This window comes from Pseudorasbora parva, chromosome 13, assembly GCF_024679245.1.
Source record: "Pseudorasbora parva isolate DD20220531a chromosome 13, ASM2467924v1, whole genome shotgun sequence".
NCBI classification, from domain to species: Eukaryota; Metazoa; Chordata; class Actinopteri; order Cypriniformes; family Gobionidae; genus Pseudorasbora; species Pseudorasbora parva.
The window spans coordinates 38015984-38160162 of record NC_090184.1 but is presented as its reverse complement, the minus strand read 5'-3'; the positions used below and the strand labels follow the sequence as shown (position 1 = coordinate 38160162).

At 38.1% G+C, this 144179-nt stretch overlaps 1 protein-coding gene and 1 long non-coding RNA gene across 5 annotated transcripts; one reads left to right on the top strand and one right to left on the bottom strand.

Moving 5' to 3' along the window:
* Window positions 1-59215: 59215 nt before the first annotated feature.
* tafa5l (TAFA chemokine like family member 5, like) lies at window positions 59216-120457 on the top strand. Of its 2 annotated transcripts, XM_067414315.1 has the most exons (6): window positions 59216-59308; window positions 60732-61380; window positions 80970-81119; window positions 90846-90973; window positions 115052-115099; window positions 118874-120457. In XM_067414315.1, exons 2-5 carry the CDS (start codon window positions 61284-61286, stop codon window positions 115073-115075), a joined length of 399 nt encoding a protein of 132 aa, XP_067270416.1. In that variant the 5' UTR covers window positions 59216-59308; window positions 60732-61283; the 3' UTR covers window positions 115076-115099; window positions 118874-120457. The 2 variants fall into 2 exon arrangements, with proteins under 2 accessions (XP_067270416.1, XP_067270415.1); XM_067414314.1 differs by lacking the exon at window positions 59216-59308 and having other exon boundaries at window positions 60599-61380.
* An 8582-nt stretch (window positions 120458-129039) lies between these two features.
* LOC137038286 (uncharacterized) lies at window positions 129040-136008 on the bottom strand. Of its 3 annotated transcripts, none has more exons than XR_010897445.1 (4): window positions 135951-136008; window positions 134835-134899; window positions 134243-134324; window positions 129040-130177 (listed from the first exon to the last, which is right to left on the bottom strand). It is a non-coding gene; the product is annotated as an uncharacterized lncRNA (long non-coding RNA). The 3 variants fall into 3 exon arrangements; XR_010897446.1 differs by lacking the exon at window positions 135951-136008 and adding an exon at window positions 135435-135481; XR_010897444.1 differs by lacking the exon at window positions 135951-136008 and having other exon boundaries at window positions 134835-135012.
* Window positions 136009-144179: the final 8171 nt, after the last annotated feature.

Sequence of the window (144179 nt, the reverse complement as noted above, 5' to 3'; positions counted from 1 at the left end):
ATTAAAATGGCAAGAGCTGGCTAAAATCGGCAGTTGCAATCTGATCGGTTGACACCAGTTGCTTTCTGGAATCGATATAGCTTTTTGCAGATGCTTTGATAAGCAAATTCCAAATGAGTCAAAGTCAACTTTAGAGGCATTTTAGCACATTGCATGGCAATAGATTAAAAAAAACAGTCTCTTCTGGAAACAAAGCCTCGTTTCCATTACGTTTTGCAATATTTTCTGGCATATCTATGGCAACATTTCCATTAGGTAAGGTAGGGTAGGTAAGAATGATCTAAACACTTTAAACTTTCTTTATATGGCAATACATAATTAAAATGTAAGTACTCTGAAAAAGAGATTATAAAAATCAAGTGACTAGACTTTTTAATCTGCAATAAACACCGCTCATTTTTTTCGTTTGGGACGAAACAAATGATTGGCTTGGGCGACTGTCACTCTCTCGCTACCATGGCAACCACCGCTTTCGTTACAAGTTCTGCCCACACATGCACGCACCCCTAGGAAGAGCAAAAGCATTCAAAAGCTTAAGTTTCCATCCAAAGGTGTGAATTTAACCTGTGCGCAGAATTAGAATATTGCATAAAGCAGTGGATCCCAAACCTGTCCTGGAGAACCACCAGCCCTGCACATTTTGTATGTCTCCCTCATCAGACCACTTCAGGTCTTGTAGTCTCTACTAATGAGCTGATGAGTTGGATCAGATGAGGGAAACATGCAAAATGTGCAGGGCTGGTGGTCCTCCAGGACAGGTTTGGGAACCACTGGCATAAAGCATTTGCAAATCCGTTTTCATTCCATGGCTGCGTCCGAAAACCTAGGCTGCTGACTCGTTGCCTCGCTACCTCATCAGACAATGACTTGTAAGGCAGCGTTTTGTGCATGAAGACATATTAAATTACTACAGTACTGATTTTTTGCTAGAAATGATATCAGAAGTGTAATATGTTGGTAAAAACCGTACATTTAAACACAAACTGACCCGCAAACACAACTTCTGGAAGCCATCTTTTTTCCTCAGCTCAACTGTCACTAAATTGAAAGCAATGGATTGTGGGATATCAAAGGCAGCGAAGGACACGTATGCTGCCTTCAAAAATCGATCAGATGAAGGTATCTCAGGAGATATGAAGTAAAGCAAACATTAGATTTGGACGCAGCTTGATGCCTTCCTGCCTTCAAATGTGTCCTCCGAAGGCAGCATTTTCCAGGTTTCAGACGCAGCCCATGTGTTCAAGAGAACAAAATTCTTCCTCACTTCTTGGGAAACTGCCACAGTTTCTGCTATATCGTAGGCTCTTTTTTTTTTGAACATCATGAATGGCTTGCGTTTTAGACCGAGTAGATGAAACTCAACAAATGCTGTTATCTTGCATTCGGAGGCGGATTCCTGGTTTTTAGGATTGCAAACGTGTATCCAACTCAATTGAGCGCATATATGCATTTGTTTAAATGTATGTGCATTTTGGTATTACCATCCACCGATTTTTATGCACATTTTGGGATATCGCATAAAAATGCTAGATAGAAGCGCCCAAATGCTTATAAATTCTAAAACTGCACTTATGCGCTCAATTGAGGCAGATACATTTTTTTTTAATCTGATAAGAAAACATGCACATATACTATGATGGAACTGAAATTTACTGAATACATTTTTCTATGTGCATTAAAAAGTAATGTGATTTTGCAATGGGACGGCATAACTGGGCTAACCAGCCGACCAATCTCATTACACAGCATCTGAACTGCTGTTTTGGTCATTCTGAAATGCCTGAGCAAAGTTTGTCGTCAAAGTGGTTCAGAGTAGCCTATAATTACCTTCCAGAACTGTCTTGCACTAGCCTGACATGGTCATACTCAATTCTAGTCAGAATATGAATCTGAAACTGAGGCGTGTTTCAACCGAACCAGGAAAGACATCAATTGGATAGACGACAACCAATCAGAGCAAAGAAGCGACGCATTGTCAAATAATAATAATAATAATAGATTTTATTTATAATGCACTTTTCATTCCGAAGAATCTCAAAGTGCAACAGGGGGGGGGGGGGGGGGGAATAACAACAAAAAATGAATAACAAGTAAAAATATAGAATACTACTACAAACAATCAACCAACACAGAAAACAGAACAGAAAACAGAGCTGATGGTGAACAGAAACAGAGCTGATGGTGAACAGAAACAGAGCTGATGGTGAACAGAAAACAGCTGATGGTGGAAGTCTCTGTTAGCTCCGCAGCACACTGTGGTCCACTCCATGTTTCAGATTTCTCCCAGCGGCAGTGTACCGATGACATCGCCGAGGCAGGACAGCTGAAGACCAGATGATGGGTCTTCATGACGATTCAAACGATGGGGATCGCCGCAGCACCATGCAGGAGGCAGAACATTTTTTCGGGCACTTCTGTGGACACACCGGGGTCGGCGCAGAAGTCCAAGCCGCTCCACGACCGCAATGCAGGACGGAACAGCGGCGCAGCCGAGAAGCGGAACATCCCAACATCATGCCGGACGCCGATTACGATGGCCCAGATGACGCTAGCCCGGTGCAAACTTCAGCCACCATGCAGCTTAAGCCCAAGGGAGTCCACCAGTGAGCAGTCGCGGCGAGAAACATCAAATGTCCTCCAAACCAGAACCAACCAACCGCAGCAATTCAAACGTAAACATTAGAAGCGGTGGAAAACGGCGAAACGAGGAACAACGTCCTCTCAGTGGCTGCCAGCAATCAGCAACAGCCCCAATTGTAGCTCTGACTGTTAGACTAGTCACAAACATAAGGAAACAAAATAAAATCTAAATCTAATAGTACATTAACATGATTTGCTGTGGGTGGAGAAGCGGCGAACAGACGACGCCAGCGTCCTCTCCCCCACGTTCAAATGTCAACAGAGTTCAACTGCATTGTGTTGCCAAGTCCGCAGGTAAAATTTTTGTGGGCGGGGCTAAGTTTGGCTGGCATCCAGGCTAGTCTTGCACAACTGCGTTCCCAAACAGCAGGCGTCCATCTTCAAAGCAATTTAACATGATCGTCTGCGTGCTCTGTGCAGTGGCTTCAACTGCATCAACTTCCATTTTTTATTGATATTTATCGGCAGTTTATCGGGAAATTACTATTTTGTTCTCTTTGGCTCACTGGATGGAAACAGTGCTTTATTTGCAAATGTTTTATGTGATATTCTCATCGTGTTAAACCCGCCAATAGCGCACCAAGTGGGTAAGCCAGTCTGTGATTGGTTCCCGCAAAAGCATAACAGCATCAGGAGAAATGAAAGTACAGGTTTCCAGACTGAGCTGCAGAGCCAAATCAAATCATCGGCAGATCAGGCTGGGTTCAAGTCTAAAAATTCACATACAATGGATGGAAACAGTTAGTGACACAATAGATAGTCATGAGGACTAAAAGAAAAAAGCACAGACTATAGTAGGCCTACTATGATGTACACAGAGTATAATAATAAACTAAAATAAATTATAAGGGAATATATGCCTATATAACACATCATTAATTTGTAAGTACTAAGTGAATAAATATATATTATACTGTAAATATTACTATTAATTAAATCAAATGAATACAGTAATTGCTCGCAAGTGATTTAATAGAAAATTATGCTTTTAAATGAGGTGGAGTGATATTGAACAATATTTGCACAACGGCAAATTAATGATATTCCGATATAATAAAATCACAGTTCTACAATTGCAGAGTTTTTGCAGTGGCGGTTGATTTAGAAGTCAAATTAGATCTTTGATTTATAGATTGTATACTGTAAAAGTGTACAGTTGTTTTAGAAATGAGTATGTACTTTTCTTAATATAGATATAGAGCTTACATAATACGTGCCGATAATGTCTCAGAAATAACTCAAAAGGCAGGATTTGCTAAATCTGGTTCTAAATATTGAGTTTACTTTGTGTGTTTGGTGTATCAACCTGATCAATTGTTAATGCAACTCATTGTGTCTCTTAAACCTGTCTGACAGCCAGTCTTATAAAGCCTTAGTCTTATTGAAATGGACTATTTCAACCAGCTCTAGCCGTTGTTGCGCTCATTTTGCATCAGACAGTCAGCACACACTTCCATGGACGTTTTTTGTAACAAATTATACTTTTCAAATAAATGCTTTTCTTTTGAACTTTCTATTCATCAAAGAATCCTGAAATAAGACGAATCTCATCTAATATTCCCAATGCCATTAGTGCTTGTGCAGATCGGTCGAATGAGGCATCTATGTACACATATCTATGATCGTGTCATTTGTTTGACCTTCTCCGGCAGAAGTAATGGCATTGGGAATACTGGATGAGATTCGTTTGATATGAGGTAAAAAAAAAAAAAATACCGTAAATACTGTTCGGTGTCTCGCAGAAACCGATCATTTCGTGTTTTAAGACGTCAATGTGTCGCCACAAACTGCAGTGTTTAATGTGGATTCATATGTTTGTGTATTTTACTCTCATAGTGACTCTCATAGAAATAAACCCCATTGACATGCATTATACCAGCAACGGTTGAAGTTAAAAATCTTCATTTGTGTTCTACTGAAGAAACAAACACACCTACATCTTGGATGCCCTGGGGGTAAGCAGATAAACATCATATTTTATAACATCATAACACAACAAACGCCTTGCGAGCAGCTTTTATTATGCTAGTCGCCGGCACCATGTCTGCCTTTCCGGTCAACACAGCTCTATCTATCATATTAGATACATTTGAGTGTGTTGAAAACTTTACCCAGTGTTGGGTAAAGTACTCTAAAAAAGTAATTAATTACTAGTTACTAATTACATCTTCAATAATGTAATTAGATTACTGTACAAGTGACTCTACAAAGTATTTAATTACGTATTACTAATGACTTTTAATGACTTTTTAAATCCTATATCAACCTCAAGTTAAGCAATTCAAGGTTAGACATGAAATGGCTTTTAATTAATTCAAATAAATAATATAAAACTACATTAATAACTCTTATTAACTGACCAAAGTATTACAAATGTGAGAAGGATACATAAAAAACATGCATTGTAAAGTTAGAACTTTAAATGTTGACGTTAATTCCACTATTGTATTATATACAATTATATTTAGTATTTAGTTCAATTACACCAGAAGCAACTGTAATTAAATTACAGAAAAAATAAGAGTAATCCCTTACTTTACTTTTTCAAGGGAAACGTTAAATTACAGTAACTAAATTACAGTAACTAGTTACTTAGTAACTAATATATATATATTAGTTATTAAGTAACTAGTTACTGTAATTTAATTACGTTTCCCTTGAAAAAGTAAAGTAAGGGATTACTCTTATTTTTTCTGTAATTTAATTACAGTTGCTTCTGATGTAATATATATATATATATATATATATATATATATATATATATATATATATATATATATATAGTGTTTAAAAATATATTTATCTCTTACATACTCCAAACATTTGTAGAGTACTGTGTGTATGCTCACACATATCATGTAGGTGGATGTGACCTTCCATATTGACCTGAATACCTCCACCCACACCCGTTTAATGACTTTGAGTCACCTTTGAGACTCGTGCAAGTCCTGTGTTGATTAGAAATGTTAGGAATCAAAATATAAAATAGTTTTCCCCTTTAATTCTGCACATCTCGCATCTCTAGAAGTCTCTGAGGCTGTGCCATTTGAAGGTTGTTATGCGATGCACAACTCAACCAACAAACATCAGACACACATTAGGCTTGAATAAATATCACGAACACAACATATTCCATATGCTCTGTGACGGGTCAGGACACGTGAAAGGTTAGTTGGGTGTTCGTGTATTATATAAATATACACTGAAACTGACAACTTTCTACCAGGTTCTTCTGGATCCTGGATCATTCTGGAAGTATTATATTGTTGTGTTTTTGCAAGTTTTTCTTTACTTTGTTCCCACAGATGGATTGAGATATTTCACACTTATACCTCCTACACCATTCTCAGTTTGTAATCAGCATATGTTGTGCACACCTTCAAAGATGTGCTAGCTTGCACATAATAGTTAAACAACTTTTGAGCGACAAAATTGGTGAATGTGTGCCAAACATTGTAGCAGACACAAATATGGAACGCAAATGGTCACATTAGCATATACATGGGGACTCGAGACATGTTGCACCAGGTTTAACGCAGTCGTGTGACATGCGTTTTGGGTCCTGTAGTGTGGATGGAGAATGAGATCGTTTCTGAAATGCTGTTTTCAAACATGTTCTAAAACATCCTTCTCCTTATAAGCTGCTTTGAGTAAATGTAAAGGCTTTTTTTTCTATTCTTTTGTTTGTTTAGTTTGTCTTGGTAAAACTATGTGAGCATAGTTTTTTTTTTATTAACCCGTAATTCCTCAAAAAAAAGCCTGTAGTCAATTAAACGCCGGGCCTCTGATAGGGGCCGGGGGCGTGGGCAGCACGAACAAATAAAGGCCGGGGGGAAATGTGTGGATAATTTCCTAAGTGCCTTTCATTTAAAGTGCATTCAAATTCATGGTAATGTACAGTAGGGTTGTGCCGTGACGGCTGACCGACATCGTGCAACCATCCTGATGCCACGCGCCCGTTCTTGTGAATGCGACACCCACTAGTAGTCTCTTCTATAGTTAACCTAAAAGCTTAGCAGGGATTGCTCTGTAAATTAAATTGAGAATATAACTGATGCATTTATGCCATTTTAAATAGGCTACTGTAGTCTATGAGAGATGCGATGTCTGTGAAAATACCGCATCAGGCAGGCTACACAAATATTGATCTTCACCTCTCGTCTTTTTTAATACGTCTTACTCTGCATTTAACTTAAAATATTTTATTTTGTACAAGAAAACAGAATAGGCTTCAAAATAAACTATGTTGATGAAATATTGTAAAGTGGTCATATGAACTAGGCTACACAAAAGACCGTTTAAAAAACAACATGCAAAATCAAAATTGAATATCTCAGAGAAAGGTGCATGCAACCTGGAAGTGCAGATGAGTAATTATTTGGGTCAGAAAAATAACGAAATTATAGTTTTTAAGCATAAAAAAAAATGATGTAAAGCGACAGGCTATTAAAATAAAAATAAAAAAGTGCTTAAAAGTACACAACTCAAGTGGAAGGAAGCTTTTTTCTCACGCGTGCAATCATAGCCTATAGAAAGCGTGGAGTCATTATATTTGGGTTAGAAAAATAACTAAATTATAGTTTTTTAAATTAGAAAATAATATTTATGTAAAGAAATATATAAAATTAAAAGGTGCTTAAAAGTACACAATTCTTCTTAATGGAAGGAAGCTTTTTCCCTCACATGCAAGCCTATTTAGAAAGCAATAAAAGTAATTAGTTGGGTTAGTAAAATAATGGAATTATAGTTTAAGTATAAAAAAATGCCTATGTAAAGAGATGTAGTAAAATAAATTGTTTAAAAGTGCACGACTATTCTGAAGTGGAAGTTAGCTTTTTTCGCTCATGTGCAATAGTCTATAGAAAGCACCAACGCGTCATTAGTTGGGTTAGAAAAATAATGAAATCATAGTGTTTTAAAGTAGAAAATAATATTTATGTAAAGATATATTCAAATAAAAAGTAGTTAAAAGTAGGCTGCACAACTCTTAAGTGGAAGGAAGCTTTTTTTCTCACGTGCAACCAATATAGAAAGCGCAGAGTCGGGTTAGTAGGGTAAAATAACCTTAGTGCAACCTATATAAAAATTAAGCGCGGAATAATTTTACCATTTTCAAACAATCTCAGTGGTGGTTACTGATTAGGCTACAGTAATTCAGACCGAGATTACTTTGTCGCCTTTCTGGCTGTTGTTGTAAATGGTGATATGTTTGCATGTTTCTTAAAAAAATCGATGATATCTATCCACTGGAATGCTATCGCTTTTATTTGCTATTAATTTAAAACGGTTTATTTAAAGCAATTATTTTTCAAACAGATGGAATTAGAAATATAGGCCAGCCCCTAATAAAAGCCTGCTTCAAATAAAAGCTGGTTCCCTTCAGCAGTTCAGGTAAATAAAGGCCCTGGTCTTTATTTGAGGAAATACGGTATTTCTATTTAATGCTTTAATGCTGTAATAGTTCCGTCCACTAGAGGGCGCCTATTCAAAATAAAGGCGTAGTTTGATATCGCCAATTTTGTGCGCAGAATCTTGGGACTCACAACCAGTGGAAAAGAATTGGGATAGGACTTGGGCAGAAATCCATTAAGTTCATGGATGCAATTATTAATTTTACTGTAGTATGAAGCAGAGCAGGACAGAGTGTTGAAGAAGCTGAGCAAGGCCACTGGAGCGATGGTTGAGCAACACACGGCTCTCGAGCAGTGGGACTTTTATTATGACGGGACATAGTCGCCGGTGCAATTTTCCGCTTTTCCGGTCATGAGTATGAGGTAACGCAGCTCTGTTTATCATATTAGATACATTTAAGTGCGTTTGAAATTATGTTATGACGTTACGCTGTGCGTTCGCTCAGCAGCTGCTGTGACACTTGTTCACACTGTTAAGAGTAAAGCGCTTCTGCAGAATAAAACCAGAAACCGAGGGTAACGCAGATATGATGCAATTGACAGGCGACTCCCTCCGATGTCACGGCTCCTTAGTTAAAATAGCAATTTTCTCACAATTTACAAATAGTTGAAAATATTTGGGATATTGTAAGAACTGAACAAAATATCTAACACTGGCCTGGTGGTTTTTGGATATTTTACTGCAAAAATCCTACATAATGCACCTTTAACTTAAAGGGGTACTTCACAGCTGGGAAGATGAATCTGTATTTAAACTGGGTCATTAATGTAGAAGAAATGTGAAAAAAAAACTTTTTTGGTGCTTTCTAGACTGAGAAAAGACAGAAAATGTATTTTTGTCTCATGGGGATGAAAGACAACCCTACGAGGCCACTTCCAAAGCCACCGCTACTGAATCACTGATCACTTTCCCACCGAGTTCATCTTCATAAAATCAGTTAAAGCTCCCGTTCTTCGCGTGTTTTCGAAGCTTTGATTATGTTTACAGTGTGCAATATAACATGAGTTCATGTTTCGCGTGTAAAAAACAGTATTTTTCACACAATTTACTTATCTGTACAGCGCTGTTTCCTCTGTCCTAAAAACAGCCTGATGATTTCCTTGTTCTATGAAGTCCCTCCTTCAGAAACACGTAACGAGTTCTTATTGGGCCAGCGCTTCCCGTGTTGTGATTGGACAGCAGCTTAGCACACTTTGCCCGGAAAGGTCCCGCCTCTTACCATAACGGGGAGATGCGAGCGCTGAATGCGCGCTCTTCTCCACGTGGGAGAGCAACAAGACCACGCCCCCTATTTTGCGTGTTCTTGTGGGCGGAGGGTTAGTCAACAAACGGTTCTAGTGATGTCATTCCTGAAGGAAGTGCAGGGCTGTAGTCCAAACCGGCCGTTCGCTGTAGGCTTTGAAAGGGAACTTCTGTTAAATAAAATATCTCGCTTGGCATTGAACTTTGAGCTTTATAATTTTACAGGTATTATTTATGCTCTAACAGCAACATTACACACTGACTAAAGTTAGAAAGATGGAAATGCGAAGAATGGGACCTTTAAGTTAGAGAACAGATACTACAATTAAAAACTGAACATGTCTCTTCAATATAATGTGATTTAGCCACTGAGTGAGTGTCACAACAGCACAAACGCTGCAGGAGTCAGATTAGATTCACCTTAATGAATGAGCTGAAGGAGGTCTCGTGATGAGAGCTGAGGTAAACGCGTCCATGCTCGAGGCAGTCATTCACAGCGCGTGTTCAGTCTGGTGCATTTTTAGTTCATGCCTTTAGAAGCTTAACTTTCATAGGAATTAACATTGTTTAAATATTATTTATATATATCAAAAAATTAGCATATTGTGATAAAGTTCATTCTTTTCCAGAATGTAATGATAAACTTTCATACATTTTAGATTCATTGCACACCAACTGAAATATTTCAGGTCTTTTATTGTTTTAATACTGATGATTTTGGCATACAGCTCATGAAAACCCAAAATTAGCATATCATGAAAAGTTTGTTTTCTCTAACAAGCTATTAACCTAATCATCTGAATCAACTAATTAACTCTAAACACCTGCAAAAGATTCCTGAGGCTTTTAAAAACTCCCAGCCTGGTTCATTACTCAAAACCGCAATCATGGGTAAGACTGCCGACCTGACTGCTGTCCAGAAGGCCATCATTGACACCCTCAAGCGAGAGGGTAAGACACAGAAAGAAATTTTTGAACTAATAGGCTGTTCCCAGAGTGCTGTATCAAGGCACCTCAGTGGGAAGTCTGTGGGAAGGAAAAAGTGTGGCAAAAAAAGCTGCACAACGAGAAGAGGTGACCGGACCCAGAGGAAGATTGTGGAGAAGGACCGATTTCAGACCTTGGGGGACCTGCGGAAGCAGTGGACTGAGTCTGGAGTAGAAACATCCAGAGCCACCGTGCACAGGCGTGTGCAGGAAATGGGCTACAGGTGCTGCATTCCCCAGATCAAGACACTTTTGGGCTACAGAGAAGCAGCACTGGACTGTTGCTCAGTGGTCCAAAGTACTTTTTTCGAATGAAAGCAATGAAAGCATTTTGCATGTCATTCGGAAATCAAGGTGCCAGAGTCTGGAGGAAGACTGGGGAGAAGGAAATGCCAAAATGCCTGAAGTCCAGTGTCAAGTACCCACAGTCGGTGATGGTCAGCTGCTGGTGTTGGTCCACTGTGTTTTATCAAGGGCAGGGTCAATACAGCTAGCTATCAGGAGATTTTGGAGCACTTCATGCTTCCTTCTGCTGAAAAGCTTTATGGAGATGAAGATTTCGTTTTTCAGCACGACCTGGCACCTGCTCACAGTGCCAAAACCACTGGTAAATGGTTTACTGATCATGGTATTACTGTGCTCAATTGGCCTGCCAACTCTCCTGACCTGAACCCCATAGAGAATCTGTGGGATATTGTGAAGAGAAAGTTGAGAGACGCAAGACCCAACACTCTGGATGAGCTTAAGGCCGCTATCGAAGCATCCTGGGCCTCCATAACACCTCAGCAGTGCCACAGGCTGATCGCCTCCATGCCACGCCGCATTGAAGCAGTCATTTCTGCAAAAGGATTCCCCACCAAGTATTGAGTGCATAACTGAACATAATTATTTGAAGATTTTGTGTTAAAAACACTTTTCTTTTATTGGTCGGATAAAATATGCTAATTTTGGGTTTTCATGAGCTGTATGCCAAAATCATCAGTATTAAAACAATAAAAGACCTGAAATATTTCAGTTGGTGTGCAATGAATCTAAAATATACGAAAGTTTAATTTTTATTATTACATAATGGAAAATAATGAACTTTATCACAATATGCTAATTTTTTGAGAAGGACCTGTATATGTGTGTGTGTGTGTGTGTGTGTATAATTTAGTTAACAATAACAGCACTGGACTATATGTAAATCATGTATAGTTGAATGTTTTCAATTATAAGTAGCTTGTAGTTTGACAGGCTAAAATTTTAAAGTTGTTTCCCCCAGGACTGGATTGCAGGAAATTTTGAGTGAGTAAATTATATAGTTTTTATTTTTATTTTAACATTTATTTGCATTCATGCACTGAATAGTGAATATTACTGCAGATCTGTTATCTGATTCTCCCATGCTAATGCGTATCTTTCTGCTGGTCTATGACAGGTGCCAAACAGGCTTTATGAATGTGTAGTGAGGTTATGAATGCAGCCTGAAGTTATGATGAAGGGATTTAGATGGGTTTACAGCTTTAAATTTAATCCTAAATTGGAGGGTTTCCTTCCAAACCCCCACATGGCCCAAATCTCTCAATAAAACATGAGAGAGGCAGCAGAGGAGCCTGAATACATATTTAAACAGGCTATTGAATATAGAGAGAATGTGTCTTTGTGGTTGAATTTGTGTTTTAACAACTGTGCTTGTGTGCGTGCGTGTTCGTTTAGCAGCCTCATTGTCGAGGCACTTCCTGTGATTTCTGTTTCCTGTGTTCTTCCCAGGCTTGCTCGAGTTTCAAACGCAGCCTGATTCTAATATTCCCTTTTTCTTCTTCAAAAAGCCATAAAGTGCTGATAAATGGTTTGAAGAGAGAGGCACTAAAAGGATGAAACTTCAGAGAAGAGACAGAACAGATTGAGTGTAGTATCAGGTGTGTAAATAAATGTGTGTGTGGGGCCAGCCCTGTCAGTTGTGTTGGATAAATGATGTGACGGGTGAGAGTGTGCTGGAGAGTTTGAGAGGTGGATGAGTCTGTCACACTGATTGATTTTCTTTCTTCGAGCGGCGCAGGCGTCGATGGGGAATGCAAACAAGTGGCCATCTCACTCTCCACCATCTGCGCTCTGAAGACAGCTTTTCAGCGGCCACAAGTATTCTTCAAACGCTCTTTGGAGACCAGTTTGGAAAGTTTGTGCTGCTGGAGTCTCTCTGTTTTAAACTCTAAAGACAAAACTTTAAAGTCAAATCTTTTTCCAAAGGTTTTTATAAGTTTGATCTTTTGCGCTTTAGTGAACTAAGGCCCTATTCTACGCAAATGTAGATGCCAGTTCATGGGCCGTGCATTGCAAGTGCTCATACTTCTAGCTGTGATGCGACTCCAGTACTCAAGGGGGCGGTACAGGTAGTTTCAGAAGTCTGTGTTGTTTACCTAAATTAGTTATTTATGTCAGAGACTTTATTTATACAAAGACAGTGCATTCATTTTTCTATGAATGGGAGAAAGTGCAATGCGGAAATATGGCAGAATAAGTCCCGTCTTCTAAATAAAAGAGACGTCGTGTCACTGCCTTTAGAAGCTCGGGTTGGGATTCATCACAGTGTGTCTGAAATCGCCTGACTGTACATGAATCATTACATTTCAGATCAGATCAGGCATTAGAATGAACACAGTTATATCATGTTGCATCGAGCTCAGGCCGTTTATTGCTTGGTAGCTCGATCTGGTTTAACACTATGTAGGCCTGTGTTACTTAGGCTATCTATTCTATTGCGTGTAGTGTGTGAATTTGTGAGCGGGGCTAAAATGTCTGTGATGAAGTAGGTGTTGATATCCTTTGATATCATAAATCCCCACTTTGAAAAACCTGTTGTTTTCTGGGCCTGGTATCAATAACGCTTTTATTGGCCTACCAAGGAAGTTTTCTTTTCTGAAACTTATAGGATATTCTTATAGTAAGATGATCTTTTATATGTCAAAAGCTTAAAGGGGGGGGGGGGGCGTACGGGCTCTTCTCCTGGAAGGGTGCGCGCGCGACTGAGGTGAAAGAGCAAATACACGTCCATAAACACAGCTCTCAAGATGCAGATCCACTCGTCCGTGCAACACTTATGTCGCGCCGCGCTCCACTTTATTCCTATGGTTGACGTCGAGCGACTTCAACGCTTCAGCACAGCATTCCGGGAAGGCAGCGCTGCATTTGAACCGATTTGACCGCAGAAATGACGAGAAGCGTCACATCATGCTTCGGTCGTGTCGCAATAGTGGATCTCCGCAGTCTCTGCTGTCACAGGACTTCACCAAATCAACAAGAAGTGTGTTTTTGACGGAGCGGTCCCAGCGATAAAGGTTCACGGTCCTGCTTTGGAAGCAGGCGGTGAGTAAAACTGCTTCGAATGTCTCTGCTGTTGGCTATCGTTGCGTGAGTAAACATCAGTAAACGACACGATCGTGTATAACGTTAGTAAATTTATCAATGGAGCATGAGATGTATGGTGTATGTTTAAATACATTTGTTTAGCTGACTAATTTGTCAGTTGGTTTATTGTAAAACCACCCAAACATAAAGCTAGACTAGGGGACGTTCTCACAAAGCGTGCTTCTTCATTCAAATGGGCTAACGTTACCCCATTGTTTTTTTTATACACTAGTCTGACGTGCAAAACCGCTTTGCTTGCTACTGCTAAGGTTTAGTCGCATACAATAGTCCGAGTAAACACACACAAATGTTGACAGGCCACTAAATACAGTACATACCACAGAGACGGACGTCCTGCTGTTGCTGTTTCGCCTGTTCAATTATCCTCCGGATCTGATTCTGGATCATATCTGTATTAGTTGAATCTGATGGATAGCCATGGTTTATTAGAGTAACGTTTTCTTTTCCACGCTTAAGGATGTCAGCTTTCAGCAATCTCTCGTGCAGTAGCTGCGCTCGTCATTCTTTAGCTCCGCCCACACGATACGCCTCCAGGCGCTAGTTTTTTTCCGGAAAGACTCGGTACAGCCTATATTTCTTTTATAAATATAATAAAACTAGATACTTTTCAGAGATATGAAGGATGCAATACTACTCTATAGGTACTCAAGATTGACGCGAGATTGACTGAAACTGAGTGTTCCCTTTAAGGAAATTTTGATTCATGACCCCTTTAACAGTGGTAGGTTTAAGTGGCATCTGCAAAAAGGATGCTACAGTTTTTCTCAGAACTAATACTGCATTCTTTTTTAATGTCATATTGTGGAATATTCCTATTTAATATTTCCAACTTACAACCGTACAGGTGTTCCACAAGTGGTGGTGATTTGCAGGGTTCGGCTGTTGGTGAAGTCTCTTAGCAGCTAAAATTATGCAATGCTCGCAGTTTTGCAGGTGTAAAATAACCAAGAAATCATTATAATAATTATCAGAAATGCATTCTCTAGGTTTTGAACACCTGCCTCTGCAAAAAGTTTTTATCATCACAACATGTTATTATGTGATGTTTTAAGTTTTGGCTTATTGTTGAATTTCAATTACTTTAAAGGTAGTGTAGGCAATTTTTTATAAATACTTATTTTTATACTGATTGAAGCTCTCTTCATTTCCTTATAGCAATCAAAAATATAAGTGGTCTAAATATTAAAACATGTACATATATCTTCAGTGGAAATCTCAGGACCAAAACATTTTCATCTGAATGCAATGATACAATGTCCTATCTGCCTGTCAGCATATGTATTTCTGCACCTGCTCTCCACAAGACTATGCAGAACAGTAGACAGACAGCCATCAAGTGCCGCAAACAAACTGCAACTGTTCCTCCTGAACAAAAACAATGAGCTTATACTGCGTTCACGACGTGTCGTAACTGTAATTATGAGATGGCAACCTGTGACGTTCTACCCAGAGCTGTTCACATCCTCAGACTCAGATTTATGTTTCCATGTCAAACTAACAATGGCGAAATGAACATGCAGCAGTCAGGTGATACAAGCTCTGTAAGTTGTTTATGTTCATTATTATTGTAATGTTATGTGCTTTATGTCATTTATGTCATTTAATGCCTTCTCTTGTCTCTTCTGTTCATGTGTTTTGAAGGAGGCATGGCTTTTGAGACACTCTGATGTGAGGTAGGATCTTATGCTTTCAAAGATAGCTTACCATTGCTAGCCTCTCTGGAACTGCCTACCCTGCCTTTATACTGGGTGTTGAACATTATTACTGCACATATCCCTAGGTCCAGCCGTGTTCATGTGTCTTTTTACACCTGAAACTTGATGAAACTTAGGAGGTCTGGAAGTACTAGAAATCTGACTTCAAATACTGTTCTATATTAGCTTGACAAGCCTGACCCACATCAAGATGTTTGGTATGGAAACTCACCATTGACAGGGCTCAATCTGAGGGGCGGGATAAACGGTTGTCTTTCAAACTCCCTCTGCACGCGATAGGATATCACTACAACAACCAGAGTAACGTGAAGCAGAGCTCGTTGACAGATTAAACTTTCGCTATATCCGGTCGGCAAAACTCCAACCACATCTTCCCTTCCTAAAGGACAACTCCGGTGAGAACAGTTTTCCAAGATGGCGTCTGACCGTAATTGCGGAATGCACTGTCTTTATAAAGTATCTTCTTATTAAACTGTTTGTACACTTACAAAGTTCTCAATGCTTCAGTTTGCATGTAGGTAGCCTCATTAGGCTACCGTGTTAGTGTGAGGCTATTTTGAGCCTTGTTAGTGGTATTAACTAGTGATTTAATTTCACTTACCCTTTGCCCTGTAGACAAGCGTTATAAGCGAATCTGTTTTTAGAGATAAAACTCTTTATATTCGATTTTCATGAAAACGCATCCCAGAGAACGATCTACTCGGTAACCATCTGTTAATTACCCCTAGGGTCATTTCTCACTGGAGTTGTCCTTCAAGAATGTTCTTTTCTTTTAGAGAAAAGCTTAACTCAAAGTCTTCCAGAGTCGCGGCCAAAGCTGATTAGAAAGACCGCCGTTCACCAGCTTCTGTGTTTACTAGAAGCAAGCAAGCGCAACTCGGCCATCATTATGTCAAGCCCCGCCCACCCACTCTATACATGATGTGATTGGCCTGACCAGAGTTTAGCTTTTACAGCTCAGAAGTGTATTGAGAGTTGCAAGACGACACTCACGGCAGATTAGATTTGCTGCCACTAGGGTGCGTCTAGATTTCTAGGCTATTTCTACATCACTTTACAATTAGGAAGTTCTGAATAGCAATCAACCAGGTTTGGTAAAAAAAAAAAAAAAGTTTTTTTATTATTATTATTTTTACCAAAACTGGTTGATTACTAGTCAAAATTTCCAACTTCCTAATTGTAAAGTGCAATAGAAGTCTATATATATATATATATATATATATATATATATATATATATATATATATATATATATATATATATATATATATATATATATATATATATATATATATATAATAATTTTTTTCTTTTTTTTTAATTATTATTATTTGTGGATTTTATTATAGCAGTGACAAATTTTGAGGGGCACTGAAAAATTACATTGCAAATTGAAGTGCAGTATCTATAACAGTGCTTTTTTCTGTATTGTTCCTATAGGAGGTCTTAGACGGCATGCTTCAGGATGTTCCTCGCTGGATGTTTGCCAGAAAATAACCTCGGTACGGTGGCCGCCAGCATCCTCCTGCCCTCCGGACCACACAGCTCTCCCTACAGCTGGAGGTGGTACCCGCAAACATGCCTCTCTCTGACAGGCCTCTCACCAAGATGAATTCATCGCCAGCACGGGTTGAAATACTCTGGCCAAAACAAGTAATTTGATTGCCCCGACCGCAAATTAAGTTAGTGTGATTCAATTTTCGATTTGGAGCTATCCAGCAGCCATACATCACTGCAGACATATTTCATTACCCAGCTAACGCAGGTGGGGGGGCGGGGCCAGGGGTGCAGGCCTCCACAGGAAGACATCATAGCATTGTTATGGCTCACGTTCATGTCGCTTACACTCCTTTCCTCCCAGCTACAACGTGGCTATTTATAACACGCAAACACACAGCGCTGTCACCGCACACGCTCACTCGCGTGCGGATCAGATATATCCAGATAATTGTGATCGTCTCTGTCCATTCGGTGAAAGATGATGTAAACAGCATTATCGCCACTGTTTCGGAAAGGAAATGTGTGTGTGTATCTGTAAGAAAAATGACACTACCACGGGGTGATGCAAAAAACGACACCTAGGAGTTTATGCCTCTGAGAATTGTTGTCCGTTTCCTTGGTGACCGGCCATCATACTGATTGCACTGACATGAATAATATTCTGAGTGCTATTCGTAATCTTGTGACTGTTCTGTGAAAAATGAAATTTTTCTGTGCCTCCATTCTGTCCTGTCTGCTTAATACTTTATAATTACCAGTGTTATTTTAATATTGTGTTTATATGTGTGTGTGTTTATATATATATATATATACATACATACATACATACATACAGTACAGGCCAAATGTTTGGGCACATTACTATTTGTAATGTTTTTGAAAGAAATTTCTTCTGCTCATCAAGCCTGCATTTATTTGATCAAAAATACAGAAAAAAATGTAATATTGTGATATATTACAATTTAAAATAATTGGTTTTCAATTTATTATACTTTAAATTATCATTTATTTCTGTGATGCAAATCATTCCTCCAGTCTTCAGTGTCACAAGATCCTTCAGAAATCCTTCTAATATGATGATTCATTTTCAAGTTGGAAATTGTTCTGCTGCTTAATATTTTTTCATAACCTGTGATACTTTTTTATAAAACTTTGATGAATAAAAAGAAAAGAAAAATAATTAATTAAAAAAAGCAGATGTTTTAAAAATATAAATCTTTTGTAACAACAATATACATTATTGGTCAGTAATTTAGGGTCAGTCATTTTTTTCTTTCTTTTTTGAAATGAATCAATAATTCAGCAAGGATGTGATAAATTGATAAAAATTGATAGTAAAGGAGATTTATATTATTTGAAAATATGTTTTTATTTTGTAGTTCTTTTGAACATTTTATTCATCAAATAAATTAGGCAGCAGAAGTGTTTCCAACACTCATAATAAATCAGAATATTAGAATGATTTCTGAAGGATCATGTGGCACTGAAGACTGGAGTAACTGTCCTGAAAATTCAGCTTTGCATTACAGAAATAAATGATCAATTAAAGTATAATAAATTGAAAACCAAATATTTTAAATTGTAATATATCACAACATAAAAAAGTGTATTTTTGATCAAATAAATGCAGGTGTGATGAGCAGAAGAAACTTCTTTCAAAAACATTACAAATAGTAATGTGTCCAAACCTTTGGCCTGTACTATATATATAGAGAGAGAGACATAATCTAAAAAAATAATAATCCAGAAATCACAATATATGATTTTTTGACTATTTATTTGTATGATACAGCGGCAAATAAGTATTTGAACACCTGTCTATCAGCTAGAATTCTGTCCCTTAAAGACCTGTTAGTCTGCCTTTAAAATGTCCACCTCCACTCCATTTATTATCCTAAATTAGATGCACCTGTTTGAGGTGTTAGCTGCATAAAGACACCTGTCCACCCCATACAGTCAGTAAGAATCCAACTACTAACATGGCCAAGACCAAAGAGCTGTCAAATACATTAGACACAATTGTACACCTCCACAAGGCTGGAAAGGGCTACAGGAAAATTGCCAAGCGGCTTCGTAAAAAAAGGTCCACTGTTGGAGCAATCATTAGAAAATGGAACAAGCTAAACATGACTGTCAATCTCACTCGAATTTGGGCTCCATTCAAGATCTCACCTCGTGGGGTCTCAATGATCCTAATAAAGGTAAGAAATCAGCCCAGAACTACAAGGGAGGAGCAACTACACCTGAAAAGAGCTGGGATCACCGTTTCCAAGGTTACTGTCGGTAATACACTAAGACGTCATGGTTTGAAATCATGCATGGCACAGAAGTTTCCCCTGCTTAAACCAGCACGTATCCAGACCCATCTTAAGTTTGCCAATGACCATTTGGATGATCCAGACGAGTCATGGGAGAAAGTCATGTGGTCAGATGAGACCAAAATATAACTTTTTGGTCATAATTCCACTAAACGTGTTTGGAGGAAGAAGAATGATGAGTACCATCCCAAGAACACCATCCCTACTGTGAAGCATGAGGGTGGTAGCATCATGTTTTGGGGGTGTTTTTCTGCACATGGGACAGGGCGACTACACTGTATTAAGGAGAAGATGACACCAGATGACACAATGGAATCTGCCACTTTAAGAGTCAAAACATTTTACAAAATAAACAACAAAATAAAATTAATATCAGCAGCTGGTCCTGATCCATTGAGGTCATAAAGGGATAGTTCACCCAAAGATGAAAATTATCCCATGTTTTACTCACCCTCAAGCGCCATTCTTCTTTTAGACAAACACAATCAGTGTTATATTACAAATATCATTACTCTTTCAAGGTTTATAATGGCAACGAACAAAAACTAGTAATCCATAGAAAAAATACAGCTCCAGGGGTTAATAAAGGCTTTCTGAAGCGAATCGATGGGCTTTTGTAAGAAAATCATCCATATTTATGACTATATAAACTATAATCGCTAGACTCCGCTAACGGCCGTATGCGAGTTGTGTTGAGCTTAAGTGAGAGTAGATGCCTCTCGCGCTTTAAACAAATAGGGCTTGGCAACAAACTCAAGCTCCAACATTTCTCTTTATAAAATCACCATGTGTTTGGTGTTTTGTTTTGCTTTATCCTCTGCGCTTCCACATTTATCAGAGGTCAGAGGTCCCTCTTCTGCTGAGACTAGACTCATGGACAGTAGCTAGAGCTTATAGTTTATGTAGTTATCAATATGGATATTTTTCTTACACAAACGCATCAGTTCGCTTCAGAAGGCCTTTATTAATCCCCTGGAGCCGAATGGATTACTTTTATGATGGATGGATGTGCTTTTTTTGGGGGGGCTTCAAAACCCAAGTTATTATTCAAGTTTGGAAGAGCCAGGATATTCTTTAATATAACTCCGATTGTGTTTGACTGAAAGAAGAACTGGGTGAACTAACCCTTAAAGTAATGAAGTCCACAACCTCAGCAAGCGGTCCGGAGTGTGTTCATGGCAGTCCGGAGCCTGAGCTTCCTATCGTATAATGACGTATACGTGGGGACTCAACTGTTGTGAATCTGTGAAAGGTCAATCTTCCGATTTAGAATGCGCAAGCAAATGTAATCCGAATTTTTTATATAGGTTGCGGCCTCCTGCATAATCACAAGTACCATTTTGATGAACAATACAACACACGTCTTCCCTCTCTGTAGTACACAAACAGCATCTTGTAAAATTCATACACTGCATAGTTGAGTACATATAGTGTATAAGTACATAGTGTATAGTGTGTCATTTGGGGCACAACTGTAGTTGCCAAGGCAACATTTTGATTTAATGTTTTAATTAAGTAAAAAAAAAAAAAAATTAATCTAATGTTTATATTACCACCACCAATGTGCAGCATCCAGCTGGATGATGTGACGGCAGCCATATTGCGCTAGAATGCTTACCACACACCAGCTGATTGGGGGAGAGGAGACGGGGTGATTAAGCCAATCATTATATGGGGATTATTCTATTGAAAGAACAAATTATTACTTTGTGTGCGCAATATACTTAAAATGAGGGGGAAAATCTTTTACTGGCCACGATATATACACTGATCAGGCATAACATTATGACCACCTACAGATGAAGTGAATAACACTGATTATCTCTTCATCACGGCACCTGTTAGTGGGTGGGATATATTCGGCAGCAAGTGAACATTATTTCCTTAAAGTTGATGTGTTATAAGCAGGGAAAATGGGCAAGCTTAAGGATTTGAGCGAGTTTGACAAGGGCCAAATTGTGATGGCTGGGCTACTGAGTCAGGGCATCTCCAAAACTGCAGCTCTTGTGGGGTGTTCCCGGTCTGCAGTGGCCAGTATCTATCAAAAGTGGTCCAAGGAAGGAACAGTGGAGAACCGGCGACAGGGTCATGAGTGGCCAAGGCTCATTGAGGCACTGATGAGCGAAGGCTGGCCTGTGTGGTCCAATCGAACAGATGAGCTGCTGTAGCTCAAATTGCTTAAGAAGGTAATGTTGGTTCTAACCAGTCAGGGCGCCCATGCTGACCCATCTCCACTGCCGAAAGCACCAAAAGTGGGCACGTGAGCTTCAGTCGCTTCGCTTTCCTGGGGAACACGTGGCACCAGGATGCACTATGGGAAGAAGGCGAGCTGGCGGAGGCAGTGTGATGCTTTAGGCAATTTTTTGCTGGGAAACCTTGGGTCTCGCCATCCATGTGGATGTGACTTTGACACGAGCCACCTACCTAAGCATTGTTGCAGACCATGTACACCCTTTAATGCGCCCTGCCAAAACCAAACAAAAAATGGTTCAGGAATGGTTTGAGGAGCACAACAACGAGTTTGAGGTGTTGACTTTGCCTCCAAATTTCTCATCTCAATCGAACATCTGTGGGATGTTCTGAACAAACATGTCCGATTCAAGGACACCCCACCTCGCAACTTACAGGACTTAAAGGATCTGCTTCTAACATCTTGGTGCCAGATACCACAGCATACCTTCAGAGATCTGGAGTCCATGCCTCGACGGGTCAGGGCTGTTTTAGCAGCGAAATCGGACGAACACAATATTAGGTCATAATATTATACCTGATCGGTGTAAATATACACATTTGTTGTCCATTATGTGCAGTGCACTAAACATTTTTTTTTTTAAATAGTTTTAGTTAATAAAAACACTGATCCAAATGGCATCTGCAAACAAAGCTTCAGTTAAACAGTTAATCTTATTTTATTTTTTTAGTTAGTTGCCCAGGCAACATTTCTAATTTGCATCTAGTTTTTTAAAGTTTGTATTTTATGTCTGTTTATTTCAATTACCAAAACAATTTGTAACACTGATCATTAATCAATCCAAGTGGAATCTGAAAAACAATATTCTGTTTGCTCGTGTTCTCGCAAAATGATTGTGGAGTCATGCAATGTGACAAATGCACCCTGAAGTGTGCACTTTAGTGTTCTTATTCAGCATGCTAGCTGACTTCTGAATAGTCGCTTATTGAGGGATTTGTAAACAGAATATGGTGTTTATGTCTGTTGCCCCTTAAGCCGAATGTGGCAATCTATGTGGCGAGATTGGGCCATTGAAGTGGAAGTAAACAGACTGCGTTATATTTCATTATCCTGATCATTTCCCACAGATGTATCTATGAAAACATTGATTAAAATGCGTATACGGCATTTTTATAGCTCCGGGGAGGGGGGAAAAAAAGTGGTGTTTGAATCACAGCTGAGGCCGTATTGAATCTGCGTTCAATTAGGAAGATGAAAACACATTTTCTGAGCACATTAAAATAAGAGGAACCCAGTAAGGAGTGAGAGCTGTTTCCATGTTTCTAGTTTGTTAGGCTCAGGGGTAGTCGAGTGGAGAACTCTCGCAGCAGTCCGTGCTGCAAACCGGTTTAAATACAGCACAAATTTCCTGCGGATCTCAGGCGGTGTAATTGGAAAGGCGTGTTATTGATTGCATTGGAGACTATGGCTAATGAATAGATTTAGCTCAAGTTCCCGCTCCTGTTTTTTCCCGCTCTCAGTCAATGACAGCGGCGCCGCAGAGCAACAGGACGAGATTACTGTAACAATCCTGTTATTCTGTCCTCTAATTAGGACAGGTCACTCTATTTACCGGTATGATGCAATTCATGTTGCGAATGGAACTCGGTCCATTTGCACTCAGTCATTATTTTCCGGTTTAATGGGGGATGTCGAGACAGGGTGTTTTTGTGAGTCCGTGAGGCGGTGAGCTCTTTAAAGACAATTGGACTTGTAATAGACAGAGAAATGCTTGGCTGCTTCATTGCAGCTGTTGTTGTCAATTATATCGAACACCTGAACATCTTAAACATCAATACTTCCTTCTCTCTGCCACACATTATTGCTATTATTGCTATTTAAACGTCTCTGTTGGCATAATATTGTGTATTAAAGTTGCTTTTAGAGTTGTTAGTACACCTTGCATCTCTGCCTGTCAATAATTTGTACCCACTTTATATTAGGTGGCCTTAAATACTATGTACTAACATTTAAATTAATCATTTGATACAATGCACTTATTGTGTACATACATGTTTTTACATTGTACTTACATTTTAAAAATACCTGCATGTAATTACGTCTGTAATTAATTTCTGTAGTTACATTTGTAATTACACAGTTGGCACTTCCCTTACACCTAACCCTACCGTTAAACTGACCCATATCACCACACCTGTCCCTAACTCTACCCTTAAACTGACCCATATCACCACACCTGTCCCTAACCCTACCCTTAAACTGACCCATATCACCGCACCTGTCCCTAACCCTACCCTTAAACTGACCCATATCACCACACCTGTCCCTAACCCTACCCTTAAACTGACCCATATCACCACACCTGTCCCTAACTTTACCCTTAAACTGACCCATATCACCACACCTGTCCCTAACCCTACCCTTAAACTGACCCATATCACCACACCTGTCCCTAACCCTACCCTTAAACTGACCCATATCACCACACCTGTCCCTAACCCTACCCTTAAACTGACCCATATCACCACACCTGTCCCTAACCCTACCCTTAAACTGACCCATATCACCACACCTGTCCCTAACCCTACCCTTAAACTGACCCATATCACCACACCTGTCCCTAACTCTACCCTTAAACTGACCCATATCACCACACCTGTCCCTAACCCTACCCTTAAACTGACCCATATCACCACACCTGTCCCTGACCCTACCCTTAAGCTGACCCATATCACCACACCTGTCCCTAACCCTACCCTTAAACTGACCCATATCACCACACCTGTCCCTAACCCTACCCTTAAACTGACCCATATCACCACACCTGTCCCTAACCCTACCCTTAAACTGACCCATATCACCACACCTGTCCCTAACTCTACCCTTAAACTGACCCATATCACCACACCTGTCCCTAACTCTACCCTTAAACTGACCCATATCACCACACCTGTCCCTAACCCTACCCTTAAACTGACCCATATCACCACACCTGTCCCTAACCCTACCCTTAAACTGACCCATATCACCACACCTGTCCCTAACCCTACCCGTATCCCACCTCAATATCAGCAAAGGTGTTTGGCAAAACAATTTGAACACAGTAAGTACATTGTACTTATTTTTTGATGTAAGTACATAGTACTTAAGGCCACCTAATATAAAGTGGGGCCAATCATTTTTCTTTTTGGTTTGCTGGCGTCAGATTGGCTGACATGTCTTTAGAGGATGGGTTTTGGAGAGAGAGAGTGTATGGTTGAAGTTAAACCAAAATGGAATTTATATAGTTTCTAGAGTAGAAAAATGTTTTACATTTTTTTTTTAATATGTAAATTATACAATTATTGTACTTTTAATGGCCTCAGCCTGGTTGTTCAGAACTTTGATTTGGTGTGGTGTATTGGTTAAAGGGTTAGTTCACCCATGAATGAAAACTGTTAATGAAAACTCCATTGGGAGCAACGTAATTCATACATTCAAGGTCTAGAATGATAGGAAAGACATTGTAACAAAGTTCGTAGAAATGGGAGCCGGCGAACATTCAACAACTTTAATTCAGTAAATAAACAAAACAAAAGTAAACTGCGGGCAACCCCTCACGGACGACTTCCTGCACACACATAACAAAACATAACCAAATCTCAATGTAAAGTCCAGGCCTGGTCCTCTCTCGTCTTCGCTCCTCAATTTAATACTCCCGTCACTCCGCCGAGAGACGAGACCGGTGTGGCGTAGACATTATTTAAAGTAATCCATGTGACTCCAGTGGTTTAACCTCAATTTTATGAAGAGACGCAATTTTGCGCAAAAAAACATAATTTAATAATATATACGTAATAATATTATCCAACGCTCGTTCACGGAACAACTTCCGTCTCGAGTCAACACAACACGCATGCGTTCTGGTGCTCCCCCTACTGAATTGAAGGTCGATATTTTCATAAATTAAGTGGTAAATTATATTTTGTGCAAACAAAGGCCTTTTCAACGCTTCATAAAATTAAGGTTAAACCACTGGAGTCACATGGATTACTTTAAGGATGTCTTACCTGTCGTTCAGGACCTTGAATGTGTAAATTGCTCGTTGCTTCCGATGGAGGGACTGAAAGTTCTCAGATTTCAACCAAAATATCTTCATTTGTGTTCTAAAGTTTGAATGAAAGTCTGACGGGTTTGGAACGACACGAGGGTGGGTAATTAATGACAGAATTCTCATTTTCTTCGGGTGAGCTATCGCTTTAAAGGGTTAGTTCACCCAAAAATGAAATTGATGTCATTAATGACTCACCCTAATGTAGTTCCACACCCTTAAGACCTCCATTCATCATCGGAACACAGTTTAAGATATTTTATATTTTAGTCCCAGAGCATATGCAGCCTATGCCCACTTTACTGTCCATGTCCAGAAAGCTAATAAAAACATCATCAAAGTAGTCCATCTGTGACATCAGTTGGCGTCAAATCTCAAACGGTTAATGAATCAGTGAATCGATCAATGATTCGGGTCGCCAATGTCACTTGATTTCAGCTATTTCAGCAGTTCTGAAGTGCCAAACTGCTAAAATCACGTGACATTGGCAACCCGAATCATTGATCGATTCACTGATTCATTAACCGTTTGATTCTTTTTGGAGGCACACGGAGGAGAAGACAATGCTGAATAAAGTCGTAGTTTTTGATATTTTTGGACCAAAATGTATTTTCGATGCTTCAAGAGATTCTAATCAACCAACTGATGTCACATATGGACTACTTTGATGATGTTTTTATTAGCTTTCTGGACATGGACAGTATAGTGTGCATAGACTGCATTATGCTCTGGGACTAAAATATAAAATATCTTAAACTGTGTTCCGATGATGAACGAAGGTCTTACGGGTGAGGAACGACATTAGGGTGAGTCATTAATGACATCAATTTCATTTTTAGGTGAACTAACCCTTTAAGGCTAAACTATGCAAGTATTGGAACACAAGCACTGCTAGATAAGAACTTGTAGATTTTAATCACATAGATGAATTAATATGTATCAGATTAAAATCCATTGAGTTGTTTGTCATCTGAACGCATGAAATCTGACTTCTACAAACCTGATCCAAACCACAAATGTGACTTGGATTTGTTAGATGTATCCAACATTTACGCATTCGTGTTTTTTTTTTTTTTTTTTTTTTTACTTATTTGTTTAATTGTTTATTTATCCACCTCTTTTTATTTATTTAATTCATTGATTTGTGATTAATTATTTATTTGTGTTTATTTGTTGATTTATTCATGTTTATTTAGTTGTTCGTGTTTTGTTTATTTGCTTGTTTGTTTATTTATTTATCTAGGTTATTGATTTATTTAGGATTAGGATTCATTCATGTGTTTATTTGTATTTATTTATTCGGTCATTGGTGTTTATGCATATTTATTTGTATTTACTTATTTATGTTTAATTTTTCTGTTGTATTTATTTATTTATTGGTTACACTTTATTTTGATAGTCCACTTTAGACATTCTTCTAACTATAAGTAACTTTGCAACTACATGTCAGCTAACTCTCATTAGAGTATTAGTACTGTCGGTAGACTGCTAGATTACGATTAGGTGTTAGGGTTCGGGTTAGTAGAATAAGTTGAATTGTAGTTGCCAATTTACTTATAGTCAGTAGAATGTCTGTTGTAATCCAGTACCTGTCCTGTAGACCCGTTCGCAATTTGGTGTTGGGGGAATTTCTCATTTGAACTGAGTTAGTGGGTCCCTAGACATGAAAAATCACAGAGGTGCTCGTCCGCCATAGTGCCACGAATGACGTAGTGGTCAAATCAAATATGGCCGCCGATGGATGATGATGATGAAAATCCAACTTCTATGTTTCTGAATGTATATACACATGTAATACCTCCATTTAGACTTCCTATTGTATGTGGAATTCATTTCTGATATTGTTATGACCATAATGGTTGAATTTTGACCTTTAACAGGCATGGTCAAGGTAATTTTCCTATTCAGAAGACCTTGGCCATAACTTGGCCATTATTAGGAATAAAAGCCAGATGCAATAAGTTTAATTCTACTAAATCTGACATTTAACATTCATTGCTAATATTTTTTTAACATTAAGGATCATCTTGTCATTGAAATATCAAGGTCAACATATTTTTTTATAAAAAAATATTTTTTCTTTATAGTCACTTATTATTGTTTCCTTCAATTATTTGTTTTAATTATAACAAGACATAAAGAGAAGAAATGTAACAATTATAAACATCCTCTTTGAAGTTTTAGTTTAATTGGGTGTTAGTACAATGATATAAAATAAAACAATTGGGTGCAAATAAAACTATGTAGTAATAGCCTGACAAGATGTTGGGCCTGGGAACTTCCCATTGACAGGGCTCAATCTGAGAGGCGGGATAAACGGTTGTCTTTCAAATTCACTCTGCACGCGATAGGATAGAGCTACAACCAACCAGAGCAACGAAGAAGGCGAAGTGGAACTAGTTGATAGATTAAACTTTCACTGTATCCGGTCGGCAAAACTCCGAACACATCTTCCTTTCTTAAGAATGATTTCAGTACCGTTCTTTTCTCAAAGAAAAGCTTAACTCTGAGTCTTCCAGAGTCGCGGCCAAAGCCAATTTGAAAGAACGCTGTTTGCCAGCTTCTTTGTTTACAAGTAGCACGCGGAACCTCCGCAACTCTGCCGTCATTATATTAAGCCCGCCCACCGACTCTATACACAATTTGATTGGCCTGACCAGAGTTTTTTTTTTTACAGCTCACAATTCAACGAAGAGTTGCTAGACTACCCTGGCTGCAAATTAGCTTTGCTGCCGCTAGGGTGTGTCTAGATTTCTAAGCTAAAGAAGCAATAAAACTGATACAAATTACATAATTTCAAATGAACTAAAAGTGCACCATATAGTCTGATTTCTCTCAAAGTGTACTGTATGTGTTCATGCATGTTAGTGGGATGGGTTTTTACAGGATGATTTTTCCATGGCAGAATATGGTGCATGAACTTCAGCAGCACAAAAGCCACATCGGCGATTGTCACACTTGCCTGCACACTTACTTAAGCCCCTTTCACACTGCACGTCGGACCCGCAATATTCCCGGAACATTGCCGGGTCGCCTTCTGTGTGAAAGCAACCACGTCCCGGAATTGATTACCGAATTCGACCTGGGTCGGGGACCTAGTAATATTGCGGGATTCGACCCGGGACGAGCGCTGTGTGAACAAAAGCCGAAACTAATGCCGCAACGTGTACGTAGTTATCGTGCGACTCCTAGAGCTTGTTTTTTCAATAACACAACCCTGCAGTGCCAGAAGAGCTCGTCTGTGTTTTAAACGCAGAGAGTGTTCGTATACAAAAGAAACTAAAATTAAACAAGCAGAAATGTGCGCAAACTGGACACAAGTCGAGACCACGGAGCTCCTTACTATCCGCGCTGAAGCTGAGATCGCTCGCCGTTATACGTCACATCCGGATGTTACGTGTCAACTCGACCCGGGACCGTTAAGCATTGTGTGTGAAAGCGCACATATTACGGTATTTCGCTGACAGTGTGAATGGACCAAATCTAGCGGCCCGGGAACAAATGCCGGGTCGCATTATCCGTGTATTTGCCAGAATCGCAGTGTGAAAGAGGCTTTACTGTGAGCAGACTTGGTGGTATGGGCTTCAGACATTTTGATGGCAGGGGTGTGCCAAAGTTGCAAGCAAGTGGCATGTCGTATGAACCAGAAAAGCCCCTCGTTGGATGTGGCCTCTGATCCCACTACTTGTGGAAGGGAGAGCATCAATTCCAGAACTTCCTCTGGTGTAGATTTCTATCCGGAAATCATCAAATGTCTTAGCTGCATCTTGCTCTGTCAAGGTGTCTGCCTCTTCAAAGTTGGCTAAGTATTGCACTGGGTCAGAAGCCATAGCAGCATGATTAGTCCCCATGTTGCTCATACAGTCATCTCCAGTCAGAATATGTCCTTTAACCACTGTCTTTGTCAGTGACGCATCAAGATGATAGCATGCTCACTGTTGATCAATTGGTGCGATGTTCAATAGTGAGATGAAGTGAGAAGTATCTTTTGATACTCCTGGTAAAATACAAGAAAAGTTAAATCTTGTCCTCTTATTTTTTGTGAACTCTGTCTAGGATTGTATACACAATACACAGTATAAGGGCAGACTATAAATTTAGTTAGTTCGCATGTACATGTCTTTTGAGATTCTTCAAAATAGGAAAATGACTATGACCATGCCATTTTTTTTGGGGGGGGGGGGGTGAAATGCTGTTTTATGCATACTGAGCTTTTTACACTGTTAAAGACTTGGATTCCCATCCTAAACATAGACAAAGTTTCAAAAGCTAATGTTGGACGTTTGATGGAGTATTTCTGTGTCAAAAATACTTCTTTCGGTTTCTCACAAGTTTCGGAGAGTTTTTTTCGAGTATGGCTCGGCTTGACGTGGACAGAGCGGAAGGTCCTTGTATGGGCCGTACGGGCTCTTCTCCCGGTAGGGTGAGCGCGCGACTAGACCGAGAAAGGAAATGCACGCCCATAAACACTCCACGCCGCGCTCCACTTTATTCCTATGAGTGACATCAAGCGACTTCAACGCTTCAGCACAGCATTCTGGGAAGGCTGTGCTGCATTTGAACCGATTTGAACGCAGAAATGACGGGAAGCTTCACAACATCGCTTCAGTCGCGTCGCAAAGTGGATCTCCACCGTTCACTGCTGTCAGGACTTCACCAAATCATACCAAAGAAGTGTGTTTTTGACGGAGCGGTCCCAGCGATAAAGGTTCGGTCCTGCTTTGGAAGCAGCCGGTGAGTAAAACTGCTTCAAATGTCTGTGCTGTTGGCTATCGTCGCGTGAGTAAACATCAGTAAACGACACGATCGCGTGCTTCGTCATTCAAATGCGCTAACGTTACTCCATGGTTGTTCTCTGTATAAAGTTACACTAGTATGACGTGCAAAACCGTTTTGCTTGCTACTGCTAAGGTCTAGTCGCCGCATACAATAGTCCATAAACCGAATCAAACTGCGAGTAAACACACAAATCCTGCTGTTAATTTTTCTCCTGTTTAATTTATTTCAGCCTCCGAATCTGATTCTGGATCATATATCTATTAGCTGAGATAGCGATGGGTTTCTCCACGCTTGAGGACGTCACCGCTTTGCGCCCTCGTCATTCTTTAGCTCCGCCCACATGATTCGCCTCCAGGCGCTCGTTTTTTTCCGGAAAGACTCGGTACAGCGCATAATTCTTTTATAAATATAATAAAACTAAAGACTTTTCGGAGATATGAAGGATGCAATACTACTCTATAGGTACTCAAGACTGACATGAGATTGACTGAAACTGAGTGTTTCACCCCCCCTTTAAGGTCAAAATCACCCAATATGGTCATATCAATAGCAGAAATGAATTCCACATACCATAATTAGTCAAAATAGAGGTATTACATGTGTATAAACATTCAGAAACAAATATGTTGGATTTTCATCGTCATCCGATGGCGGCCATATTTGATTTGACCACTACGTCATTCGTGGCACTATGGCGGACGAGCACCTCTGTGATTTTTCATGTCTAGGGACCCACTAACTCAGTTCAAATGAGAAATTCCCCCAACACCAAATTGCGAACGGGTCTACAGGACAGGTCCAGGGACGGACAAAATAAAGTTTTAGTAAATATTAATCAGACAGTCTGCAAATACTCTAATGACAGTTAGTTGACATGTAGTTGCAAAGTTACTTATAGTTAGTAGAATGTCTAAAGTGGACTATCAAAATAAAGTTTGTTTATTTATTTATTTATTTATTTATTTATGTGCATACTATGAACAACTAAAGGGATTTTGAGTTTGATTTGTTTAGATCCATACAGTATGTCAAATTGTAGTGTGTACAGCAAAAAAAAAATAAAAAAATCTGGATCTGTTTAAATGACTCCATGTCATTTGTAGGATGCTGATTTTGGGGTTTGTGATATCAGTATTTCGCTGTTCAAACTGCAAACCCCTAAATGGATTTGAGTCTGATAATTTTGCATCCTGTTGTTTTGTTGTTTGTGGTCTTAACAAAAACAACAACACGCATAAAATACATTGCAAACCTAATCCACAGCACATACAGATCCAACTCTCATCTGTTTACTTGTCTGTTGTCTGATTAGTGAAATTCCATAGTAGTTTCAAAATAGACACCTTTGTTTTTTCACTTAGATGCGTCAACAACAAAAAAAGCCTGTGTTTCTTCTGTGTGTCTGAACAAAGCCACTGATCTGGAGTTTGTCTGAGATCATGATTGATGCATTTGAGCAGCACTGATCTAAAGGAACTCTCGGCACATTCTCCTGCAAATGATGATTGCTTTGCCTCACTGCTGAGGAAGAAGCCCTTGGTGGAATACCAAATTATATCTGTACGTTTTGTAGATTGTATTCACGCCTGATTATGTCTTATCTGCTCTTTCTCTCCCTGCATCGTCTCACCTCTTCCTCTCCTCTCACTCATCTAGTCCCTCGCACTCTTTAAAGCAGTTCGATTAGTTCTACTGTTCTTGTCTCGTCTCATTATTTAGCGAGTGCCGTAGCCGAAGAGCCTGTGCTGTAACCTCGAGAGACGGGGGACTCTTATTTAAGTTGGCCCTCGTCTTGCGTCTTCCTCCAAGCGACCGGCTCTCATCTCCCCTGTTTCTCAAACTGTCCATTTAGGCGCATTAGCCTTAACGCAAGATTAAGACCTGTTTTGCAGGAGCCCGTATGCAAAACAGAGGCGACATATCAGTATGCATGAGGTTGTCACATCTTTCTGAAAAATTCATCGGAGCAAATGGAGCTACAATGCAAATAGTTCCCCCGCTGTGCAATGATTTCTGTGCCGTGCCAGGTGCCCTGTTCAAACAAATGTAAATGAAAAGAAAGCAAAGGTTCCATTATGGCGTGGAAAACAGTGAGATGCTCTCGGGTCGGCCGGCCGCGGCTCGACGTATAGCGCTTGTGCGTGTTCGTGGGACGTTCTCTGCGGTGAAATTTCATTGCACATTTACATCTCATCCCTCTCTGTCACGAATGGAATTCTGATGGGGAAATTATTTAAATGTTAAACCAAAAACTGTCACCTAGAGCATTAGATGCATTCATAAATAGTCAGAGGGAGAAAACAATATGACTTATTTACTTCCTCTCTCGCTCTACTTTTCACTTCTTTTTCTCGTTTTTTCCTGCTCTGAATTTTGGAAGGCATCTAATGATCAAAACGATGACTATTTGAAGTGCACGAAATAGACAGTAATTGCATTTTGCGGATTTCTCGGAAATGTTACAGTTGAGACCTTTCTGCGATCAAACTCTGAGGACTGATAACGGCAGTGATCTGATAAAGGTTTGATTATGTGCTTCTCAGCAGTTGCAGGTGCTTATGGGACAGAGTGTTCTGGCATCCTTACTTAGTTGCAGGTACTGAGCTCTAGGAGGTTAATCTAAGAGGTTTGGGGAATTTGAAGGTTTTTATTATGGTTTCCTATGCGAGATATGGAAGACGCCTAAAGCACAAAGCTTAATGTACACTCTAAAAAATGCTGGGTTAAAAACAACCCAAGTTGGGTTGAAAATGCACCAACCCAACAATTGGGTTGTTTTAACCCAATGGTTGAGTTGTTCTTACCCAGCAATTGGGTTGTCTTAAGCAACATTTAACCCAACCACTGGGTTAAAACAACTCAACCATTGGGTTAAAACAACCCAATTGTTGGGTTGGTGCATTTTCAACCCAACTTGGGTTGTTTTTAACCCAGCATTTTTTAGAGTGTAGCCTAATTCACTTTGCAAGTTGAAATTTAGTTGGTCTCGTGCAAGATCCTACATCCTCCCCACAGTTAAAAGCATAGCGTTATCTTGTTCTAATCAAAATCTGGTTAAAGACCAGTTAGCACTGTGCTAAGTGAATTTGGGAAATGTGATTAACTTTTTAAATTCATGAATTGCATTGTTTTATGGTTTTATAATGTTCACTGTGGCGCACTTATAATGTTAGTATGATTTTTACATCAAAAATGATTTTTCCTACCATGATTTTCGCTCATGTTTACCAAGACTGCATTTATTTGATTAAAACTACCATGAAAATAATATTGTAAAATATATTTTACAGTTTAACATAACTTTTCTACTTGAATAGATTTCAAAAAAATGTATTTATTTCTCTGATCAAAGCTGAATTTCCAGCATCATTAGTGTCACATGATCCTTCAGAAATCATTCTAATATGCTCAAGAACCCCTCCTATTATCAATGTTGAAAAGTGCAATTAAAAATTGTTTGTAACATTATAAATCTCTTTAGTCAATTGATCAGTTTAATGTATCCTTGCCAAATCTTATTAACCCCAAGTTTTTGAATGCTAGAGTATTTTTTTTTTTTTTTAAATCTTGTTAGTAGTACAAAAAATGGAGCCACACTTTTCAGTTGTGACTATATTAATAATAGCATACACTCATAGCTTTTTTTTTGCTTGAGTGTCTTTACTGTGCACTGGGTCACTGCATGGGTACTGTAGAGAGAGTCGTACCAGCTCATTGACTTGGACTTGTGGGTTTGTGATGCTTATTGATACTTACAGTCAGGATTCCCTACTAGAAAGATATAGGCTCTGAAAACAACTTACTAATAGCCCAGTTTTGCACTCTCAAAATTCAGTGAGCTGTGCTAAAGCCGGTAGTGGATGAATACTGTATGATTAATCTATTTTGTAGAAGCCAAAACCCTAGACGCATGAATGAAAACATGAATCAGAGACTAGAGTTGCAAAATGATTCATGCATGTGCGATGACGAGTCAAAGCCTGAGATGTGCACGAACAGGCAACAGGCTCTTAGTGTAATTTTTTGACGGCTGTGGACATGTGACCCAAGGCTTACATTGTATTGGTTGTCACGTTTTGTGTTTGTCGACGGGCAAATATTATCATCCATATTAGTTCAGAATTCATTCATTAAGAAATGTTAATTTGTAATACTTATGTTAAATGTTAAAATGTGAAATAGTAACATGTAATTGTACATATGGATATTAACATTGTCTAAATGCTGTAAAAAAAAAAAATACAGACCCACTTTATATTAGGTGGCCTTAAATACTATGTACTAACATTTTAATTAATTATTTGATACAATGCACTTATTGTGTACATATACATTTTAGAAATACCTGCATGTAATTTTTTAATCATATAATTTTTGTAATTACATTTGTAATTACACAGTTGGCACTTCCCTTACACCTAACTCTACCCTTAAACTGACCCATATCACCACACCTGTCCCTAACTCTACCCTTAAACTGACCCATATCACCACACCTGTCCCTAACTCTACCCGTATCCCTCCTCAATATCAGCAAAGGTGTTTGGCAATACAACTTGAACACAGTAAGTACATTGTACTTAGTTTTTGATGTAAGTACATAGTACTTAAGGCCACCTAATATAAAGTGGGGCCAAAATTACTTCATAATGCAGAATGCATTTAAGGTATAGTCTGTAATGTGAAAATGCTGTCATTTACTCAATATTTTGAAGAATGTGACAGTTCAAACAACCTGTATTGGGGTAATGCATTGCCATAGACTGAAAAAAAAATGCTGAAAGAAGAAAAGTGAAGCCGCCAATGATCCGAAAATGATCTTGTGAAGATTTGGGACTGGAGTCTGCGTAGTAGATAGCAGGAAGTGATCCGCGAAGTGAAAGATATCAGATGGAGTATATTGAGTCCATCAACACCCCCCAATGCTTGCACTGTCCTATAATTTCGCTTTTTCATTCAGTAACATTGGGTTAAGTAACATTGATTTATATGCAGTTTTTTGTTGATATTCACATTATTTTACTTATGATATTTCTTTGTCTTTAGATCCGTAGATTCTGTACTCTTTCAGAAGATGCGTAATAGCGCCCCCTACCATATAATCACAGAACCAGATCCAAGGGTTAGATCCAAATCCAGTGGGTGGATTTGGGGATGGTTACATTAGTCTCAGATGTCACACTTAAGGACCGTTGGCAAGATTTTCGAAGTCATCATCTGATTGGTTGAATTCTATGTCTGGGAGATGTTTGTGTCACGTTCTTTAACTGTCCACCGGGAAACAAATGCTGTAATGCCAAACTCCCTTCCCTTGAAGCATTTGTGTTTACAGCTGTTACATTGAGCGTTTACCAGCGCTTAACTAAATGCTGGATTTTCAAAAGTATGTCAAGTTTGTGGCTCCATTCTTGCAGTAATATATCTGGATCCAACCCCACCCCCTGGTTTAATTGGATAGACCTACAACCAATCAGAGCAACGGAACGACGCATGAAGTTGTCAAATGTCAACAGAACTCAACTGCTCGGTGTTGCCAAGTCTGCGGTTTTCCCGAGAGTTGTTTTACATGTCCGCGGTATGAAGTGAAGCAACCTCAATTATGTGATAAATAGACCCAGGGATGCAAATTTTAGCAGGCAAACTTGACAAAATAACACATTTTACCCCCCAAACGCCATTTTTTTCCAGAGAATCCCCCCCGGGAAGCTATTGTTTTGGGCTAGTAGTTTTGTTTTGTTGTAAAAACTTGGCAACTCTGTCCGCACGCATGCTGGATTAAACGATCCTCGCCGGGTTTTCTAAAAAAAAAAAAAAAGAATTTAAGGATACATAGTTACATTTCTGAGAGAAACAGGGAAGGCGAATGCATATGCAAACAATTTCTGCGTTTAGGATTAGAACAAATTCAAACAAGTGCCAAAGTTTGATGACGTGGATGATTAGGTTATTGTTTATTATCTGTCCGTCATCGTATAAAGCCCACCCTGACAATTTCACTGGTCCGAACAGTTTCTGTTCAGGCATAATTACTCCTCTATGGATCAAGTCCAGACCGAACTGCCCGAGCTTAAATGTTGTGGGTGGGGCTGAGTAATCAGGCTTCCAGGCTAATAAAATACATAAATGCGCAATTAGTTACTTTTTTTGTGATTAATGCAATATTATAATGCATCACTTTTAAAAGGAATTTTGCTCACCACTGCAAACATTTTTCCCCATTGACGTTCAAAGTACGAACAAAAAAAAAGCAAAAAAGTCCAAATATATATTTTTGGCATGTTCCATAGAAAAAATAAAAATAACCAGTTAGAAACCACTTAAAGGTGCACTATGCAACTTTTCGTCCACTGGAGGGCGCCTATTCTAAACGGCTCGCGGGTACCGGGACTTTTATTATGACGGGATGGGACACAGTAGCCGGCCGCACTTCCGCTTTTTCCGGTCAGGTAAAAACAGCTATTTTTATCATATCAGATGCTGGGCTTCAGCCATCCGTCCGATCTCTTCCCTGAACTGAAATGAAGTAGTGGGCTGTACTTTCCACACGACATCAGGTTCAAGTACGCCCACAAGCCGTGCGAGTTATTTGTGTATTGCAGGTTGGCTGGTGGTTATGTTGCCCGCATACCGCCTCCCATGGCTGAGACTGGTATTACGATACCTGTCGGGCCGGGGCTAGTAATGCTACTGCTAATTAAGGTTGATATCTCTGCAGCACTATAACTTGACATTTTTTTAATGGCATCATCGCCCTTATTTCTTCTCATTCTTTTGATGCGTGTAGGTCATTTTTTGGATTTTTTTACCTCAATTTTTACACATGGCACCTTTAAATAATGACAGAAGTTACATTTTGGGGTAAACTATCCCTTTAAAAGGGTGATGAATTGAGAAATCAACTTTCCCTTGATATAAAAGGTCATGTAATATAAGAATATCCTGTAAGTTTCAGAGCTGAAAACGTCCTTGTTCGTCAAAGAAACGCTTTGACACCAGGCCCAGAAAACGAATGTGCCACACCTGGAAACACCGCCTCAACATAAGATGAACAACGCCTGTTTCTGTAGCCCCGCCCACCAGCTCGTACCTGACATGACATTGGTCAGGTTTTTTTGCAGTATGACAGGACCAGTGTTTTTTATTGAATTACCAAAAATCAGTCACCATCTGAGCCTTGGTGACACAAGTTTGAATCCGGCTCGCAACTTACCTGCTCATTTCCCTATTTCAGTCAGATCTTTCGCTGTACCATCTAATTGGCAAAAAAATAATTATTAGGAAGGATTCAAAGTGTCTGATTCAGACCTAACAGACCATAAACTGAATTCTCCCACACAATGTTTCTTTTGTGGTTTCTGCTCTATGTAATTTCCAGCTGCTTTAAGTGGCCAATCAGTATGCGGCGTCCAGTGAGCAAAACCTTGCTGACAAAACACGATTGTTTAAAATCCGTCGTAAGGCTCCTGTCAACATAATTTACTAGTCGATAGATTCACTTTATGATTTTGTGCTCGGTCACAGTCATGTGATCAGACTTCAGGTTCTCTCTTCATGTAACAGTACGTGGTTATCGTCAGAATCTGCACGTTGCTTAGCAACCCCACACTATTCATTTTGTGAGCTGGTATTCACCCTGCCAGTGGAGGATAATGGTGAGATTTGATCATAGACTCCTTTTTCATTTCTCTGCAACTCGATTTATTTTTTCTTTTTTTAAGACCGTTAAGCTTGGAGTAATAGAAAGGAAAAATAAAACAGTAAAATAAGTCTCACGCAAGTAGAAACATCACACGGCAGTCGCTAATCACTCCTTGCTGTCGTTCTAGGGACATGTTGGGGTCTGTTGCAACCGAGGGCGTCTCGCAGTGCTATCACTCACAAGCCTGATGTGAATGGCAAGAACTTTCCAGAACAAAAGAGGCACGAGCCCAGAGAGCAGACAAAGGGGAAGGGTGTCTCGAATACTGTTGCGTAAACCAAAGTCTGTACAGGTAACACTTCTCAAAAGTCTCTTCCCGATGAGGCAAGCGTTCCCCAGAGAGCAACACATGAGGATAATGCAAGTTAAATGAGAGTGGAGATGAGAGGTTGCAAGAAGAGAGGTTGTTAAATACACTGTTAATAAATTGGGTAATTTTTAAATGGTAAATACAGTAGAAATGCTAGCTATATATTATGAAATGATATTCCAGACAATATTTAAAAGCAATTGAAAATTGTATTTGCAATTGCATTTTAAACTTATGCATGTATATGTTGTGACATATTGGATGATTTGCAATTGCATTTGGAATGTTTTTTGTTTGTTTTTTCATGTAACATGAGTGCCAAATTTTAAATAGAAATGCAAAGTTCATTTGCAATTGCATTTCCCGTGTCTTACGAGTTATGACCCTGCCATTTTGGAATAGCGATATATTAAAAAAATCACACATTTGCTATTTCACTTCTTCCATGTTGTGCCACAAACCTCACAAAAATTCAAATGGAATCGCAATCTCCTTTGCGCTTGCATTTCCAATGCCTAACCCAGTCAACTGTCAAATTAGCCTTGATGACGGGGTTTATTGATATAGTTGGAAAGTATGCCACACTGTAAAAAAATAGTGTTGGTTTAACTTAAAATAGTAAGTAACCCGGTTGCCTAAAAATTTAGTTTATTGGGGGGAAAAAATTTAGTTGATACAATAAAGGAAATTGGTTTAATAAATAGAAACTAAAAATATTATTGTATATGAACAACATAAAAAAGTGATAAATCATGAAAATAGCACAATTTGGCATGTTTGATTGCATCTTCACAAATAAAACACACAAGTACCCATATGTAAAAAAAAGTATTTAGAAAAAAAAGTTACCTGGTTGCCTTAATTTTGAGTTCATGAAATTAAAATTTTGAGTTAATACAATGAAATTTTTTTTGAGATTTGACAATCTTTATTAAAATATTTTTAAAAGATTTTGTAAGCATATTGGGTAATTGTGTGTTTAATTTCTGATGATGCAGTGAAACATGCCACATAGTGCTATTTTCTATTTTCATGATTTATCAAATTTTTTTATGTGGTTCAGATACAATCATATTTTGAGTTTCTATTTATTAAACAAATTTCCTTCATTGTATTAACTCAAATTTTTATTTTAAATTAACTACAAATTTTAAGGCAACCAGGTTACTTACTTTTTTAAGTTAAAACAAAAAAACTAAAACAAAAATATTACAGTGCAATATGCTTAGAAAATCTTTTAATAATATTTGAATAAAGGTTGTCGATTCTCGAAAATGTTCATTGTATTAACTCACATTTTTTATTTTAACGAACTCAAAATTTTAAGGCAACAGGTAACTTATGGCCCAAAATGGCAGGGTCATAACTCGTAAGACATTGAAAATGCAGTTGCAACTTTGCGTTTCCATGTGACAAATGGCAGATATGTTACACACACGGAAAAGAAACTCCAAACGCAATTGCGAATCACGCATTCATGTATACATTGTCACAACGTATGTGTGCACAAATTGAACATGCAATTACAAATACAATTGCTTTTAAATATTATTCGGTTCGGAATATCTTTCCATACTATCACATTACTACATTGTCACATTACTACATTTAGTTACATCAATACATTGAATTCAATTACATTACTACACTACATTACCATATTATTATTACATTACTAGGCTACATTAGATTACATTATTACACTACATTACATTACATTACATTACATAATTTTAATAATTAAGTAGTCCCATCCATGTTTGGATGCTAGGCAACGTGGGGGAGAGGACACTGGCGTTGTCTGTTCGCCGCTTCTCCACCCACAAATCATGTTAATGTACTATTAGATTTAGATTTTATTTTATTTTATTATGTTTGTGACTAGTCTAACAGTCAGAGCTACAATTGTGACTTATGCTGTTTGCTGGCAGACACTGAGAGGACGTTGTTCGTCGTTTCGCCGTTTTCCACCGCTTCTCTGATGTTTATGTTTGAATTGCTGCGGTTGGTTCTGGTTTGGAGGACATTTGATGTTGCTCGCCGCGGCTGCTCACTGGTGGTCTCCCTCGGGCTTGAGCTGCATGGTGGCTGAAGTTTGCACCGGGCTAGCGTCATCCGGGCCATCATCATCAGTGTCCGGCATGATGTTGGGATGTTCCGCTTCTCGGCTGCGCCGCTGTTCCGTCTTGCATTTCGGCCGTGGAGCGGCTTGGACTTCTGCGCCGACCCCGGGGTGTCCACAGAAGTGCCTGGAGAGCTTTGTCTGCTTCCTGCACGGTGCTGCGGCGATCCCCATCATTTGAATCGTCAAGAAGACCCATCATCTGGTCTTCAGCTGTCGTGCCTCGACGACTTCATCAGGACACACTGCCGCTGGGGGAAATCTGAAACATGGAGTGGACCACAGTGTGCTGCGGAGCTTACAGAGACTTCCACCATCAGCTCTGTTTCTGTTCACCATCAGCTCTGTTTCTGTTCACCATCAGCTCTGTTTCTGTTCACCATCAGCTCTGTTTCTGTTCACCATCAGCTCTGTTTCTGTTCTGTTTTTTGTGTTGGTTGATTGTTTGTAGTATTCTATATGTTTACATGTTATTCATTTTTTGTTTCCCCCCCCCCCCCCCCCTTGTTGCACTTTGAGATTCTTCGGAATGAAAAGTGCATTATAAATAAAATCTCTTATTATTATTATTATTATTATCCCAGACGGGATCAGCCTATGCGGTGTACATGTGGCTTTCTCCTTACCAGCTGTGTTTTTGATGTTTGTCAGTGTATTACAAAGGTACAAAAACGAGTTTAGTACTATACTTCAGTAGGTTGGTATATTAACATTAACATTATTTCAGTCATTGACTGAATTTTTTACATTAGTTACATTCGCAAAATCTGAAATGTTCTGGCAACAGATGCCTTTTTCCAGGCCCCGAAGCTCTAGGCTCCAGTGTGATCATCTGCTTATACTGAACTGAATTGATGAACAGTATTTGGTGGAGGGCTTGATGTGTGTGGTTAGGGCTTTGGCTTGTGTGCACAGAGCTTGGAGAACCGAGTACATGTGAGGTTCTGATGGTGTGTATTCATCATTCACGGAGAGCGGCGTGATAGCCATCTCTTATCGGCATTGCTCTAACAGAGCCAAAGCTTTACCTAAAACAGTATCTTAAAGGCAGCCGTTGGAAAGCAACAATGTATCACGCCGCAGGACACTCCCAGGAGCGGTTGTTCGAGTGCGACGAGCGTGACATTCACCATAAGTGCGTCTCGGTGTCGAGGACCCAGGCTAACAGCTTGTAGCAACTTTAACCTATGTTTTAAATATGAGACCTGTTGGAAGACCTAGTCCGAGTGCATTTATGATGACTGAAAATTGCTCTGAGACCAAACTCTGTCTTTATCGCACATTTATCCACCCTCAGAACTGCTGTCTGTCCGGAAGGAAAATCAATTTGTATTCAAATTTAATTCTCTCCGCCCAGGCCACTCACAAAATGCACGATTTCCCGGTAGGGGCAGATTTTTAAAGAGCATCTTCTGGCTCCCTGGGAAAACATCCCAATGAAAAATGGATGTTTTGCTCAGTGCTACCTGCGCTTTTGAGTTGGCCGTGAGCCGGGGAACATTCCTGCCGCTGTCAGGGTGAAGCTGCATTAGTGAAAACGACAGAGACAGCCGAGCGTTCTCTCGTTCGCTCCACCGCCTGACAATCTGACAATTCTACACAAGCTCTGCGCTGCATCTTTTATGTGCTCTGCTCTCCAGACTGGCCTAAAGTTTTTGGGGGCAATGGTGTGGATCATACTCTGACGAGACAGGCCTGACTGTGTGAGGGTAGATACTTCAATTGTGGTGTTACAGTTTGAGCGTTAATCTTTGTCGAAAAGATGAATGTTTGTAAATTCTCTTGGTACAGAGCAATGTTGAGGTGTCAGGCAGGGGAGCGTTCACTGCAAACAACAACAAGGCAAATGCATGAAATTATTGTACTGCATTATGCAACAACTGTGTCTGTTTCTGTGCTGTGAATTACTCCAAACATGAAACGTCTGTCCCAGGGCTTTAGAAAACAGTCAAAGTTAATAACACACACCATAATATCCCTCATTAGGCTATGTAGATTCTGTGATGTCTGTTGAGCCTTATTATTATAAATTAATAATAGTCCAGTTCTGATGCTCACGTGCCACTGTTGACTCGGCAGTGGACAGGGGTCAGTATGGGCACTCTGAGTCTCTGACTGGTCTGCAGCTGTGCAGCCCCATACGCAAGAAACTGTGATGCACTGTATTCTGATATCTTTCTATCAGAACCGGCATTAACTTCTTGAGCAATCTGAGCTACAGTAGTTCGTCTGTTTGATTGGACCACATGGGCCAGCCTTCGCTTCCCACGTGCATCAATGAGCCTTGGCCACCCAAGGCCCAGTCACCAGGTCACCACTGTTCCTTCCTTGGACCACTTTTGATAGAAACTGACCACTGCAGACCGGGAACACCCCACAAGAGCTGCAATTTTATGAGATGCTCTGAACCTGTCGTCTAGCCATCACAATTTGGTCCTTGTCAAACTCGCTCAAATCCTAACGCTTGCCCATTTTCACTGCTTCTAGCACATCAACTTTAAGGACAAAATGTTCACTTGCTGCCTAATATATCCCACCCACTAACAGGAGCCGTGATGAAGAGAGAATCAGTGTTATTCACTTCACTTGTCAGTGGTCATAATGGTGTGTGTGTGTGTGTGTGTGTGTGTGTGTGTGTGTGTGTGTGTGTGTGTGTGTGTGTGTGTGTGTGTGTGTGTGTGTGTGTGTGTGTGTGTGTGTGTGTGTGTGTGTGTGTGTGTGTGTGTGTGTGTGTGTGTGTGTGTGTGTGTGTGTGTGTGTGTGTGTGTGTGTGTGTGTGTGTGTGTGTGTGTGTGTGTGTGTGTATATATATATATATATATATATATATATATATAATCCCGGTGTTAACACATAGATTATATATATAAAAAATATGTTGTTGTTGTTGTTGTTTTTTCTTTAGGTTTTGTGAGAATCTTCCCACAATGTTTTCACATGAATAATTTGAGTAAAACCACTCAGCACACAATGGCAAACATTGCATTGCTGAACACTGGTGATTCTTCTAGAGGAATCCTACGATAGCATTGTGCATCATGATCTTTAGGTGAAGCGAGGACAGTATATGTGCTTTTCTCCATGGATCAGTGCACGCTTGAACTCCTTCCATGAGCAGCACTAAACAATTTTAAGGCTGTCTGTGCATGTTAGACGCTGAGACCAAACCGTTTACTTAGGGGGGTATCCACTGAGACCAGTCTGTGCGCGTGTGTGTGCGCGTGTGTTCGTGTGTGTGTGTGTGTGTGTGTGTGTGTGTGTGTGTGTGTGTGTGTGTGTGTGTGGTTGTGTGGTTGTGTGGGTGCGGATGTTTAAGAGAGAGAAAAATAGACTGTTTGTGTCTTCTGGGATCAGTGCTGAGACCACACGTGACATGTTATGATGCTTAAACTGTGCTTACTGTTTCCAGTCCTTTTTCAGTGCCTTTCCTCTCAAAATAGGAAATCAGTTTTATCTGAAGCCATGTTGTATTATGAGATCCTATAAAATGTTTCAATTTCATATTGTGTATGTGTTCTTGTATGGTTTATGAGGACAGAAATATGTGCAATGACATGGGTATTACAGCATAAACATGCACATTATAACAATTCCTCAATCAAATGGCTTGAAAACATACTAACAGTGTTGTAGTTTTTTTTTATAAATAAATGGCAAAAGTTAGATTTAGGGGGTAGAATGTACAGTTAGTACAATATATATATATACACACACACACACACACACACACACACACACACACACACACACACACACACACACACACACACACACACCTGGAGAGTCCCCATAAACCACATATATGTAAAGTCACTTGTATGTATACAGTGCTTTATACAATATAGATTGTTTTAAAGCAGCTTTACAATAATAACAGGAAAATTATATTTATAAAATGATATATTTGGGCTGATGTTCAGCTAAAGCCGGTTGTCAGATTGTAAAGATCCTGAATTATTAAACTAGTTCATTTCATCTATAAAGCAGATCTGCAAAAAAAATGTCTCCGTCCAGCTCAGTTCAGTTCTTATACAACAGCATCAGTACAGGCAGATCAGTAATATTGTTGAATATTAAGTGTGTGTGTTATGTTTTTCTGGTTGGTACTGAATGCACATAGACTCATGGGGACTCATGTCACAGTAGGGGCCTAGTTTCAGTTCCCCATTTTTTTTCATGTAAAAATGCAGAAAGTTTTGTGTGATGGATAGGTTTATTCTAAGAGAATAGCATGTTCTGTTTGTACAGTATGAAAAACATTACGTTAATGGAGAGTCTCCACAAAGATACCAAACCAGATTTTGTGTGTGTGTGTGTGTGTGTGTGTGTGTGTGTGTGTGTGTGTGTGTGTGTGTGTGTGTGTGTGTGTGTGTGTGTGTGTGTGTGTGTGTGTGTGTGTGTGTGTGTGTGTGTGTGTGTGTGTGTGTGTGTGTGTGTGTGTGTGTGTGTGTGTGTGTGTGTGTGTGTGTGTGTGTGTGTGTAATCTTCTCTTGCCTTTTGTTCATTGTTGCTTGTCTCATGCTAAATGTTTGCTCCAGCAACTAGATGAACATTTTGTTCCCTTTTCCACAGATGAGCAGCAATAAACCTTTGATTTGACACCTTTGAAACCTTGATTTACGTTTTATCATGACAGAATATCCCCTTCCAACCAATGTGAAAAAGGAACAAATATATTTTTTATCTTTTGTGGGAAAGTTTTAGTACAGATTAAAAGGATATTAGCAGCCCTGATGATTATTTAAACATACTTAAATATATATATATATATATATATATATATATATATATATATATATATATATATATATATATATATATATATATATATATATATATAAATATATATATATATATATATATATATATATATATATATATATGCATGTAAATGCACACAGCTAAATTGTGTCTAAGTGAACTTAGGTGGTTGTCAGTGTGTGTTTTGATGTTGAGGTTAAAACGTTATTAATGTCACATGTGATTAGCTATTGTTGCTCAGATTATCTTTGAGCTCCTCTCCAGCGCTTTTTAGCCATTATGTTTTTGTAATGTCTTCCTAATATCCACTCTCTGTTTGGTTGGGTTCACAGGAAGTTGAATTTTAAAACCCATTTTTCATCTAGAAGTCCCAGACAATTTTTTTTAAGTATTTTTAGTCACTCAGTTAAGAGTCTGATTGTTGCATAAATCTCACCAGCACAAATTTTAAAAGCACTTGCAGATATTTTTTTATCACTGTTTCAGAGACATCAGCTCTTGATGTTACATGATTGTGTGTGAACTGTAGAGCTGTTTTAAAGGTGCAATATGTAAGATTTTTGGATTCAAATATCCAAAAACCACTAGAACAATTCTATATATTTTGCTGACTTGTGTACTTACATTATCCCAAATGTTTTTTAAGAATGTTTAAATCCAGAGGAATAAGATTTAACCAGGAAACGGACTATGTCCGTGAATCACCGATCAATGACCTCATACCAATGCATTACCCTTGATTTCCGAAGACGTTTTAACGTTTTAAACACATAAAATTATGTGTTTTATTAGACAGGTGAGCAACTGTTTGGATACGTTCATTGACAGAATACTAATCACTGCTATATAGCTCAACACAATTAGTCTTATTCTTTTTTTTCTTCTTTCTTGATTTACCGCGAGTACCATGTTTTTACCATGCCTATCGATATAGCTCACTGCAGTGTGCAACAAGCGTCTCATAGTAGCTGCTGAGTGAATGCACAGAGTAGCATTATAACATAACTTTTAACACTCAAATGTGTCTAATATGATAAAACAGCACTGTTACCCCTCATACACATGACTGGAAAAAAAGCTGAACCAACGACTGTGGCATTATGTGAATCAATGGGGCGAAACTGATTTCATGTTTACTTTCAGAGTGTTAGGTATGCTGCCGAGTTTACAGTGTGTAATATGAATCACACAATTACCTTATCTGCATATATAAAAATATATGCAGATATTACGTTTTCGCAAGCCATAGACTATAATGATCTCAAAGCAGAGTTTATTTTGAGCTCTTTTAATTTCCTGCTTGCTGCTTAGCCGCACAGGTCCCTGAATGTCTCAGTGCAAAGGCTCTGTATTTGCTGCTTTGTCTTTCTCTTTCAAAGATGCTCATCACACGTGAGAAGAGAGTTGATGTTATTTTATTTCTAGCCTGGTGGGGACTTCAACCTGAATGCACACCTACTCAGGACTCGTGTCACTCTGGGGATGTAGATTGAGGTCCTCATGGGTACAACAGCTTATAAATCATACAGAATGAGTTCTTTTGAAAATGTAAAAATGCAGAAAGTTTCATGTGATATGTAGGTTTAGGGTTAGGGGGATAGAATATATGGTTTAACAGTATAAAAACCCTTACATCTATGGTGAGTCCCCAGAACGATAGCGCACCTCATTTGTTATGAGGACAAAATGTCTCCAAAATCCTTGTTCTTGTGAGGACATTTTTGGTCTCCATGAGGAAAACATCTTATAAATCATACTAAGTGATGTTTTATGAAAATGCAAAAGGTTTTCTGTGATTGTTTAGGGGTAGAGTTAGTGCAAGGGGATAAAATGTGCTTCACATGCACTGAGAAAAAAAAAAGGGTTATTTTATGAGTTTCTTTGGGGAAACAAAAAAAGTCCCCCTTTTTGGAACCTTTATGTTAAAGAGTGTAATTCTAATACAAATTTTTGATATTGATAATGGGAAATAAGATTTATGTGCTTCTATTAAAGCACAAGATGTATTTTGGTATATCTCAATGTCTCAGATCGTGAATAAAACCTGATGATTGTGTGGAGAATGTAATCATCAGGTTTTATTCATGATCTGAATAATGTCCGCACCATTGCTTATTTTCAATATCAATTTTCCTTTGTTACACTGAGAATATAAAGAAGGGGAAAAAGGAATATTATAGAAAAGAAGCTTGGTCTTATTTTTAGGACATGCTTATCACCAGAAGCATTTATCACCAATGATAACTGTTCGAGCAATAAGCAGCATTAGCATTTCTGCATTGCATATTTTCAGCTGCATATGTTTTTTCATTCAAGGTGAAATCTAGAGAAGATGAAATGTGGGTTTGATGTCGTCTGGAAGCAGCCAGCTCTTGTTTCCCCTACAAAGACCCTAGATGCTATTTCAGTGGCCACATTGGAATAGAAATACCACAGGATCACACAGAACATTTTTGTTGGGCCGATGCTGCATGCTGCTCCACGTTGTGTAGGAGTGTGGATCTCGATCAGCTTGTTTTGTAACGTTTAAAACATAAAGATGGAAGAAAATAGACATGGAGAGAGAGAGAGAGAGAGAGAGAGAGAGAGAGAGAGAGAGAGAGAGAGAGAGAGAGAGAAAGTGGAAACAGTTTTACCTGAAATACATTAGCATAAATGTGTGTGCCTGTGCCCTCACACAGAAATCATTTTTTCTCCTGTTGTATGCATGGCTTTTCCTCAGAGGTGGAACACTGTGTTTATAATGTTTGAGTTGCTAAAACTCCTAATTCCTAGGAAGGTTTTTGTTGTTGTTATTGTTTGTGGAAAGACCTTCATCCAAATTCTGTTGTTCCAGCAGATTCCGGAAAGCAATGCAGTCAGTGCTCCGCCTCAGGCCTTAAAACCATTAAAGCAAAGTAAACAAGAGGTGTCTACAACCAGACCTTCCGATAACAACTATTCAATTTAAAACAAAGACACAGAAACCTGTTGTGCTGTTTTGGAGGTGATTATGGAATCAACAAGTATATGCATTCGAATTGTAAAATGTATTTACAAGGTTGTTTATGCATTAATAAATATTGTGCATTTTTTAATCTTTTTATTTTAGAAAACTGACATCCTCAAGAGAAGAGCATTCAACATTATAATCGAGGCTGCAATAAGTGAGTCCTGTCTGAAAACGCAAGGCAAGTTATTAAAAACAGACTACAAAATGGCTCAAATGTTGATTTCTGCCATGTGTACAGTACCGTTTTATACTTACTTAAAATGTATATAAAATATGAATAATAGCCAGCTTAAAGGTTTTCAGTACATATCCCAATGACAAAGATGAATGAATGATATTAAGAAGAGGATCTATGACCTCTGGCAGCGTCTCTCAGGTACTTAGTTGGTATAGTCGAGCATGCATTTTGTTGATTTAGATGATTTAATTAGTATAGCCAATTCTTCTTCTCCTGTACTAGTGTATAAATGGGACTTTTTTTCTCAGTGACACTATAATGCACTGTCTGATGCAATACTGTAGTAGATGGTTGTATAGTATATTTTCTTCCTAATATTATCTATCTTGCACGTAAAGAAGTTCATAAATTCATTACTGCTGTGTTGTTTGGAGATGTCAGAAGTTGAAGCTTTATATTTTTGTTAATTGTTAATTTAGCCACTGTATAAATAAATATACACTGTAATAAATACCTGTGTTTGTTTTCTTAAGAGAATCAAGAAGGAAACAGATATATAGCTGTTGTAGGGTCTTAATTCTGTATGGTATAGTGCTCTGCCTCCACAAAAAAACTGAAGGAAAAACCTTCAGTTTTGTTTTCTTCTAGCTGCACTCCATTTTTCTGGCTGCTGTTTTAAGGGCCCGGGTGTGCTCGTTGTACTACGCTGTTGGACTATTTTCTTTAATCCTCTTTAAGCGCAGAGGAGCAACTGTGTCTAAAGTGCTGGAAAAGAGAGAGTCAATAGCTTCTGTTGCAACATTGAGTACCTCTAGGCTATCTGGGATGCTGAGGATATGGAACTGATGAGGAAAATTATTTACAAAGCAGTTTAGTGGCAGAGGTGACAGTCCTGCCATATTTGAAATGAGGAGACGGCTTTGCAGTCTTGGCTAATTTAAGTAAACACAATACTAGATTATGACCTAAGATGTCTTTGCTCTGCTACAGAATTTTAATGGTATCAACATTTATTCCATGAGACAATATTAGGTTTATGATTATGGTATGAATACGCTGATGAGTAGGTCCTGACACGTGTTGCTTAACTCCAATAGAGTTTAGACTGTCTCTAAATGCCAACCCCAATGCCAACAATTATCTGCAGCCAGTACTAACTCTGATAGAAATGATTTGATAAAGTCTGTATTGGGCCCTGGTGTCTTGTATACAGTAGCCAGCACAAATGTCAAATGGGATTTATCATTAACATAATGTAACGAAAAGCACCAAAACTTCAAAAGAATAATATTTAAAAACTAGACTTCTGGGTAATATTGAACATATTATTATAAATTACAGCAACACCTCCTCCTTTGCCTTTCAGAGGCAGCTTGTGTTTATAACAATAATCTTGGTGAACTAATTTAAAGTAATGTAATTATATTTGATTCATGTTTCTGCCAAACACAGAATATGATGTTTACGGTTATGATATGTAATCATATCATCAAAAATAGGTGTTTGAGGAAAGGAATCGACTATTCAGCAACCTGAGTGTTATCATTTGTTTATCTGTATTATATCTTTTTTTATTTGTTAAACATCAATAACATTTTTACCCTTAAATGGGTTTGATAGTTTTTTTGTATTTAGTAATTCGGGGAACAGACACGGTCTCTGTATGATGATATCTAAGTAAGAAAGTCTTTATGTGTTGGAATTTATGTGACTTTTGTAACGGTTGAGTAAGCCAGTTGTGTTACGGTATGTGTTGTGTTTTTTATGTGTTATGTCCTGTTGTATTGTGTTTTAGATTTATGTTATGTTATGTTTTTTTATGTGTCGTGTTGTGTTATGTTGTTACGGAAAATATTAAATATAATCTATATGAAGATATATATGAAGAATTTAAATCTACTAAAAATATTTTTATATTTTTTGTGTTGTGTTGTTTTATAAAGAAAACAATATTTTTTCACAAAAGTGGATTTAATTTATGTGAGCTATTTGAAAAACGGAACCTAAAAATATTAATATCATTTTAATAAACATTACATTATCAAGAGTCAAGGTTTCTTTGCCAATGTATATGTTCATATACCCAGTCTGCTATTTTCCAGTTTAAATTATATTCTTAACACGACTCTCCTCGTGGTTGTACTAAAAAAATAGTACATTTTTCATTGTTTGGGAAAATAAGTATTCTCCGGGGCTTGACGTTCGAGTTTAGTAAATATGAGGCCTGGTCATTGAGGTGTACCACAATAATGGCTTTTGATCATTTCATTACCTGTATATAAACAGATTTTTTTTCAGTCTAGACTAAATAAAAGTCATCTCAACTGCAGTAGCACCATGTGACCTTGAGAGCCGGCCGCACGGTTCTTTTCATCCCCTGTGATTTCCCCCAAAAAATAAGTCAGAGATTTGGTCGTGCATCAGTTATCACAGACGACTGAATCGCTACATTTTAATGAGCAGATCTCCCCACGTTCTGGAGCTTTTGATGAGCATATTGCGTTGAGTGTTTCTTTCTTCTGTAAAGAACTTCCTATTTACTGCTATTAATGCAGCTGTAATTATTCACTCCCAGATTACTCACTCCCAATACTTCCGCAATAACGAGCTCAAGAAGATTAATGATTGGATGGCCATTGTCCACAAAGTACATTCACTAATCATTGGAAGTGTAAGAAGAAAAAAAGCTATTAAACAATGCAAATCAAACCACATTCCTCAAACCAGCTCGGTTCCACTGTTGGGGCTGATAGCGGAGAAATTGCAGATAACTCCATTAGGGGGAAGAATTGAAAATACGATAAAGCAGAGAGGCTGATGTATGATGTTTCCTCTGGCTGCAGGTTCCGATAAAGAGCTCATTTCCAATGAAAGAAGCACTTGACAGAGGCAATTTTGCTGTTTTAAAGAACACTGTCGTTAACAGACGTGAGATAAGAAACGCAAGTGATTGCCCATAATGCCATCCTCAAAACGCACGCTATTATGCTCTGTCATTAACAAAATTCTCATCTGCGTGATAGAATAAAAATGTAAAGCATAAAGTTTTTTTAAACATCTGAAATTGGTTATATACCGGCTATGTTCCTTATGTCACTTAACTTCTTAATGTTTTACTCTATTTGTGAGGAGGAAGAGTACAAAAGTAATTCAACTGTAAGCCACTGTGGTAAAACATTTTGTCTTTAAATGGGATTGTGTTTGTCTAAATGTGTTGGTGTGTAGGTCAAAGTTGCATTTAATATGACTTTATAACAATATCCAATCATTTGAGTTTTATTTTATAATATTGATTTGACCTTGAAAGCTTAATTCTGTTGTTTGTCAGCACTGGAAGTCTAAAGGCCTCGTAATTACAGATGGGATGCTGTTGTCCTATATTATCATCCCTAATGAAAGTCATAATTCTGGGTAAGTCACAGACCTTTCTCATAAAGTGATATGAATGCGTTATAAATCCTAAATAGTCATTCTTATAATTGCAAACACAGATGGCCAATACAGAACCCTGTTAATCAAAACCAATTTGCATTTCATCCTAATTTATGTGCTAGGTTGATGATGAGTTTCATAGATTTGACCCGAGTTTGTTTATCAAATCTCAATGGAATAAACATTCAACATGAGCGCAACATTTTTTTGTTGCTCACTGTTTCCTAATTTAGTTTGTCTTTTGTATCCCTTTCAGCCTCATCAGTAAAGCTATTATTTTAAACTATATTTAAATATATTTAAGGATATTCATATGTCAGCAATGCCTGCCACACACACACACACACACACACACACACAAACACACACACACAAACACACACATATATATATAGATATAATTTATTAATACGAATATTTCATGTATTATAAATATATAGGTGCATTCATGCAATTATTTATTTTATTATTTATTTCTTGATTTGTTTTTTAAATAATGTATATTAGGGCTGTCAAATCGATTAATACTATTCAAAATAAAGGTTTGTGTTTACATAATGTGTGTGTACTGTGTATAATTATTATGTATATATAAATACATACTCATTCGTGTGTATGCGTGTGTGTGTGTAATATGTTATATTAATATTTAAAATAGTTATATATTATATAAATTACATATATATATATATATATATATATATATATATATATATATATATATATATATATGTATATGTATATGTATATGTATATATATATATATATATATATATATATATATATATATATATATATATATATATATATATATATATATATATATATATATATATATATATATATATATATATATATATATATATATATATATATGCATGTAACCACATTCTTAGATGGGAAGGAAGGAGGCGGGAACTGGCGAACATTCAACAAACTTTAATTTAAATAAATAAACAAAACAAAAGTAAAGTGGGCAGCCCCTCGCGGACGACTGCCCGCACACACACAACAAAATCTAAACAAACCATAACACAAAATCCAGGCCTGGTCCTCTCTCGTCTTTCGCTGCCTTCGCTCCTCCTTTTATGCTCCCGTCACTCGGCCGCGAGACGACAACGGTGTGGCGCGCAGCTGGCACTCATTAGCACTCGTCACCGGCCCACTCTCACGGTCCCTCGCCCCGCTGCTTGCCACAATGCAGTGTGTGTGTGTGTATATATATATATAATGCAATTTATATAATATATAACTATTTTATATATATATGCAAATTTACATATACTTATGTAAACACAAACTTTAATTTTGGATGTGATTAATCGTGATTAATTGATTTGAAAGCACTCATTTTAATAATATAATTTTAATAATTATTATTATTATATAGGTGGATAAATGTGTAGAGAAAAAATATGTGGTAAACCATTTTTTAGATTTATAATATAATCATTTGTAGTATTGCTACTTTTTTGCATTTTTCCCTCAAAATTGAACCGAACATATTAAGCAGTTAATTGCAAAAAGATTAATTGTGCTTACTACTTTTGACAGCATAAATATTTTTATTTAAAGCTGTATTTTTTTTTCTTTTATAGATTTAACAAAAGTTAAAGTACCCACAGGGAACACGTACCCCTTGTTGAGAATCACTAGTGTGGCTGCCATTAACATATACTATATTCATGTATTCATTGCAGAATAGACTAATAGCATCCATTATGCGCTTCAACATAATTGTTTTTTGTACAGTAATTGGATTGCATTTTTCCCCACTTCTTACAAATTGGCAGAAAATGTCAGTGTACAGATTGTGTTGTGGCAGCACAGTTCCGCAGAACCATAACTGAGGACCGGCACAGCTGAAAGTGATAAAACTGAAACAATAGATGCAAAGGCACGGCAACAGTTGTAAATATTGATTGCCGTAGAGTGAGGTCTGTTCTTACCGCACTCTCGCAAGAGTAATGATGTTCCACGTACAGCAAAATTGTGGTATTTCTCTCAAGACGCAAGGTAGACGATGCTAATAAGGAAAAGCAAAGCGAACCGCACAGACACCAACCATATGCTGCCTCTGCATGGATGAAATCCTATGATTCAAAACAGCTGATTCCATTTGGATGGCTATCCAGACATCTGCCAAAGAGACACTGGATCTAGATCTCTCCGAGCGTGTGTGGTGACATAGCTAAAGAATGCACTTCAAATCTCAGACCATTAATATGAAGGATGAACGGCCCGGGGGCCAATGACAGAGAGTCTTTTTTAATAGACTTTGGTGCCAAAGGTCTTCCTTTGCTGTCACGCTCTCTCGTCCTGAAGAATAACCTGCGTCACCTTTGTGAGATCATGGGTAAAGTTGTCATCAACATCAGATAATTACATCCGCATTCACTGCAAACATTTTCCATGAGACCCTGAGACCGCAAATGAGGCTGGTGGTTGTAGGGTCTGGGTCTGAATTATTGATATGGTTCTGTATGAGTGGGGAGTTTTTAACGACGGTCATTTAGAAGATGGAGAGGCATCAGCAGGGCGCTAAATCTGACAGCGTGCTCCACAAACAGCGACTTTATTGGCCGCACAGATGGCCCGTGTGTACTGACTTCAGAGCGCCAGTACATCTCACACGCGCACACATACAGAGGGCTAGAATACAATATATGAAATTAGATTTGTGTTGATGTGTGATAATGCATTTAGATATATTTGCACGGTATGTTTCATGGTTTGGGTCAAAAGAGAGCATTTTGTTGCATTTTCTAAAACCTGTTTTCTTTTCTCAGGGGAATTGAGTGGTGCTGGTTTAAGATTATTGCTTTTTAAGGGCTGCTGGTCACGTTTCTGAGCTCAGATGCTCTCTAAAATATAGCTTGGGTGTCATCTGTTGTTTACTGTTCTGTAGCCCATCTTAAAGAAGACTGGAAGAGGACAAATCGATGTAGAATATCTGTCAGTATGACTTCTGAAAAAGACTTAATGGCCATTTAAGGATCTCTATAGAGCAATGCCCTGTGCTGTCTGCAATATATGAAAATCTCACAACAACATATAGAAGAGCCTTTATTTTATATTACGTGCACTTACAGTATACTTACATAAGAAAGAACTGGGTAATATAAGGTAACTACTTGGGTTAAGGTTAGGTTTAGGGGTAGGTTCAGGGTTAGTACCTAGTTATCACCCAGTTTTTGTAACAACTATGGGACTATAGGCAGATATTGACTTGGGACAATGGGGAAGCACAGGTGAACCACTGCTACTTAGGCGCAGAGATATATCACGCAACACATTGCGATCGCTCAACAGCCAGAAGGAGTGAGAATGAGAGCCGAGATATCTCTGCGCCCAAGTAGCAGTGCTTCGCCTGTTTCCCGTTTCCCCATAATATAGTCCCAAGTCAATATCTGCCAAGGAAATTGCCTAGTCTTAATCTGCATCGATATTTGCACTCGTTGTGAATATACAGGCCACAAGAAGTAATTAGGTGGGTGTTTTTTTTTTTTTTTTGGATCACTTTTACTCAGGACATGCTAGCTGGCAACATAGGATTCTATTCATTATGCTAAGCTAAGCTAGCGGCGACCCTGCCAAACTAAAACAATGAGACAAAAATGCTCTGAGACAAAAATGCATTTGCCCACATATCTAAATGTAGGAAAGAAGTTGAATAACCCCTATTTCTAAAAACGGTGAAGTGTTCCTTTAAATAAAGTGCCACCAACGCTTGATTAGCGGGTCTTTCAATGTACTTAAAGGGATAGTTCATCCAATAATTAAAATTCATTCATCATTTGGTTACCCTCATGCCATCCCGATGTATATAACTTTCTTCAGATAAACAATTTTTTTTAATAAAAATAATCAATCCCCACATAATGCAAGTGAATGGCTGCTGCTCGGTTGAAGCTTGAAAAACCACCCAGCGATCGTGAAGGTAATCTGTCCAGTGCGTTTGGATTACCCTTCAAATTGCGGCCAATGGAAATGCGACAATTTAGCGAAAACTCCCATATATCCTTAACAAGTTTTTCCGCTCACATGAGGTGGCTTTCAGGCAATTCGGAAAAAGGAATATGTCGTAAAACTGCAATGGAAACCCTGCTCAGGTAGGCGATCATTCTATAAAAGATGGTGTGGTATGTTTGGACAGAAGACGAGACAAAGTTCTTTATTAAACTCATAAAAGACAAAAGATTTACAGGAATACTGGATACTAAACAACAACAACAAAAAATGCCACAGTTAATCAAGACCTTGAAGCTTGAAGCAGGGAGACACACCTCATACACAGCCGCTCCCAAGTATAAGGCGCTTTCCTTGGCATTAATGCTTGGATAATATGTCTACGTCTCCTTCGATAAAAAAACAATGGCTAGTGTGGTGACTGCGATACATGTAAACCTACCAACATCCGTTGCCATGATTTTTGGAATGACTTATCATGAGAGGGAAAAAAGTGTGTTTTTGTCACATTACATCAGTTAATGGAAATGCTGTCATTTCGCAACAATTTTTTTTTTTTTTTTTGACATTTTGCCAACTTTTTACAAAAGATTTGCAAAGCAATAGGTGCGATTACAAGCTTAGCTTGACATAAACATACGTGATTTGTGAAGTTTGCATAGGTATCGCAGAAGCACAGAAGTCCCACCTAACATGTCTTCACAATGCACTTATGTCACATCAAAACTGCCCTCTTGTGAGCACTCGCATGGCAGCAGACCGGAATCAATGATTTATAGTTTAAAAGGATCACAATATTATAGTATTTTTCTTACACACATATTAATCTTGTTTCCACCTCAGGAACTTTCTCCAGGAACTAAGAACTTTGTGGTGTTACGCGGTGTGTTTCGACCACAGGGGCCAGGGTCTAAATGAAATTCCGGGTAAAAATGTCCTGCTTATGAGGTAGTAATTTTTCAGAGTTCAGGAACTTTCGGGGGTAGGAACTTGGAACTACACACTACAGCATTTTATTTATGTGGCAGTGCATGCAGTAACAGTTGTTTGCTATTCAAATCATAGTCCTGTTTCCACCGGGTGGCGTAGGACTTTTCAGTTCCCGCTGGATTTCGTCCTCTGCATATAAGCTTAATAAAGCCTGAACCTCGTCATTAGTCCATCTGTCCTATTTTTTTAAATTGCATTGTTGATTCAAATAGCAAATGCACACATTGCAACAGACTTTTAAAAATGGTTGTTTAAATAATTTACTGCTACATGGAGTCAATCAATAAAAATGCTGCGTGAACTCAGCATGTTCAGTGCCCAAGTCCCACCCGACCCCAAATTAGATAGAAACACAGACAGCAACAGGTCTGGGGGGAAAATGTCCTGGGAAAAAACTTCATGAGACAAATTGTTCCTGGGTGATTTTGGTGGAAATGGGGCTATTCACTTCCACTTCAGAAAACATTGATTCATCCAATGGGGTCTTATGGATTACCGTCATAATCGCTGCATGTGTATTCATGTATGAGCAACATCCATTCAAGGGCATTATATGAACTCAGAGATGGATCCTTGTCCTAAAAAATTTGTATTGATTTTTTCTAAAGAAAGAACATCATGGATGGCATGAGGGTAAGTAAATGATTAGAGAATACATTTTTTGGTGAACTATCCCTTTAAAGGGATAGTTTGCCCCCCAAAAAAAATTATGTTATGTTCTTACTCATACAAAAAATTATGATGTTTTGACATGGTAAAACTGCTTTCTTCCCACATGAAATAAATGTAAGTTGTATGAATACATTTATGGTGTTTTTTGCCAATCTTTGAAGGTAAAAGAGTGGCATTATATTGTGTGTGTGTGTGTGTGTGTGTGTGTGTGTGTGTGTGTGTGTGTGTGTGTGTGTGTGTGTGTGTGTGTGTGTGTGTGTGTGTGTGTGTGTGTGTGTGTGTGTGTGTGTGTATACACTCACCTAAAGGATTATTAGGAACACCTGTTCAATTTCTCATTAATGCAATTATCTTATCAACCAATCACATGGCAGTTGCTTCAATGCATTTAGGGGTGTGGTCCTGGTCAAGACAATCTCCTGAACTCCAAACTGAATGTCAGAATGAAAGAAAGGTGATTTAAGCAATTTTGAGCGTGGCATTATTGTTGGTGCCAGACGGGTTAGTCTGAGTATTTCACAATCTGCTCAGTTACTGGGATTTTCACACACAACCATTTCTAGGGTTTACAAAGAATGGTGTGAAAAGGGAAAAACCTCCAGTATGCAGCAGTCCTGCGGGTGAAAATGCCTTGTTGATGCTAGAGGTCAGAGGAGAATGGGCTCGACTGATTCAAGCAGATAGAAGAGCAACTTTGACTGAAATAACCACTCGTTACAACTGAGGTAGGCAGCAAAGCATTTGTGAAGACACAACACGCACAACCTTGAGGCGGATGGGCTACAACAGCAGAAGACCACACTGGGTACCACTCCCCTCCCCAAACAGGAAAAAGAGGCTACAATTTGCACGAGCTCACCAAAATTGGACAGTTGAAGACTGGAAAAATGTTGCCTGGTCTGATGAGTCTCGATTTCTGTTGAGACATTCAGATGGCACCATCATGGCTTGTTACCACTGTGCAGGCTGGTGGTGGTGGGGGTGTGATGGTGTGGGGGATGTTTTCTTGGCACACTTTAGACCCCTTGGTGCTAATTGGGCATAGTTTAAATGCCACAGCCTACCTGAGCATTGTTTCTGACCATGTCCATCCCTTTATAACCATCATGTACCCATCCTCTGATGAGTACTTCCAGCAGGATAATGCCCCATGTCACAAAGCTCGAATAATTTCAAATTGGTTTCTTGAACATGACAATAAGTTCACTGTACTAAAATGGCCCCCACAGTCTCCAGATCTCAACCCAATAGAGCATCTTTGGGATGTGGTGGAATGGGAGCTTCGTGCCCTGGATGTTCATCCCACAAATCTCCATCAACTGCAAGATGCTATCCTATCAATATGGGCCAACATTTTTTAACAAATGCTTTCAGCACCTTGTTGAATCAATGGCACGTAGAATTAAGGCAGTTTTGAAGGCAAAAGGGGGTCAAACACAGAATTAGTATGGTGTTCCTAATAATCCTTTAGGTGAGTGTATATATAGATATACACACATATGTTCACATTGCTTGCTAAGGATGTTTTTTTTTTTTTTTTTTCACGCCATTTGCAACAAGGGAAAAAAATGTCTAATGGTGGTTTGCTGTGAAGGTTGAAAGATGCGAATGTATTGTACACCAGCACAGTGCAGTACAGAATACCAAAATATGGAGATGAAGCACTGTACCTGGTCTTATCTCCCTGGGAATGACGTGCAGATTTTGAGAGAGAGAGAGAGAGAGAGAGAGAGAGAGAGAGAGAGAGAGAGAGAGAGAGAGAGAGAGAGAGAGAGAGAGCACAGTAGAATTTGCAATGAAAAAAAAGAACTTGACTCCATTTGGCATTTTTTTGTGTGGTGTGTTCTGTGAAGCATTCTTATGTCAATCACTCCAGCTTGTAGAATATTTGAATCACCTGAGGTATGTGTCTGTTATTCTCTTTATGATGTATGATCTTTACTTTGCTTATTTGTGGGATAGTTATATATTACATAATCATACTTATTCCTTTTTTATCCTGATAAGTTTGATAGATCGTGACCCTGTTTAATAAAGCTCATTGAAATGTTGTTGTTTAAATCATCCCGTTCGGATAATGCGCAGTGCTCTATGCATATTGCATTAGAAGAGTTTTTTTATGGGCTGATATTTATATATTCACTAATATAAGAGGTGGCATGACATTTATATATTTCTGTAACTATTCCTAGTCACAAACATACTTTGTAACAAGATTTTGTAATAATTTGCTAATATTGCTGGGTCATTCCACAAAAGGGTGTGTTTTGTGTAAATAATAACTGTGCTATTGTAAATTATTTTAACAATTAACAAGTTAGTGTCTACTCTTTTTTAATGTTAGTTTGTTTTTGTCAGTAGGAAATTATCTAAAAAAAAAAAAAAAGTCAACATGTTAGCATAGTTTTGATCCTTAAACAACAGGTACTTTAAAACTGGATATTTAGAATATTTAATTTTATAGCATAAAATTATCTTCTTTGTATCAGGACGGCTATGACAAAATGTACTGTAAAACTGTCAACATTTTTAATGTAGCTTAAGACAATACAATTTACTGTGGTTTAAAGACCGTCTTGGTCTGGTAGAATGGCAAACTTCTTTCTTTTAAAGAAAATGTAGCCTACTTTAAAAATAGCTTTTTTCAAATTTGAATAACAAGTATTATTGTCGACTGTAATGAACCGATTCTTTATAGTGACTCGAAAACATACGACGCGATATTTCGATTCCCGATGGAGTGACTCTGAAGAGCCGGTTCTTTTTACTGAATCAAAACACATGGGCTACATCGCCACCAGTATAATGCGAATCCCGAGGGAATGACTCTGAGCCGGTTCTTTTCACTAAATCAAAACACATAAAGCTTGACAACCACGCGATTCACGAACGAATGACGTTTATTTGAGTCCTTATGAAACTTAGGCCATTTCTTACGGTACTGGTAGTAGCCTACAAAACGTGAAAGTCTTTTATAACGCCATGAACTTTACGTTGATAGCCTTCTCGCAAATCGGAACAGCCATTTTAACCACAGAGGGAAAAAATAGCCAAATTTGGTTTGAAAATAAGTTTTAGGACCACAAACTGAAAAGTTCTATTGCATTTCCAACTGCCAGACAAAGTGTAAAAGAAACGGTAAGGAACAGGGATAGTTAAATTCCCCACGGTCCCCTTCATCATCCTCCTTCGCGTGCGTCCGTGTGTTTGTGTCTGTGTGCGCGCGCGTGCTGGAGGAGGGAGAACTAAGCTCTGTCTGAATCCAGCCACGAATCACGGAGAATGTACGCGAAATGCTTCACTGCTGTTCTCTGTAACTCCACAGGGCAGGTTCTGTGTGATAAGACTGCACGGACGGCTTCGGGAACGTCGGAGAGTGACGTGTAAGTAGACGCATTTCTGAAGACGAACCTCCAGAACCGAACCTCCCTCTCGAGCTCATCTACAGTCAGCATCCGTACATTCTGGACCTGTTACCATTGACCATTTCACCCTGTGTGGATACTTCTCCAGACCGCAGAGGATTCGCGCAGTTTCCAACGGACCAAATTATGACTCATTTTACTTTGCTTGGATGAGTTTTCCATCTATTTTATTTGCTTTGCTTTTCGACTATAATCTATATTATATTGTTGCATTCTTAATTGATCAAATAACAATTGAATAATGACTTTTTAATGCCCCTCCCTTCAAATTAAATATTTCCATGCGTTTTATGAGATGCGTAAAATGGAAACCACTGCGCGTAAATTCACGTCGGATTAACTCTCTTTGTATACCAGCCACATTCCCGTGCAAATCTATGGAAGTAGCCGAGTTTTCTTTGAACTTGCTTTAGGCTGGGTGCCGGGAGTATTTTCTGCGGGACGTAGTGAGGATGCAGTCGGGGATGCGGGCGCTCTGTGCCGGCGGAGGCGCGTCTCTCTGCTGCCTGTTCATGCTGTGGATGATCTACACCCACATCCTGAAAGAAGGCAAGTGTTAAGCATCACTATACAGGACTTTCTCTATGGTAACGGGGTCCAAATATCCTCATTTTTTGTTACTATGCTTAGAGGCTCATCTCTGATTCTGTCCCTATTGTAAAGTTGTTTTAAAATACTACAGCAGTCAGATATCTTCGAGCCAAGCTTCTGTGCCTTAACACCCAGGGGGAAAGAAACATAGTGTGTAGGACAGAAACAACTCCTCTGAGAGACCCTGGAGAGCTTGTGACATTATTATGGAAATCTATAGCATAATATGGAGGGCATGCTTCACAACCCAGAAGAAAATTGTATTGCTTAGGGGGGTTGCTTGTTCATAGCTCAGGAGATTTATTAGAGAGCTCATTTATGTAACTTTATCTCGGAGGTTTTTCCTAAAATTAATTTGAAGAAATTGAGATAATATAGGTGCAAAATAAAAGTGGACCACAATTGTAAATAATTTAATGAGTAATGTTTGAAATCTCTGACTGCAGACTTGAGAAATCTGAGTACAATTTGTGTCATTGTTGAGATTTCTCTGTGAGAGGCAGCTGAGACCTCATTTGTGATTTTTCCTTTCTTTTGAATGGCTTCCAGGGGTGCATTATGTCAGAATATTTGTACTGTGAAGCTCACGGGTCTCTAAAGTTGTCTTGTCTTGTCTTCTACTTCTTCTAATGCTGTGAATGATTTGTTCAGGGACCGGTGCTTTTGCGTGCATGCATTTGCATCAATGCCTACTGATATGCATCACACACTATGTTTTGTTGCTTGTGTGTTCATGTCTGTCCGCCGTTTCCCTGTGTTCTAGATGTAATGAAGAGGATAGTCATGATTTGAATCGGGGGAAAGGATGTGACTCACATTTGATAAGCTAACTGGCCTAAAAAGGCACTGGGAGGCATGTCATACGTGGCACAGCGTTTGTGTGCTGATGTGGAAGTTTTGCAGATGGCTGTCTGTGGGGGGTGGGGGGATGTTGAGTTAAGATAGGATGTAATAAGAGATATTACCGACATTAACACTTCATCTCACAGCGACGTCTTAGCACGGTAATACTGCAGATTTATGGGCACCCTGCTGCACAAATCCTCACGTTTTACTGAGACGTTGGGTGCACTAAATGTTAGTAGGCGGGAGCTGGTGTCTTGTATTTGAGGGATCAAGCATCCCTTCTAGACCCTTTCAGTTAATGGCTGAGCTTTATTTGGAATTCATGGCCTCTAGCTAAAACTATAAGGAGGGGAAACTCCTTTGCTAAAATACATCCTTTTCTTAAGACAACCATGAAAAAAGAAACAGCGAATACCAAAAATGCCTAAAAAAAAAACTACAGAGGCTGATAAATCAGTCATCAAATCTCGCTGAATAATTTTATGTTTGTGTTTTACAGGCTAGGTAAGGGGTTATTATAGACAGACCGACAGACAGATTAATCAATCTATGGATGGATGGATGGATGGATGGATGGATGGATGGATGGATGGATGGATGGATGGATGGATGGATAGATAGATAGATAGATAGATAGATAGATAGATAGATAGATAGATAGATAGATAGATAGATAGATAGATAGATAGATAGATAGATAGATAGATAGATAGATAGATAGATAGATCACATGACTCACGTAATCACTCAATCAGTGTTTCAACTGCGTAAAAACGTCAATAAACCAGCTCGTGAACAATAGGTCACTTGATATTCGTTAGTTAGAAACACTAGAGAGGAGCTTACTTATTGATCATTATATATGTATGCTTAAAAAATTGGTCATGAAGACATGAAGTGCTTATGAAAAATACCTTATGTGCAATTGAGTTGTATACAAACATTTCAGTTTTTATTTGGGTGTATTTATTATATCTGAAAATAAGAACAGTTTAATATAATACCTTTGTTATTAATTGCAACCAATATTATTGTGTACCAAATGAGAGGGTGCTCTGTATAGTTTGCAGTATTATTTGGGACTGTTCTGAATATTCGGCTGGCAGTATCAGCTGAGAAATTTAGTTTCTCTTATATCGTGACTACTTGAATTAAGAGTTCCTTCTCAGGACTTATTCATTTGTTCTATCTGGACCACTATCGTCAAAGATGATTGATTGACTATTAGCATATAGTTTGGATTGGTGGTATGGTTCCATTCTGGGCAATTCATGCAGCCTAGCAGAGAGCAGGGCGAGCAGCGATATCCCCCTTAGGGTAAACAGAACCGAACCAACATGATGTGTTGCAGATATCATTAATGATGATATTAAATGTACAAAATAATTTGTGAATTTAGTCTGATTCAGTGGGAATCAGAATACCAAATCCTGACTGACCAGAGGAGGAGCTGGAGGTGGAGGAGGGTAAATGAGCTCTGGAGAACGCGATAGCTGCTGATATTGAGGAGCTATATATGTATGCTGTGATAGACGTCGTATTTCTATAGGTAGACGTGATCAGCTTATGCGAGTTTGACTATTGTGACCCTCCAGAACTGATGCGATACACTTGGTTTCCCTCATTTTAATAAATCGTGGATGTGTTGAACTAATTTATTCCCTTGGTTTGAAACAAGGGAATTACTAATGCCATGTGCAGTGCTCTGTAATATACGTTTATGCATTTTACATACTTTTATCCAAAACTGACTTCCATTGCATTTAAGATTTATATGTATTTCTTTAAGTCAAAGAGGTTTGGAATGGCATGAGGGGGAGTGATTAATGACAAAATGTACATTTCTGGGTGAACTGTCCATTTAAGCACCATGATTTTGTTCAATAGCTGGATGAAATGGTAACTTTTGATTGCTGTGATGCTATAGTGTGGTGGCCTTTCAGTTCGATAATGATATCTGTGACCCTGCTGAAGTTGATTGATCAGTGTGTGTGACCATCGACCTTTGCCGCTGTCTGGCTCCGAGTCATTTACAGATGAAAGCATGTGGCTTGGAACGAGGCCTTGACCCTTCAAGCACCATAGGCATGTGATGAAAACCCCTCATCGCTCTTGTCCTTTTAATGGCCTTTTAAAAGATCCAGCGTACAGATGCACATTAAAATACTACTTTAATTGTGGTAAGATGTAAGTGATATGGAGATGCGCGTGTGTCTTTGTGAGCCAGCAGCGTGTGTGTTATAGCCGTGATTTAATTATGCCGTCCTCCCAGGCCAGAGCTGTCATCCAGAATCACAACAGGACTGCTGTGATGACATCACCGATAATGCACAGAGCGCTTTCATCACTGATGTCCGGCGGAACGAGAGGGACAGTGACGAGATGAGAGATTTAATAGATTAAAATCAATTGTCAGGAGTCCAATTAAAAATTCTCTCTTCTTCCATAGTGGAATTCCCCGGAAAGCTCGGAGCGAAAGATTAGTCGTTTGTTAAATATTGTAGAACGATTTCAGTTTCATTGAGCACCACTGAGCGTTCAAACTAATGCCTGTGCAAATTTGATTCAGCTGCTTTTTTTATATGAGATGCAAACAAGCTTCTCTGCATGTGCAGGCTGTTAGGACACAAGCTCATGTCACTGACTGACGTCTCCCTTTATCCATCAAGTGCTCTAAATGCTGCCCTGCACATCAGAGATACTGCTCGGTTTGGTTAATGGTGATGTGTGACATTTTTCTGATGTTCTCGTTTCTAGCTTAATATGCAGAGACAACTGTAAGCCTCTCGTAGGTTGATTTCGGGGAGTTTTAATAAACCTGGAGAGCTATGCAGAATCTCCATCCATCTTAAGGGCCGTTGCTCGGCTGGTGGATGCAGCCTGGATGCTGCTGCCTTTGCTTCAGTTCCAGAAAGATTTTCTGAGCCAATCACCTGAGCCATATATATGCCTTTGATCGTTCTATATAAGATGCTTTGCAACAGTCAGGGGAAAAACATAAGTCTTTTTCATGCTGTTAAGAGCCCTGAGAAAAATAGGTCACTGGTGAAACATCTACAATAATACTGAATGCCTACTTTTCAATGGCCATCACAGGGTTATTATACTTTTTTAAATTAACATTTTTCAATTTGTCTCTTTAAAGGGTACATAATAACACACGTTTTCTGCCAATCTCATGTTACTCTTGAGTACCTATGGAGTAGTATTGCGTCCTTCATATCTCTGAAGAGTCTTTCGTTTTATCAGATTTATAAAAGACAGATACACTGCGTGCAGTGGGCAGAGCTAAAGTCACAAGCGCGCACGCACACAAAATACATCATGACATTGTCCCTGGATAACTATTAAATGTTAACAACACAAACGTATAGTGAAACGAAAGTTATTGTTTCACTATACACGTTCGTGTTGTTAACATTTATTGCCAACAAAACAGACATTTAAAGGGTTACTTCAGCCATTAGCATATCAATAGAAACCTTATTCAAATGATTGTGCTTCTCCCCTTCATATCCCCCTGAGTAGGGGTGTCCATGGTTAACCGATTAACTGATTAACCGTTTAAAATTGCGTAACCGAGTGAAACATTTTGCTCGGTTAAGTGGCGTCAATGACGTGCTTTGAATTTAGTTGTAATATATTTTTGCACCACTAGAGACTGCCAGAGCGCTCCCAGACATTTGCAATATCCACAAGAAGATGTCATGCCCAGCTTTACAAGCGTGGGAGCACTTTAAAATTGAGAGTGACGGGGCAAAATGCAAGTATTGCAATGCAGTGCTTACCGCATTTTTCAGGCTATAAGTCGCTACGGAGTATAAGTCGCATCAGTCAAAATATGCGTCATGAAGAGGAAAATAACATAAGTCGCACTGGACTATAAGTCGCATTAGGGCAGCAGCAGAGCGGGAGCCGCGCGCGCTGTGCATAACGGAGCAGAAGAAAAAAAGTTTGAAGTGAGAAACTTGTGAGAGACTAGTGAAAAGCAGAGGTTACTTTAACTGTAATGAAGAAAACAAAAAAAGCTAATCGCGGACTGAAAGCAAGATGGCCAGAGCTGAAGGAACGAGTCCACAGATGCTTGAACTCTCTGCCGGGAGAGGCTCAGCCGCGCGAGTCAAACGCTGTGTGAATCATTCTCGGCTGCATATTTTACTACATGCCCTAATCATGCAGGTGCCCTCGCGGCCATTGCATTGCTCGTGAACTGAAGCGCGCATCTCATCCTAATTTAACGAAACTCAGCGTACGCCTCACAGACATGAAATATATCTTAAGAAAGCTTGAAATGTCTTTTAACAATTTAAAACGAAAAGAAATAGGCTACTCTCTGATTATGTAATGCATGATGTGCATTTCTCTCTATATGCGCGTTCACTACGGAGATGGCGGTCGTCAAATTAATAAACTAAAAATAATAACCCTGACGCACACTATGGTTAACCGAGTATTAACCGCTAAGGGCCTCGGTTAACCATTAATGAAAAACTTGAAAACGTGCAGCCCTACCCCTGAGACGAGATTTATGCATTTTATTTCTGGAAAAATTCCTCCCATGACGCAAATTGACGATATTTTGCGTCATCTTTGGAATGTTTGGCCAAAGGCTAAATACTACAGCCAGCAGAGGGAGTTATTTCCACATGTTTTACACCCGCGCACGGGGGATGGAGATCGCACTCCAAAGGCATGAACTAAAAACCCGCCAGACTGCACACGCGTTGTGAATGTGTGCCGCAAGTGTGGTCGCGATTACCTCAGCTCTCATCACGATAGCTCATCAGCTCATTTATGATGTTAAATGTAATCTGAATTCTGCAGTAAGTGCTGTGAGACTCACGCGGTGACTCGATCATTATATTGAACAGACACGTTCAGTTTTTAATTGTAGTGTCTGTTCTCAAACTCAGTCACAGTAATTCAGTAGCGGTGGCTTTGGGAATGGCCTCACAGGGCAGCAAAGCATTCTGGGAATTGTAGTCTTTCATCCCCATGAGACGAAAATAAATTTTCTGTCTTTTCTCAGTCTAGAAGGCACCAAATAAAAAAAAATAATTTCAAATTTCTACTACATTAATGACCCAGTTTAAATACAGATTCATCTTCCCAGCGCTGAAGTACCCCTTTAATGCAATTTCACTCACCATCAGCGGTTTCGACTCATGACCGGGAACAAACAAACACACTCGCAGAACTCTGTTGCTGCCGCGGAAAAAAAAAACTGCATCCACTGTTTCCTTAACGCTGGGTTATTTGGGAAGCTGAACAAGATTATCTTTCCTTCACAACCAAAAACACACTTCTTTTTTGACATTGTTGATTTCGTGCCCTTCCTCTCATTCTGGGTGATCATCTTCATAGTGCTCATCCGGGAGAAGTGCCCATTCAAGGAATTCTGCCCTTTATGCCGTCATACAAGGATATTCAAAAAAACGTTCCAAAACTTGTTGGAATCCTTGTTCGAGTGTATAATTTGGCATCTCAATACTCTGTCATACTTCCAACAACTTTTTAAAAAAAAATTGGCCAACTGTTAAACAGTATAAATAAGTCCGAATCATAGACACTGTAAAAAAAAAATATGGACGTAGTGTCAGTGACGTCACCCATAGGATTCTGAAGAGCAGTTTTGAAGCGTAGCCTAAAGTAGAGACGAGCTGGCTGTTGCCATCTTGACAGCGCGTCTTTGCACGTCACGCCCGAATAATAGAAAATATGCAAAGAGGCGGGATGTGAGCTGAGGTGATGGATAAATGGCTATTCCGTAATTATGAAGAACTTTAAGGCTTTATATAATGTAAACGAATGAGTTCAGAATTCACCTCCCTTATAGTTGTCACCTTATAGTTGACCAAAACCACAATTTATACCAGGCTGTAAACATGTTTTTTTCTGCTGTAAAGTTGGGCATTTTAACATGGGGCTCAATGAGATTCTGCTCCCTTCTGGAGGCTGTCCCTAGTGGCCAGTCGAGGAATTGCAGTTTAAGTCACTTCCGTATTGGCTTCGAGAGACCGTGGGAGGTTGCCGCTTGGTCAGAATGCATGATATTAGACCCTAATATTAGATTAGATTAGTTCTAGTGTTTAATACACTATAAAATGTACAAAAATGTACATACAGCACCTTAAATTATAATAATGCAGAGTAAGCATACTTGGTATAGGACCATTGCGATAAATACAGACCGTATGAAATCACAGTCTCAGGTGTGTGGCGTGTAGTCTTCTTAACTTTTAGGGCATCTAATGTTCTCCTAAATGTGCTTTTTTTTTGTAGATAGACACATTTAAACTGTTCCAGAAAAACGTTGATGAGTCAACCAGCAAGTATTGAATAATTAGGGTTTATTTTAAGGTTTATTTTTCTCCATTATGCCCCTGATGGAGTTTTGGTTCCTTGCCACTGTCACCTCTGGCTGGCTTGCTCAGTTGGGGACACTACAATTTCAACGAAATATCCAAATAAATTGATTTGCTAAACTAAATTAACTATATCAACTAAATTACTGATCTGCCCACATTGTCGCTATATGACATCACCGTTTTCTCCAGAGGGGCTGTACAGCCGAATCAAATTCCGAATCAAAATCAAATTCTGTTGCATTATTTTCCTGTTAACACTGTGAAGCTGCTTTGGAAAAATCGGCATTGTAAAAAGCGCTATATAAATAATGTTGACTTGACTAATTGTTTATTGGATAAACCCTATCAGCTAATTTTGCGATTTGTCTCTCCTAACTAAACTTCGGTAACACTTTATTTCAATAATCCACTTTAGACCTTCTTGTACCTGTAACTTTGCAAATGTTTACAAAATCTTATTTATTTGCTACATGTCAAATTACTCTCAATTGAGTATTAGTAGACCATTAGGTTTAGTAGAATAATTTGACATTACTTGAAAAGTTTCTTGTTGCCAGTAGAATGTCTGTTGGGCAACCTCAAAATAAAGTGTTAGCATATATTAAAGGGTTAATTCACCCAAAAATGAAAATTCTGTCATTAATTATATGGCGTTCAAAATGAAGATATTTTTGTTGAAATCCGATGGCTGAGAAAGGCTTCCATTGGCCACAAGGAAATTTCCTGTCTCAAGACCCATAAAAGGTATTTTATTGTTGTTGTTGTTGTTTTGCTCACAAAAAATTTCTCGTCTCTTCATAAAATGACTGTAGAGCCACTGTAGTGAGATGGGCTTTGTAACGACGTCTTTAGTGCCTTTATGGGTCTTGAGAGAGGAAATGACATTGGTGTCAATGGAGGCCTTTCTGAGCCATCGGATTTCAACAAAAATATCTTCATTTGTGTTCCGAAGATGAACGGAGGTTTTACGGGTGTCGAACGACATTAGGGTAAGTAATTAATGACAATGAGTTTTAATTATAGGGTAAACTAAACCTTTAAGCAGACAGTCTACTAACACTTTAATGACTGCTATTTGACATGTATTTTGCAAAGTCATGTAGCCTGACGTGGTCATACTCAATTCTAGTCAGAATATGAGTCTGACACTGCTCCATTGGGCTGTGATTAGGAGGCGTGTTTCAACTGAACAGGAAAGACATCAATTGGATAGACCAACAACCAATCAGAGCAACGAAGCGACGCATTGTCAAATGTCAACAGAGTTCAACTGCACTGTGTTGCCAAGTCCGTTTTTTTTTTTCGCGGATTGTTTTCTATGTCCGCAGGTTGAAGCGACTGTTATGTGATATATAGACCCAAGAGTGCAAATTTTAGCAGCCAACCTTGCCAAAATAACACACATTTTACCCCCAAACGCCATTTTTTCCCCAGAGAACCCCCCGAGAAGCTATTGTTTAGGGCTAGTAGTTGGCGGGTTTTGTTGTAAAAACTTGGCAACCCTGTCTGCACGCGCGCTGGAATCAGGCTGGAATACACAATCTTTGCCGGTGTTGTAAAAAAATAAAATAATTTAATGATACACAGAGTACTTACCCAACATGATCATCATTTCTGAGAGAAATTGTGAAGGTGAATGCAGATACAAACAAGCTCTCCATCAGGATTCAAACAAATATAATCCAAGCCCCTTTGATGACGTGCATGATTAAGTTACTGTTGATCATCTGTCCGTCATCGTCTAAAGCCCGCCCTGATGATTTCATTGAGATAATAAGATAATTACTCTCCTCTATGGATCAAGGCCAGACCGAACCGCGTGACCTAAAAAAAATTGTGGGCTGGGCTAAGTTCGGCTGGCATCCAGGCTAAAAGTTATGTACAGTTAGTAGAATGTCTAAAGGTTTACTATTGAAACCAAGTGTTACCTAAACTTCTTGTTTTAATAAAAAAATATGTCAACACAAGACAGAAAGCCTTGTTGGTCCTTACTGGATATTCACTCAAGGAGAATAATTTATCAGTTGATTCTTGGCAGGTGAAAACCACCAGCAATGATTTAATATGGCATGATTTTTTAGTAGATGTTGTTCCCTGACTGTTGTCCAAAAATCCCTCTTCAGACGAGAATCATTCATATTAGTAAAAGCGTCTATGGCTGAGAGACTACTGTGTGTTTTTTAAGACAGGCCCATTACCTGCAACGCGTGCTTTGGTCTGTCAGGCCCTTTTGGGGGTTCGGTAACAAAGAAATGTGTGGGTCGCTCCGAGTGGCTGTGAATTCTGGCCTGACAGCTCCCCCACAAAACGCCGCCATTCGTCATGGCAAAGACAGGAAATCAAAGTGCGCTTGGCTGTGGGTGTGCACTCTGGGCCACAGAACAGACAGATGGATGAGCTGTCACCAACATCAGCGCTGCCAGTTTATTTAACAATACATTTGGAAATGTCAGTGTTCCCTCTGTGGACTTTTCGCCATGCCACCGCCGACACCTTTCGGCTTCCACCGTTAAGCCTGAGCATCAGTGGGTGGGAAGGGATGTTTCTAATTATAATGCAGCAGAAGTTCTCAGCACATCCGGCACGAAGGAAAGACTACAATAGTTTTGTATTTGCTTTTCTAGATTTCTCAACAGTGTCTCAGAAGAGTCGAGAGATTTTAATATGAAATAAAACATTGCATCGTATCCTTCCAAGACCAGTTTGTTTCTTTCATTCTGTCTGTTTTTTTTATCTTAGTCTTATCTATCTATCTATCTATCTATCTATCTATCTATCTATCTATCTATCTATCTATCTATCTATCTATCTATCTATCTATCTATCTATCTATCTATCTATCTATCTATCTATCTATCTATCTATCTATCGTCTATTTGTCTATCTGTCTATCTGTCTATCTATCTATCTGTCTATCTGTCTACCTGTCTATCTATCTATCTATCTATCTATCTATCTATCTATCTATCTATCTATCTATCTATCTATCTATCTATCTATCTATCTATCTATCTATCTATCTATCTATCTATCTATTTGTCTGTCTGTCTGTCTGTCTGTCTGTCTCTGTCTGTTTATTTCTAGCATTCTGTCTGTCTTTTCTGTCATTCTGTCTGTTTTAGTCCATCTATCTATCTATCTATCTATCTATCTATCTATCTATCTATCTATCTATCTATCTATCTATCTATCTATCTATCTATCTATCTATCTATCTATCTATCTATCTATCTATCTGTCTATCTGTCTGTCTGTCTGTCTGTCTGTCTGTCTATCTATCTATTTGTCTGTCTGTCTGTCTGTCTGTCTGTCTGTCTGTCTGTCTGTCTGTCTTTCTGTCTGTCTCTGTCTGTTTATTTCTAGCATTCTGTCTGTCTTTTCTGTCATTCTGTCTGTTTTAGTCCATCTATCTATCTATCTATCTATCTATCTATCTATCTATCTATCTATCTATCTATCTATCTATCTATCTATCTATCTATCTATCTATCTATCTATCTATCTATCTATCTGTCTGTCTGTCTGTCTGTCTGTCTGTCCGTCCGTCCGTCCGTCCGTCCGTCCGTCCGTCCGTCCGTCCGTCCGTCCGTCCGTTATTGTTCTATTGTCCCGTCTGTCTCTTTTTGTTCGTTTTTTTTCTATTTCTATCTGTTTTAAATCTATCTGTCTGTCTGTCTGTCCTATCTAATGTTACACACCCCTGTAGGAGAAACATCTGGGACAATTGATACCTAATAAAAGATAACTGAGAACTCCATTAATTCTCTCAAGCTGTGAACGAGCAACCTCTGAGAAATAAATGTGTCCTCTGGGATTACTTGGCTGAAGCACAATGTTTCAGTTCCTGGTTATTTTTGCACTCTGCCTAAATGCCATTGTCATAATGTTGTGTAGGTGGGCAGGACAGATATGTCATTTCCAGCAGCACAATTTGCAAAATGCAATTTCTTCCTCAACAAAGGGCACTAGCTCCCAGCATGCCAGATGTTAATGATGGCCTGTATCATAAATTTAGTGGTGAGAAACCACTTGTGTCTCCGTAGGTAATGAAGCCATGGAAGTGAACGAATGTTTATGGAAAATTCAAAAGCTTTTTAAGCCAAAATCAATTGTGGAGCATTGTGCCACCTATTTTTTTTTTTAATTTCCGCTGCTGGGTATATATGAATTTAATTCATGTCAAATGCCACCCTGCTCAAGTTCGTTGTTCTCTCTCTCTCTTAGCTGAGAGGAATTCTGGAGTGTTTAATATATATGAAGATGAATGATATCATGTTCTGCAGTATTTTAGCTTCACTGTTTCTCTCTCCTGAGAAATGCCGTGTGAGTTTACTATTGTCAGATGTTGTGTGAAGTGTGACCTTTGTTCCCTGGCTTGTTGCTAACTTGGATCTGTTTTGTTATAGCCATCCTCATTCCACTTGAAGTTGATGCTAAATGACATAGATGTTTAAACAGGTTCTTAGAGGGTTAGGGTGGGTTAATTAGCTCTTTTGAACACAATGCAGGAGGTTATGGCCATCTCTATTGCTGAACATAACTGTTAACAGCAAAGACAAACTCTACAGAGAGGCAGTTTTTAAACTACAGCACTCCTTTCCACGTGTAACAAAGGATTAGCTTGGCTGACTGCGGACTGAAGAGATGTATTGGAGTGAATCTCACGATACCTGTCAAGAACATCATATTCCACCACAAAGAAAGAGAATTGTGCATTTTACTTACATTTACTCTTTCTCTTGTCATTCGTGGCACACCAAAGAGGATGTTTAACCCAGTGTCTGAACTGCTCTCTTCTTTGTGATGAAAGTGGGTTGGGTTCATGGAAACAATCATCATAAAACATCATGAAAGTAGTCCACAACACAATAGCTGTGTGTGTGTGTGTGTGTGTGTGCGCGTGCGCGTGCGTGCGTGCATGCGTGTGAGACTGTTTATGTTGTTAATGAGGACACAAATTTGTATAACTACATGGGTATTACACTGGTATTACACTATAAATGTGGTTTATGAGGACATTTAAAAAATGTAAGTTATGTTTATGTTCAAAATGTAAGTTATGTAGACATTTCAATACTAAGTTATGATTTTTGAGAAAGTAAAAATGCAGAATGTTTCCTGTGATGGGTAGGTTTAGGGGCAGGGGCAGTGTAAGGGGATAGAAAATACGGTTTGTGGTATAAAAACCATTACGCCTATGGAGAGTCCCTGTAAACCACATCGACCTTTGTGTGTGTGTGTGTGTGTGTGTGTGTGTGTGTGTGTGTGTGTGTGTGTGTGTGTGTGTGTGTGTGTGTGTGTGTGTGTGTGTGTGTGTGTGTGTGTGTGTGTGTGTGTGTGTGTGTGTGTGTGTGTGTGTGTGTGTGTGTGTGTGTGTGTGTGTGTGTGTGAGGAATGGGCTGATATGTAAGTTATTTTCTAAAAATCTTGTTGTGCTTCATAGAGTTTCATTGTATGAAAAAGGGCAGCTCGACATTGTGCTTTGGGTTCTGCGGGAGAAAATCATATGGATTTCAAAATACATTTTATTCAATTTCATTAGACATTAAGACACATTTTTGACCTTAATTCTCTTTAATAATCTAAAAAAATCTAATCTAATCATAAATCTATTCATATTTCTGTTGTGATAAAACAAAATCACTTTAAATTGCAATGTTTTATACTTAATTGTTGAATTTTTTGAACTGCCTCTATGATGATTTCAATATAGAACATTATTTACATACAGTATTTTGTTACAGTTTCACCATAAAACTTACTGTTACAGCAATGAGAACACAAAAATAAGGCTACCATTCATTTTAAGGTGTCTGTGTCACTGTCTAATTATGTTTTAAGTACTGAGTAATATTGATCAACTACATTATACTTATAGGGTAGGATTAGGGTTTGGTTTAGGGTTAGTTGCATGTAATTATGCATAATTTACTGTTATTACTACACTGTGAAAAATAATTTAGAAAAAAAGTTACCTGGATGCCTTCGATTTTGAGTTCATTGAAATTACAATGTTGAGTTAATACAATGAATATTTTTTGAGATTCGGCAACCTTTATTAAAATATTATTAAAAGATTTTTAGTTTTATTTTATTTCTGATGACACAGTGAAACATGCCAAATAGCGCTATTTTCATGATTTTTCACATTTTTTATGTGGTTTAGATACAATAATATTTTGAGCTTCTATTTATTAAACAAATTTCCTTCATTGTATCAACTCAAATTTTTAATTTCAATAAACTCAAAATTTTAAGGCAACCAGGTTACTTACTTTTTTAAGTTAAACCAACAAAAATCAACAAAAACATTTTTGCAGTGTATGTTAAGTACATTTAAAATGGACAATAATATAAAGCGTTAAAATAATTACAAAAAAAGGTATTGATAATCTGAATCTATTATCATCATTATTTTTACCATTCATCCACCCATTCTCCAAACCACTTGTCATAGTTACATTATTCAGGGCTTGACATTAAGCATGTTCATGTGCTTGTCCGGAAAAAAGTTCGATATTTTTTTAATTTTGCGCGTGTGTGTGTGTGTGTGTGTGTGTGTGTGTGTGTGTGTGTGTTTGTGTGTGTGTGTGTGTGTGTGTGTGTGTGTGTGTGTGTGTGTGTGTGTGTGTGTGTGTGTGTGTGTGTGTGTGTGTGTGTGTGTGTGGCGAGGGGTGTGTGTGTGTGTGTGTGTGTGTGTGTGTGTGTGTGTGTGTGTGTGTGTGTGTGTGTGTGTGTGTGTTGTAGCTATAATTTATTCTGAAGCAATATTCTCAGTGTTCAATCAGCTTTGACATATTTAAATCTGCATATTTGTGCATATTTTTTTATTGAATCATTTCAAATTAGTGATATTTTTACCTTTTATAAAGGGCATTTCCCCCCTAATCTTATTAAATATAGGCTATGCTTCAGGTTTAATTTTATATTGTTAAATTTGATCAATACATTAAATTAAATTAAGACACTATAAGGGCTGTTAACAATAAAATTAAATAATTTATACTGAAAAATTACAACTGCATTAAATAATGTTTTGAGATTTGTAGTTTTGAATAGACACATAAGAAATGTTGGAAAGTATGTTTAAACATGAACTAAACCCCCAGTAGGTGGCAGCAGGTGGCCGTCGTAATGAGTGAGTCACTGAGTCGTTCATTCAAACGATTCGTTCAAACACTGAATCGCTGCTGAAATCGAACAAAAGCACTTAATATTGCATTTGCATCTAAAATGTAAGTGACTATAAGTGAATGTAAATGTAAGTGAATGTTAATTAATTGTTTATGAAACTGTCATATGAAATCAGTGTCAGTTTCAGTCGTGATGGTATTCAGGAAACAGCTTAAACGCTCTAGTGTTGTAATTTCTCCTCGAGAGGCTGCACGAGCGTCAACAGCGCGACCTTATTATTGTCAGTTCATCATATTTTATTATCCACCACTATTGATCGCCACTTACACTAAATTCATGCACAATCAGTCGTGCATTTTGGTGATTTGCTAGTTATTTTTTGTTTTTCGGGCTCTTGACTGTCGGGCGAGTAAAATTCTCTTTCACATGTCCCTTCAAAAAAACCACTTGTCCCGGACAAGCGGACAAGCGTTGTTGTTATTATTTTGCATAACAGATAAATAAATGTGCTTAATTCAAATGTTGCAATGCAAAAAAAAAAAAGTGTATTAAACATTTAATTAAATGTTTTCTTTATACAAAAGCTGCAAAGTATTACATCTTTTGAATTTGGTATGAAAGATAATATAAACATGTTCGTGACAGGTTTCATGAGATTCCTACGTGTGTTAAACTTTTAGCACTCCCTCCGATTGAACCCCAGTGAGGGTTTGCAGTGAAATGTTTTGTCTAACCCTTATCTATTGTTGCAAACTCTAGAAAGAAGTGTCATCTTCCTGTCAGCTGTCCTGTGGTGCTGCGTTTGAAGAGGAGGTGGTGTTTTGAACCGCACTAGCTTTGAGCTTCATGTTCCCTTGCAGTTGTACCTGTATCTTCAGGCTGAAAGTGACACTGCAGACCTGAATCTACTTCCTCTGAGAGAGGAAGTATAGAGTCTGAAGAAGAGCAGAGCTGAGTTTGGTGACCCGGTCTCTGCTCCAGCACGCTCTGTGCCCAGGTGCATGTAGATCCTTATCGTTTGATTCGCTCCGTCGTGTCTGGACTAAACAGGCAGAAAAACCTCCTGTCATATCAATTAACTTAACAACCTGTGATGGAATGGCTGTCAAGCTTTTGGCACATCAAACCCTCTGACTTTATCTCTTTCTCTCTCTCTTACCATCCTGTTTTCTGAGGCTTATCTCCATCCCCATTCATCCTCTGGCTGTTAAACATGGACAGAACACTGTTTTTTCATGCCACGGACGTTCCTGGCCAGCAGCACACAGCTGTTTCACGGATGTGTGTGTCGTTTTGTGGGTGTTTCTTCAATTACGGGCACATATATGTCTCAGCGGTTGGTTTTTGTTCAAATTAGTTTAAAAAAAAAAAGATATTAAATTAACTTTTTCCCCTGATTGTTATATCAAGGTCACACTCTCTTGGAAAATATGTTTACCATGCATTCATTTATTTCTTGCTAGTTTTCAAGATTATGTTTGAGTGTCATTTTTTTACCTTTTTAAATAAAATGACTGCATATAATTTTTGATATAAATATAATTTTTAGACAAAAAAGAGTTGAATAAACACTTAACAGTTTGATATTTATTAAGATTTCTTTTTTAAGTTTCCAAATGTAAGTGTAGAGCATAATTTAAATAAAATATACCACGTGATATGTAAAGAAAATTAAGTAAAAAAAAATCAACTTCATCATGTTCATGGCTTTCAAAAATGACAAATGCTAGAATTCGTCTGTAATGCATGTATATTTGCTGTTGGCAGACAAATCAAATTAACTAGTGCAAGTGTGTAAAGTCAGAATTCATAACAGAGCCAGAAGCTACCGTAGTTGAAGAAACACCTCGAAATGAAATGAAACAGAATGAAAAGGGGCAAACAAAGAAGCATCAGAGGACTGAAGGAGGGGTTAATTCTCTTATCTAAATTCTGAGCTGTAGAGGATTAATGTGGGCCGTTATGGAAAGAGGTTGTGGCTCTATTTTGGAGGAGGCTGATCAGAGCGAGAGAGTGAGCGAGACAGGGAGAGGTGACCTTCAGCATTCTCCATAGTCTTTACAATAATGATGTCTGCTGGGATTTCTCATCTCCACTCAACAAGATGCCCCCATCGCCGTCAAGGTTAAAACAATTTCAATAGACTCTGCATCTGACACGTTCGGCCTGAAATTGCATGTAAGTTTTGCTCTTGGTGTGTAATGTTTCGTACTGTGTTGTTGCGAGAGGAAACTTTTTTTTTGTACATCACAATCGAGAACGGGCTGAAAATGAGTTCATAATGCAGCGGCTTTAGACACTAATTAGGCAATCAAATGTCCTTCAGAAAATGTGCAAATCTAGTTATGATAACAGCTCCCAGTGTTTTAAAAAAAAAAGTATCAAGCATTTTCACTGTAGCAATTGGACTGGCTGTCTTTCCGCTGCACACTGTGTTCAATTCCTCTGGTCTCTTCCATGAAAGGCAGGTGTCTTCTCGTGCTTGGCTGACCTTAACCTATTGTTTTGAAATAGAAATTGTTCAGGCTGCTGGACTGTGAAACCAATTGTTCGTCCTGTAGGGAGTACAAGTTTAGTGTTCAGCACGTCTGTCTTAATCAGCTCAGTATGTGCCGACTGTTGACCAAGCAGCAGCGGCCATCACTGCTGTCTTTGCATTTCAGTGGGTCAAGTGCTAATGCCACGGGAGGGTGGGTTTGCTGTTTTTGTGCATGTTGGGATGGGGAGGGTGTAAAATATGATGAATAGCAATAAGCCGTTCAGCCCTGCAATCAGCAGCCGCTTAAAGCTAAAATCAAGGCAGATGCGTTGACGGTCAGAGATATGATATGGTGCCTGAATGGAGATTTCTTTCGTCAAACGTTGATTAAAGTTGTCCTGATGTGATGTCGCTGCATTTTAGAGACAATAGTTAGACATTTGTTTTCTTTCTTTTCTTGATGAGGAGATCTGATTGGCTCTCCGTTCGGTCTGATCGGAGTGAATTATTGCGCCCTTGAGATGAGCTTCCTGTGAAAGGGAATCGTCTGTGGTGATTCATCACTGTTCCCGAGTTCTATTACACATATAAAAATCCCCTTTCATCACATCTCTGTTGGCTCTTCAACGGTCTCACATAAGATTAATTAATATTGTAAATCTGCTTTTATTGCCATTTTAAACAGCCGGATTCGTGGAGTTTTACCCGGCCACTTTTCCTTTTTGATCAAATACAAAGAAAGTGCAAAGACAGGAAGAGAAGGAAGACTTTTCTTTCTGACGTGAATTATGATTATGATTATGGATGAGTCAGCTAATGCCTAGCTAGACTTTTTGAACTTTTCATTTTTCTTTCTTGCTGGTCATTGTGGTCACTTGAATAGAAGTTGTAAGCTTTGCCAGCAGGCCCACCACACTAAAAATGTAAAAAGAAAATAAAAAAAATACTCAGCCTAGCATTTATGCTTGTCAGAGAAAGCATCGAGGGGAAGCGGTCTCTGAGGACATAAGAGAGATTTTGCTTTATAAAAGACTTGAACAACAATGAATACCTTAAGAGAAGTAAAAAGCTACCATTTATAAAGAGTGACATTTTAAAATGGTCTCTTCTTGTAAAGACATGATGAGAAACCAAAATGAGTTTTATGTCTCTTTGATGTTATGCTACCTTGCCTATTATTTCAAATGTCCAGTAAATTGGTTGTCTTGACATGTTTGGAGAGATCTAGTACTTGTGTTACATGATTTTCAAAGAATAAGCAATGAGAGAATTAGATTTTTATGCTGGAATTCAGAGCTATTGCAATAAATATATAGGTTATTTTAAAGGAATTTTATGAAATCTGTCAACCTGTACCTGTTCTGTTTCATGCGATTACAATGAAAAACGATAGCTCTTTCAAACTTCAAAAAGAACAAGGAAGCACCATAAAAGTGTCACAGTCTTACACTGAAAAATAAAATGGTTTAGAAACGATTTTCACAATCAATTACAAAGAAATGTCAAGTAATGCCAGATGAAATTTTGAAGTTGAAAGACTGAAATGGTAAAACTTTTCTTGTAAAAACGGACTCTAATAGTCTTTTGAAAATCATTTTACAGTCTATTTGTTAGCTTTGTGTGCTGAACAGTCTCATATTGTTAAACTGGGTGTATCCTCTGAGACAGTCAGTGATTTCAGAACCGAATCAGTCCAATTCATGATTTATTCAGACCGGTTTTGTGAGCTTGATCAACCAACTTGTTTAAAACAACTCAACAGTCCCAACTCAAGGCCTGTAATCCTCAGGAGGCCGCTTTTGAAGGCTGCATATGGCATCGAGTCGGTCTCATTTAAGAAAACGAACTGTTAGATTGAAGAGTAATAAAGAAATTACACTCAATTTTATTACGGTTACTTTTCTTAAATGGATAGTTCACACAAAAATAAAAAATCTGTCATCATTTACTCACCCTCAAGTTGTTCTAAACCTGTATGAGTTAATTTGGTCTGCTGAACACAAAAAAATATATTATGAAGAATGTTTGTAACCTAGCAGATAGAGCAACCATTGACTACCATAGTAGGGAAAAAATACTATGGTAGTCAATGGTTGCTCTATCTGCTTTGTTTCAAACATTCTTCATAATATCTTTTTTGTGTTCAGCAGAACAAAGAAACACATACAGGTTTAGAGGAACTTGAGGCTGAGTAATTGATGACAGAATTATCATTTTGGGGGTAACTATCCCTTTAAATGAGAACAACTCGATGACTTATGCACAGATTCATTCACAAAAAATTCTCATCCAGAGCTACTGTATGACTACAAAAGATTTGGATAGTTGGTGAGTCAACTGAACCACTGTAGTACACAAGTCAAATGAACCAGTTTTGTGGTGTCATTCTGGAACTTGACTCACTTTCATTTTATTGATTTACAAATACCTTTGTGTTCTGCAGGAGAAAGAAAGTTGCACAGGTTTGGAATGCCTTGAGCGAACAATGGCAGTGTTCTTTTCTTGGGTGTACTGTTTTATTCTATTTCACTGAAAGTCCATTTTTATTTCCCTCTATGATTGCTTTGGCAATGACTCTGTTACATAACCCTTAAAATGACCCATATATTTGAGTGCATTGTTATTAAACCTTCACGTTACAGTTTATATAACAAGATTTGACTATTGATATCATTATTTTCTAAGCTTTCTGAATGTATGTATCTGTGTGTCCTCCACAGGTCAGTTGGCAGTAGGCACGTGTGAGATAGTGATGTTGAATAGAGACAGCAGTCAACCCAAGCGCACTATCGCCAGGCAGACAGCCCGCTGTGCCTGCCGGAGAGGACAGATCGCTGGCACCACACGGGCCCGACCAGCATGCGTGGACGGTGAGCTGCAGCCCACACGCACACACACATTCCCACAGTGTGGACAGTGTGCACACACACATATATCCGATCACAGCACGCAACAAGCAACGTCATGTCATGCGACTTCACTGTTGAATTTGCATTTGTCTCGTGTCAAAATCTTGTATCACACAATATAGCATAGTCAGACTTGCTACATGTAAAGAAATGTTTGTCTCTGCAGTGTGTGCTGTGTCAAAGTCGAGGACGGCTGAGGATCGGTGAAAAGGGAAAGAAAAAATGTAATCTTTGGATTGTGATTGTCACTGTGGTTTAGGAGGAATATTTGAGCTTGTCTGTTCTGCCGAGCGCCAGATATGGCGGAGGATCTCATGGGGTTGGAAGCTTTCAGCTTTTCTTAGGTTGTAATCCTGAATATGATGGTAGTCGTTGTTTTTGTAGCAAATAAACCCAACTCTCCTGACAGCTGGGGTCGTGTAGCTGGTTTCTTCAGTGCGATGGTGTTTTTGGTAATGCTACAGCTTGAGCTCTTCAACGACACATTAGTAGCACTTTGTAACGGCAAGACCAGAGTAATTAACCAAGAGAGTACCATAATTACAGCTGTGGGAAATTGATTTTTATTGGCTTTCTCTGCTGCCTTCATGCTCCATTAGTAGTGGATCCATTAAAGAAGGACCTGTTGCACGCACACACACACACACACACACACACACACACACACACACACACACACACACACACACACACACACACACACACACACATTGTACAATTACAGACAGCCCCATGACAGATGCACTGAGACAATTAAAGTTTTAAAGAATGTAGAAATTACAATAAAGGTCCATCCATTAGCATCTAGTCAATCTAACTACTACTTCTCATCTGGCCATCATATCTCCTGCATTATAGAGCTCAACAGAAGGGCTGTGATAAATGGAAATTGATTTTTAAGTGAAAATGTATGAATCCATAAGTTGGTATGATTTTAGCTTCATTTACATGGAGTTCGAGCACTAAATACACTCTCACACACTAATACTGCATTTATTTCACCAATTCAAAAAAAACTTACAGTAATATTATACAATATTTTCAATAATAATGAAATATTACAAAATATTACATAAAATAATTACATAATAATTAATTTACTGTCACTTTTGATCGGTTTAATGCTTACATGTTGTTAAAGGGTTACTTCAGTGATTTAGCATTTAAACTGGGTCATTAATGTAGTAGAAATGTGAAGAAAAAAAAAATTATATTTGGTTCCTTGACTGAGAAAATACAGAAAATATTTTTTTGTCTCATGGGGATGAAAGACAACAACTCCCAGAATGCATTGCCCTAAGAGGCAACTCCTCAAGCCACCGCCACTGGATTACTGGATCAATTGCCCACCGCATTCAACTTCATAAAATCAGTTAAATAACAGACACTACAATTAAAAACTGAACGTGTCAATAAAATTTGAGTGAGCCGAAAAAGAGTCAAACCGCAAACGCAGCCGGAGTCAGATAACAGTCTGGTTAATTTTCAGTTTATGCCTTAATAAGCTTTACTTTAATAAGAATTAATTTGAAAAGTTAAAACACTCACTTTGCACTGCATCCGCACCGTTTACATGAATGCCCGCAGCTGCCCCGAGCTGAGCGCTGTGAGTGTGATCCCACCGCCCATGGACCGGTTGAAAACATGCGGAAATAGCTCCCTCTGCTGGCTGTAGTCTTTAGCCTCTGGAGAAAAAAATCTTCTGATGATGCAAAATAACGATATTTGCGACATCGGGGGATACAACCGGGTTCCCACTGATACAAAGCTATATGCTAAAATGTTGAAGTAACCATTTAATGCCACCATCCATCCATCCATCCATCCATCCATCCATCCATCTGTTCATCCGTATCTGTCTGAAGATAGATTTTTTTTAGTGTTGGTGCTTTAAATAGGGACTGCTTTGTTATTGTTGTTTTCTGTGCTTCAAGTTCAAATGTCCAGCTTTTAAAAATCCTTCAGGGCTTCAAGGTTAAGTTAGTCCACAGATTAATCGACAAGACGTGTCCTTCAGGCAAACCACCTATATTTATAGTTTTGCACTCTTCACTGAATGATTTTCAAAAGTAGAGAAAATGAATGGAAATATATTTCCTGAGCCCACATTACTTAAAAAGTGTGTGCTCGCTCTTGTGCTCTATCCGGTTAGATGTCAGTCTGCAGGTGAGGCTGTGTCTGGCAGATGAGTCCGGGGTGCAGATGGTCAAGGGTCTCGGGAGCGAGGGAGGGTGTCTGGAGACGTCTGAATCAGTGTAGGTGGATGGAGCCGGCTCAGGTGTTGTATGCAGACAGAGAGAGACGGATCGAGTCATGATGCAGAACAGAGCTACCATGGGACCATCGGTGTGTGTAGGTGTGATTCATCCTTTTTAAAGCTGGACTCCTTCTCTCCACATAAATGCACTGGTCAGTGGGTGGTATCTTTTTTATCTCGCACGGAGGAACAGGAAATTATCTAGTTTCGTGGGCTGCTGCGTGTTTATATTGATTCTTGTTCCGCTGCTTTTCTGTGTATTTCTGGGGAGATTTTGCATATGCCTGCCCCATATACAGTGACCCTGAAAGAGAAAGTATTCTTGTTCTGTCTATTTGCAAGCAGTTAATGATGAGTGAGTTTGGAGCGCGCTCCCCAGGAGGCCATGTGTTCACTGGCTGCCTCTACAGCGGAGAGCGCAGCTCAGGAGCCTCATCAGGCTTCACATGAAACAAATAGGGTACGAAAATATCTGCTAAACTCCATGTGCGCTGTAATCTGCCGGTCTCTGCTCCCTGTGTGGCCTAGTTAGAGCACTTCACCGTACCCAATGAGACGTATTTGCATCTCACATGCATTAATGATAATTAAGGCTATATTCTTATTTTACATTAAAGGCTTGTTTTTAGATCAGGTCATTAAAGGCAGCGATGGATCAGCACCTTTTCTGGTTTGTTTATACGAGGTGTTTCCATTTTAGGATGAGATGAAAAGGTAAATAGAAATGTTGCTTTGGAAATTACTGGTTTTGATTCTCAGAGAAACTAAATGTATATAATTTGTTAAAAGTATTTTGTTTTCTATTATGTGTATTAGTTCACAGTATTAGAGCTGGTAGGCATACCCTGAAAAAAAAAATTCAGTTGGCCAAATTTAAAGGTTTTAAAGGTCCCGTTCTTTGCGATTCCATCTTTTAAACTTAAGTTAGTGTGAAATGTTGCTGTTAGAGTATAAATAATACCTGTCCCGTTCTTCGCGTGTTTTCGAAGCTTTGATTATGTTTAGAGTGTTTACTATAACATGAGTTCATGTTTCGCGTGTAAAAAAACACTGTATTTTTCACACAATTGACTTATCTGTACAGCGCTGTTTCCTCTGTCCCTTAAAACGGCCTGATGATTTCCTTGTTCTATGAAGTCCCTCCTTCAGAAATACGTAACGAGTTCTGATTGGGCCAGCGCTTCCCGTGTTGTTGTGATTGGACAGCAGCTTAGCACACTTTGCCCGGAAAGGTCCCGCCTCTTACCATAACTGGGAGGTACAAGCGCTGAATGCGTGCTCTTCTCCACGTGGGAGAGCAACAAGACCACGCCCCCTATTTTGCGTGTTCTTGTGGGCGGAGGGTTAGTCAACAAACGGTTCTAGTGACGTCACTCCTGAAGGAAGTGCAGGGCTGTAGTCCAAACCGGCCGTTCGCTGTAGGCTTTGAAAGGGAACTTCTGTTAAATAAAATATCTGGCTTGGCATTGAACTTTGAGCTTTATAATTTTACAGGTATTATTTATGCTCCAACAGCAACTTTTCACACTATCTAATGTTTGAAAGATGGAATCGCGAAGAACAGGACCTTTAAATGGATGCCGCCTTAAAGGAACACTAAAAGCCCTCCTTACACCTATCCCTAACCCTACCCAGTAAATGCTTTTATTTTTATTAAACTTTTCGTTAGACAATTTATTTTCACATTTAGAACATTTTCTAATTTTCTTATATTTCTCACAGATGTTAAAACTAGTCCACACACATGGACTGGGTGTACTTCTTTCAACTAGATTTCAGCTGTAGTGAGTGTGTAATCACAAGCGTTACCTCAATATAGCCATTCCTCAGCATGAGGCATCACTGCTCAGACACCCTGACCGACTGTGCGCTAAATACCCCGCTGAAGCATTCCAGCTTCATTTAAGCCCATTGATTTTCTTTAGCGCTCTTTGTTTTCCTTCTTCATGGCCCAGTTGTATTTGTGCTTTTGAATACTGTCCCTCAGAGGGAGGCTTGTTTATGTGATGTGGGATGGATTTGATTGTTTTCGGCCCCCCCTGGGGACAGGAGGACTTGGATGAGATCTGTAGAGCTGGCTTGGCCATCCACAGCTTTTGCTCTGGATCGGTTTAAAGACATAATCCTTTATTTCACCGGCACCACTTTACTTTGATAAATTCAGGGATGGAGCTTTGATAACGTCTTCACACTTAATATTCATAAGAATTGCCATGAAAGGCCTGCTGTGTTTCAGATCAAGAAAATGGTTGTAAACATATCTTAAGCGTCTGGTGACAGGAAATTTCTAAAAAGAAGCTGAGCCTTTGTGCGCAGAAAATTGCATGGACAGAGTAATCAAGGAACTGAGGTCTCAACGGAAATGGTATATTAATGAAATTGAGGATTTTGCAGAATTTAAGGATAATCCTGGGAATGTATTCTGTGCACATACATGTTCAGTTTCGTTTAAGTATTAACTTTCTTCAGGGAAATAAAAATAGAAGCCAAAATCATTCATTTTGTTGATGTAGTAAGATTATATCAAATTAATATTTATAGTTTAACTCATTTTGGAAGAATATGATGAGAAATGTTTGCGTTCTGGCAAATCTAAGCTGAGTTTGAGATCTTTTCGGATTCCCCATATACAAGAGATAACTGTGGCATTTATTTCAGTGGAAACATCTGAGAAGCAGGAGCAATTGCTATCTTGGAGAATGTTACAGGGACCTCATTTGTTATTGTTCTTTCCTGGTGTGCAGGCGAGACGCAGCCATCTTCTGATTGTCTGATGCTCTACATCCTCTTTGACCTGTTTTGTTCCCGTCACCGTCTGAACACTGGTTGATCTGTGTCTGAAGCACAGGAACAGCAGGGGTTTATGGAATTTTACATGGATCTACAGAGCAAACAAGAGAACTGAAAACGGGAGCCTCAGTGCATGCACATGTCTGCTGTAGCTCTCTTTGAGTTGTTTGATGGTTTGGGTTCTACAATGTGAAGATAATGAAGTGTGCAGTGAATCAGGGGCCTGCAGGCTGCTTACTGAAACATGCATGACTTTGCCATAATCTCAAATCCACTTTCATATACAAATGCATATTTTATGTTGAATATAAAGGTTGGGTGTTTTTTGTGTGATGGCTGTTGGATCTCAAAGAGTTGTAGAAAAAAAAAGTCTTTGATAAAAACCCATTAAAATAAAAAATGGGGTAAAATGACAGACACATTGCCATTTTTAAAATGTCATCTTCACATTTTACCCATTTTTCTTACAGAATATAGAAATACCACATATCTAATATCTAAACTAACATAAAGCACATTTCTATTATTTCTTAAATATTTTTTATTTTAAATTTGAACCTTTTTGAACCATTTATCACCTTGGACCTTTCTGCATGTAATGCACCCTTAAATTGGTGAATGATCAAATTTGTCCTACATTTTCTAATAATTTAGCCCCACACACACTCTCAGAAAAAAAGGTGCTGTCACTGGGCCAGTACCCTAAGGTACTGAAGTAAAAAAGGTACATCTTTGTACCTTACTCACCCCTAAATGGTACATATTAATACCTTAAAGGTCCCGTTCTTCGCGTGTTTTCGAAGATTATGTTTACAGTGTGCAATATAACATGAGTTCATGTTTCGCGTGTAAAAAAACACAGTATTTTTCACACAATTTACTTATCTGTACAGCGCTGTTTCCTCTGTCCGAAAAACGGCCTGATGATTTCCTTGTTCTATGAAGTCCCTCCTTAAGAAATACATAACGAGTTCTGATTGGGCCAGCGCTTCCCGTGTTGTGATTGGACAGCAGCTTAGCGCACTTTGACCGGAAAGGTCCCGCCTCTTACCGTAACGGGGAGATGCAAGCGCTGAATGCGCGCTCTTCTCCACGTGGGAGAGCAACAAGACCACGCCCCCTATTTTGCATGTTCTTATGGGCGGAGGTTTAGTCAACAAACGGTTCTAGTGACGTCATTCCTGAAGGAATTGCAGGGGTGTAGTCTAAACCGGCCGTTCGCTGTAGGCTTTGAAAGGGAACTTCTGTTAAATAAAATATCTCACTTGGCATTGAACTTTGAGCTTTATAATTTTATAGCTTTATTTATGCTCTAACAGCAACATTTCACACTAACTAAAGTTTGAAAGATGGAATCGCGAAGAACGGGACCTTTAAAAGGTAAATATCAGTACTTTAAGAGTGTGTATTAGTATCTTAAAGGTACATATTAGTACCTTTTTGGTTTTGTACCTTAGGCGGGTACCGCCCCAGTGACAGCAATGTACAGTTTATGTACTGTTCTTTATGATGTTGTACTCTACATGCAAACAAAAGTACAGCACTTAACTAAACAACTGTTTTAATGCAGCAGATTATTGTGCATAAGCTGCAATTGATTTGATGTGTTTTGATGTAGAACGTCGGCCATATTTATTTATTTTCATAGAAACTTTGGTTCGGTGTTATAAAGAGCCGCTAAAGGGACATGGTGATGGAAAAAAAAGAGAAAAAATGACCGTATTGTTCCGATTATAAGAAAGTGTTTTTTTCGTAGAACTATATCTGATAAATCATGTTGATCTAATATTTAGGGTCTAAATTTTTACAAGTCAATAATACACCCGCAACAATTGGTGGCTCCAAATATGTGTAAAACGACTGTGCCAAGAGATACAGCGTGTCAGAGTGTAACTTTAGATGATTGCTAATGCAGAAAGACTAACTCTCAAAGTAAAGCTTACCGTCTAAGAGCTGCGTGGCTGTCGTTTGCATGCCTCGCTGACAGCACCAAACTTCCAACATACAGTACTGTGCAAAAGTCTTAGGCACGTTAGTATTTTCACCCCCCCCAAAAAAAAAATTCTAAGACAGTTATTTATATGTTTACCAATAGTTTGTCAGTAGGTAATATCAGTTTACATTTTCAAACATTTATTTTGCCAGTAATTGTAATAATCCATTCCAGTGAGATTTTTGTAAAAGGAGTCTGACAGCAGCTGTTTGATCCATACGGAGATCTAATCTCACCATCATCGAGTCTGTCTGTGATTACATGAAGAAACTGACAAAAATGACAAAGACAAAATCCACAAGAACTGTGACAACATCTCCAAGACGCTTGAAGAAACCCTCCTGCAAAGCTACAGTACTGTGAACAGTTTTAGACATTTGTGTAAAAAGGCTGTAAAGTGAGAATGCTTTCAAAAATGATGTCATAAATAGATTTTGTTTATCAATTAACTCCTAATAACTAAATCAAATCAGTGTTTGGTGTGACCACCCTTTGCGTTTTAAACAGCTTTCGTCCTGGTACACTTGCTCATAGTTTTTCAGGGAGCATTGCAGGAGGGTTTCTTCAAGCGTCTTGGAGATGTTGTCGCAGTTCTTGTGGATTTTGTCTCCGTTTTTTCAGTTTCTTCATGTAATCAAAGATGGACTTGATAATGGTAAGATTAGATCTCTTTTAATTTTTTACATTTATCCATCAATTCCATCACATTGTACCATCAATACTGAATTTAACATTTATTTTATTTTGTATCAGTCACATATGACCGATGCGTTAGAGGAATAGTTGGCCCAATATTTTAAAATCTGTCATCAATTATTCACGCTAAATTTACAGTGGGTACATAAAGTATTCAGACCCCCTTACATTTTTTACTCTGTTATATTGCAGCCATTTGCTAAAATCATTTAATCATTCTTCCTCATTAATGTACACACAGCACCCCATGTTGACAGAAAAACACAGAATTGTTGACATTTTTGCAGATTTATTAAAAATCAAAAAATGAAATATAACATGGTCCTAAGTATTCAGACCCTATGCTGTGACGCTGATATTTAACTCAGGTGCTGTCCATTTCTTCTGATCATCCTTGAGATGGTTCTGCACCTTCATTTGAGTCCAGCTGTGTTTGATTATTCTGATTGGACTTGATAAGGAAAGCCACACACCTGTCTATATACGACCTTACAGCTCACAGTGCATGTCAGAGCAAACAAGAATCATGAGGTCAAAGGAACTGCCTGAAGAGCTCGGAGAAAAAAATGTGGCAAGGCACAGATCTGGCCAAGGTTACAAAAACAATTCTGCTGTACTTAAGGTTCCTAAGAGCATAGTGGCCTCCATAATCCTTAAATGTAAGATATTTGGGATGACCAGAACACTTCCTAGAGCTGGCCGTCCAGGCAAACTGAGCTATCGGAGGAGAGGAGCCTAGGTGAGAGAGGTAAAGAAGAACCCAAAGATCACTGTGGCTGAGCTCTAGCGATGCAGTCGGGAGATGGGAGAAAGTTGTAGAAAGTCAACCATCACTGCAGCCCTCAACCAGTCCGGGCTTTATGGCAGAGTGGCCCGACGGAAGCCTCTCCTCAGTGCAAGAGACATGAAAGTTTGCTAAAAAAAAAAACACCTAAAAACTCCAAAATGGTGGGAAATAAGAATATCTGGTCTGATGAGACCAATATAGAACTTTTTGGACTTAATTCTAAGCGGCATGTGTGGAGAAAAATATCACCTGTCCAATACAGTCCCAACAGTGAAGCATGGTGGTGGCAGCATCATGCTGTGGGGGTGTTTTTCAGCTACAGGGACAGGATGACTGGTTGCAATCAAGGGAAAGATGAATGCGGCCAAGTACAGGGATATCCTGGACAAAAACCTTCTCCAGAGTGCTCAAGACCTCAGACTGGGCTGAAGTTTCACCTTCCAACAAGACAATGACCCTAAGCACACAGCTAAAATAACGAAGGAGTGGCTTCAAAACAACTCCATGGCTGTTCTTGAATGGCCTAGCCAAAGCCCTGACTTAAACCCAATTGAGCATCTCTGGAGAGACCTGAAAATGTACCACCGTTTACTATCCAGCCTGACAGAACTAGAGAGAATCTGCAAGGAGGAATGGCAGAGGATCCCCAAATCCAGTTGTGAAAAACTTGTTGCATCTTTCCCAAAAAGACTTGTGGCTGTATTAGATCAAAAGTGTTCTTCTACTAAATACCGAGCAAATGGTCTGAATACTTAGGACCATGTGATATTTCAGTTTTTCTTTTTTAATAAATCTGTAAACATGTCATCAAGTCTGTGTTTTTCTGTCAATATGGGGTGCTGTGTGTACATTAATCAGAAGACATTTTTTACTTAAATGATTTCAGCAAATGGCTGCAATACAACTGAGAGTGAAAATTTTAAGGGGGTCTGAATATTTTCCGTAGCCACTGTATGTGCTCTGCTAAACACAAAAAAAGATATTTTGAAGAATGTTTGTAACCAAACAGTTGATGCATTGTTTACCCGTCAACTATTTGGTTACCCATATTCGTCAAAATATCTTTGTAGAAATTTGTAGAGGTTGACAGAGTTTTCATTTTTGGGTGAACTGTCCCTTTAAGGTAGTGTTGCTTAAACAACCTCTTTGTTTGTATGTTTGTAGCCCGGATAGTGAAAAGCAAACAGTGGTGTGAGATGTCCCCATGTTCAGAGGGCGAGATCTGTGGACTGCTCTTCAATCGCTCCGGATGGACCTGTACCAAAGGCGGCGGCCGCATTAAAACCGTCACGGTAAGACACGTTCTAAATGTCTGTAACATTTAATTTATTCACTTAGTTGAAGCAATGTTGCATCATTCACACCACCTGTGTATCAGCTCATTGGATAACATGTTCTAATGACTTTCATTAACCAACATTATTTCTTTATATAATGCTTAACAGATCATTAGTTAATGTGCATTCAGATAGATAGAAACATCATTAGACATCTTACATGTTCATATATGTTTATATTTTAATGTATTGTAGTTCAGCTACTGATCTGTTAAGCAGTAAATAATGTTTGCTCATTATATATTAATGAAAGTTATTATGTAAGGGTTAATGTAGAGTCAGCCTATCATAATCGCAAAATAAACCCTAACAGGGTGATTAAGACCACAAGGCAGTGTAGGGGTCTTGTATATATTTTTTTGTCATAATTACCACCTGACTGTACAATATTTCATGTAAATAGACACTTAAGTTGAAATTATTTTATTATGTGAGAAGAAAGACCCCTCAGAGTGATGTGAGTGTCGAATGTGACAACAGTCAATTATCGTTTAATGGTTCTTATGCTTAAAATCATTTATAGCAGAATGCAGCGATTGACCATTGGAGGTTGATTTTTTAGTGTGCAGTGTAATAAAAAGTAGTAAGCTGAATGCAAAGCCAGTGCAAAGCATTTTCACCATTGCTCAGACATTTTACTTTTAATATAATATAATAGGATTGTATTTAAACCATCAGTTTAAACATTGCTCGCAGGAAAAAGCATACATTGGCTACAACATAATTATTTGTTAATATTTAGTTGGCTCTATCTTGTTTTTGCTTGTGTTCATCATTTCTTTGTATGGCAGCCTGGCCGAAATGTTGGCACAATTTGGCAAATGTCATTGCATTTTGCATTATCACAAATAAAACGATTGACTCCATGCACAACTACGCAATTAAAAATTCCTTAGTGAATGCAATATACCTACAAGATAAACGCATTTTTAATATTTAAATAAGGGTGACGATGTCACTTTACCTTGGCCAGACGTCAGTTTTTTGACTACTATATATACCATTCAAAAGTTTTAGATCCAGTAAGATTTTTTTTTAAGAAGAAATGAATACTTGTATTCAGCAAGGGCACATTCATTTGATTAAAGCTGACAGTAAAATAACACAAGATTTCATTTTCAAATAAATGCTGTTTATAAGTGAATGCTGAAAAAAATGTATCATGGTTTCCACAAAAATATTAAGCTGCACAATCATTTTATACATTGATGATAATAATAAATGTTTAACGAGCACCAAATCAGCATATTAAATAATTTCCGAAGGGTCATGTGACACTGAAGACTGGCGTAATGATGCTGAAAATACAGCGTTGATCACAGGAATAAATTACATTTAAAATATATTCAAATAGCTATGTGCTATTTGAAATTGTAAAAATGTGTCACAATATTACTGTTTTTAACGTGTTTTAATTAAATAAACGGACTTGGTAAACAGAAAAGGTTTCTTTCAAAAACATTGAAACATCTTACTGACTTAAACTTCTGAATTCCTTGTGCTATTTCAATTTCTTATCAACAACAACAACAGCAAAAACAATAGACTAGAGTTTGCCTATATCCTCTGCGCAAATTGTCACTTGTTTTATTTTGTGTTTTTGGCATGAATTGAGATTCAAAATGGGGCGCACGCTCAGAAAAGTGCAGGGGACAAAATCACCTTTTTTAAATTCCTCTTGACAGGCTCCTGCTTGTGTGAGTGGCTGTACAGGAGATGGATTGGGCTCGTTGGTGTGATTCGTTGTTTGTAATGCCTTGCGTACATCACAGGCATAAGTGCTGAGCTCAGGGGGTGTTTAGGCTGTGCTGACCCTGCAGGCTCCCGCCCCATAATGTCTTGAGTCATTCTGCTTTTTGAGGTGCTGTGCACAAAATGACAAGGAGCAATTATGCTGTATTAGAGGGTGTTTCTGGAAAGAAAAAGGGGATATAGAGGAAGCGAGGCTGCATATTAAACAAGTGCGGTTCTGCCTGGGTTAGAGGGGTTGTGCCATTCAGCCAGAATAGCTGAAATCATTCATGTGTCACTGAGGGTATGAGTGTTCATGGCTGTTTGCATATTTACGGCTTTATGTGCAACATTTGCATGTGTGTCTTTGCTATTTGTGCGTTTGCATGTTCATTCAAAGTCAACATGAAGTCCCCAGTTCTTGTTTACTTATAGTGCGCATTATTAAAAAAAAAATTAAATAATAGTAACTTGTGCCAGCCTTTTTAACTCCCAGTTTTCACAATTTAGTCAATTCCTGATGTATAAAATCAAGTCCTTTTCCCAATTTTGTGTGTGTGTGTGTGTGTAGAATTCAAACTTAAATGTATAATTTAAAGGTATACTTCACCCAAAAATACAACTTAGATGTTTATCTGCTTACCCCCAGGGCATCCAAGATATATGTGACTTTGTTTCTTCAGTAGAACACAAATTAATATAATGTATAATGCATGTGAATGGTAAAAAAATCTGTGAGAGTAAAAAAAACATGCACAGACAAATCCAAATTAAACCCTGCGGCTTGTGACAACATACTGTTTTATATAATATTTATATATAATATGAATACTGTTCGGTTTCTCACACAAACCGATTATTTGATGTCTTTGTGTTCTACTAAAGAAACAAAGTCATCTTGGATGCACTGGGGGTAGGCATTTTTGGGTGAACTACCCCTTTAAGATTTCAAGTTGACTTTAAGATTTTAAGATCTTTTTCTCACTCTTTTTCTGGGCAACTTCCAAATTGCATTTTTGCACATTTGAAGGGCACTGCGGAAAGGAGACGCTCTTCGCCGTTAGTGAAGTGCACATGCAAAGGAAGTCATTTTATCATTTATGATCACATGATAATGGCACAATTCATTTTATAACCTGAGCTAATTTAATATATATATATTAACTGGTATTCAAACCATCCGCATGCACTCAAGGACTAAATGGGAAATGTACTTTTCTGTACATATTTTCATATCTTCATTTTTGTTTGTGCTAGATGAAGAGGAAGTATTTTACACAAAAGTTTAATTTGCTACAGCTGTAGGTTAATAATTTCTGCTGCTATGTTATCAAGGATTCATAATAAGTGGCAGTGACATAATGTCTTGCCCTTGGAAAGGAGATAGGCATATTGATGCTCACTTTTGAGTGGAATTTGCCTCTCTCGTTCTGACCTTCTTGTGTGTCTGTCTACTCGCAGCATTGGTTAGTGTGTGTATGTTGTTGTGTAGGCATGTGTGTGTGTCTAATCTGTGTGTGTGTGTATATGCCTGCAGCCTTGTGTCTCTCAGCCTGGGGCAGCTGCCACAGATTTCATGCCCCTGTTTCCTGCACCATATAATCTAATCTGACAGCGGAGAGGAGTTTGCATGGGAGTTGTTTACTTATATGAATGTGTATTGAGTTGAAATGCATCTGTGTGTGTGTGTTTGTACAGATTTTATGTCTGTGCCTGATTATGGATAAGTGTCCATTTGCGGGTGATTATGATTAGTGTGTGTGTGTGTGTCTGTCTGTGTGTGTCTGTGTCTGTGTGAGAGTGTGTGTATCCTTTTAAAATTCCCCTTTTTATTGTGGACTGAATGCTACTGTGTTACAGTATCCACATAGGCAGTTTTCAGCAGATTTGTGACAGCTATTCTTCGGTGCAGAAAGATATAGATATGCTTCTGGAAAAGTATTATGGCCGTTATTGTGAGGTCTAGCAGGAAATTAGTAAGAGTATGATTACCAAGTGAAGCAGGTGGTTCATAAATCAGTGGACCTGGAATAAAGAAAGTTGTACATCCTAACAAAGCAATGAAAAATGAAATTATGTTGCAGTTGCTGACCCATATGGGTTTTTCGATGGCTAATGGTGTTATCTAGAAAACAGGGCAGTCAGTATAATGCTGATATATTCATAATACATTTGGACAATTTTTGCTGCAAAATCTTTAATGACTTTTATAAAGTAAACAAAGTCCTTTAAAGATGAACATTTACTGGACGGAAGCAACTTAGGTTTACATGATTATCCATCATGTTAAAATGTGAGTATTAAATATGGCTGTTGTCTATTTGTACATCTCTCAATCATCATTGCATCGCTTCGCATTATACGTTTTGTCCCCCACATCAAAAACTAGAGCTTTGATCATAAAACTAAAAGACATTATTGGTAAATATAGCATAACAACTGATATTTATATGCATTTTATGCAAGTAACATTATAAATATCTTATCAGAATTTCATCTTATCAGAATTTCATCTTAAGTTTTGGCTGTATAAATATCAGAAAATGCTCCAAATTGATCTCTTTTGGGGGTTTTTTCGAATGTGAACTTTGTTCTCACTATATCATATCATATTATATGCATATGATATGAATGCTATAAGCAACCTGCCTGGCTATCACCAGACCAAGCTCAATCTTTTAAGACTGAACATTAGTCTGGGGAGTCTGCTCTGTATTTTCTGCTGCACAAGAGGCGTGATCAACGAGCATAATTCAAATGACTCTACACACAATTGGATAGTCCTTTAACCAATCAGACCACAAGAAGCGTGATCAACAGGCACTGAACCATCGCTTCTCTATCCATCATTGTGTTTAACCCGCCAATAGCGCAGCAGGTGGATAAGCCAATCTGTGATTGGTTCCTGGAAAGTGTAACAGAAGCAGGATAAATGAATGTGCAGGTTTTCAGACTGAGCTGCAGGGCAAAATCTAATTGCCGGCTGATCATAAAAAGCAGCAAGATAATAGTGAGAATTGGACCCTAAACTAAAGTATAACCAAAAAAAAAAAAAAACATGCATTTTTGTTTGTTTTGTCTAAAGGCTCAATAAACTGGTCCATTTTAAAATATTAGATTTGTCAGGCTATTATTTTGAATATCAGGCCTTACATGGTTAATGATGACAAAGGAGATAAATGCACATAAGATTTACTCAAAATGCACAAACTGGTCTTTACCAAAAAACAATATTCAATAGTGTGGTCAGGACCACAAAACAATATTCAATAGTGTGGTCAGGACCACAAAACAATATTCAATAGTGTGGTCAGGACCACAAAACAATATTCAATAGTGTGGTAAGGACCATGGCACAAAGATGAGTGGTCTTATATCACCCTAAAGGGTTTTTTGTGCTAATGCCTGACTGTATGTAGATTATCACTTATTACGACTGCTTACCACATAAATAAATAAGGGGACATGAAATATTGATTTGAGTTTTATTATTTTATTATGTAAAATGAAAAAGACCACAGAGTGTTTTGAGAAAAATGAAACTAGCACAGCTATGAAGGAAATTGGTTGCTTGTAATATCTGGAGAAAGCTATCCATTAGCATTGCAATTCATCTCAATGACAGCTGCACAGCTAAAATATTATAAATAAAGTTAATGTAAGTAGCTTTGAGAGCTTTCCAAAAAAAGTAACACTTGTAAAACTATTATATTATAATGAAAAATTACTAATGCATATGTTTCTTGCAAAACAGAATAAAAAAACAGGGAAACAGGGGGGACATATGTTTCATGCATATTTACACTGTTAAAGACTTCCTAAGATTCCTATCCTAAACATAGACAAAGTTTCACTAAGTTACACTAAGTTGGACGTTTGATGGAGTATTTCTGTATCAAAAATACTACTTCCGGTTTCTCACAAGTTTCGGAGAGTTTTTTTCGAGTATGGGTCCGCTTGACGTCTATAAAGTGGAAGGTCCTTGTATGGGCCGTACGGGAAAAGGTGCTGTGTGCGTGACCGGAGTGAGAGAGGAAATGCACGCCCATAAAGGCTGCACTCACTGCTGTCACAGGACGGTTACTCCATTGTTCTCTGTATAACGTTACACTAGTCTGACGTGCAAAAACGTTTTGCTTGCTACTGCTAAGGTTTAGTCGAATACAAATCTGATTCTGGATCGTATTAGTTTAATCTGATTGATAGCCATGATTTATTAACGTTTTCTTTTCCACGCTTGAGGATGTCACCGCTTTCAGACGCTCTCAATGCAAGCTGTGCGCTCGTCATTCTTTAGCTCCGGCCACACGATACGCCTCCATCCGCACGTTTTTTCCCGGAAAGTCTCGGTACAGCCTAGATTTCTTTTATAAATATAATAAAACTAAAGACTTTTCGAAGATATGAAGGATGCAATACTACTCTATAGGTTCTCAAGATTGACGTGAGATTGACTGAAACTCAGTGCCCCCCCCCCTTAAATTTTTCAGTTGGCCGAATTGAAATTCTGTGAATTGATGAAATTTAATTCACAGAAATTCAATTCAGCCAACTGAAAAATTTAGATGTGATCAGTCACTTGAAAATGTTAAATTGGAGACCTGACTATTCTGTTGGCAGACATTCTTAAAGGGTTAGTTCTTTCAAAAATGAAAAAAAGGGTTATCAGTATCCCGCCCTCATGCCGTTCCAAACTAGTAAGACTTTCGTTCATCTTCACAACACAAGATATTTTTTATGAAATCTGATCACTTCTGTCACTCCATTGACAGCTATGCAACTACCAATTTCGATGCTTCTAAAAATTCATGAAGAGATCATAAAACTAATCCATATTAATTTAACGGTTTAGTCCAAAATTACTGAAGACACTCTATCACTTTATATTAAGGGTGTCCCCGACTAAGGATTTACACATTCGAATCGGATATGTGGAATCTTCCTATGGTCGACTGATAGTCAAATCATCTATGTGTATGTAGTTGGGAGGGGCATGATAACTAATCAGCAGGAGGGTAAAACTATTTTTATTTTCCTTTACACACTGCACACAGCAAAAAAAATTAAAAACGGTTGGAAAGGCACAATGGCGAACTGACAATGGCTTTCTTATTTAAGTTTAAATAAAAGGTAAAGTGGTGGATAAACATTCGCAAAACGTTCTCTCACAACATTTTAAAGCCGCGATTGAAATGCAGAACTTCACACAAATATATAAAAGAACATTTTGAGAAATAAACCTAAAAAAGACCTGCCTAGAGAGGAAAAGAACACTTTGAGTGTGTTTACATGCACGTTCTTAAGCCGATTATGCCTAACACACCAGACACACACATTATATACGCACAAGCTCAATTTTGAATCGACTTCTGACAGAAGAGCACAGGGTGAAATCGGTATGTACATTAGCCCCGTTTCCACCACAGGAACTTTACCCAGGAACTAGGAACTTTGGGCGGTACTTCGTGTGTTTAGACCGCAGGAACCAGGGTATAAATGAAGTTCCGGGTAAATATTTCCCCCTCCAAACGGCCCTGCTCCAAGCCTGCAGTCTCCCTCTCATTTACTGAAGCTTTCGCGCCTCGATCGCCCCCCGGTGACCGGTCCCAGTATAGCCGCCCCTCTGTGATTTCTAATGGACGCGAGGCAAACTAAATAATAAAATTACACTTCAAAAATGTTCCCCCAAAGTTAGTTTATGTCATTGAAGGCAGTTATCATCACGATGATTTCATTTCAAGTTTAAAATAAGTTTAGTTTTAGTTAGTTATCTGATGCTATAAAAACGGGGGGTGTGACGTCATGATTGACAGCTAAGACTGACGGCTTCTGTGAGTGAAGTTGTCACTGAGGCACTAACTGACTTTTTTTGAAATTTTTGGGAGCAGATTAGAGCTTTAGCTTTAATTTCTACATTTCCAATAACTGTTTATTTCACACCAACATAATTAATTGTTCTGCATCTGCGAGAGTGTGGGCGGGCTTTTGATATCGCGACTGTACTTCCTGCTCTACTTCCTGCGCTCTACTGCGCAACTCCGGTCCCGAAATCGCTACTGCGCAGACTCGGTCCCAAGATGTCCGCGCCGTGCAAGGCTGCCTGAAAGCTTCAAATATGGCAAGCGGAAACGGATGATGTCGAGTCGTCCATATTTTTTTACGGTCTATGCCCTGCTCGCGGGGTAGTACTTTTTCAAAGTTCAGGAACTTTCGAGGGCGGGACTTGGGCGCTGAACATGCTGATTGGTTGAGCTCGCAGCATTTAGGTTCAACTCTGCATTTTTAAAAGTCTTACACGCCGCGCTCATGTTGACAAGAGAGGAAAGTTAATTTTTCTGAGGGGTTAACTTTTTATTTCGTAAGTTATAAGATAATGAAGATAATGTTGGAGTAATGACACAGCGTATATTGCCCCAGGCAGTTTTTTACTTTAACTGCGCCTGACAGAAGAATTATTATTTTTTCTGAGATGATTATTTAAACAAATAAATAGCTTATAATAACTAAATCCACTAAATCTTTCAATCGGTACACACAAAAATGATTACTGTCCGCTAGGGCTGTCATTTTTGAAAAAAAATCTAATTCGAACGGATATCAAATATCAAGCAATGCATTCGAATATATTCAATTATCTACAACGCCGTCATCTCCAGCAGCTGGAATGTGTTTACGGATGCCATAGCAACTCTCAACGGCCACCAGGACTTTACGGTTTTATAAAAGCTATTCATTTGTTGTAAAGTGTAATAATCATCTCAGAAAAAAATAATTCTAATGTCAGGCGCAGTTGAAGAAGTTGATTGTTTGCTTACATAGGCTTAGGGGCAGTGTCATTATGCCAACATTATCTTCATAACTTCTTATGAAATAAAAAGATTATCCCTCAGAAAAATGTATTTTCCTCTCTTGTCAACATGCTTGGTGCATGAGCGCGACGTGTGCTCTTCAGTGGGGCGCGCGCTGTTGTCACATGGACGCACACTCAAAAGTAATCCGGTCAGGTCATTTACATAGTGAATGTTTCGTTTGATCGATTCATGAAAAGATTTATCCACCCATCTCAAAACGATTACAATTTCATTCAGTTTGGGCATTTTTATTACGATTGAGGTGTTTATATGGAGCATTTTCCTTCAGATTGGACTAAACCGATTACAGTGCTCCATGTAAACGCACCGACAGTAAAAAAAAAATTGCGCTACATGGCACTTTAAAAACCGGATAGTTTATTTATAGTTCGATTACGGATATTTCACGTCATCTTCGAATGCATATTCGAATATCGAATAAAAAGTGACAGCCTTGTCCGTCACTGGCTTGGAGGAACAGTCGCGTGCAGTCCTACATCACCGGACTAATTTGCCTAATCTTCTCGGAACTTTATCGCGGTCGAAACGCAGACAGCTGCAGGTCTGGGGGGGAGAAAAGTTCCTGTAAAAAAGTTCCTGGTACAAATTGTTCCGGGTAATTTTGGTGGAAACGGGCTATTGACGATTTGAGGGAAATATATACATTTTATATGGTGCTCTGTGGCACGGCAGGATTTTAAACAGCACCCTTAACATTTACATTTACATTTAATCATTTAGCAGACGCTTTTATCCAAAGCGACTTACAAAAAAGGGGAGAGTAATAGAAGCAACGGAACAGACAAGGCCAAAAACCTGTAAGAGCTGTAAGAAATCTCAATTAATTAGCACAATACACAATTTTTTTTTTTTTTTTTTTTTTTTTTTTTTTTTTTTAAAGACAGACATCTACAACAAAAACTCACGTCCGCACAGTGCCGAACACTGGATTTTGATAGCTAAGATAGCTACAACCCATTAGGACTAAGGCTGTTGCCCCAGCTGTTGTCGTTAATGCAGATTCAGTGGCCCAATGGGTTGGTTTTGTATTCTAGCTAAACGCGCAGCAATAGCCATCTACAACAAAAACTCACGTACGCAATATACAGAACACTGGATTCTGATAGTTATGATTACTATGTAACATACCCGCCTGAAGGCGCAAATCCGGATGAGAGACGTAGATATGATCCCGGAGTGTACGCTTTTGGTCGTTGCTGTGGTGATCAGTAAGTGCTATTCTGTATTGGTCAAGTGCAAATGGAAAAGATGTGTCTTAAGATGTTTTTTAAGAATGGCTACAGACTCGGCAGCACGAATTGAGATCGGCAGGTCATTCCACCAGGTAGGAACGGTCCAGGAAAATGTCCGTGAGAGCGATTTCATGCCTCTTTGGGATGGAACCACGAGGCGCCGCTCGTTCGCAGAACGCAAGCTTCTGGAGGGTGTGTAAGTCTGAGCAAGTGAATTTAGGTATATTGGTGCCGAGCCAGAGGTTGTTTTGTAGGCGATAACTAGTGCCTTGAATTTGATGCGAGCAGCCATTGGCAACCAGTGCAGTTTGATGAAGAGAGGCGTAACATGCGCTCTCTTCGGCTCATTAAAGACCACTCTCGCCGCTGCATTCTGGATCAGCTGCAAGGGTTTGATAGTGCATGCTGGAAGCCCAGCCAGAAGAGCATTACAATAATCCAGTCTGGAGAGAACAAGAGCTTGAACCAGGAGTTGTGCAGCCTGTTCGGATAGGAAGGATCTAATCTTTCTAATGTTGTATAAAGCAAATCTGCAGGACCGGGCTGTTGCAGTAATGTGGTCAGTGAAGTTTAACTGGTCATCAATCACAACTCCAAGGTTTCTTGCTGTCCTTGATGGAGTTATGGTCGATGAACCAAGCTGAATGGAGAAATTTTGATGAAGTGCTGGGTTGGTTGAGAAAACAAGTAATTCTGTCTTTGCAAGATTGAGTTTAAGATGATGCTCTTTCATCCAGTCAGAAATGTCTGTCAGACAGGCAGCGATACGAACACTGACTGTAGGATCATCTGGTTGAAATGAGAAGTAGAGTTGAGTGTCATCCGCATAGCAGTGATAGGAGAAGCCGTGTTTCTGAATGACAGAACCTAATGATGACATGTAGATGGAGAAGAGAAGTGGTCCAAGGACTGAGCCCTGGGGAACCCCAGTAGCTAGATTATAAGACTTAGACACTTCACCTCTCCATGACACCCTGTAGGACCTACCAGAGAGGTAAGACCTGAACCACTGGAGAGCAGATCCTGAGATCCCCGTCCTCTTAAGTGTTGACAGGAGGATCTGGTGGTTAACTGTGTCAAAAGCAGCAGACAGATCCAGCAGAATGAGCACTGAGGATTTGGAAGCTGCTTTTGCCAGTCTCAGTGCCTCAGTTACCGAGAGCAAGGCCGTCTCAGTCGAATGGCCGCTTTTGAAGCCGGATTGGTTGTTGTCTAGGAGGTTGTCCTGTTCAAGAAACCTAGAGAGTTGATTGAACACAACTCGCTCAAGGGTCTTTGCAATGAAAGGCAGAAGGGATACCGGTCGGTAGTTTTCTAAAAGTGCTGGATTCAGAGAGGGTTTCTTAAGCAGTGGGGTTACCCGAGCCTGCTTAAATGCTGTGGGAAAGGTTCCCGTGTGAAGAGAAGTGTTGACAATGTGAGTGAGTGCAGGAGTGATTGAAGAAGAAATAGCCTGAAGGAGGTGAGTGGGAATAGGATCAAGTGGACAGGTAGTAGGGTGATTGGAAAGGATGAGTTTAGAAATATCTGCCTCGGAGAGTGGAGAGAAGGATGGAAGCGTGTTCGTGTTAGTTGTTGAGATGTGCGTGTCAGTTAGTGATGAGGAGAACTGTTTGCTAATGAGAGCTGTTTTGTTGGTGAAAAATGATGCAAAGTCATCAGCTGTAAGAGTTGATGAAGGAGGGGGAGGAGGTGGACAAAGGAGAGAGGAGAATGTTTTAAAGAGTTGGCGAGAGTCAGAGCAATTGTTGATTTTGTTGTGGTAGTATGTTGTTTTAGCAGTGGAGACATTTGTAGAGAAAGAAGAGAGAAGAGACTGATAAAAGGCAAGGTCAGTATTGTTTTTAGATTTATGCCATTTCCTCTCTGCCGCCCTGAGTCCAGAGCGATGTTCACGGAGAACTTCAGACAGCCAGGGGGCAGATGGGGTGGGGCGGGCTGGTCTGGATGAAAGGGGGCAAAAACTGTCTAAGGAGGATGTTAGAGTGGAGCAAAGAGTGTCAGTAGCACTGTTAGTGTCCAGTGCTGAGAACTGAGCAGGTGGAGGGAGTGAAGATGAAACCATAGTGGATAGGCGAGAGGGAGAGAGTGAGCGTAGATTACGCCGAAAGGTAATCTGTGTAGGAGTATGTTTTGTATCAGGAGTCAGTATGAGGTTAAGAGTGATGAGAAAGTGGTCTGAGGTGTGTAATGGAGTAACTAAAGTGTTGTCTGTGGAGCAGTTGCGTGTGTAGACCAGGTCTAATTGGTTACCTGATCTGTGAGTAGCCGTAGTAGATACTAACTTAAGGTCAAATGAAGTCAGTAGAGTGCTGAAGTCTGCAGCTAGGTGTTTATCAAGATGGATGTTGAAGTCGCCAAGCAGAATCAGTGGAGTGCCATCCTCAGGGAAGCTAGAAAGTAACACATCCAACTCCTCCACAAAGTTACCGAGGTGACCTGGAGGACGATAGACCACTACCACATGGATTTTAACAGGGTGAGTAATAGTGATTGAGTGCGATTCAAATGAATTGGCCGGTAGAGACGGTAATGGATCAAATTTCCAATCATTTGAGATAAGCAAACCAGTACCCCCACCCCTCCCAATAGGCCGAGGAGTGTGTGAAAAAGTATAATTGCTTGAGAGTGCTGCAGGAGTGGCAGTGTCCTCTGGTTTGATCCAGGTCTCAGTTAGGGCCATGAGGCTAAGCTGAGAATGAGTCCCAATAGAAGGTTTTAAAACCTTAAAGGTTTTGAAGGGTCAAAGTGGCGGAACAAAGTTGTATGGACTGTCAATGGAGGGACAATCTTTCAGATTTCAGATTAACAATATCTTCATTTGTGCTTTGAAGATAAATTAAAGTTTTAAGGGTTTAGAGCGACATTAGTGTGAGTACAGTAAATTATGTTTTTGGATTGTACATTAGTCTGGGGAGTCTGCTCTGTATTTTCTACTGCACAAGAGGCGTGATAATCGAGCATAATTTAAATGACTCTGTATGCAAATTGATAGTCCTTCAGCCAATCAGACCACAAGAGGCGTGATAAATGGTCAACAACCTATCGCTGCTCTATCCATCATCGTGTTATACCCGCCAATAGCGTGCCAGGTGGATAAGCCAGTCTGTGAATGGTTACCGCAAAAGTGTAACAGAAGCAGTAGAAATTCATTTGCAGGTTTCCAGACTGAGCTGCAGAGTGAAATTAAATCATTGGCAGATCAGCCTGGGTTTACCCAGTCTACTTTTTGGGTGAACTAACCCTTTAATTTCAATTTCATTTGCAGACTAGATTAATGACGTGTGTCACAGACTGCAGTTGGACTGCATTTGTGCATGTTGCAAACTGCAACAACATTGCATTGCATTTGTGTAATATAATTGCTGAATTCATATTATGCAAAGATGACTGAATTGCAAATGCATCATGGGGTGGCAAATCAATGGCAACAGATGGACCACAAGCACAGAGTGCAGTTATTCGTGGGCCAGAAAATGTGCAAACGGAGTGTGTTTATGTCTTTTATGTGTGCATATGTATGCCCCGTTTCTGCTGTTGCATGCACACATGCGCCACACATGCAACTTTCCTATATCCAGCCCCCCCAGCGTGCAGGGGATTCAGAGAGAGCCAGGTTCTGACCTGCTAATGGAGTTAGCATATGCAGCGTGCTGAAACCCTGCCAGGCATTAATACAGATCACTCACGAGGGCCCCTAAACACGCTGGCCATTTGTCTTCACTAGTGAACTGCTGAAAGGTTCAAATTTGCCATAGTCTCAGGAGCCCACTGCTTTGGCATGTCATGCGCTGTGGAGATATTCACAGAGATGGATATGAATAGGAAACAAAGAGGGCGAGAGTGTGAATGGGTCCTGTTTTCTGTTAGTGAGGCTGGGGAGAAGGGCTTGGGAGTGGGCGGGCGGGCGGGCGGCATGTGAACTCTGTCCGGTCACAAACCACTGAGTCATGCTGTCATGTCATTTATAGTCTCTGTGAAAATATAATGCTCTAACAGGAAGAAGGAAGTTTCCAAGGAAGAGACATAAGATGTGCTTACCGGATGTTTTCTCAACATGTGGTTTTCTCGGTCAGCTTTTACTTCGCCTTCTCTGCATGAGGGATTGGTTAGCTAACATGAGATCAAAATTAAAGTAACACTGAAAGCAGTTTTATCTATCTATCTATCTATCTATCTATCTATCTATCTATCTATCTATCTATCTATCTATCTATCTATCTATCTATCTATCTATCTATCTATCTATCTATCTATCTATCTATCTATCTGTCTGTCTGTCTGTCTGTCTGTCTGTCTGTCTGTCTGTCTGTCTGTCTGTCTGTCTGTCTGTCTGTCTGTCTGTCTGTCTGTCCGTCCGTCCGTCCGTCCGTCCGTCCGTCCGTCCGTCCGTCCATCTCCCTCCCTGTCTGTCCATCCATCTATTAATTTATCCATCTGTCTATCTATTATTCTTATGTTCTATCATTCTGTCATTGTCCGTCTCTCTCTCTCCCCCTCTCTCTGAAGGCCTTTAAACCTTGTTTTTAGGCCTTTAAACCGTTTTGCTTTTCTAGTAAAAAATAAATAAAAATGTATATATAGTTTATATATAGTATAGTATATATATATAGTTATATGATTTTTTTTTTATTATTTCAGTTCATTTTTATTCTGCTTGCATTTAAAATACAATACTGAATTATTTTTTTGGTACCTCAATTCAAATCAAATTCATGAATGTAATTGGGGAAAAAGCCCTTCTCTTGATTTGAACAAAGTATAACCCTGATGTGCAAAGTTGGAATTAGGAGTAAAATGCTTTTTAGAATAACATGGTTTGTTAATTTTATTTTCTGCAAAATTTAGATACTTTCACACCACGGTTTCTTAGCTCATCTTGGGGAGCTTTTCCTGTTGTTGCCTTAGGCTTGTTCACTGGGGTATTATTTTCTTGTTCTTTTATCTATTTTTCTAGTTTCTGTAAAGCTGCTTTTAACAATTTGTATTATTATAAGCTAAGCTATACAATTATATTGATACAAACATATTTTAGTCAAACACCAAAAAGAAGTTGATATCTCATCCAAAATCCAAAGCTACTCCCTTGCTTCTGTCTGTGATTTTTCTTTTTTGACGGCGTGTCTTTCTCTGTCTTAATCTCTACCTCGCCTCGGTTTCTTCTGGGTAATGGCATTGCTCTGTCACTGCACAGTCATCATTACAGAGAGAAAGGATGAAGGAGACGTATAGAGGGAGGGAAAGAGCAACGGAGCGGTGCGGAGGAATGAGGCGATTGTTTTCAGCCAGCCGTTGTATTTAGGGAAGGGGCCGTCTCGGTGAGATCGGCTGCGACAGGGTCAGAGCAAACACAGCGTCTCATCCACGAGCCGTCTCCCCCGCTCCGCCTGCTCGCTTTCCGCTCACGTCCGCCTCCGTTTGCTCACGCCTGCACTGTTAGAGGCCACTAAATATCTGACACACTGGAGAATTGGCAATCCTTTGAGAGTCTGTACCCTTTTCAACCTCTCCCCTCTTCTTTTTATTGAATACATTTATGGAGCCGAGCGTGTGGCGCAGCGGGTCGCCTGATTTGATTCTGCTTCGCCTCATCCGTAGGGAGGAGGGCATCCAAATTCAGATCCGTGGGTCCTCAAAGGGGCCTGTGTGACACAGTGGTGTGTGCCTTTATTCATAATTGAGAGAAATACATTAGTCGAGTGCCAGCGTGGGGTGTTTTTTGTAATTGAAGTGGCAAGGTGTTAGCAAAAAAAGAAAACACCCTTACTCTCAGCGGAGTGATGCTAGGAAATCTATCTAACTTGTTATCTTCTGTCGCAGGCTGTGGATTTATAAAGCATGACACGGATGCAGTTTTTTTTGTTTTGTTTCTTATGATATAATTATATTCGCAAATCATATTTTTCATTGTTATGCATTCAGCTCTTGTAATTAAAGGCTAATTTAGTTTTTTGTGTTTTCATTTTTGCACCTGTTCAGTTGTGCATAATCACTAAATAATTAACTGAAAACTCATGATCCTTTGTCAACAAACCTCAAACAACACTTCAAAAAAGCACAGAAAGAGTTTTATGAACCAAATCGATGACTGTAGTTGTTGTTTGTTCTCTTTTCATTACTTTCTTGAGTTGATGTACTGTAGCTGTGCAATTTTTTTTAATGAAAAATCTGCCTTTTTTCAGTTTTCTTAATGAGTATCTTTTTATGAGAGCAAAGGATTTTTTTATTAGAAATGCTTTCGTTCTTAGCATCATATGGAAAGCTATATTTTCTGCCTCATTTTATAAAGATAAAAGCATTATAATAAGCTCAGTTTCTATTTGAATGATTTCCTCAATTATCTCTCTTTCGACACTGTAAACCCAAATAAGTTTGGGGTAATCACTTAGTCATTTTAAGTAAGCAGAACTATCAAGTTTTGAGTTTTTAGAACTCATGCATGTTAATTGCTCCATACTTGATGTACTGAGTCAGCTATAATACATTTTGATAGCAATTGACATAAAAGATTGAACTATTAGTTTTTATTTTGAGTTCTTTCAAATTAAATTAGTTGATTACTTTACTGTAAACCCTAATAAGTTGTCAGAAATGTTGAAAGTTAATATAAATATTAAATATAATAAAATATTTTGTTATCTATAACAATAGCATGGTATAGCACTTAGTGAATAAGTACAACGACGTAAAATATGTAACTTACCTGCTCTCAAACCAAGCATTACATCAGTTGATACCATGATAACTCTGCAAAAACTCTTAAAAATTACCATAACAAAACATTAATCAAATCTCCCTTAACATTAATATTGCACAAAAATGTAACACATAACATAACAAAAAACATAACATAACATTAAAAATAACAGTGCCATGGGCAAAGCATGCTGGGAAATTAAAAAAAAAACGTTTCAGTTAAACTCAAGTTAATCTAAATGAAAGGAAATTAATTAAAAACAATGAAACAGTTCCCAGTTTACTTGAAATATGTCAGTGCTGTGAACTCGAAAGAAAAAGAAAGTCCTAAATACTGATAACAGGTAATGAACTGAACTCATTTGTTTAACTTAAGTTTGTCCTACTAAAACGAATTAAGTATTTTGAGTGTAAGGGTTTACAGTGTAGTTACTAAAAATATAAATTCACAAATCATAACTGTTCATAGTAAGACATATAAAACCTCAAAATAAGATAAATATTAGACACCCAAAATTGAGAATATTAACTTTTGTGTCGTTTCAAAAGCTGTTTATATACTTATATATTTTGAAGAATGTTGGTAACCAAGAGAAAAAAGAACATATTTTTCAAAATATCTTCCACATCTAATATTTTCCACAAAAGAAAAACATGCAGATATGAAACGACACGAGGATGAGTAAATATGACTCATCCCTATCCTTTTAATAAAACCCTACAACATAATTGTTCTTGGGTAACAACACTGCATAAGATATTTTAACTTAATATAACTATCTTAATGCACTGGCAGATTTACACACACACACACACACACACACACACACACACACACACACACACACACAAAAACACATTCCATTGCTGAAGATAAAATGCATTAATAAATGTCAAATATATGCCCTAAATGTTTCACTGTTGCTTTCTGCAGTTGTTTAAATTCTTGTCAAGCACCTAATTAAGTAAAATACATCATATCAATTTTATATTTTAGGACAACAAGTGTACGCCTATGATGTCAAAACACAGGTTTGATTGAAAAGCCCTGAGCACGGAGCACATCCATGCAAGGCTCATTATGTATTTGGTGCTCAAGAGATCGTTACGAGTAATTGCCTTATCAAAGCTGCCCCTAATCGATATCAAAATGTTTCCGTTTATTTCAGAGCACAGAGAATGAGCGCAGGACAACACTGGCAATTACATCTAAATGTGCTATTTCTGTTCGGTTAACTGGTCGACAGACACAGATTGCCTGGTTAAGGTTTGAGTGAATTAAACGGGTGTTCTGTTCTTTGAGTTTTCTTAGCACGCATCATTTCTTGATTTCATAAAACTCTCCTCCCTCACCGCCTCTCACTCTTAAAACGATTCCTTTATGCTTTTGGCCTCTTCTCCTTCCCGTTAGAAGCCCCTCTCAGCCAGCCGCCTCGTCACTTAGACCACGTTTAGGCCATTTTCCATCTGAAGGATTGCCAGGGTTTCTTTGAACTATGGTTTTTGCATCCCACATGCAGTGCTTCACATTTCCCAGAGGAATATTTCAGAGATGTTTGCTGCGGGTCTATCAGGCCATGATCAGAGGATGTCTAATATTGTTCTTCTTCTTTGAGGCCCCCGCTACCGTTTTGGATATTTTTGAAGACTTATTAGCATACAGAGACTTGAGTGTTAGCTCTTCTAGTACAGGATAACCAACAGGATGAAAAATTCATTCGAAACATCTTCCAAAGAAGGTGCTTTTAATAATGCATTTGCAGGGATTGAAACTGCGATGCTTTAAAGAGTGTGAATGCCAAGAGATGAACATACGCATCTGGGATAAAACGATATCTCTAAACGACCAGTTCATATATGCGTCTGTTAACTTATTAATTTCTTTATTCGTTTTATTAACTCTCTTTGTCATGGGAGCCCTGCATCGAGCAGAGAACAAAAGCATAGCATTAAAAAAAAAACATGAAAGGCAGAGAAATGCTCTCACTCCATTGTGACCTGCTCTCCCACAGGCGGCTGGAAACCCGCGTATCGCACCAGAAGATCTAGCCTCTTTTGAAATTAATTTCATTGAGATGCTTGATAAAGCCTGAAAAATGTCTGCTAACTATGCACTGACTGGAGTTTAGCAGTCATTTTCAAAGGCTACTCCATCAATATACGCTATATTACCCATCAGGTTCGTCCCTGCAGTTTGCCAGTGATTTATAATTGCCTTAATTGCTCCTCTCGCAGCCACTGAAGGAGATTAATCAATCCTTAAATTCAAAATCCAGCCGAGGCCAGTCAGAAGAACGGCCCTCGCCACCTCCTGCAAAAGGGCACGCATCGCTTTTAATTCTTAGCCGTGCCTGCTGCTACAGTGGAAATGGAGACTAACGCGAGTGTGTTAATGCACGTCTCCCACGGTTACAAAATCACTAATCCCTGCCTACACGCCATGAGGTCGAACGGCCGCACTCTTCCGAAAGCCTTCGTTAGGCCTGCTTCACACATCATATGTCTATGTACAGTAGCACTGCTGAGAAGTTGCCTTGTGCTTTCATATGCAGAATTGTGAAAATAAGCATCAGTGCATGTATTTTGAATTGTATATTTGTAAATTAACAATGAACCCCATTAATAAAGGAAGCAGAAAAAAAATGTTAGTTGGTGATATAGACAGTAATTAATTATCTAATGGCACAAATGTAACCTTATTGTAAAGTGTCACCACATAATGATCAAATGTGATGCAAACATTATGTTTATTCAAATATTTAAAGGGATAGTTCACCCAAATTTTTTGATTGTCATCATCGATTCATCCACATCATCATTCATGTATGACAAGGGTTCTTTCTTTTGCAGAGGAAGACTTATTAAAGTGTCTGGGAGTTATTTCAGCCAGTTCCAGTGTTATTTGGACCCCAGTTTATTGTATTGACAAAAATGGTTAAAAAAACATTCTTCAAAATATATATATTTATGTCCAGCAGAAAAAATTGGAAGTCATACAGGTTTGGAATGACATGAGGGAGAGTAAATAAAGACTTGTTTCATTTTTGGGTGAAGAATATTCCTTAGAAGTAGAAGATAATTCTACATTTTATACATATTCTAAAGTTTGGGCTTGGTAAGATTTATTTTGAAACAAGACTCTTATGTTCATCAAGGCTGAATGTATCTGATCAAAAATACAGTAAAAACAGTTTTATTTGAATACATTTTGTATGCATTTTTTCCTATGATGTTAAAGCTGAATTTTCAGCATCATTAAGCATTACGTCTTCAGTCAAAATCCTTCAAAAATTAATTATAATTCTGATTTGCTGCTCAAGAAATATTTTTTATTACTACCAATGTCAAAAAAATAATTTGTCAAAATTGTGATGCATTTTTTCAGCGTTTTCTTTTGTAACATTATAATTGTCTTTACTGTATTTTTTACTGTAATCAATTTAATGCATCATTCCTCAATAGAATTATTAATTAAAAAATAAAAGTATGGCTGTAAACTATTATTATAGGGCCCTGAGAAGAATATGTGCAGGAACAGGTGTTGCAATTTCCTGTCAATTATTTTGTTTCTCTTTTTTTTTTTTGATGAGATAGGGCAGTGTGTAACAGATAATGACAGGGCTGTATTTAATCTTTCTGAGAGTAAATAGTGTTACTGTTAATAATATTGTCTCCGTTAAGCACTTTTTACCTCCTGCAACGTGAACACCTGGAGCAGTAGCATCATTTGCGCTAATGATAGCTAAGCTGCTCAATTAGCAAAGTACACATTTGTAATCTGGGCCTCTCTGCTAGCAGGCGAGTTTACATACTCTTCATCTTCCTCTTGCAGACTAATGCCCTACGACATTCACAGTACTGTGGCGGCACACAATCCCCTGTGGTAACATGCTAACAGAGGAGCTGTTTCATCCGATTGTTTGCAGACACAAGAAATGGCTTCTTCTTTCCACTTGTCCCTCTCCCTCCGTCTCATTCTGCCTCTTTCCGTCTTTTCCACAGGAGACCGCATTCACCTTTTTAGCCCATTAATTAGCACGAACAGTTAATAGTGCCTCCCACAATAGCTGCCTCAGCAGTTTTTTCTCAGAGTTGGTGTCACCAAATCAATATCAAGTCGAGCATAAAGCACTAGAGAAACTCAGGCCTGTGTGGTCATGGCTGCTTCTCTCAATGATTTTTCTGTTAGAAGCAAGCCATCCCTGCACCAACAGGCATAATGCCATGTGATTTTGTTTTCTGTACATTATGATTGTACGACCAGGGAGATCAGGTTTTGGTGGATATGCTTTTGTTCTGTCAGCTTGTATTATGTCAGCTTATTTTTAAAGCAGAATTCCTGTTAAAAAACTGCTTTACCCACAACTCTGATGAGAAATCGCTACCAATCTGAGAATCAGAGAACTCTTGAGCCCTCGCCCACTCCATGAAGCACTGAATATTATGTAATTGAGTCTGTTTCCCTATAAATATTTTCATGCATAGTATGCATATATAATGTTTGTATACAAAATTTTAATCTTTAAATCAATGCTTTTGTATTTCTGCATCCTTTTTATTTTATGTAATTCACAATGCTGCATAGGATTGTTGTTCTGTCCCTTACTAAAGTTATGGTAACACTTTATTTTAGTGTCCTTGTTACATGTGCTTAGGATTAGGGTTAACTGCTTGTAATTATGCAGAATTGACTGTTATTACTACGGTAAGTACACGTAACATATGTAACAAGGACACGTAAAATTAAGTGTCACCAAGTTGTTAAGTTCACAGTCTTTTTGTCTTATTTAAAAAAAGCGTTTTTTGTTCGGTTTGACTGTTTCACCTCATAGCTGGTCATTTTGTTTCATGGGAAATCCCTGTGGGAAAAATACTTCCGGAACCATGCCGCTGAAAAAGTGCCTCTGTTTTACTCTGGTGTGTCCTCATTGATATGCTAATGATACTGCGCTACGAGTTAAACGACATATTTTTTAAAGTTGATAGTTTTTCCGAGTCGACTTTGACTCGTCGCTGATGATGTCATTAATGAACAAATGAGCCTGAACTTTGAACTGAGACTTGAACGTGGGTTGCCTTGTGCACAGCCATTGCATATGACACAGCGCTGCCCATAAGACTATTGCTCCTACATAACAGCTTATTTTCATCAGTTCTTTTGTCTTTGGGTCGTTATATTTCTCACAGATTTCTGCTCGTCTAAATCAGATATAGATAAAGTAGCACAGTAAAGATTACATTAGCGAGAGAGCGATTGTGCGTGAATTCATTCATTCAGATTCTAAGCTATTTTATTGATAAATCACAGAACAGTGTTGATAATACATTTCTGCACTAATGAATGATTCTGAGTGCGAGTGATCTGCGTGTGATGTGTGTGATATAAGCGCATTAGAATGTTGATTAACTTGCGTGTAGAATAAGGTGTTTAAAGCGTACATTCTCCTGATCAAATTTTGAGCACGCAGATAGTATAATCAAATATATCTTGTGGAGCGCTCTTTAGAGTATGCATTTATTTGTCATTTGAACTGTTTGGAAACGGAGCGTAAAAGTGGACTTCAAAGATTTCTTATCCTGTAGCTGTAGAATCGACCCTCTATAGACCACGATCAGAACTAGTCGCCGTCAAGCGTCATGTCAGAGCATTAAAGTCAAGAAGTCTGTGCAATCCCATATACTCCACACAGCTAAAATACAATTTGTTGGCTCATGCTGCTGAAAGAAGGATTTTGGAGACTATCAAGGTCATTTTTTTGTACAATTGTATTAATGGGAACTCTAATGAACAATGTATTTATCTTGCTTGTCATGTAGACAAATTCTTCATTTGACACTGGAGGACTGTTGCTCAAACTTTCAGACGCTTCATCCCAGGCTAAGATTCACCGCCAAAGCAATTAACCCGCTGTCGATCATGTCACACCAAGCAATCAAAGATAATTCCAAAAGTTTGTCTCAGACAGCAAAGCTGTGGCAAAAATCATACAGTAGTGTCCACTGAGCTAACGTGATAACACACTCAGAATTCTCCTCACATCTCGAGGAGAAGGAAGAATGTGTATAGGATCTTGAAGAACAGAAATTGGAAAAAATCAAATCAAAAAGCTTGCAGCAAGTTGCAGGATTGTCTTGTTTGCTTTAGCTGTTCTTGTTGTTTTCATTTAACAATGCAGCATGAGTGCTTAGCATTTAGATGACATGTTTGAGGAGAGGTGCAGCCGATCAGATGCACCGCGTGAAGGGTTTTACAGATAGCGCCAGGCTTCCAGGGCGGAGAGGCATACGGGCAGGCGGGCACTGGAAAAACCAGCTCTACCCATAGAATCACGGGCACTGTCAGCACCATTGTGAATGACTCGGTGATGAGCCAATCAGCATGGGTGCCAACGAACAGCTTAGAGTGCCTTCTGCATGCCAATGAGTGTAGCGGCTCCAAGAGCCACGAGCTTGCCAATGAGGGACTCGAAGTCTTGAGGGGTTAAGAGGTTTTTATAAACATTGAATGAGCAAGTGGAAAGTTGGAAGTTTCTTCAACTTGATCTGAGAGTAAAGACTTCAAAAAAGCCCTGTGAAGTGCAGAATACAGGGCTGGCTAATTTGAGGCGATTTAAGAGCATAAACCAGACAGCAGAGGACTTGCATTAGCAGGATTTGAGAGTGTTGCAGACAGTCAGGCAGTGTTGGGGAGTGGCAAACTAAAATCACTTCTAATTTGACCATATCTTTCAGTCGAAACAAAACGATGGATGGATGGATGGATGGATGGATGGATGGATGGATGAATGGATGGATGGATGGATGGATGGATGGATGGATGGATGGATGGATGGATGGATGATTCTCAAGAAATGTTGATTTTCTGACTCAAAATTTCAGAAAGCTAAATGGTAAATATGGTAAAGGGTTAGTTCACCCAAAAATAAAAATTCTGTCATTAATTACTTACCCTAATGTCGTTCGACACCCGTAAGATCTCCGTTCATCTTCGGGACACAAATGAAGATATTTTTGTTGAGATCCGATGGCTCAGAAAGGTCTTCATTGACACCAATGTCATTTTCTCTCTCAAGACCCATAAAGGCACTAAAGACGTTACAAAGCCCATCTCACTACAGTGGCTCTATAATAATTTTATGAAGCGACGAGTAAAAAATTGTTTTTGCGCACAAAAAAACTAAATAACGACTTATATAGTGATGGGCTGATTTCAAAACAAAGATTGGGCAAACTTGGTAGACTTATACCCTGGAAAACCAAATTTTTCAATAAACATCTGGTATTCCAGATAAAGGGCACATGTTATGGAATTATGTCTTTTATATGGAGTTTCTTGACCATTTGAAAACGTGTCACCATACTTTTGGCAATCACCCTTATTCAGTTTTTCATGTTATTTGGTAGACTAGATGGAACATTTATGACAATATATTCATTCATATATTACGTAGACATAACAGTATAGTGAAGTGTCTGACCTATTTCTTTTCTCTTTTTTATAGCCTCTGCCCAAGGAGCCATCCTAAAGGACTTCAGATTGCCGCGAGGAGGTGAGTGGTGCTTCAGTAAAATTATCTCTTATCTTGCTCTGTTTGCTTTTCCTCAGTAAGCCATCATTGTCTCTAAATCTAATATGCGATGACGGAGGTCGTACAGCGAGCGGGTCCGAAGCAGAACAGCGACAAAATGCGGCGAACGACAAGAGCGCTATCACAGCGTTTGCTTTAAAGCAACATGACAGATACAGAGCGCAGGTACAGAGGTGGAATAAGGCAGAGCAGAAATCGAGTGGAAATCTTATCATTTATCCAGCCAATTGTGCCCCGGCGGCGTTGATGAAGTTGTGTTAAGAGTGACGCACCTGATCAGCGGAAGGGCTAAAGCAGGATTAGAGGGCAGCTGAGGGCGCCGGTTTTGCCGCGGATCGGGAGATGAAGGGAGAAGATGATGTTGCGGGACGTGAGCTGAAACCCAAAATCCCTTGCGCTTTGCCTCAGTAGCGATTGCAGATGGCCTGATGGTAGCAAAGAAGGAGATACGGTTATATTTAACAAGATATATTTACATGCCAGCTGTTGTTTGTCTTTCCGTCATGCTTCAAGCGACTCCCATTGAGTGTACATGGCTTGGGAAAGACTAGTTTTGCAGTGCGGGAGGATAGTATTATGAGGACAGAAATTTGCATAAATGTATGTTAATCCTTGAGGCAATTAGCACCTGTCAGTTCCTGAGCAATAGCTTCCCAGTCTTTTCATTACATGGCAAAATAAAGTGCTGAATATTGTTTTAAAACCAACGGCAATGCCAGTTTTTCTGTATTGAAAAGTATCCTTTGGGAAACAATGCCTTTTCACGCCAGTGTTATTCCAACAGTCAAAGCTATATCGGAGTTGAACATGCCTTTATTTCTTTGAAAAGCACTTTATTAAAAAGCAAGTCATAAGGGACAACTTTTTATTGAAAAGCTCCATTATAAAAGGGTCCAGAGTGAGCACTTAAGGAACATCTCAGAGGGAAGCTGTTTTATAAGGGCGGTTCTAGAAAATGAAATTCTGTTTGGCCGTTCTGGTTCATGCCAATGTTATCAGCATTTCCAGCATAGTGCGTCCTCGTCTCTCAAGAGAACGCCACAAGTATGGCAGGCAGTCGCGGATAGATGGAGAAACAGCAAAGAGGGAGCACCATAAATATTTACTTTGAGAGGAACTGGAATGTAGAAAATTGTGTTCCAATTTTGGCAATTACATTGGCGTGCATTAAAAATTGATCTGGGTAACGTGGGGGAATGTCTGATTTACAAATCCCAATTGCGAGTTATTTATGAATTATAAATTCTGAGGATTGTTAGTTAAACAGCAATAAACTGATGATTTTTTTTCTTTAACTCAGAAATTGCTTAAATTACTGCCATAAAAATGAGATAACTGCATAATTGTTTTCAATTCACCTATTAAGATGGATGATACATGCATAATTTAATGAAGACCAACATGCAGTTGGCAGGCTGAAAGCTAAAAGCCGGTAGCCTTGAGATCCAGCTTCCTTTACGATTCCTTGACATTTCAATGTCTTTCAAAAAATTCAAAAATAATTGTGAATATAATTTATGCTATACCCTGGAACGATTTCTTTAGCTGAAACTGTATAACATGGCTCTGGCAATTGGCAACTCATGAGTTGCATGAAATGCATGAAGTGCTCAAATCTATGCTGTACCTTGAATGCGTTAATGTAATGTAAGTCACATTGGATAAAAGTGTCTGCTAAATACATAAATGTAACTGTCACATCAATATTGCTGATGTGTAGTGTAAAAACCTGCTAGCAAGCCATAGTGATCAGACAAATCACTAATGCAGAACCCAAAGCTGTGTTTGGAACAAATGTTTTACTTGAATCAAAAGATAATTTTATCTTTTATACCATGCATTTTATGAACTTTCAGCAGGGCTTTAAGTTTTAACCATCGTGAGTGAATTGGTAATGTGGAAGTTTACTATTATTTTTTCCATGTCTCCTGGAGAATAATATGAACTACCTTATACAGTTTCGTAATTAATGTGCACATTGCGCAGTGTATAATTAATTTGGATCAGTATTCTAAAGTGAAAAGCTTGATAACTCCCTTATAATAACCAAAGTCATCGTAAGCTTTTGAGGTTTTTGTAAGGTTTTAGACAGCAATGACTCAAGTGTTACTACAGCCCTTAGATATCCTTCTAAAGGAATATCTAATTATTATTTGAAACCGTATTATAAAGTGAAAAACATGATAACCCACTAGTAATGACTGAAGTTTTACCAAATCCGTTAGAAGCAGGATACTATCCAAAACCTTACAAAAACCTCAAAAGCTTGCATTGACTTCAGTGATTATAGGGAGTTATCATACTTTCCACTTTAGAATAATGTTTCAAATATTTAGTAATTCCTTTAGAAGGATGTAGTAACACTTAAGTCATTACTATCCAAAACCTTACACAAATCTCATTGACTTCAGTCAACATAGGGGGGATTTATCATGCTTTTCACTTTAGAATATGGTTCCAAATAAGAAATTCCTTGGATTTGGAAATACTTGAGTCATTACTAGAGGGTTACAGTGATCTTCACTTTAGAATTAATTATGCATTACTCAGATTAAATACATTGTGGATGTACAATTTTGTTCATTGGGAACAAAACGTATAACTGTATATAGGTACACAATTGGTCATTATGGTAAAATTATACCATTGTTTTCCTCTACTTAGAGGTACCACCCCAGTGATGGCTACTTGTACCTTAAAAGGTATAATTTTGTACTTTTTTTTTTTTGAGAGAGAGAGAGAGAGATTGTATGAAACTGTTTATTCCTCTGGGAGGTATGAAAAAAAATCTTACTGATTACCTAATAACTACCGCATTCAGCTGAGTACCATTGCTTATTAATTCATTAATCAGAGCTTCTTGTCTTAAAAGTTTCCGAAAGGGAATAGATGAGAGATGCCATAGATTACACCCAACTGTTTTGGGTTTCCCAAAGAACCTTTAAACCTTTACCAGTTCTTAAAATAACCCTTTTTTCTTTGTGTGAAGAGCATTTCAATTACCTAAAGAACCCTTTTGTGCGAGGGGAAGGTTCCATAGGTGTTAAAGATTCTTTACGGAATCATGTCAATAAAGAACCTTTATTTTTAAGAGTGAGAATATTTGCGTTACTCATTTGTCCTGTGTAGTTGTACATTACTGACAGAGCAGTATTCTACAGTGTCGTTACCGAAAGACTAATTATGCTCTTTGATTAAAATAGAACTGAGAACTGTACTAAACCATGATTGTATTTAAAATAACTGAATATCTTAGCAGGACAGCAGCTCAGAGGAAACAACGCTGATTAGCACACAGGCAATGTACATTTGCATATTCAGTTTTAATTCTCTAAATGTCTGTGTAACACTTACACAGACAACGGGTGGCATAATTTTTCCTTTAAAAAAACGTAATGGCGCCACACGATGTGCTCAGCCACACTGAAAGGCCTGGGTGCAACAAAATAATCATTTCACTAAGGCTTTCGTGCTAAAGAACACAGGCATTCACCTTTTGCCATTTGCATTTTTCAAAAGCATGTGCCTTTCAAAGCAGCCGCTCTTCAGAATGCTGTCATATAAAAATCATCATTCACTAAGTAAACACAAACAAAAGAGCCACACAAGATCAACAAACATGAAAAGACGAGGCAGGGAAAGGTAATGCGTGTCTTTTTTTCTAGCCTTTGATCACGCCACGAAATGCATTTCCCTAATGTCCTCGCCCATGGTTTTCTCTTTGTGTGTGCACAGGTTTGCTGACATTCACAGGAGCGACGCCAAACAGGAATCATCCATCAGCCCCCACACATTCGTGTCCATCCTCTCATCTCGGAGCTAAAGATATCAGCTGGCCAAATCCACATCACCCTCAAACAGGAAATGGAGCCTGTGCGCCATGGTTACTGTCAGTCAAGCATCTCTACGGTTACATGCAGGTCATCGAGTCCCAGCGGTCGCCATCATCTCACAGCAGGGGACGTGCAGCATTTCTTAGTTAAACCTTGACATAATTGAACTGATCTTGAGGTACATTGGCTAGGAGAACATTTCACTCGCTTTCCAGTTAAGCAGACAGAGAAGACTGCTCCCGCACCCTTCAAACTATGGTTACGTAAGTTCCTCGCGTACAGCAGCGAGGACGTTGCGTAAGAACGATCTTGATGGACCCCAACTGCGTCTGCAGAGCAAGGACATGTCGTGGACGAAAGGCCAAGGATGTGCAGAGACCTTTAAATATACACCGGAGATCACCTCTCTGTAAAGGGATAACGTGTTTTGTGGAAGAATTGAGAAAGCAGCAGATGACTGATCATCCTGTAGATTTGACCTCACGTGGTTTGACCATATGGATTGTGTGCTGTTGAGCTCTGTCTGCGAACGGCAATGCACCGATGCCGTCAACTCTAATTATGGGTGATTTAAAGATTAGCAAACAATGTGTGGATGTCATCTGTCCCTTCCTCTCTGGGGCGTCTCTTTCACTCTCTGCTTTAAATGTCTGTCACTAATGGATATATCATTTCTATCAATACTTTATTTTGACTGTAAATTGCCACTTGCAATGGGGTGTTGAACTATATAGGAAATAAAGGGTGTGTCCATGTAAATGTGCTCAACGCTTTGGGGAGTCTCTACATGGGCCGTGCTGATTCGCTGCTTAAAGTCAACATGAAATCATAATGCGTCATATTGGGTTTATTAATCAATATTTCTGGGTCACATACACTAACCAATGGTCAAACATCTGGGGTCTGTCAGATTTTTTCATTATTTTCAAAAGAAATGCTCTCATGTTCAACAGACTGCATTTATTTAATCAAAAAATATGGTTAAAAAAAAAAGTGAAATATTACGATTTAAAATAACTTATTCCTAAAATATTTTTTTTCCTGTAATCAAAGCTAAATTCCAGTAGCTCAAATCTACATTATTTCCTTGTCACAATACATGATGGAAATACATGGAAGAACTAAAATAGTGCATTTTCATGTTGACTTCAAGTATGTGAAAGATGCTTCTTTGTGTTTTGCTCTTTGTTTCCTCTAAAGCTGTCTGCTTTTCACAAGGTTCACAGATCGTTCTCAAATCGGTTCTCCTCATGGCTAGTGAAGAAGATCAGTCCATGTGATGAACGTAACTGGTTTCATGTAGCAGAGAAAATAACCACCGTCCCGGAAGATGAAAGAGTGAAAGAATATGGTCACTTTCAGTGAACAGTAGTAATTCATCAGTCTCACGGGCTAGGCCCGGCTCCCTGAGTTGTGAATTTTAATGGTGTTTTTATGGTTCCTAATAAAGTCTGTTATGCTTCTGGCAAATATGCAGAGCACGACATCGCTCGCTTCCAATTACTGAGAAACTCAAGGAGATTCAGTGTTCATTCGTTATGGCGTATAGTTATTTAGGAATAGCAGGACTATCTCTCTTTCTCTTTCTTTCTCTCATGTGTTCTCTCTCTCTTCCAGTGGAGTGAAGTGACAGTAATTTTTCCTCCACCCTCAAAGTGTTTTCCGTAATTACTCTTGTCCAGATCCATTCCAGGTTTTCTATTCTTAGTCCTCATTCGCCCCCCATTCACTGGTGAGAGGATCCAGTGGGTCAAGGTCTGGCTTAGCATGGTCCAGTTTGCCCCTGCTGGTAGATATCGTAACTACACCATCTGGTCCTAAACAGTGACTGTGTTCGAAATCTCTCTTAAGTAGGTACTTATTTTAATTAGGTAATTACTCAATGACAGTATGAATGTGTGTAGTATGAATGTAATCTAGACTCACTACATTTGGCATGTTGTCATTATTACGCAGGACCTACCATCGTCAGTTACGTCACTTCATTGCCATTTATAAATCCTCCCCCATGGCCTAATGGGATAGTAAAGTGACCATCATATGCAAACTTCAGAATCTCGCCAGAAGAAGTAGGTCATCCGGGTACTTTTTGACACTCTTTTATGAGTACTGTGAATTCGGACACACTTCTTTTGTCACTTGCTGTTTCTGTAATATGTATTAGGGAAGAATGCAATTCGGAATGCAGCCAGCTTTCTTTTTTTTATACCATTCAAAATTAACTGCAAGCAGCATTTAAATAGATTATTATTATTATTATATTAGTATTATTATTATTATAGTAGTTGTTTTACCAGTAACATTTTGTTTGTTTGTTTAATGGACTTAATAATAGATTATATTTTTCTGTCTGCTGCCTTTGACGTCACCACATCAGATAGTAACTATGTCTGTTTCCATCTTAGAGTAAAAATGGCTATTTTTTTGTTTTGTTTTGCAAGCAACATTTGAACAGTAAAAAAATATTTTATTTGACCAGATATTTTTGTGAAATTACTTTAATATTTAGTCAGAACAGGAATAGTCTCTAATGTATTGAAGCTTGTTACTGCCAGATAATAAAAAAAGTAATTGCTTTTTTCCCCCCTTTTTTCCATCTCACAATTCTGATCTGTTTTTATATCAAGTCAGAATTGTGAGATATAAAGTCAGAACTATGAGATACAAAGTCAATATTGTGTGATATAAAGTCAGAATTGTGAGATATAAAGTCAGAATTGTGTGATATAAAGTCAGAATTGTGTGATATAAAGTCAGAATTGTGTGATATAAAGTCAGAATTGTGAGATATAAAGTCAGAATTGTGTGATATAAAGTCAGAATTGTGAGATATAAAGTCAGAATTGTGTGGTATAAAGTCAGAATTGTGTGATATAAAGTCAGAATTGTGAGATATAAAGTCAGAATTATGAGATATAAAGTCAGAATTGTGAGATATAAAGTCAGAATTGTGAGTTTAAGTCAGAATTGTGAGTTTAAGTCAGAATTGTGAGATACAAAGTCAGAATTGTGAGGTACAAAGTCAGAATTGGGAGATATAAAGTCAGAATTGTGAGATATAAAGTCAGAATTGTGTGATATAAAGTCAGAATTGTGAGATGTAAAGTCAGAATTGTGTGATATAAAGTCAGAATTGTGAGATATAAAGTCAGAATTGTGAGATATAAAGTCAGAATTGTGAGATATAAAGTCAGAATTGTGAGATATAAAGTCAGAATTGTGAGATATAAAGTCAGAATTGGGAGATACAAAGTCAGAATTGTGAGATATAAAGTCAGAACTATGAGATACAAAGTCAGAATTGTGAGATACAAAGTCAGAATTGTGAGATATAAAGTGAGAATTGTGAGATATAAAGTCAGAACTATGAGATACAAAGTCAGAATTGTGAGATATAAAGTCAGAATTGTGAGATATAAAGTCAGACTTGTGTGATATAAAGTCAGAACTATGAGATATAAAGTCAGAATTGTGTGATATAAAGTCAGAATTGTGAGATATAAAGTCAGACTTGTGTGATATAAAGTCAGAACTATGAGATACAAAGTCAGAATTGTGTGATATAAAGTCAGAATTGTGAGATATAAAGTCAGAACTATGAGATACAAAGTCAGAATTGTGAGATATAAAGTCAGAATTGTGAGATATAAAGTCAGACTTGTGTGATATAAAGTCAGAACTATGAGATATAAAGTCAGAATTGTGTGATATAAAGTCAGAATTGTGAGATATAAAGTCAGAATTGTGAGATACAAAGTCAGAATTGTGAGATATGAAGTCAGAATTGTGAGATATAAAGTCAGACTTGTGTGATATAAAGTCAGAATTGTGAGATATAAAGTCAGAATTGTGAGATATAAAGTCAGAATTGGGAGATACAAAGTCAGAATTGTGAGATATAAAGTCAGAACTATGAGATACAAAGTCAGAACTGTGAGATATAAAGTCAGAATTGTGTGATATAAAGTCAGAATTGTGAGATATAAAGTCAGAACTATGAGATATAAAGTCAGAATTGTGTGATATAAAGTCAGAATTGTGAGATATAAAGTCAGAACTATGAGATATAAAGTCAGAATTGTGAGATATAGTCAGAATTGTGAGATATAAAGTCAGAATTGTGAGATATGAAGTCAGAATTGTGTGATATAAAGTCAGAATTGTGTGATATAAAGTCAGAATTGTGAGATATAAAGTCAGAATTGTGAGATATAAAGTCAGAATTGTGAGATATAAAGTCAGAATTGTGAGATATAAAGCCAGAATTGTGAGATATGAAGTCAGAATTGTGTGATATAAAGCCAGAAATTGTGTGATATAAAGTCAGAATTGTGGGATACAAAGTCAGAATTGTGAGATATAAAGTCAGAACTATGAGATATAAAGTCAGAATTGTGAGATATAAAGTCAGAATTGTGAGATATAAAGTCAGAATTGTGAGATATAAAGTCAGAATTGTGTGATATAAAGTCAGAATTGTGTGATATAAAGTCAGAATTGTGAGATATAAAGTCAGAATTGAGTGATATAAAGTCAGAATTGTGAGATATAAAGTCAGAATTGTGAGATGTAAAGTCAGAATTGTGAGATATAAAGTCAGAATTGTGTGATATAAAGTCAGAATTGTGTGATATAAAGTCAGAATTGTGAGATATAAAGTCAGAATAGTGAGATATAAAGTCAGAATTGTGAGATATAAAGTCAGAATTGTGTGATATAAAGTCAGAATTGTGAGATATAAAGTCAGAATTGTGTGATATAAAGTCAGAATTGTGAGATATAAAGTCAGAATTGTGAGATATAAAGTCAGAATTGTGTGATATAAAGTCAGAATTGTGTGATATAAAGTCAGAATTGTGAGATATAAAGTCAGAACTGTGAAATAAAGTCAGAATTGTGAGATATAAAGTCAGAATTGTGATATAAAGTCAGAATTGTGAGATATAAAGTCAGAATTGTGAGATATAATGTAAGAATTGTGTGATACAAAGTCAGAATTGTGAGATATAAAGTCAGAACTATGAGATATAAAGTCAGAATTGTGAGATATAAAGTCAGAATTGTGAGATATAAAGTCAGAATTGTGAGATATAAAGTCAGAATTGTGTGATATAAAGTCAGAATTGTGTGATATAAAGTCAGAATTGTGAGATATAAAGTCAGAATTGAGTGATATAAAGTCAGAATTGTGAGATATAAAGTCAGAATTGTGAGATATAAAGTCAGAATTGTGTGATATAAAGTCAGAATTGTGAGATATAAAGTCAGAATTGTGAGATATAAAGTCAGAACTATGAGATATAAAGTCAGAATTGTGAGATATAAAGTCAGAATTGTGAGATATAAAGTCAGAATTGTGAGATATAAAGTCAGAATTGTGTGATATAGTCAGAATTGTGAGATATAAAGTCAGAATTGTGAGATATGAAGTCAGAATTGTGTGATATAAAGTCAGAATTGTGAGATATAAAGTCAGAATTGTGAGATATAAAGTCAGAACTGTGTGATATAGTCAGAATTGTGAGATATAAAGTCAGAATTGTGAGATATGAAGTCAGAATTGTGTGATATAAAGTCAGAATTGTGAGATATAAAGTCAGAATTGTGAGATATAAAGTCAGAATTGTGTGATATGAAGTCAGAATTGTGAGATATAAAGTCAGAATTGTGAGATATAGTCAGAATTGTGAGATATAAAGTCAGAATTGTGAGATATAGTCAGAATTGTGAGATATAAAGTCAGAATTGTGAGATATAAAGTCAGACTTGTGTGATATAAAGTCAGAACTATGAGATATAAAGTCAGAATTGTGTGATATAAAGTCAGAATTGTGAGATATAAAGTCAGACTTGTGTGATATAAAGTCAGAACTATGAGATACAAAGTCAGAATTGTGTGATATAAAGTCAGAATTGTGAGATATAAAGTCAGAACTATGAGATACAAAGTCAGAATTGTGAGATATAAAGTCAGAATTGTGAGATATAAAGTCAGACTTGTGTGATATAAAGTCAGAACTATGAGATATAAAGTCAGAATTGTGTGATATAAAGTCAGAATTGTGAGATATAAAGTCAGAATTGTGAGATACAAAGTCAGAATTGTGAGATATAAAGTCAGAATTGTGAGATATAAAGTCAGACTTGTGTGATATAAAGTCAGAATTGTGAGATATAAAGTCAGAATTGTGAGATATAAAGTCAGAATTGGGAGATACAAAGTCAGAATTGTGAGATATAAAGTCAGAACTATGAGATACAAAGTCAGAACTGTGAGATATAAAGTCAGAATTGTGTGATATAAAGTCAGAATTGTGAGATATAAAGTCAGAACTATGAGATATAAAGTCAGAATTGTGTGATATAAAGTCAGAATTGTGAGATATAAAGTCAGAACTATGAGATATAAAGTCAGAATTGTGAGATATAGTCAGAATTGTGAGATATAAAGTCAGAATTGTGAGATATGAAGTCAGAATTGTGTGATATAAAGTCAGAATTGTGTGATATAAAGTCAGAATTGTGAGATATAAAGTCAGAATTGTGAGATATAAAGTCAGAATTGTGAGATATAAAGTCAGAATTGTGAGATATAAAGCCAGAATTGTGAGATATGAAGTCAGAATTGTGTGATATAAAGCCAGAAATTGTGTGATATAAAGTCAGAATTGTGGGATACAAAGTCAGAATTGTGAGATATAAAGTCAGAACTATGAGATATAAAGTCAGAATTGTGAGATATAAAGTCAGAATTGTGAGATATAAAGTCAGAATTGTGAGATATAAAGTCAGAATTGTGTGATATAAAGTCAGAATTGTGTGATATAAAGTCAGAATTGTGAGATATAAAGTCAGAATTGAGTGATATAAAGTCAGAATTGTGAGATATAAAGTCAGAATTGTGAGATGTAAAGTCAGAATTGTGAGATATAAAGTCAGAATTGTGTGATATAAAGTCAGAATTGTGTGATATAAAGTCAGAATTGTGAGATATAAAGTCAGAATAGTGAGATATAAAGTCAGAATTGTGAGATATAAAGTCAGAATTGTGTGATATAAAGTCAGAATTGTGAGATATAAAGTCAGAATTGTGTGATATAAAGTCAGAATTGTGAGATATAAAGTCAGAATTGTGAGATATAAAGTCAGAATTGTGTGATATAAAGTCAGAATTGTGTGATATAAAGTCAGAATTGTGAGATATAAAGTCAGAACTGTGAAATAAAGTCAGAATTGTGAGATATAAAGTCAGAATTGTGATATAAAGTCAGAATTGTGAGATATAAAGTCAGAATTGTGAGATATAATGTAAGAATTGTGTGATACAAAGTCAGAATTGTGAGATATAAAGTCAGAACTATGAGATATAAAGTCAGAATTGTGAGATATAAAGTCAGAATTGTGAGATATAAAGTCAGAATTGTGAGATATAAAGTCAGAATTGTGTGATATAAAGTCAGAATTGTGTGATATAAAGTCAGAATTGTGAGATATAAAGTCAGAATTGAGTGATATAAAGTCAGAATTGTGAGATATAAAGTCAGAATTGTGAGATATAAAGTCAGAATTGTGTGATATAAAGTCAGAATTGTGAGATATAAAGTCAGAATTGTGAGATATAAAGTCAGAACTATGAGATATAAAGTCAGAATTGTGAGATATAAAGTCAGAATTGTGAGATATAAAGTCAGAATTGTGAGATATAAAGTCAGAATTGTGTGATATAGTCAGAATTGTGAGATATAAAGTCAGAATTGTGAGATATGAAGTCAGAATTGTGTGATATAAAGTCAGAATTGTGAGATATAAAGTCAGAATTGTGAGATATAAAGTCAGAACTGTGTGATATAGTCAGAATTGTGAGATATAAAGTCAGAATTGTGAGATATGAAGTCAGAATTGTGTGATATAAAGTCAGAATTGTGAGATATAAAGTCAGAATTGTGAGATATAAAGTCAGAATTGTGTGATATGAAGTCAGAATTGTGAGATATAAAGTCAGAATTGTGAGATATAGTCAGAATTGTGAGATATAAAGTCAGAATTGTGAGATATAGTCAGAATTGTGAGATATAAAGTCAGAATTGTGAGATATAAAGTCAGAATTGTGTGATATAGTCAGAATTGTGAGATATAAAGTCAGAATTGTGTGATATAAAGTCAGAATTGTGTGATATAAAGTAGGGATGTCAATTTTCACAAATTCCCATGATCGATCGTCGTTTAAATTAACGATCAATTAATCGATTAATCGTTAACCATAATACTGAAATATGCGTCTACAGCAGTGGCTTATAGCCGACAGCCCAGATAGCACACATACGTCGGGCCGATGTCGGTGCGATGCACAAAGTTCCATCGGAAAGACATCGATCAGAGAGCGTTTGCTAATTGGGACAAAGTCGCCGAGACATCGGCATTTGATCGCGAATGCTGTCCGGCCGACGTGTGGACGATGCAATACAGCAAATCCTGGCCACTATTCATGGGCTTTTTAGGACCTTTATTTATTTAGGTCGAACCTTTCGGGTTACACCCAGATATCACACTGGCATAGAATCAACGTTACACTCACGGCATTAAAGACCAACGTCACACACTCCATTCAAAACATCAATCTACGCAGATGATTTACTTACCTTATGCTGAATGACGTTGATGTCAGTTGAGTGAAGCACGATGTTGATTTCAGTTTGGTACAGTTAACGTTAACACATTTTTCTGTTTTAAAAATAGCAAATACTTAATACTAATAAGATACATTAGCCTGTTTATGTAATAATCACACATAACATTCAGTTAACATTGTTTTAATATTTACAGAGCAGTTACAGATAGCCTACATGTTTAGAGCAAACAATCTATATAAATATTCAATGACAATATAATAGAAAAATATATAATAGAAAAGGCATTTACATTCAAATACACAAAGAGGTAGGCTATACAGGTACATAAATTAAAAGCAATATTTACTCAAGAACAACTGATCATGTACCAGACACATTATTTTTATTGGAGCACAAAAGGATATGTCAGTCAGAACATAATGAGACTCAAATCACAGGTTCTTTTCTAGTGGTGACTGAGACTATGTGACTCTTTTTGTGTTACACAAAATAAATGCATATGGGTGAGTAGATGGTTTATAAAGAAAGCTTACCCTTGAAAATGTAGGGCAGAAGAATATTGCAGATGAATTGGTTCTTTTGCAACTATTGCAGCCTACTATCAGCAAGTAAACTCCTTGGTGAAAAAGGTGACAAAGATGTAACCCACATTTTCAATAGCATAGAGAAAATATTTTTAATTACTTTAAAAAATAAAATGCATATTATGAGCCAAAAAAGAGGTTTAAACCACACTGAAAAGTCATTATTAAATACCGATGAGAAGGATGCAATACTAGTGAAACTGGAAAATTAAAGTTTGACCATTGGACGAGAAATACTGATCGAGTCTGCAAAGTCCAGCCAATCTCTTGAATTAAATATCAATTGTTTATATATTGACTACAAACAGAATTAATAGTTGTTAATGAAATAGGTTTGGCATTGGTAAATTGAGACTGGAAAAAATATAACTAGAACATCGACTCAAACTATGCATGTGCAGTATAATATCGAGTATTATTTTAGCCAAACTAAGCACTGCTGACAGTGGAGAAAATTTCAGTAAAGTCACTGAGAAAATGTATTAGGATTTGTAAACTTGTAGTTTTCTTTTCTCTCACAAACACAACAGTTACATTTGTATTAATCCTATTCTACAAATCACAAATTAATAAAATCGTGGGCTCATTTTTTCCATCAAGGGGGAAAAAAATCATACTCACGATCTCACATCATCTAACAAGTAAAATTTGTCCATGGCTTCACACTTTTGATACATGTGTGCACCAAACGCAGAATAAAGATACGGTCACACTACACTTTACATTACATTGACGAGAAACCTTTGTATTAAAGTCAAGTAGATTTTTTTTAATATTTTGAATATATTGTTTTTAAATGTTGAATTCATGTTTATATAAAGACTCTGCAGAGCATGAAGTCATATCATGTTTTTATCATTTGTTAATTTGTAGAATAGGACTTGTGCACCACCAGAAAATAATTTGAAAAGGTTTAACTGTTGTGTTCTTTGTAAGAGAAAGAAAAGTTTGCAACTTCTAAAAAAAACTTTTTTTCTGACTTTATGGGTGCTTTCACACCTGCCTCATTTAGTTCAGTTGAATTGTACTAGAGTTCGTTTTCCTCTTTGGTGCGGTTCGTTTGGTGAAAGCAGCAATCGCACTCGGGTGCGCACCAAAAGCGGACTAAACAAGCGTACCGAGACCTCCTTGAAGAGCTGGTCTCGGTGCGCTTTCAAACGAACTCTGGAGCGGTTAGCTGGTGGTGAGAACGTGATCCGACCTCGAACAGAACCAACGGCAAAAGTACTGATAATATTTTGACTACACCAGCTGCCATAGTAAGCTGTGCTGACATTATGTGCATGACATTATTACCTGATAGATCGTTGGAAATATTTTCGGAATGAGCGTGTCAGAGTTAAGAATAATTAATGCACGCCTCTGATTGAAGTGACGAGTGATGTGCGCTCGCCGTCTGCAGTACGTTGTTTTCAAGTCGCATCCGCGCTTCATTATAGAAAGGTATTGTTTGCATACTGTGGTTAATACACAATATGTAGTAGATTATGGCCAGGGACAAAACCTGCCCGCAGTCGTCTCTCTATAGTGTTATAGTTTGCTGGCTTTTCCTCTTCTGTTGAAATTTTCCCACAAAGTAAATTCTGACCAATCGAAAAGCAGTTTAGGTAATGCACCATGGCCAATGAGTGATGTGGATGTTGTCACGTGTTTCAACTGGTTCGGACCAAAGCAATCAGTGTGGTGTGAAAAGGAACCAAAAAAGCTGTAAAATGCAACAATGTATTATTTAATTGTTTGGCCTTGGTTTGGACCAAATTAACTGAACAAGAGATGTGAAAGCACCCTAAGTGCACTGATGTGTGACTATTCTTTACAACTACAAATCCCACTGTCACAGGTGTTCAGTTTTTCTATAATAATACCCTCACAAAACAGGGTATTGATCAGCCATCCATGCAAAAGCAGAGGTCAGTGTGGTGGACTGTTGGTACATCTGTCCAGGCCAACATTTGATGTCTTCATGCCTTCAACTGGGGATTCCCAGAGAACCTGTAACAAAAAAAGTACAGTTCAAAATCCATTGTACATACTCATTACAAAGTATTGAATCTGGTAACACAAATTATCATACAAGGTTCAATTTAACTTTAGCTCAATATACAATATTTGCAGCATAATATTGCACAAAAGGCACGGTTTTGTCTTGCACTCTGAATATTCCATTAATTTTGGCAATTTGTGACAAGCCCAGTGACATTGTCACATTTTCTTCTCTATTTAATTTTTATACAAAATGAATGATTAATGTAAAATATAAATAATTGATGCATTAACTAAATTGGAAAAATATTAGGGATGTCACAATTCTCAATATAATATTGAACCATTCGGTACGACACCCTTGGATCAGTAGGCGCTTATGTATTGCATTAATTTCTATGCATTTTATTTCTCTCTGAATTGGCTCTTTTGTGTGCCAATAGGTCTATGCTGATATGAGTAAAATATCCAATGACGATGCACTAAAGTTAGGGGGTGTTTAGCCACGGATGCAATGTTGGTGTCTTAGAGCGGTGAAGTGATGCTGGAGGGCGCACCACCATCTTTTAAACCTGTGGTGTGGGTGGGGTGTGCGATATAAAGTTAAAGAGTTAGTTCACCCAAAATTAACCCAAAAACCCAATAAATTCTGTCATAATTCCTCATGTGGTTGGACACCGGTCAGACCTCCGTTCATCTTCACACACAGATGAAGATATTAGTGTTGTAATCCGATGATTTGATTTGATTTAATGGTTTATTTGAAAGGGGACAGTGCAATTTCATAAAACACATGAACAAGCATGGTTAAAAAAGCCAGAATTAGTCAAAAGGCTATTTTTCATCTGTAGTCCCCTGGCCAAGATATAAAAAAAAGCAATTAAATACATATTAAAATATGTATCAGATTGCTCAGAAAGGCCTTCATTGACACCAATGTCATTTCCTCTCTCAAGACCCATAAAGGCACTAAAGACGTCGTTACAAAGCCCATCTCACTACAGCGGCTCTATAATCATTTTATGATAGTAAAGTAGTAAGTAAGGTAGAACTTTTTCAAAGTTCAGGAACTTTGGTTGAGCTCACGCAGCATTTTATTTCAACTGCACGTTCGTCTCAGCCATCTTACGTGCAATGTCTGTAATAGCTGATAATAATATACATTGTCATTTTAAATCTAGCTTTACAAGCTTTCTGAATATGCTGCTGAATCTGCATATTAGTGCTCTTTTCTGTCATAACAAGCAAAAGCAGCACAGCTTGAATCTCTTCCATACTTGTTATTAATTTTTTTTCACCATGTAAACGACCTGACCGATTACTTTTAAGTGTGCGTTCTTACATGACGTGACAGCGCGCGCCGAGCTCACGTTGACAAGAGAGGATAGTTAATTTTTCTGAGGGGTAAACATTTTATTTCGTAAGTTATGAAGATAATGTTGGAGTAATGACACAGCGTATATTGCCCCAGGCAGTTTTTACTTTAAATGATGTTTCTTAAAAAACTAAGTTCGGGAGAAGCACGTTCAAATGATCTACCTAATCATGATGTCATTCCAACCAGCTGTCAACAATCAGTAATCAACATGTCTACCAATCAGCTCAAGTGGAGGATCACATAAATACCCAGTCAACTCACCAACGTTCCTTGACAAAGTTTGCAGCATCCCTCCACCACCCCTTCTACCTCACACGCACCTGGTTAACTTTCCTAACCAGAAATACGGGGGGAGTACTCTGGGTTCGGGCCAAATACCGAGCTCGGAGCCCTCTCCTCGGACAGCACACCAAATACGCATACCATTTATTCTATCTGAATTATTTGTAAGTGTGAACTCGTGAACTGCGCCTGACAGAAGATTTTTTTTTCTGAGATGAGTATTACACTTTACGACAAATAAATAGCTATAAATAATACTGTATTAGTCCTGGTGGCCGTTAAGAGTTGCTATGGCTTCAGTTAACACACTCCAGCTGCTGGAGAAAACAGCGTTGACATTTTTGATGTGGCAGACAAACTGCATGTGACAAAATGATTGCGATTGAAAGTCATCACATGTAAACACCAGATTGGTTTAGATAACGTTCAGTAAACAGTCCACTAAATCTTTCAATCGGTACACACAAAAATTATTTCTATCCGACACTGATGGAGGAGCAGTCGCGCAGTAGGTTACATCACCAGACTAATTTGCCTAATCTTCTCGGAACTTTAGATCGCAGTCGAAACGCAGACAGCTGCAGGTTTGGGGGGGAGAAAAGTTCCTGTAAAAAAGTACCTGGTACAAATTGTTCCGGGTAATTTTGGTGGAAACGGGGCTTAAGAGTGTGTCATCTTTCTCGACTGTATGGAGTTCACTTAAGGCATATACAGACTATCTGCTTGGATACTCATCAAGATGGACATGTTGACATACTTCTTGTGCGAGTTTGTCCGTTTAAACGCAAGACTTGTAAGAGAACTCAATATTTGAGACGTGCTGTGAGACGTGCGGGCTCTCGGATGATGCACAGAGACAGATCTTCTCAAAGCGCGCGTGAGTTCTCATTCGCGTCTTCTGGCTCTACACGCGGGTGATGAAGGTGAAAATGACTTTTTTCTTTTATTATCACTGTTGTTGTAGTGTATAACTGAGGATCCAGTACGTGTATCCATCGACAGCATAATTTAATAAACAAAGCATAATTTTCGAGTTATAACCCATATTATATAGTTCGGCCATATTGTTTTGGTGATGAAAGTCTTTTGGCAGAAAGCTGAAAATTTGGTGCATCCCTACTAAATAATGACTTCTATAGTGATGGGCGATTTTAAAACACTTCTTCCTGAAGCATCCGAGCATATCGATTCATGATTCGGATTGCGTGTCAAACCGCCAAACTGCTGAAATCACGTGACTTTGATGATCCGAATCATGATTCGATAGTGATTCATAACGGTTCGAAGCTTAAGGAAACGGTGTTTTGAAATCAGCCATCACTATACAAGTCGTTATTTTGCTTTTTTTTGCGGACAAAAACTATTCTCATCGCTTCATAAAATTAGTGTAGAACCACTGTAGTGAGATTTTTCATTTTTGGGTGAACTAACCCATTAAATTCATATAACAAGATTATAACAGATAATTCCATTAGATTTTGAAAAATGTAATTCAATTTTGTGGAAAAGTTTTCCTTAATTTAAGTTCGTTCAATAGCTTTGTTTTTGAGTGTATTTTCCAGACTAACAATGTAACATTAAACCTATCAAAATAAATTAAAGGGATAGTTCTCCCAAAAATGAAAATGTGATGTTTATCTGCTTACCCGCAGGGCATCTGAGATGTAGGTGTGTTTGTTTTTTCAGTAGAACTCAAATGAAGATTTTTAACTCAAATGAAGATTTTTAACTCAACTGTTGCTCGTATAATGCATGTCAATAGGGTGTATTGACATGCATTATATGAGCGATATTAATCTATATTAAACCATGTGGTTTGTGGCTACACATCGAAACGATCGGTTTCTGTGATAAACACAACTGTATTTGTTATTTTTTTTACCTCATATAAGACGAATCTCATTTAGGATGAGTAGGTCAAAATCCCAGCGCAAACGTAGATGCCTCATTCGACCGATCCATCGAGGCACTAATAAGGCATATATCTATGATCGCACCGGGTTTTGACCTTCTTAGATGGAACTAATGGCGTTGGGAATACTAGATGAGATTCGTCTGATATGAGGTAAAAAAATAACACAAATACTGGTGTGTTTCTCACAGAAAGTGATCGTTTTGTGTTTTAAGACATCAATGTGTCGCCACGAGCCGCTGTGTTTAATATGGATTCGTATGTCTGTGTGTGTTTTACTCTCATAGAAATACACCCCATTGACATGCATTATATGACCAACGGCTGAGTTAAAAATCTTCATTTGTGTTCTACTGAAGAAATAAACACACCTACATCTCGGAAGCCCAGCAGATAAACAGCACAGTCTAATTTTTTGAGTGAACTATACCTTTAATACAGATTGAAGCCTGTTGTTTTCAGTCTTTTGATCTGGGATACTGGCAGCTATTGGGGATCTCACCATCTTCATGTACTAATTGTAGATGTCATCAAGGCCTTGTCCTGAAGAATCTCAGCACCAAACGCTGGGCTTTATATCTGATCTGGTAATAAGAGCACAGCAATAACTGTAAGAACTCTAATGATATCTTTACCCTCTGACACTGTATTGTTATATAATTCAAACATTTTAGAGGCTAATAGTATGAGCAGTGAGTACGCTGAAAAATAACTTAAATGCCTAAAGTTGTTGACCGCCTGAACCATAGTCAGCATTTAAAGTATTTAAGTATTTAGTAAAAGTATTAAAAATTTATCAGTAAAATATACATACAAATAGTGGGGCACTGTAGTATGGTGTCTCGGAAATGTAACTCAAAACAGACCAAGAGAAAATATATTAATATTAATGACCATAACATCCTGTTATCATAATAGTTGATCATAAATACAAACTATAACAAATTACATTTGTCACCTTGTCTAATTTTGCTGATTATTTTACCCTAAAGGCGTTTCAGACGGTCTTACTGTAACAACATGGAGTTAATGTTTTTAAAATGTACAGAACCCCAACTTTTGAACAGTAGTATAATTTTTGAGGTTTTGCTTACCAGTCATCTAGTTTTTAGCCTGAGATTTTCTTCAACAGGAGTGCAGGCCATCAGCATGGAAGAATCTAGGAACATAAACAGTTTATCACAGAGCCTATATAATGTCAGGCTTATTAGAAGGAAACAAGCTAGAGCAGAGGTGAAATGCAGATAAGAGAAGTAGAATATACATAGTATACATACAATAATTTCTTAACATAATTTGTTTTAGGCTTACTTCATTTTACATTGCTCAGTGTTACTTATGTGTGGTTGTCAGAACCTTGCAAACTGTAATAAAAAATAATTTTGCAAAAGAAAATAACATGCATAGTGATGTAGGTAAAATATGTTGTATGGTAACACTTTGGTAAGGGAAACATTCACTTAACTTTTGCCTCAAATTCATAATTTACTGCTTAATAGATAGTAAGGTAGTTGTTGTAGCGTTTAAGTTTAGTTAGATACCAGGAAGAATTTAGGGATGTTGTAGTATAAGGTCATGCATTAATATGTGCTTAATAATACTAATAAACAGCAAATGTGCAAGCTAAGAATTGTTCACCTTACTAAAGTGTTACCTTTTGTAGAAAAAATACTAAAGATCTAATGAGATTTTACCTTTCTCTGTCAGCAGCCCATGAGACCATCCTTTGCCTCCGTTGTTGTATTGTTATTTTTTTTACTGAAATCACAGGGGGAAAAAATGAACGTAATTGGTATTAAATAATTAAACATTAAATGTAATTTTTTTTTTTTTTTTTACCGTTAAAGAACATTTCATTTGATTTTGGCGTTTCCTGTAATAACATTAACAGTAACTTATAGTGAAGTTAGGTTAAATAAATTAGCTCACTTCCAATAACCCATTGACAGACTACCAGCAAACCTAAAAAAAACTATCAAAGCCTCTCTTCTGCACATAAAGACGTGATTAAAAACTCACTTTCATTAGAGCTAAAGTATATTAGCAAACTGCTAATAAAAAACGGTTGAGATGCTAACGGACTTTTTCAAAGACACTGAACAATTTTAATAAAGTAAATATTCGACAGAAGCGTGTCAGTTACAGTAAGAAACGTGTACGGAACAGTTTTATATTATTTGTGTAATGTTTAGGGACTAAAGTAAACTTACCTGAAAGCAGCGAAAATAACAGGAGCGTGTCCGTTACTGTGCTGTTGCTGGCTTGCTGCATACCCCGGCCCGTTTCCATGGTAACTTCCACTGTTTGAATGTTCAACGCGCACGCCCGTCAAAGTCACGCAGCACCATTACATAAATAAAGACGTACATTACCAATTTAATGAACAGTCAGTTTATTTATCAAATGATGACAAATGTTCAGACAGTTTGGCAACTCAAAAAACTTTGGCACATGAGAGTATGCACCATTTCTGACTAAAAACTGTGAGGAATTCTTGGAGTGAAAACTGCGATTACAAACTGCCTGTTTTTTTTTTCTGGTTTCCTCAAGTGAAAATTTACCTAAATCCCACAGATGGCGTCGCGTCGCGTCGTCTTTTCTCGGGTTGGTGGCAAAGAGATGAATGGGCATCATGAGCAAACAACAGATAAACACAGCATCGGCCTCCAGTAATTGGGCCGACCCAAAGCCGACGAGCTGGAAATAAAGCGATATTCGCCTATGCCTGGCCGATACTTATTCGATGTTATGATTTGGAGGCCGACGTCCGCTCTGGGGCCGACGTCGGCCAGACGTATGTGTGCTATCTGGGAGCATGTGCAATGCTGCTCAAAACGCCATGTTCTTCACCAAATGAATGAGAAGGATTTTTATCTAAACAAAGGGCTATGGGATTGTAAAATTAGTCGATGTTATTTATAATTTAATTACATTAGGCTACTTATTTAATAACCAAATATAACATGTAATACAACACGAACGCCGCCTCAGATCTGTTATTCAGAATTTGTGGACGCACTTGCAAGAGCAACGTGCTGAAACCGAAACGTCACCTAAACCCAGTTAATTCAAAACGATTTATTAAAATATTGTTTTCATTAATGTTATGTAATGTGACAGTCCCAATCATAGTTATTATTAGTCGCGCGTTGCTGTTTGAACTGCGCGAGCTGAAGCGGATGCGCTGAATCAACACTGGTAAGTTACACTGAAACTTTACTAGCACGTTATTTAACTCAACAAAAAGCTTCCTATATGAGATTAATCAGATTTATATTAAGTTAACAAAATATTACAAATTATATATCTTCACAAAATGATGCGAATGGACAAGTGAACTTGAATTGAGTTGCTGATATTCATATTCAGAATGGGAGACGCGTGGTGTTCACGCGCTCTAGGAACAACGCTCTGAACACGGCACCTAAACCCAATGACTTTACAACCATTTATTAAAATAGTGTTCTCATTTCTGTTATATAATATGATCGTCCCAATCATCGTTATTATGCATTGCTCTGCATGCGCTAAAGCAGAAGCACTGAATGAAAACCGGTAGCCATCACTGACTGAAGCCATCTGTTAGTGCGCTTTATTTCGCTTGAAATAAACGCATCCTATATGATTGATCACATATATAATGTCACAAAATAAATGTAATATTACAAATTACTTCAGCACAATCTGATGCGAATGCACATGTGAACTAAGTTACATGCGCGAGTCAGAATGCGTGACTCATGTTGTGCATGCGCTCTTCCTGGATCAACGCAATGAAACACACGGCAAATAAACCCAAATAATTAACAATCACAATGTTTTATTAGGCTACAATAGTGTTCTCATTAATGTTGTGTAACATGACAGTCCCAATCATAGTCATTATTAGTGCTGTTGGAGCTGCACGCTGAAGCTGATCACCGCCACGCTTTTACTACCGCTCACCTCTAATGTTAATTATTAACCAAATGCATCCTTATGAGATAAATCAGATATAGATAGGCCTGCACAAAATAAACACAATATTACAACTTACATTTGCACAAAACAAAAGGCTGCGAATGCACATGCACGCTTGCAGTCAGGATGAAGGAGTAACTCCAGCTGTAAAATGGTTCCAAATAGAACTCGGGCACGCTCGCATCATTTTTCCTCCCGTTTCCTCACGCACGCGCATGACCCTGCTTAATCGATGATCGATAAGTCTTATCGATCAAATGTCTTATCGACAATTAATCGATCATCGATTAATCGTTGACATCCCTAATATAAAGTCAGAATTGTGAGATATAAAGTCAGAATTGTGAGATATAAAGTCAGAATTGTGAGATATAAAGCCAGAATTGTGAGATATGAAGTCAGAATTGTGTGATATAAAGCCAGAAATTGTGTGATATAAAGTCAGAATTGTGTGATATAAAGTCAGAATTGTGTGATATAAAGTCAGAATTGTGGGATACAAAGTCAGAATTGTGAGATATAAAGTCAGAACTATGAGATATAAAGTCAGAATTGTGAGATATAAAGTCAGAATTGTGAGATATAAAGTCAGAATTGTGAGATATAAAGTCAGAATTGTGAGATATAAAGTCAGAATTGTGAGATATAAAGTCAGAATTGTGAGATATAAAGTCAGAATTGTGAGATATAAAGTCAGAATTGTGAGATATAAAGTCAGAATTGTGTGGTATAAAGTCAGAATTGTGTGATATAAAGTCAGAATTGTGAGATATAGTCAGAATTGTGAGATATAAAGTCAGAATTGTGAGATATAAAGTCAGAATTGTGAGATATAAAGTCAGAATTGTGTGATATAAAGTCAGAATTGGGAGATACAAAGTCAGAATAGTGAAATAAAGTCAGAATTGTGAGATATAAAGTCAGAATTTTGAGATATTAAGTCAGAATTGTGAGATATAAAGTCAGAATTGTGAGATATAAAGTGAGAATTGTGAGATATAAAGTCAGAACTATGAGATATAAAGTGAGAATTGTGAGATATAAAGTCAGAATTGTGAGATATAAAGTCAGAATTGTGAGATATAAAGTCAGAATTGTGAGATATAAAGTCAGAATTGTGAGATATAAAGTCAGAATTGTGTGGTATAAAGTCAGAATTGTGTGATATAAAGTCAGAATTGTGAGATATAAAGTCAGAATTGTGAGATATAAAGTCAGAATTGTGTGATATAAAGTCAGAATTGTGAGATATAAAGTCAGAATTGTGAGATATAAAGTCAGAATTGTGAGATATAAAGTCAGAATTGTGAGATATAAAGTCAGAATTGTGAGATATAAAGTCAGAATTGTGTGGTATAAAGTCAGAATTGTGTGATATAAAGTCAGAATTGTGAGATATAGTCAGAATTGTGAGATATAAAGTCAGAATTGTGAGATATAAAGTCAGAATTGTGAGATATAAAGTCAGAATTGTGTGATATAAAGTCAGAATTGTGTGACATAAAGTCAGAATTGTGTGATATAAAGTCAGAATTGTGTGATATAAAGTCAGAATTGTGAGATATAAAGTCAGAATTGTGTGATATAAAGTCAGAATTGTGTGATATAAAGTCAGAATTGTGAGATATAAAGTCAGAATTGTGTGATATAAAGTCAGAATTGTGAGATATGAAGTCAGAATTGTGTGATATAAAGTCAGAATAGTGAAATAAAGTCAGAATTGTGAGATATAAAGTCAGAATTTTGAGATATTAAGTCAGAATTGTGAGATATAAAGTCAGAATTGTGAGATATAAAGTGAGAATTGTGAGATATAAAGTCAGAACTATGAGATATAAAGTGAGAATTGTGAGATATAAAGTCAGAACTATGAGATATAAAGTCAGAATTGTGAGATATAAAGTCAGAATTGTGAGTTTAAGTCAGAATTGTGAGTTTAAGTCAGAATTGTGAGTTTAAGTCAGAATTGTGAGATACAAAGTCAGAATTGTGAGGTACAAAGTCAGAATTGGGAGATATAAAGTCAGAATTGTGAGATATAAAGTCAGAACTATGAGATATTAAGTCATAAATACAATATGAGATAAAAAGTTGCAGTTATCTTTTAATATGTTTTATGTGGCTGAAACAAGCTTTTATACCTTTTTGTAATTGCGACAATATATGTGAATTTTATCATTGTTTCTTAAAATTCTGATTTTATGTCATAATTGTGAAATTTTTCTCAGTTAATTCCAACATTCTATTCATTAATTGATTTAATTTCTTGAAATATTAACAATACTCTCTGACTTTATATCTTGATTTTATTTTTTACACACTAAGACAAAAGCAGGCTTCTACGTATAGGCTTTCCACCATTAATTTTCACTTAACATTTAGCATTTTTGTTCATTGTTCATGAAGTAATATTTCCCATGCCTGTTTCTTTCAGAATCCTAACCCTGTTTAACGCATTACAGTAGGCCCATTGGAGCGATCCTCGAGCGATGGTCCGACATTCAATAAAACGCTACTCGCTCCAGGCAAAAATCACACAACTCTGCATCTCTCCGTAGCGCTCACATACTCTGCTGTCTGCGAGTTTATCCCTAAAGTGCTGGTGTTAAAAGCCTGATGTGTACTTCTCTGACAGCATTAGTCTTTTACATTTCAGACAACTTCCCAACAGGGGCGTGGGACTGGGGGGATAAAGGGTACTGAGTAACCAGGGCCCGAGGCGGGGGGGGGCCTTAGAAGTCAGTTTTCTATACATACACATACATGGTACGGGGGCCCAGCAAGATGGTTTGTACCCAGGGCCCAAAATTTGGTGCTACTCCCCTGCTTCCCAATGTGATCCTGCAAGTCCTCAAGGCTTCTGCCTCCACTGTACCTGTGATTTATTATTTATCAATACGAACAACCTCATTAATGACCTAAAAGTCTGCAATCTTTATTTTACTTGGACATCTGCATCATTCCTGTGATTCCTAGGTGACATTTATGTACATATTTGCTCATTGTGAGCGGTGCTTGTGGTTATCGGATCAATAAGACCATAACATGAAATCACGAGTGCAGAACGGTCCTGAGAGGTTACGTTATTACAGCAATATCTCTGCCGTCTGCCCGCTGTATCAAGCTCCAGTACACTCGTGTGATCAATCAATGCTAACCATGAATGAACATGAAGCCATCATCTGTCACATTCTCATGACTTAAGAGCACATATGGATACAGTGCATGTGATTCTCATGTATATTCCACCAGGACTTGAGCGTGTTCTGCAGGATGCTGATGCTGAAGGAGTTGAGAGTGTTTCGCTTCACTATTCCAGGGCTTCTCTAGTAGTTAGGCCTATCCACCCGGAGGCATCTGTCATTAAGTCTATATAATACAGGCATAATTGGGGTTTATGCCCGGATTAAGAGATTGTTACACTTAATTACAACAAATCATGGCGCTCGATGATGTCTGGGCCAGCAGATATAAGACAGCCGATAGTGTAAGAAAGAGTGAAGCATGCAGAGGCATAATTACCATGTTTTGTCGTCTTTAAGATCTTGATATTTAAATTGCACGGGATTTTGTAATCCCTACATTTCTTTAGACTACTCAAAAATCCCATGCAAGACTTGAAACCATGTTTTTTATATACATATAAATGTAGTAAAATCATTGCAAAGTCTCTGTAAGTGTAACTGTGTTCAGCCCAGACATTAGCAGCTTGAGTATGTTTTCAACACAAAAAATTGACCTGGAATACAGAAAAATATAAAAAATCTGCAACACCTGACTGCATTTGATGGGAGTTTACAAGAGTTATGAACTCTCAGGGACAAATTTGTTAACATTCACTAAACACATTATTTCAGTACACAAAACTGTGCTTTCTTCACAAATCACCCACAGTCTAGTGTAACCAGCCACTATATGCATAGTGTGCCTTGCAAGCACACAATTTAGTATAGATTGCATCTTGTTTACAAATGTCAGATCTATTTGTTTGGTGCGATTACCACTCAATCATGAGTGCGGCCTCCCTTCCTCACACTCATTAGTTGGGAGCCTGCTATAGGACAGTGGTCGAAAGGAAAGCAAACTGCTTTTGGAGGGCAGTGGTTAGTTACTGTGTCAGGTAAGCAAAATTTTATTTTATTTTTATTTAGATTTTTGCCATTACTTAGGGATTTATAAAAATCTTCTTAAAAATTATGTTTGCATAGGATAAATTATAAGAAATTCTTAAGTATGTCCCTAACCATAATGAATGATTAAAAGGGTCCTGTAATGCCCTTTCTTACAATATGTAAAATAAGTCTCTGATGTCCCCAGAGTGTGTTATTTTTGCTCAAAACACCCCACCGATAATTGCTTATAACATGTTAAAGCTGTCACTATGTCCCTTTAAATGCAAATTAGCTATGGCATCCTTTCAAGAAGAGGGCGGAGCATCAAGCGCTTACAGCTAGGATCGCCTCAGGCAGAAAATGTTATAAATTGTTTAGCATTTCATGTTCAAACTGGAGTCGGACAATGATGGAGAGTCTCAAGAAGAAGTGACAACATGTAGAATGCAACAGGACGTTTCTAAATGGTTAGTAGATGAATTTATGGAGCTTATGGAGAGTTAACCATTGATTATTGATTAGCATGTTCTGTCATGATAAATCTATAAATGGCTCGTGTGGGAACTGTTGTAAGATGCACAGAGCCAACAGGTATACCTTTATTTTAATTACTTGCTGTCATCTTGATTTTGTGTGTGTGTGTGTGTGTGTGTGTGTGTGTGTGTGTGTGTGTGTGTGTGTGTGTGTGTGTGTGTGTGTGTTAAATAGCCTACTCTATTGCAATAAATATGAAAAGATGGTGCGACAGCTTGAGCAGACTCCTAAATGGGCTTTACTACAACGACACTTCCTCTTCTCAACATGGCCTTTGTTGCGTTCCCAGGGGCAGGGTAAGGGTTTATGTAAATTTTATGAATAAGCTCATTGTAGTCCCTACCAGCTGTTTGTTGTAGTCCTTAAAAACTGACTTCTTTAAAAGAAAATATATTCATTTGCTTTGAACTTCGAGCATTGTAACTTTGCAGATGTTGTTTATGCTCAAACTGCAACATTACACACTAACTAAAGTTAAACAAGTAAAATCATAATCAACCACCCCTTTAAATTATCATGCATTTTTCTTAAAGGTACAGTATTTAGGAATGCACCGGTAGCATTTTTTCAGGACCGATCTAATCAGATATTAAAAATTACAATTACTTTTTTATTTTATTTTTAAAGGCCCACTGAAATCAAAATGTAAGTGGTTTAGCTTTTAGAATGACTATGTTAGCCTTAAGTTATGAATAAGCTGGTGTGTTCTAAAACAATGACAAAATTTGCATTTAGGCGATATAAGCATTTAAAACTTACAGTCTCTCCCTTCCGTTAAAACGAATCACAGATTTTGATGACATCATCGCAGACTTCACCTTCTCATCAAATCTTCTGTCCAATCAAAAAGCTCTCTAGAATCTTAAGCCCGCCCCTACACTGCTGAATTTGCAGCTGAAATCAGTCAGTTGGTCACACATTTACTAAATTCTACATGGTGAAAGGCACTTAGAATACTATATATGGGATAGGAAACGATTCAGTGTAATTATGCTTTCAGTTGAGGCGAATGACGTCTGGTTTCACATTAGTCTCACGCACCGCGGCAGTGCGAACACATACATAGACACGAGAGCGCCACGCAGATCATATGCGCAAGTTGGCAAAGACAACAAAACATATCGGACCCATTTGAATTCTGCACAGAATGCTGCATTTCAAAGCGATATGGAGGAGATTATGCACTGTAAAAAAAATTGTTGGTTTTTGTTGGTTTAACTTAAAAAAGTAAGTAACCTGGTTGCCTTAAAATTTTGAGTTTATTGAAATTAAAAATTTGAGTTAATACAATGAAGGAAATTTGTTTAATAAATAGAAACTCAGAATATTATTGTATCTGAACCACATAAAAGATGTGATAAATCATGAAAATAGCAGCATTTGGCATGTTTACTGCGTCATCAGAAACAAAACACACACAATTACCAATATGCTTACAAAATCTTTTAATAATCTTTTAATAAAGGTTGTTGAATCTCAAAAAATGTTCATTGTATTAACTCAAAATTTTAATTTCAATGAACTCAAAATTATAAGGCAACCAGGTAACTTTTTTTTTTTTAAATATTTTTTTATAGTGCAGGTTAAAAACAGTTAGAGGAGACTGGTTTTACCAAACAAGGCTCTAGTCCAACTGTGTAACTGTGTACAAGACACTATTGGCTGTTTCAAAAAAAAGGGAGAAGCTGCTAAGAGCTGGAGCCATTTCAGGGGAAATTACGTCAACACATTGAATAATGAGGCGTTTCAAGGCACTTCAGTGGGCCTATAACATATAACAAATTAAAAATTCCAAAATTCGATACCAATGCAGTTTTGTTTAAACATTCTATG

Bases quoted from the DNA above. Each gene is read 5' to 3' on its own strand.
- tafa5l (XM_067414315.1), top strand. From the start codon at position 61,284: ATGCAGTCGGGGATGCGGGCGCTCTGTGCCGGCGGAGGCGCGTCTCTC. The intron at 61,381-80,969 runs GCAAGTGTTAAG...TGTCCTCCACAG, and splicing joins CACCCACATCCTGAAAGAAG to GTCAGTTGGCAGTAGGCACG. The intron at 90,974-115,051 runs GTAAGACACGTT...TCTTTTTTATAG, and splicing joins GCCGCATTAAAACCGTCACG to CCTCTGCCCAAGGAGCCATC.